Below are 144,179 nucleotides of genomic sequence, written 5' to 3'. Positions count from 1 at the left end.
TCCTACTACTTTTTTTGATTCATGTTCCTAACTACTCGGTTCTGGCGTAGTTTTTTTTACTATATAGGTGTGAGGGGACATATGTTTTATGTTTAATTGGGACCCGAGGTTGAGGAACTTCTATCCGAGACTGGTATATAAAAATGGAAGAGTATGAGACAAAAACAGGATAATTGGGCGCAGCACAATGGCAAATAATAAACTAACCCTTTGCACTTAGCATCAACTTTTCTGCGTTTTGTTGCCATTTGCTTAAATATAATTAAATTATGTGCTCATTAAACGAGTAATTGCGAATTATATAATTGTTAGGTTATGATATAGTTTAGTCTAAAGAATATATTTGTCAAAACGGATGTTTTGTTACTAACCAAGTTAAAACCAAATTTCGATGTTTTAGCTGAAATAGCTCATGGTATGAGATTGCGAGTAAGTTTAGTTTTGGCACGAGGTCTATTGTTTTCCACGGCTGTGTTTGTAACACTGTGGCGCGGCGGTGTGGCTCAACGGGCTAAGCGTTAGGAATACGCTCGCCACCGCACCTCTAATTACTCTGCGTGGGTTCGCAGGTTCGAATCCCATGCAGAGATGGTTATGTGCGAGAGGATTGCTGGACTCCTCGCCGTCGTTGGGTGGTTCACGTGACCGCTGGTCGGTTACGGCCTCCTCCACCACCAAGTCCATGCTTCCGAAAACAAACAATATACATAATCCCATACTCGACTTGGAACGGTAACCGGACGAGAGGCCATGGTTCGCCATATGGATAAGCCGTTTATCGGCTTTCCTCTCCCCCGGGATAAATATGTAAATCCTATCCTAATTAAGTGAAGCGTCGCGGGCCGGGTCCGGCCCGCGGGCCATAGATTGCCAACCCCTGCCCCACATGAACTGATACCGTAACGGCGTAACCGAACGAAAGGCTATACTAATGCCATATGATTGCGCCGTCTTATCGGTTTTCCCTCCCCCGGGTACAAATAGAAAAAATCATATCCTACCTATAGATACGATTTCAAGTTGTTTCGTAACGTTGCTATGTAAATTACGAACGAACCACGCTTCAGTGAATCCGTATGAGGAACCGTTCGATTTTCGTAATCTCGGAGTAGTTTCTCGGTTTTTTTGTGCTGACTGTTGCGATTTTTCACCGGTGCCATGGCTGAAAGTGTTATATTGCCTCCTGAAAAAGATATCACCGTCGACAAACTTGATTACGCATATATAGGAAAATGCTCCAACGAAAAGGTAAATAAGCTGAAAGCATAGGATAATATGGTAGTCTACCGGTAAACTTATAAACTGTTGTGCCGCACAGACGTAGACTGGTAGAGAAGTCTCGGTATAAACAGATACCGGTACTCACATAGTGAAAGCCCATTTGCGTGATGCGTGTGTTTAGCTCTGCCATAGATATTTATAATGTTTACCATTGCCAAATTGATCGATTTTCTACACGGGAGTGAACAGTAAAGAAAAACATTTATAAAAAAAATTTGACAAGCTGATTATGGTATCTGATTATAGTTGGAGCCAAATTGCTCAACTTAGGTTGCCAGAATTGTGTGCATGAAGATATGGGCTAAACCACTTTATTCCCTAAATTAGTCCAGATTGTGATAAATATAAAAAGATACCGGTAACAGTACAAGTAAGTATAATTAAAATAAGTCACGGTAGGACAATAGGGTATGGGAATATAGGGTTTAGTCAAGTAAACGCCGTAACTGTTTAGAATAGGATTTACATATTTAAATAACGCCTCACAAAAATGTGATGCTCAAATAACACCCAACAAAAATGTGATGTGAAATTTTGTGTAAAAAGATCGAAATTACACCCGTATAGGCCGTATTGTCTTAAAGTGTCGCTGTCGAAAATGCGTAAAGTTGGACAACTTACGTGTCATCTCGTGAGTCAAGTTGTTCGTCTCCCGCTTGTCCCATGCATTTAGTGTATTGTGTTGGCGCAAGACGGACTTTTATTTTTGGAAAAAAAAGAAAATTTGACAATATAAAGACATAGGAAGTAAGATTGTTGTTTCACAGAATCACTTCGAAATTAATATGAAATATTCATCAAAACCTTTGTTTAATATTTTCATGTGTTTTTCTCTATTTGATCATTGTGAATGAGGTGCCCACTCGGGTCACTACTGACTGCGGATCAGCCTGAAATTGTTCACTCAGTCAGTCAAGGGTGTGATTTGATGTTTAGAGAGTCGCCTCGTCATGATGGAACCACCAATTTTTTTTTCAATTTCTGTAGAAAATTTATGGATTCCGTTTTTTCGGGTTACCCTGTATTCTACGATTATGATTAAGTAGTATAGTCTCTGTTCATGATCCGTTTATCTAACAGGAATTGGAAAGAATACTCAGAACTTTAAAGTCTGGAAGAGATGGTTTTTATCCTGAGTTAATCTCTTGCTGTGAAAAGAAACTAGAATCGATAAATCCGAATAATAGAGCACTGAGAAAACAACAACCGGTACTGAGTGCCAGGTAAGCCTCGTTTATATATTTTTGTATCTGTATTGTTTCTTTTATTCCATAGTACAGTACGGCACACTATACAAACAGGTGACATTGTCCCGTTTCCGAGAAACCCATTTTACAGATGATCGGACACCCCTCCTTTGGGAGACGTCTGGACATTGTTGTCCCTCAATATCGGTAGTAATACAGTATAATGAAGTTGCGCAAAATACTACAAAAAAGCGCAATTTAGTAACGTCATCATTGAATTCCTTGGGAAAAGTTAATCCGATTTACCGAAGGAAAAAAATTTTTACCGTAGCATTCGAGAGTTTTTAGAAAAAAAGGGCAATTTTGGTCATGTGACAGCCGCGATTAATTTAGAATATTATTGAGACAAGCATGGAGTGATATGAAGCATCTGACGTGGTCCCAGACGCCCCTCGTTTGTGACACACATAGAGTGTTTGTTTTATTGAGCCAAATGGAGGGAAATTCCTGGAATTTGGATAGTGTGCTGTACTGTAGTACAGTGTTTCCCAAACTTTATGGGCCGTGGGCCCCTGTTTTAGAATATTATTTTTGACGGACGGACCCCCAGGAAGTCTCGACCTGTATTTTGTCATCAAATTGGTAAGACCTGAAAACGCTGCCTCACACATGTAGGTTTTTCTGATTGCCCTTTCTGACAGCAATTTTGTCTGCAACTTCCAACAAAATATGAAACAGCTTTAAATCAATCATTAAAGATTGATCAGACTCTTTTTATATCGTTGCGGACCCGCTGTGCATGTATCACGAACCCCCAAAGGTCCGCGGACCCCAGTTTGGGAAACCAACCCTGCCATAGTACATTAGTAGAAATTAAAAATGATTGACCAGTTTGGTTTGTTCCTAACATAAACAATATATAAACCCTTGATGATATTTTGTAAATCAATATTTGTGCTTTAGCGTAAGACTCCAAAAAAACTTCACTATTGTTAACATTATATTTGCTCAGTTTTAATAATCACCAATATTATGTGTATTGCACGAACTTCTTTCTAAGTAGGATATAAAATTTATTTGGGATTTTTTGGCATATACTGTTGTGATTGTATAATAGCATATTTGTATAGCATACTTTTAACAATGAATCATAAGGAACTATGACTCGTTATTTCAGAGAATTATAAAGACTTCCTAAAATCAGTCTCCCATGGCGTTGAAAAGTCCAGCAGCACTCTCTCACATAATTATATCCCAATGTGATTCGAACTGACGAATCCACACAGGGTGATCAAAGGTACAATGAAAAGCGTGTTTCTAACGCTTAGTATTATGTTCTGGTTTAGGGATCTTGAAGAAGAAGAGCGCCAGAATCTTATAAATAGTATGGAAGAATGGGAAGGGCAAATGTCGAATCTTGATCAAAATATTTTGGGTCCTAGTCGAGACAAACCACAATTGAATGGTTTTGGTGATCATGATAAATTACCACCTGTGAGAGGAACTCATGTTTTAAAAGGTAATTAATGTTGAGAGAAAGTTTTATTTTTTCAGATTTTCAAGTTTTTTCGAATGTAAAACCTTTCAGCTTTTGTAATATATATAGTATAAAATTAATTCTTTTTGAATCTTCTAAATTTTTAGGAAAAATAGTTTTGTGCATTACCAAATAATCTACCAGTAATAGTTTATTATACTAGCTTTACACTTAATAGTGCATTATAGTACAGATATTATATACATTTTCTATGAAACTAAATAATGAATTTTACAATATAGAATAATGCTTATATAATGCTTATAACTATGGTACCGGTGAGTACTAGGTTTTATGAAGAATTTAGAATACTACCAGTATCAATAGAAAACTAGAACTTTTCATTTTCACGATTGTCACACAGAATACAGAATACGAAATTAAATTTCTATCATTTTACAATAATTGCTGCAAATTTCTTCGTTCAACATGACCCAATTTCGAATGTATTCCATATTTAAAAATATTAATCGGAGTTACAATGGCAAGCTTATCAAGATATGCAGACCGTTCTTGGGAGGATTGCAGACTACTTACTCACATGGGACGATTCATTTCATTGATGTCTTACTTCGTTTCTTAGGAAATCAAAAGAAAAAAGTAGAAGCTGGAGATGGTAAGAAAGAAAATCCGGATCGAATTAAAAGTTACGATTATAAAGCTTGGGATAAATATGATGTCGATAAAGAATGTGAGAAAGTTGATGAGCAAGTAAACGATAATGAGAAGAATGTGCCTGAAAGAGTAAGTTTGTCTTTCAATTGATTTTCAGAATTTCAAACCTTGTATAGGAATGGGACCATAGGGTTCCATTACATTTGAACCCATGACAATTGCACCTGCATACTATTGCACCTATGGAAATTATTTTTGTTTTTATGGATATTTGAACCCATACTAACCCTGACCCATGGGTTTTTTTAGTACCCGCATATAGATTGAACCCGCGGATATACACATGGGTTCAAATGTACGTTCACCAGACAATAGGGATGGCAAGCCATTGGCTCGACGGTCGCATGTGGTTTTTTTTTTCAGGGAACCAACATTATAATGATAAAAAATTAGGTTGAAAAGCTGGGCGGTAATATTATCTAACAAAAGTAAAGTACCATATAGTGGATGGTTTCATGGAAGTTTACAAACTGTGACATTATTATAAGCCAGTGTAAACCCAAACGTTGTGAATCTGTGACCGAAATTCTCATTTATGAGATAAAAATATAATGTGTGATCTTTATTAAAAAAAAATTTCATCTTAGGACTGAGATTTGGTATGGAATTTCATGACCTAAAATGAAATTTTTAGAAGTTAGAAAATTGAAGATTTTATTGGGGAATCAGGCGGTATAAATATTTTTGATTTAATTTGATTTGCTCAGAAATTAAAAGTGGAATATTGTCATAAAATTACAACAAAAAATAATTCTATCAAAGAATTCTGAAGACTTGAAAATGGATAGCCCAAACAATAATAACAAATAAATTTTAATATATTTCTGCTATATGCAAGCATTTAAATAATTTGAATAAGTGAATTTTTCAAAACAGAACATTGAAATACCGAAGGATATTGATGTAAGTGGCCTGACTCCTCTTGAAAAAAAAATCAAGGCAACAAGAGAAAAGGACAAAGGGAATGAGGCATTCAAGTCAGGTAAGTCACTAATAATCATACATGAACAAAGATCTATAAAAGACATTAAGGCAAGATATATTGTCAATATTGGGTATATTTTCTCTAAACCCTAAGTTGCGAATCCAGTCGAATCACGGGTCATCCGAGTTCTCGAGTGGAGTCTATAACCGAGTCAATCATTGAGTAGGTACCTAAAAAGCCCGAGTCAAGAATCAAGTTGAGTCGCAGGTCATCTGAATTCTCGAGTCGAGTGTGAAATCAAGTCAATTACTGAGTTAAGTCTCAATGAATCCGCCTTATTTCATTTGGCTGACTCTTGTCACTTCGAGTCTTTGATTAATGGGGACTCAACCTCCCCAACACTGTACATTGTATGTTGAATCGGTACTCCCGTAGTATGTGTATCAGATTAGGGTTAGGCCATATTTTTGTACCGATTTTTCTTTCATTTTAGTTCTATTACGAGTTCGGGGACTGTCTATGTTAGCCAAGTGATTATAACCCTGTCCATAGGTTTAAGTCCCTTTACACAACTTGATGTAAAGTAGGCGATCAAAATCAGTCACCTCCATATTGGTACACATACTCCTGGAGCGCCACATATACTACTATACTCTTAATCCGATTAGGAAGATATTGGTCGTAGAGTACACGATTTTTGGTCATCAATGAAACAAATCCATAGTTCCAATTTAAAAGTAGTAGTTATAAAACCTTTGAACTCGAAATGGATAACATTTTTCAACTTATTATAAGTATTTTCAGTATGTATTTAATAGAAATATTTCTTTCAGGTGACTACGAGGAAGCACTATCATACTATTGTAGAAGCATATGTCTACAACCCATTGCTGCTTCATTCAATAACAGGGCTCTTGTATATCTGAGACTAGAACAATGGAAGGTATGTTGAAGAGTCTGGGAGCGGAAATATATGAATAGAAATCGTGTATGCCAGAGGTTCCCAAACTTTTTGCTGATGTGGTGCCAAATTATCAGGAAATAAAACTCGTGTCACACTTACACGAGAAAAAAATGCTTCTTTTAAATAAAACTCCATTTTATTATTGTTAATGTGTACTTCATGCGTTTTAGAGTTTAAATATGAAAACTTGATATGGTGTATCATGTTTTTACATAGCAAATTTTACCGATAAAATAGTGATTTTAAAGTTCTTCTCAGTTGAAATTTTGTGATTTGGTGGTAGGAGCAAAAAAAGTCAGCATCAGGAAATTGAAGTTTCAATTTTTTTTCAGTAAATTTAATCCAACTTTTTATAATCTCACTCTCGTATATTTTTGATTCTCAGGAAGCAAAGGAAGATTGCAACACTGTGTTGTCAATTGAAGGTGAAGGAGAAAATTTAAAAGCAATGCTTAGGAGAGCAAGTGCTTGCAAGGCTTTGGAATCTTTCAATGAAGCAAAAGCGGATTTATTGTTTGTGTTAGACAAGGTAAATTGTTTTTATTAGTTGGCATACTTGACTTTAGGAAAGGCCTCGGCAGTGTGGCTCATCGTGCTAAGAGTTAGGAATATGCTCATCATCGCACCACCCAGGTTTGAACCCTGTAGGGATAATTATGTGCTAGAGGATTGCTTAACTCCTGGCCGCCATAGGGTTCACGTAACCGCTTGTCAATTACGTCTTCATGCATCTAAAACAAATAACTAGCTAACTAATCCCATACCTATCATGACCTGGTAACCAAACGAGAGGCCGTGGTTCGCCAAATGATTATCTCTTCTTCGGGATAAATATGTAAATCCTCTCCTATCCTAAAGTTGAACTGATTGTAATTATTTCAAAATGGAACGATCTTTTTACATGGTATTACTGTTTTTATCAGGAACCAAATAATGCAAGAGCTAAAAGCATATTGAAAGATGTTGAAAAATTGGAAAAAGAGAAAGCACAAAAACAAGAAGAAGTGAATCTTGGGACTGATGAAGATGTCTCCCTCAAATCAGGAAAGAAAATGACCATCACTGAAGTGGAAGGAGAGTCAGAAGAAGATGAGGCAAGAGAATCTTCTTCTTCTACCAAAATTGATGAAGATTCCACCAAATCAGTGGAGATTGTAGAATCACCACAAAGTCAAGTTGAGAATTCTCCTTCTGCTAAAGTTGAAGAGATTGTTACAAATACCACTCCAGTTGTACCAACGTATCCTCCAAAAATTGAAGAATTAAAAGCAAAAGCAGGAGACTTTTTCAAATCTGGTCGCTACTCTGATGCATGTGAACAGTATTCCGAAGCTATTGATGGCTTATTGTTAATTATGAAAGACAATTCTGATCCAGGGTTCGATTTAGGCTTGGCCATACTTTATAATAACAGAGCGGCATGTTGGCTCAAACAAGGTAACGATAGGGCTTGTGTTACTGACTGCGAAAAAGTTTTGGAAATCAAAAAATGGGATGCGAAAGCACTTATGAGAAGAGCTTCTGCTTATGAGCATATGGAAAAATACGGAAAAGCCTGGATCGATTTCAAATCTGCACACAGTATGGATTTAACCAATACTCTGGCTCAGGATGGAGCAAATAGAATTGCTGGTCATTTGAGAGAATTGTATGGACCGAAGTGGAGAGAAAAAGTCCCAAAAGTGTCAAGCTATCCACATCATGATTCTGGTGCATTCTTAGGACAAAATATCATAGTTAAAGACGGTGAGCCTACTAAGACCACCAAATCTGATGTTCCCAATGAATCGGAACCAACAACTATCGTTGATAGTAATTTAAAAGTGCAAGTGCCTGAGAACAGTAATGTTATTCCTGACGAAAGTGTCGAAGATGAGAATTCGTCTACCGTTCAACCACGTTTTGAAGAAAAACCTATTGAGAAGGTGTCTGCAGTTCCGAAATCGAGTGAACCAAAAGTAGTGAATACAAAAAGTACGAATCAAAAACGAAAGCGGAATAAATCGAAGTCGAAATCACCAAAGAAAAAAGAAGAATTAGAGAAACAGAAACAGGAAGAAATTGAAAAAGAAGAAAAGCGAATGAAAATTCGTCGGGAATTGTTTGAAAAACTGAAAGCAGAAGGGAATGAACATGTAAAAAAAGGTGACTATTCTTCCGCTATCGATTGCTATACTAGATGCATTAAAATGTGTCCCAAGGAACCGGCAAGCTATACAAACAGAGCGTTGTGTTTTTTGAAACTGAAGAAACACATCTCTGCTGTCAATGATTGTACAGAAGCGATAAAACTTGACCCTGTTAATGTGAAAGCGTATTATAGGCGATCTCTCGCACGAAAAGCCGAAGGATTTTTCAAAGACGCTGAGCGAGATTTAAAAAAATTACTTGAAATTGATCCAGCCAATAAAGCAGCAACCTCTGAATTGGATGCAATCAAAAAATCAGCGTGGGATGAAGCTAGGAAAAAAGCTGGGGTCGCCCCCACTCAAGATAAACCCAACCGTGTCGCTGTACCCAAAAAGAAGCCTCTAGTCATTGAAGAAGTAGACAGTAGTAGTAGCAGTGACGAAGGTGAATTTATTCTCCCTACTGATAACGATGGAAGAAACAAATCTAATGACGATGATCAACCAATATCACAAGAGAGCGATAAAACTATAGTATCAAATCAAAATAAACCCAATAAGAAAGTTACTGATAACGAGGGTGCTGATAACACAAACATTCCAGACAAGGAGGTCACCAGTAAGACAAAACTTCCTAATGAGAAAGTCACTGATAAGGAAGAGACTGATAGGACTGCTAAACCTTATGATAAGAAAGATGACACAGAACAAATCGAGCAAAAGCGAAGTGACGAAAAAGTGCCGGTTCCACAAACAAGATCGTCACCATCCAAAACCACTACTCTATCACCTTTTGATTTTGGGGCGCAATGGAATATCGTTACCTCTAAATCTGATCTCAACGCTTATAAAGCCATCCTAGATAAAGTTACGCCAAAAGATCTTCCAGGAGTTTTAAGTAACAAAATTGATGACCATGTGATTTCTACCGTAGCCAAAGTAGCCCTCAACCACCTCGAACAAGAAAATGATCCCCAACGTGCCTTCGAAATGATGAAAAATTTAACAAAAGCACAAAGGTTTTCTATGGCAGCTATGTTTCTATCAGACTCTGATAAAAGCACACTTCGTTCCACTTTTGAGGCGTTGTCAAAGCGTCATGATTCTTCAAATTACAATCAAAAAGAATTGGATGATTTACTGAAAATTTATGGTTTATAACATATTGTATTGAAAGCCAGAATCGGCTATTTATAGAAATTACAGTAATCTTTTCAAAGTAGACGATGGTTGAAGATTTTTAAATAAAATTTCGAACTGGAACTAAACAAATGCTAATTCTCTGACAGACTGAGAGTTGAAGAATCTGAGTATGCTGGATTGTATAGCTTTGTCCCAATTCTAATAACCCATCTTGCATATTTTATTATTATGGCTGTGAAAAAGCAGTGGTAAAAGTCCCTAAATCCAGGTTGGGTCACAAGTCATCAAGTCTCACTGGCAATAAGTTGTGTAGGAGTTATTTCCTTCAGCTAACACAAGGCATTTTAATTATTTGGCAAATGGTGACTCGTTTCTTGTCAACATCCTCTTTTTTTTGCTGTTGTTTTAACGTCACTCTCTGTAATATTTAGATAATTTATGGCTCGAAAAGTAAAAGTATAAAAAAAGCAAAAAAAGATTCAGTACTGTTATGAGTCTATGACTATTCTCAGTCAGTTTAGCATAATCACAATATTCATGCGTACCCTGGATGGATAATAATGAAATTAATACAGCGATTTTGGGAATAATGGCCCTCGCAACCAAGATTTCTTACTAAACAGTGTTTACTTGTACAAAGTCTTATTTGGAGTGAACAGCATTAAAAAATCCTGGCTTTGACAGGCTTTCAAAACACCGTATCTATCTTCTTTAACATTCAAAATATTGCAAATACCAAACAGCTTTCCAATCATTATCTATATTAAATAAATACATCAAATAATCTCGTTTCCACCATTATCTATCATATTATTTGTAAGCGATAAGTGTCCATTTCAATTCTTCAGACTTGAGCAAATGTAATATTTTTTTCTTATCCTAGATACATTGTATTAGCATTAATTAATAATTTTCTGTGATTATTAATGTAATATTTTGTTTTACTGTTTGATTTTCTAGTATGTACTATTTCACGAACTTAGTTCTTGTTGTTCCATTTCCTTAATATAGTGAAGGATTGAATTTTTTGTTGTAAAATCGTATTTGTACACTAGCAGGAACTTGATCGTTAGGCTTGTCAGCGTGGTATGCATAGGGGACATAACATTTCCGAAGTGAAGACCATAAATGATCTTCTTCGCCATGCAGCGCACAATTCATAAAACTAGCGTCAAGGAGATAAATTGATAGAACTTCACCTATTTCAAGACAAGGTCGGGGCTGTGTAGTCTTGGGTATCTAATAGACTTCAGACCCGGGTTTAAAAATTGTTCATACAGACAGCGGCTTCTCGCCTGGAGAATCTGACCCCAACTCCTTATGCAAATCTTTTTTAACAGACGATTGTAGGAATGCTTGGACGACACAGTTATTCATAGTTTTTGTAGGAAATTTGGTAGCCTGCTTGGCGGGCACCGGAACTTAGTATGTGTACCAGGTTAGGTCATAACTTCAGGTACATTTACTACGGGAGTCACTTGGCTGGTTCCCGAACTTGTAACAGAACTCAAATTAGGAAAATTTGAATGAAATTATGGCCTAACCTGGTACATATACTACGTTCCGGTGTCCGCCATCTTGGTTCACATACTACGAGAATACCGAAATTTTTGAATGTATATTAAAGATCAGAAATTCAGACTTTTGCGCTCTAGAGCTCCGATAAATACAGGCATGGTGGTCATGTTTACATTGAACTGAATAGGACAGTTCTCCAGGATATTAGGGCATGGTGAGGAAAAATACTTGCAAACCTAAAATGCTTTTGAGAATTGGCATTCAAAACAACCTTTCCTAACCAAAATTAGTGCTCTAAAAACAGGCAGGAAAAGTAGTATCGTACTTCTATTAATCAGACAAACACAAGCTGGATGGTCCAAGCTTGTATATCACCAAGATGGCGCACAACCTGAACTCAGGTTGTGTACCAGGTTAGGGTTCAGGTTATGCGACATCTTGGTGCGCATACTTCAGGAGCACCGAAAGAAGACCTATTTATTTAGCCACTTTTACTCCAATCAGCCAACATACATCACAATTATATTTGAAAAATCCTTTATTAACATGGCATCATACAATACGCTTGTCTAGTGACCTTCGTGTATGAAACAAATTTCAGGACAACCAGTCTGTACATTTGGATCGAACTTGATAGCATTGAGAACATCTTAAACTACGTTTAAAATCAGAAATACGGTAGCACAAAGGAATTTTTTTAACAAAAAGAACTTTTTTGTTTGTTTGAAGGTTATTTACAAAATCGCGATACTTAGGTGACACCATAATAAAGTATAGCGATGGTATAAACAATGTTCCATTGCTTAATTTATGAACTTTTTTAAGAGAACTTATACGTTATTCCTAAGACTTGGTTATGAGATTTGTTACTTGCCCACTATATTAATGTGAAAGCAGCAATTTCAACTAGCGAAATGAAACGGCACCAAAATTGTAAAAATAGAAAATAATTGGTTGCAAGAATGTTTCTTCATTTCTACAAAATTGGCAGATTGCTGATGTTACAATTCAGGTAATCCTTAAATGTACTGAATTTTTGACTTAATATTCAAAGTTCAAAATAAAAGGAAGGAATAGTTGCAGAGGACTTCTAAAGTTCTGTAATATTTATGCATTTCTTCTTTATGTAAGTTTTTTTGCTTTTTGATAGAGACTATCTACGACGAGTGACATTCCGCTTATCACTTCCAGAGAGGTTTCGTAAGTTTTGTCGACAACTGGTTCGTCAAAAAGAATCAGGACACCTTCGCCTTGTGACAGGATACCTATTAAAAATGGGATTTTGTATGAAAATTGTAAAATAAAAACATGGATACCAGAAAATTAAATGTTTTCAAAATGTATACATAGTTAGATTTAACAATCGGTTCTGCGATAAGTAGGACTGGCCTTAAGCCACTGCAACCTATATGGTCATGCACTGGAACATTGCCTACGAAGAAAACATAGTTTCAATGACACAAGACAGTAATTGCATTACTTAACTACAGGCAAGTTTTGTGGAAGTTACTTTAATTCTAATTATGAAAAGTGATGAATTGTAATGAAGAATTTGTTTTTTTCATAAAAAATATTTTTCCTAATTTTTCGTTACCATCCCGACCTCTACTCAAATCGGGCCCCACATTTTGAATAGCGCTCAATAACGAGGCAATAAGTATAGGAAGTGTATTTCAATACACTGGCTCAGTTTGAGGTCGTGATATTCTGCACAAAATTGCAGTGCATGGTTAGGCAAAAGGTATTATTGAATTTACACAATATTTCATACAACTTCTGGTAGTATACAGCATGCAACAATAAACTGTTTGATGTATTCATTCATTTGATCTAGACTGGTAACTGAACTGGACTGGTCCTTGGCAGTATTTATAATAACAAGTTTCATCAGCACACACATAATGCTAAAGTGCTGTAGCACTACAGAAGACTATTCTATGTAATTCATTTTGCTATACGCTAGAACAAATCTATTTTTGTAGTATTGTGTCTGACAGAGGTGAGACATTTTCAGACCAAGTTACTGGTAATACGCCTGTTTTAAAACTTAAGTGTGATGGAAGGTTACATTTGTGCTAAACTCAGAAAAACCTAAATTGTTTACCATGAAACTTTTTATCCAGAATCATTTGTGATAATTTCTTTTCCACTATGCTCTGTGAAAATAATAATTTGTGTAAAAAAAATAGAATAATATGACTTATGAATTAAAATTTTACAATAAATGCTATTTTTATCATAGCTTGACTGCAGAATGTATCAGTCTGCATTATGATTAAATAAAGATGTACCATCATTTGTAAAAATATTCATTCGTGTGAGAAACTTACCAGTGTGATGTTTATGATGCTTGCTATGTGTGCAACCTGAAAACAGTCAGTCAGTCAGTATTCACATACCGAAAATACGGAAGTATACAAACAGTAAGATAGGATAAAAAATAATGTGTTTTTGCGTGAAGGGAGACGCGATTAACCAGTCATGGTTATCAAGCAGGGTCACCTATAAAACAAGTAGGATTGGGACGGGTCTAGTATTACACGGATTCAACGAATTCGAGTAATAGGTCATGGACTCGAATCAAATTCTCCGAATCTGTGACGTCACAATGGAAACGACGAAAAACAACGAAGGCGTCAATTGATAAAAACGAAATGAACTGAGGACTCGGTAAAAATGACGTGGACGTGAAATCGAATCCGAGTCTGAAAAATGCGTGGATTCGACTCGAATCCGAATCTCGGCCCATCTCTAAAAACAAGTCAAAATCTAAATATTTAACGACTGCCAAAATATACCAATTATTTATATTTTACTACATTTTCCCACCAGCGCAAAGACAATAATGACGGAAGAGAGCTGATCTCACGCAGCGTTGGAAGGTCACTAGTCACAAATGATAACGAGACCAAATCTGAATGAACATTTTCATATAATAGATTGATATACCAGTATAATATACTCCAACATACCTGCACTCTAGAGAAAGGTTCGATAATTCTGAGAAGATTTTGTTCCAGCAAGTGATCGTATAATTTATCGAGATGAGCACAGATTATTGGATCGGCTTTTAACTCTTTTTCATAATCATTAAGAGACTAAAAAACGAAAGATTTGATTTAATTTTTCTTGCTAAACTTTGCCACTGTTGCATAGATTATGAGAAATTTTACTGACTACAATTTGGCATCATGTTTTTACCGAAATTAACATACATGTTGAATACAGGGCAGAATTGTAGGGTAGACGCAACGACCTAGCACAACGTCTCCCAACCGGGAGGAATTAAGCTTTGTATTTGCTGTACTGTATAATGGAGTTTAGTTCTTCATTACTATAATAATACTTGTTAAGGTGCTCCAGAAGTGTGTGTACCAATATGGAGAAAAAAAAGCTGTCCTTAAAATCAGTGAGGACTCACAATCAAAGGTTGTTAGAAGCAATGTTTTGTGGTGAATCAGCTCATTGAAATGTTTTGATTAATATATATATATAAGCTATTGCCAATATATCAAACTTACAGCTTTTAATCCTGAGATGGATCGGTCATGACTTGATTTTGCAATGCTTTTCATGGCATCAATCTGTAATGAAGTAATATATGGTAATCATTATTCAATGTCACACAGTTTTATGTTAATGTTTATTCATCAATTTCTAATAGAATACGATATTAAAATAATATATTTGATTCGAAAGTGTGTGTGATAACTCAGCTAAGATTTAAATATTTACAACGATTCGACCCTGGGGGCATTGGGTCCATGGCCGTTGGGATCCACAAAAGGACTTTTAGATGTCTATGGACTGCATTTGCAATTTCAGGCAAATCATCATAATGGTCATCATGGCACTGATGGGTAGGAGTCCCTAAATCTCAAATCGAGTCAATAACTGAGTTGAGTCCCACTGACGGTTTGTCGAGTATGAGTCTTGAGTCATTTCGTTAAGATGAATCAAGTCGAGTAAATGACTCCTTTGAAAAAATAAAACTCCTCTCACCTCTCTTCCTGCATATTTCAATGCCAATTTCCCACTGATGATCGATTGTACATCTTCGGGGCTGAAATGAGACACAATATATATTAGTAAGGTATAGGCGCTTACTGGTATATACGTTTTCATTAATTTCAATACAATTGTACCTTTTCAGCATTATCTTGCAAAGAAGCATGTATTTTAAAGCTGACACTGCACGTTTGCTCTCAATAGAGTCGTATCCCTCAAATGCTTCGTAGAAATATGAATACGCTGTTTTCCAATCTTTTTCACTTGCAGCATGTAAGATCCCTTGATAGAAATGTATATTCAATGATTCAATATTGGCTGCACTTATTAATAACTGTATATAACCAAGGACACCCATGCCTAATTATTGATATAATGCTTATTTGCGCTGCTCAGTTCAGCATGGTCTACCCAATTTGTTACACTCTGGGTGAGGGGGAACATGGGATCCAAACGCAAGATGTGTATAATTAGGTCTAGCGCTTTGATTGCTAGGCTATCACACCTACTTCTATCACATAGTCTAGTATTAACCTCATTGGCCAAATGTATGAGCGTTAGTGACTGGTCTAGTACAAGCTCTGGACTTGGAAAAGGCTTTCACATTTTGTTGCTTTATTAAATAATGTTTAAGTTCCCTTCCATTACACTTAAAGACAAAATTTGTATTCTAAAATAAACTCTATTTACCATTCACATTTAAAAACTTACCAGATTGAAGGTCGAGGGCTGCTTGCATCTTAGGTGGACAATAAATGGAATTTGCAGTTGTGCGGGCAGATGTGAGAGCGGCTCTGGCTTTCTGGAGATTTCCAAGAGCATGGTATGTTCTCGACTCTACAAGAGCATATTAACATTATATTAACAAGTATTATTCACATAAATCTAACAGTAACTGTTTTGTTTCAGAATAAAAGTATTGTTTTCTGAATCTAAAACACACCTGTTAGTTGTACTTCCACCAAGAGTTGTTTATCATCCAATTTCTTTAGTTCTCGAAGTAGAATAGATCCTATTAATGAACAGTTATAGCATGTTATTACCATAACAGTAACTCAAGCACAAGTTTTATAGATTCACTGGAATTCATCCATAACTGGCTTCATTTTTAAAAAAATGCAACAAGAGCAAATAAACAAAGCACTTTTTATGTAAGAAAGCTAAAATAAACCTGTTTTGGTTATCTATTTCCGAAAACTACCAGAATCAGAATGAAGCTCATTTTGTCTGGCTGTCTAATCTCATGACAAATTTTTAGATCAAATCATTCTTAAAAACTGAAAATAAGAATTTACGACGCTCCAGAAGTATGTGTACCAATATGGAGGTAACAAATTTTGTTCGACCATTCTACATCAAGTTGTGTAAAGGGACTGAAACTTATGGGAAGGGGGATATTCACTTGGCTGTGACAAGACAGTCCCTGAACTCGTAATAGAACTAAAATAAGGAATACCGGAATTAAATATGGCCTGACCCTAACCTGGTACACATACTTCGGGAGTACCGAATTTCCTATATATAATATATTTAAATCATTTTGAGCATTCTTGATCAAAACCGAATTAGGTATGGATCGCAATAAAAAAATGAATTTTATCAGGTAGTTTTTGATGGGTGTTTCGGCAAGAAATATTGTAGTAGCAGCTCATTCATAAATGCCCCTTCCAACTGGAGTTACAAATATGCCAATAAAAAAAACTTTTTCAAAAATCCAATTCACCTAATTTCAAGGCATCCTCATATTGCTCGGTGTCAAAATATAAAGCTACCAATCTTGCTTCGAGTGCTTGTCTTAAAAATGTCCTCTTCTCTTCTTTTGCCCACTCAATGCATTCTTTACATAATTGCACCTTAAAATTTCACAGTCATAAAATAATAGGAAGAAAGAGTATTGGTTCATTGCATCAACCATAATGTCCTAGTGCAGGGGTGTGCAACCTTCAATACAGGAGGGCCAGTGTTGGCATTGCAAGCTCGGGTTCAAATCCCATGCCCATCACCTCACGCAGGGTGTAATAAATTCCAAAAAGTCCATCTAAAAAGAGCAAGTCCTTACATATCATCAGACATCAGCAGATGCTTGTACCGGGCCTTGTTCCGAGCGAAATATGTATTGGGCATCCCGTGAAAAAAAATTGAAGTTTTAAAATATATTACCTCTAATCCAGTGCCGGCTTCCATGTCCAAAAACAGGTCGACAAGAGTTCGAACAAGCTTTGCTGCTTTTGCTTTGCTTATAGACTTTAAAAATGGACGGACTCCTTTGACAAGCCATCCTAATTCTTCTGCATGGCCCTGAAAATAGATTTCTTTGTTAAATACATTGTGTCAAAGTGTTTTTTGTTTTCTTAAATTGAGACTTCTAACATTAATATAATTAATATTTTGATATTAAATAAAACAATTGATAAATTTTCTTGGAAATAATGACAAAAAGCTAACTGCTTAAACAATTACTGCTTCAAGTTTTCAACCATAGTAAGGGAAAGTAAAATAGCTTATTCCTTTACAAAGAAATGATTGATAACATGATAATCGCACAATAATAGGAGTTTCATATTTCAGTATTTATTTCGGGAAAAGAAAAGTCAATAAGATGGCTTAATCATATGGCTAGCCACAGGCTCTTGTCCAGTTCCCAGTCATAGTTAACCAGTTGTTCATTTCAGATGCAAGATCTTGGCGGTGGAAGTAGCCGTAACTGACCAGAGATTACAGAAACTACATAACAATGGTGAGATGTTTAGCTACCCCCTAGCACTCAATTATCACCCTCGGAATTCAAACCTGTGAACCCACAAAGGGTAATCAAAAATGTGATGACAATCAAATAAAATAAACTTATAGTTAGATTGAAAATTCGCAAAAAAAAACTTGTTAAATCACCTCTTTCTGTAAAAGTGATCCTAATTCTAGAATACTTTGTTCTTTCAACTTTATACCTTCTTCATCTGTGCTTTGTACATCTCTTTTCACTGAAATAAGATATTATTTACATATTTATTCAGGGGGAGAGGAAAGTCGGTAAGCTGGTTACTGCAGAAGTTCATCGCCTCATCTGACCAATTAGTTTACAATGTAAGAAAACGGTAAAGTTGGTTATAGACTACCACTATTTATAAAAAGATGAATCAGGAGATCAGGAATCATAGAGATCAGGAGATAACATGAAAATACAGAAAATTGAGAGATCATTTTGTACAGTACGACATGTTTGGTTTCGAGACCAATTGCATGCAGAGATGCAGCTCAACTTGCGAATACTGGTATGAAATTTTACGGTTATCTTATATTCCTGTATTTAGATAGGCTATCTGGATATTTTGATTTAGAACATCATGGATAAAATATACGTTAATTGAGCATGTTAGATTACTTACCAATGTCCTTATATGCATTTATGGCACTTTTATGATCTGGAAAGGTTAAAGCTTGTGCTCGTTCAAGCTCCATAGAAGCGGCCATTCCAGCAACTGGTTAGTAATACTGTGATAAATAAATCCCTTCTTGACAGATGTCTTATCCCAGTATTCTCAGATGTTGAGTAAACCCTATTCGCACTTCTGAAGTAAATATTTGAAAAAATATCCGCAATCTACCTAAGTACAAACAAAGAAGTAGGCACAATTACAGAATTACCGATAATCCTATTTTTTCAACATTATGTCAATGAATAACCGAATTACACTACAAAACGCGAATCTCGTCTGAAAATCACACACACATAGAATGACTAATCAATTCATATGCTTATTCATGGCGTGGAATTAAATACGGGTAACATTGAATATAGTGAATGGCATCGAAACCGGCCGTCATCAATATTAAGTAAGTTTATTTCGACCGTATAATCAGCATACGAACGATACATGAATTATAAAAATAAAGCATGATAAAGATGTCAGAAAAAAACTATATCTAAGTTTTAAACGCGCAAGCAAAATCCTAGTGAATATTTATATAATATAAGAGCACCAATCATTTGTTTATCGGAATATTAAAAATATATCAATTCTGGAGCCAACTTTGAAACCCATATCAATCGTTAAAGGAACCCACTGAAAACAATTCCAATGACGGCTTATCATCGAAATCGGAATTACCAGTATCCGATTCGACAATCGTGTTCTATAATGGGAAAATGTGGAAGTATATCTTTGCTTAGAATAGTCAGGGCTTTAAGAATAGTAAATAAATTCAACTATTCCAGCTCAAAAGACTATGTAGGCTACATGATCATCCGAACAGCCCAGAAGTGGAATCTGAAATGAAGAAAATTTCTCGTTCTAAACCGCCGACATTTTATGGTCTTGAACAACCAATTTATATCAATATGACACGCGACCCAATACAACGATTTTCTTCACAGTACAATTACTTAAAATATGAAGATGCCGGCGGAAAAAAAAATAATGGCTTACCACTATGTGCTGCAGAACATGACGCTCAGTGGTCCTGCAAGGAGTACGTTTGGTTTTACACCGGTCTATTTTTCTGTGGGTTTGATGAATGATGATATATGAATGAATGTATTACACCGTAGGGTGGAATTGGCAAAAAAGCACTTTGATGTAAATTACTCAGCAATTGAACGAACGAACGAATTTGAAAATACATTAGAATTATTTGAAAAAATGATTCCAAATTATTTCACAGGAGCAATAAAATATTATAAGCAATATGGTAAAAAATGCCAGAAGAAGACAGTCACTAAGAGGAAATATATTCTCAATGAAACCTCAATTGATAAATTGTAGAATTCTATTTTTCTAGATGATTATGAAGTTTACAATCATGGTCGAAAAATATTTGAACGACTCAAGAAGAAGTATGGATCTTCAATATTTGAAGAAACCACACACAAATATTTGGATATATATATTTTTAATCGTATGATGGTCAAAATTTGCTGTCATAAGTGATCCAAGGAAGAATATTCTCGATATTTAAGTTAGTAAAAACAATCTCATACCATTCGCTAGTTGAATGTACATCGTTGGGCAGACACAGTATGCAAGCAAATTCCTTTCAGTGCGTTACTGTTTAAATTCTTAATAAAATTATTATGTTCTGTTGTAAGCAATTGATTCATTTTATTTATTCATCCCTGTTATTCTGGAAATTATTTCTTCTGGGCTACCTTATAATTGCTATGTGAGTAAGCAAACCGAGTGTAATACTCCCTTTACATTTTTAATATATATACCATTACTGTTATAGGTGATTTATTTATTTAATTTTTGTATTTGTATTATTGTGCTTGTCGTGCACTGTATAATATTTCGACAATAGCAGAAAATCGCGAGTTGTTGAGCCTTCTATTAAAAAAGTTATTACTTCGGTCACCGGCGGTCAGACACTAATTTTCTTACCCGTCAAAACGTAAGTTAGTTGAATTTAAGATTAGGAATTGGACATGCTTTAGTAAACTTATGAAAGAACCACAGCTTCACTACAATTGAACTCTGTCTGATATAGCGTGCCACCAAAAATGTTCAGGATGATAATTTGTGAGACTGGGCTGATAGCTTTAAAAGGAGGATTTCATTCTTTCACCCAAAACAGTACCACAACCAGTGGACCAGTCACTAGTGACTGACTTCCATGTTATGTGTAGCCTAAAAAGTCGTTTTTGTCCAGATATGCCTTTTCAATACAGATGCAGTAGTTTATTGTTCTGGAGATTTTAAAAATTCGCTTTTTTATGGAAGTTCTCGACTGAAACAATTCAGTATTGTATTTCAATCTATGGTGCAGTTTTGGCATCATTGACACGTGGAAGCATGCATCGCTTTGAGCATCGCTCTCTTGTTCCAGTAAAGTCCGGTTGTGTACTTAGGCCTACTTCTCTTCTATGAGTCATACTGCAAAAATAATTTTAACAAATCAGCTGAATCTTGACTTTGGACAACTTCATTGGAGTATACCGTGTACACCGTACCGAGTATACCGTTTTCATAGGTGTTGCCAAATTTTGTTTATTCGTGTTTTCCACAGATTAGGCTAGGCCGATTATCAGATATTTGTAATTTGGATGTCAATGCTTGATAACCAGCTGTGGCTCCCTGCGGTTTCCCTTCCCCAGTAAAACTATGTGAATATATTTTTTTTGTATATTTTATGATTGATTTATTTACTGGTGAAAAAAAAACTTTGCCGCAAATATACTTCACAGGGTTATCAAAAGCGGCTCAACGGGCTAAGCGGCTCAACGGGCTAAGCGTTAGGAATACGCTCGCCACCGCACCTCTAGTTACTCTGCGTGGGTTTGCAGGTTCGAACCCCATGCAGGGATGGTTATGTGCGAGAGGATTGCTGGACTCCTCGCCGTCGTTGGGTGGTTCACGTAACCGCTGGTCGGTTACGGCTTCCTCTACCACCAAGTCTATGCCTCCGAAAACAAACAATATAACTAATCCCATACCCGACTTAGAATGGTAACCGGACGAGAGGCCGTGGTTCGCCATATGGATAAGCCGTCTTATCGGCTTTCCTCTCCCCCGGGATAAATATGTAAATCCTATCCTATCTAGCGCCCTCGTCCGCCATGGTATTCCATTATCTACAATCAATGGACATTGCCAATTACCGCTGCCCACTACCGGACTGCGGCTATGGTCAGCGGTTCAGAATTTTGGTACCGGTACTGAGTGACTGGATACGAGAAATAGAACATGGACAAGGTACCCGTGGTGGATCCGGGCAACTCTCTGGCAGGTGAGATGAATATGTATGTATGTATGTTTATTCGTCTCGATTTCGGGTGCTCGTTTGCGCGTCTTGGATGGCAGTTCGTATAGTTTGAAGGGCTCTATTACGTCACTGTGACGTCGTAATGACGTAATTTTTGGATGGTGTAGTCAGGTGGGGGTTAGGATTGACCAGTCTGGATTTCATGGCCTTTTTGAACGAGAAATCGGGCGTGCAATCAGAAATTCCCGCGTGCAAATAAGAATTCCTGGCGTGCAATTATAGCTCACGACGTGCAAAACAACTGCACTCGCGTGCAAATGACTTTGACATCAGATACCTCTCAATACATCCGCGTAAAATTACCGGTATCGGATGAAAAACACGTTGAATCAGAGAAAAAATGGACGTTTGACCTTTGACCCCAAACATTATTTCTACTGTTTGTGCGACTTTGGATACCGGTACTGTTCAGTACATCCGCGTAAAATTATTGGATAAAAAATACGTTGAACCAGAGCAAAATGGACATACTTTGTCATTAATTTTGGTAGTGTTTTTACGTAGAATTAATGGATAAAAAATACGTCAAATTAGAGCAAAATGGATGTTTGACCTTTGACCCCAAACATTATTTTCATACTTTGTCACTAATTTTGGGAGTGTTTGAGCAACTTTAGATACCGGTACTGTTCAGTACATTCGTGTAAAATTATTGTATGAAAAATACGCTGAATCAGAGCCGTACTTGGCCATTGGTGCGGAGGCGATCTTTTCGTCCATAACTATTCTCACGGGATTCCTATTTCCTATCATTCAACACGATTGGGACCTTTCCCCGAGCATCGACTTCCTTGTTTACTTCGTGACATTGGCCAATCAGCAAGATGCAAAAAAGGACGTGACAATGAGAGGAATTTTTCGCGGGTCAAAGGTTGGGGAAAGGTCCATGGTCTTTTTGCTTCGCAATATTTCGATCAGACCAAATCTTGCAAGCTGGTATTTGTCGACAATTGTGGAGGTATAATATTTTGGCATCTTTATATTACTGGATTATTGATTTTAAAACCATTTAAACCGATTTACATTGGTGAGCAATTGCAAATTTTCGGCGTGCAAAATTGATTTCGCTCGCGTGCATTTTTGCGGAGCGCTAGCGCCCTCCGGCGTGCACCTGCCATGGAATCCAGTCTGGAGGATTGATACGTGAAAAAATTGTCATGCTACGCCCACTAGAAGTATGTTAGGTAAGAAACTACATGAGACCCCTTTCTGGCATTAGTGGTACCGTACCGGTACTGCTCCCAAGTTTGAGAGGCGCTTATCAAACAGTAGAGTAGGCTTACCGATACAGTAACCGTACCGGTATCATATTTCTGTATTTGGAGTTTTCATCCTCCGTCAGACCGTGCAGGTATGTAAAAGCAGGTAACTTCGGATGATTTCACTATATTATGAACAATTTCTCCGCCGTTTATTGTTCAATTGAAGCCAAACTTGGAATATAATACATTGAAGCCTTTCTCCTCGCGATAAACTCGGTTTCATATCAATCAATACTTTTTTTCATTCAAATTATTGACTTTATTTGCCTGCCGATCTGTATTCCAAATGTTTATAACTTCGGATGGCCACTTTTCGCTTTGCGTCACTTCGTCGTGAGAGAGAAATGTCTGCGTGATCAGTGACGCGTGATAACGTCGCTGCGTAGAACTTACGACGCCGTGATTCGTTTTGAGTGTCGCACACTGACGTTCATCTATGGCGGCCGTTTTTGTGATTATTAATTCTTCCGGGTCGGCGGACATCAAAGTTTTATATATCTGGTGTACCCGTGTGTTTACATCGGCAACGCTCTTGAAGACAAGAAGGACTGATTTCAAAACCCAAATTAATTTTGTTCTGATTTAATCTTACGTGTTGGCTTTGATCTTACTTATCACCGTTTGTATACTATTAATCGTTCGAGTTTAAAGCGAACGGTGATATTATTATCGTCGCCGAGATGGAGATATTTATTAAGACGATGATTGATGTTGTTATGCTTTGCACCCGCGATTGTGCGAATACTGAATTTTTATTTATAATAATGATTGAATAAATCGGCCGTTATGCACTTATACTTGTCATAAGGCTTTTGGTCCTGATAGCGGGTCGGACACTAATTATAACTATTTCCCTCAAGTTTTAACTTTTTTTTTGAACAAAACAATACCCCAACGGTTATTATAGCTAAAACCGTTACCGACTAATTCACAATTTTATCTGCGGAATTTGCGAACTCAGCACTTTACTCGACGATTTTGACAGTGTCGCGCCATAATTATTACCGCTAAATGCTTCAAAATACAACGCATGTAATAATTTTGCCCAGCCCTATTCCTGACGTTTCGCAAAACTAAACCATTTATCTCTTGACTATTCTTAATGTCATGAAAGTGCTATATCTTGCTATTATGATCGTTTCAATACGAAACAAAAATGAGACAACATGGGACAAATGAAAATAAAAAACGGACGAATAAAATAAGTCGTAAAAGTAAAAATGGAAAACAATTTTTAATACAAAACAAAAATGAAACGAATGAAAATAATAAAAAAGAAAAATGGATGATGAATTACGGTAGGTAGTAAAAGTAAAAAAAATGGAAGTGGACAACAATATGGAACAGTGTAGCTTGTGGCCGTGTTGATAATTCAGATATAATGTATTCACAGGCAGATAGACATGAAACGGATAAAAACGCCAAAAACCTCCAATCTCCTGCTGTGTGCACCTGTGCAGAGTTTCATGCTCACCTGTGCAATATTCTACTCTTAATATATTATCATCGCCGATCGTAAAACCTTGTCATTGTGATAGTATAGATACGCGTATCTGTCTGTTCATCAGCCTTACGTATCAACAACATCTATACGGTCGAAGAATGCCGAAATGTTAACACACAAATTTAATGTGCATTAATCGGATTCACAATAAATAAACAGCATATGACTGGGGCTATAATTAAGTTTTTGTAGGATTTGGTGACGAGGATCAGTTAGGAGTTTTCACTTTATATTTAACTACACGTGGCGCCACATAGTCTGGCGTTCAAATGTCGCAGCGAGTTACGCACGAGCTACGCAATGTGACGTCGGCCTTAAATGGAGCGAAATTGAATCACGTTGTTGACGTCACGTTCAGCGTAAGCACCGTAACGTCGATATTTTGACGAAATTTTTAAATCAAAATAATATATTTTACTTGAATCTCGTACGACATCTCGTGATCACTGTAATTTTCCTTGTACATTGTGTATGCCCTCTAGCGATTGACGGTCTTTTAGTGAAGTTAGCGTCGATAGAAGTCGCTATTTTAGCCGCTCAAAAGCGAGGTGTCAATTTTTGGCAAAAAGGTGATTTTTTGTGTCAAAAAATAAATCCTATTAGGCGACTGAATATGATAAGAAATTAAGATATATAAGGACTCTCTATAGAAACTGCCAGAAGCAGAATATGACGTAATTTAGTCGAGATATAAACGATTGAAAATTTCATCCGAAGTTATAAACCATCCGAAGTTACCTGCGTTTACGGTACCGTACCGGTATTATATTCCTGTATCATGTCTGTCTATGTCAAATGTAATACCCATGCTGCCATGCACGGTAGTACTTTCATGCCTTATGTTTCAGTCTTTTAATTTTTTAACCTAATTCATCTATCATTGGTACCGGTATCACACTTCTGATAATTGCCAGTTCGAATCCCATGGGGGATAATTATGTGCGCGAGGATTTCTGAACGTATCAGTACGGTACAGCCTGTACCGGTACAGCTGTAGGGTGGTTCATAATATGCACTATATTTTAATGAACGCCAATTGAAAGTTTTTTGAACCTGTCTCAAATTTCCCTTTAATTTGTATATTGAACATAAAGAATATATTTATTCTTTTGAATTCATCACTTTATGAGGATCCCGCCTCAATGTGCCTTTTGGTAACTAATATTAACAGAACCACCCAAAACTTATGCAGAATATGTTATTCATTATTTCTACAAATAAAACAAATATGATATTAAATGTTTAGATCATGAACTTGTGCAAGATACTATCTGGCCAGAGGAGCATGTTATGGCAGACAAACTACGTGAATGCTGCACAATATTCGGCAAGGAAAAAGAGAGCAAATTGCTGGAAACAGCGCATATTTTGTTGGAAATGGGTCAGTTATACATGGTAAAAGCTAAAAATGCTACAGGTATGCTACAAAAGTTGACCTTTCTCCGCTGTGCTGCTCTATTTAACGGTGCTAAAGTTCGCTTTCATTTGAAAAATAAACAAGACGGAGAGTCAGAGGTAGAGAAATTTTTGGAACTTCTGGGTTTTGATATACTGAAGTCTGCCTCAGCCGTGAAACCCGAAACAAATTTGCTAGAGGAATCAAAAATATTTTTTGAAAGTGTCATAGAGATGAGAGAAGATTGTAAAACCATGTTGTCGGGTGATAGAGAATTAATCTCAGATACTGTGAAATACCCTGAAAGATCTGAATATGAATTTGATATAGAGAGCAGAAATAAGTCATCCCATGTGAAAAAGATGAATAAAGATTTGACGAATGCCTTTACCAACCTCATGGCCAGAATATCTAAAAAGTGTGTGGATGTGATGGGTGAACCCCCTTGTAAATTTGCTACTGTCGGTTTGGGATCTTTAGCTCGTGAAGAGATAACCCCATACTCTGACTTCGAACATGTGATTATACTTCAGGAAGGGGTGCAAAAAAGTCCAGATTATATCTCCATAAAAGAATATTTTCGCTGGTATGCTGTTTGCTTTCAAATAATTATAATTAATTTTGGTGAAACCTTCATCAGGAGCATGGGAGTAAAATCTTTAAATGATCTCTATTCAGAGAACAAAAAACTGAATTGGTTTTATGATACATATACCCCATGTGGAATTGCATTTGATGGGTTAGTACCACATTCTTGTAATAATCCTTTAGGTCGTGTTGAGCCAACTGAGCGAAAGAGATTTCCTCTTGAGCTCATTCAACCCATTAGTGAAATGACCCGACTTGTGAATCTCGAAAGCAGAAGCCAGAATGGCTATTACGTAAATGAAGTTCTTACAAGAACTTGTTTTGTTTATGGCAATCGAAATATATTCGATACATTTAAACATAGGGTTGAAACTACAATTAAATTTGAGAACTTACGCAGTCTAGCAGGTTCTCAAGGCGAACTGATTCATTTTAATCCATTGGATTCGGTGAAGATGTGGTCTCCTTCTGTTTCATCATATTTCAACACTAAAGCAACAATGTATCGCCCAATTACTGTTCTACTTTCGTCCATTGCACGCTCAATAAAAATTGAGGCTGTAACTAGCTTTGATATTGTCCAGAATCTATTGAAATTCGGAGTGATAAAGGAAAATTTTGCAGTAGATATTGATGCAGCATTGGCTCTGACCTTTGATTTACGTATCAAGGATTATGTAAAAGGGGGAGATCAGAGATATAAAGGTGAATTCAAACGCACTCTCAAGACCATTGGGTTCAAGAATCTATACGCGTTTTATATTATTTTAGAAAAAATAAGATTACTTGCATATTGCTGTTTTGGTAAACCTTTTATGACTGGACATTTTCCTTGGGGTGAGCAACTCTCCAACCTAATATATGGTTTTCTAAAAAGAGACGTAGTCAAAGCCAGCATTTTATACATGTTTCAACAGTATGATGAGGCTATTGATATCGCTATGGATTTACTAGAAACAAAATTTGAAACTATTGACGATAATGATGTTGCCAGTCTTTTACGTATTGTTGGTGGTTATCTTTACAAGTATACAAGCTCGAATAGTAGATTTTCTGATACTGGTTTGTGTCTGAAACGACTTGGTAAAGTCATTCAAATGGACAAAATTAAACTTGAGTGGAAATTTTATTTTTTTCCTGTGATTGCAGAACTGTGTATGCAGTTCGGCTATGAAGATCGTGCTATCATGTTTTGCAAAGAAGGGATATTCAGATTCAATAACTGGCATCCATGTCCGCCACCCATTCATGTGCTCCAAACAAAACAGTTCCTTGACCATGGAATGGTTTTGGTTCTGCTGAAACAAGGCCGTTATGCAGAGGCGTCACAAATCTGTAGCAACTTTTTCAAAAATCTACAAACTGGTAATGTAGATCTGCGCTGGAAATATATCACCAGCTGGATCAAAGCGGAATTTGGAATGAATCAAACTGAGGCTGCCAAGGCAGCATTGCGTAATCTTTATAATCAAATTAAGACCAGTCCTGGTTTTTCAAATGAGACAAATGCGATTTCAGCTTTGTATCGAATTTTAGATGTTCAATATGATAATGGCATGCATGAAGACTTTTGTCAAACATATGAATTATTTGATTCTCTTACAAGAGAAGTTGATGTGAGAGCTGAACATCCATACCAAAAGTTTTTAATGAGAATGGGTAAGAAAGTTACAGAAGCTTATTTACTTCTGAACAAATATGAAAACTGTATTGATGCTGCAAAGAGAAACATATCAAGTGTTAAAAATGTGAATGATTCTGGATTTAGAAAAATCTTGGTTGATAAATCTGTCTTTCACAGTTTGGGTGTAGCTCACTGTATATTAAGTCAGACGTCACCCACACGTAATGAAAAGATCAGCCACTTGAAGAAGGGTATTATAGCTTTTAATACTGGCTGTCCATTATCGAAGCAGGCGGTTCTGTATTATCAGCAAGCGCTGAGTGTATTAACATGCACACTGCTTGAAATTAGTGATTCCTCTTTGAGCTGCATCGTGATGCGTGAACTTTGTTTGAACATTTCTATTTGCCCCACGAGTGTGAGGCGTAGTGAATCTGTACAGAAAGCAACTTATGATCTGATATCATATATCTCAAAAAGAATTGTGATGAATGAAAGAGTTCAATCATCAGCAGAATTAAGCAAGTTGGTTATTGAGTTCCCTGCAATGCTGCCGTATGAAGTAACTCAGCCATTCACCTATCTTGAATTAATGAGAATTTGCAAGAATCGACTTGATAAGGAATTCTGCACTTCAGCATTTGAACAATGTTTTTGTAGTAGGTATAAATCAAAAAGCAGCTCTGCGATTTATAAAGATATTGTTGTGAAATATTCCAAATATGACTTATTTCATTGTGCACATGGAATTTGGAGGCTGTTGCATACTGGCAAGGTGGCTGGTTCATTTGAAACCAGTGTTCACTTTTTATTTTACTTGATTCTTCATAAAACAAATCACTGTTGAACAATTTACTAATAAGGGACTTCCAGAAGTATGTGTACCAATATGGAGGTAACTAATTTTGTTCGCCTACTTTACATCAAGTTTTGTAAATGGACTGTAACCTATGAGCAGGAGGTATATTCACTTGGCTAACAAAGACAATCTCCGAACTCATAATATAACTAAGGAAAATCTGAATAAAATCATGGCCCAACCAGGTACACACACTATGGAGTACCCCAATAAGTATATTACCTTCTATAAACATATAATTTTTGTTATAGGTCATTGTGCGTTCTTATTAAATTTCAATATATTCTGATTATTTTTAGAATACCGGTAAATACAATAATTTCTATTCAATCACTCATTCCACTTTTTCTATTTTTTTTTATCCTTCCTCTTCACTGATGTTTCAAGTGTCTTGGTCAAATTGAACAGTTGAGTTTGCACTTAACCAACGCTTATGATAATTGAGCATAGCATATGACTCATGCAATGTATAATATACTAAATGCTTCCCAAAGTTAGATAAAGGCTTTGTAATACTTTATATATCATTACTGAATTGTGACTATATGCAATTAACAGATTTATCATTTTTTATACTGTTTATTCATGACTAATCTTTCTCACTGGCCACTACCCTTTTTTAATAATTATTTATTGAAATTACAGACGCATGACCTATTTGATTTGATAATGATATAACTTGAATTTAATTATTTTCTATTATTGACTGTGCCCAACAATATTTTGTCCTAATGCAAGCCATTATTCTTCAAAGGATTCACATCAATACGAATTCTTGTATAATAAATAATTTATATCTATATTATTATATTTTTCATGAGCTCAAATTTTTATTGACAGATATCAATCATTTCACTAGCCTAATGACGATTATTAGGGTTATCGGTTTATTTGGTATTGGATTACTCAGTGGAGTATACGTTGCACAGAATTACAAGATACCGAAATCTGGTGAAATTGTAAGCAAGATCACTTCTGCAGTGCAGGATATGTCATCTAAACTTTCGCAAGATAAAAAGGATGATGGAGACCCCTGACACGTACATTCTCTTTGATGCGCAATACTATTGATTATTTCTTCATATACTTCTGATCCTAATTACTGCTACCTGAATGAGAAAATTAATTTTTGGGTGTTGATATTTAAATATAATATGTGTATACTGGATGAAAAGCCTTGGCTTGTAATATGATCAAAGATCTCTATGGAAGTTTTGCGGTAATCGTCAATTTCATTATACTGTTATCTCCTACTTGCAGCAAATCTTTTAAACATTTTATTCCCTTTATTAAGCATAGCATTCAAACTAACTACAAACAACCATAATCGCACCCACATGCATAAAGTAATACTATGGAAGTAAATATTTTTCTAAGCAGATCAAAACATCTGTGTATGCATTTGGGCTAATATCCTGCATCAAAATCTACAATGTAATCTAATTTCTCATTCTTCAAGTATTTTTCCAAATTATGAAAAAATAGCTTTGCTGTTGATTCATGATATGTTCTCCCTGCGATGTGAGGAGTTACAACAACATTTTCGATCGACCATAACGGTGAAGACTTTTTCAGTGGCTCCTCAGCAAACACATCCAAAAATGCACCAGACAACCACCCATTTTTGAGTGCCTTAATTAATGTTTCCTCTTTAACAACATCACCACGTCCTATGTTTATGAATCTTGATTTTCTATGCGAACAGGTTTCAAGCATTTGTTCAGTGATAATTTCCTTCGTTTCTGGAGTACTTGGTAGAACATTGCATATGTAGTCTGATAATTTTATGAGTTCAGCTAATTGGTCTGATGTGAATACTTTCTCAACATGTTCACACTGTGTAGCTGTTTTTTTCAAACCATATACTGTCATGCCAAGTTGGGAACAAACTTTAGCGATATGCAGTCCGATATCCCCAAGACCGAGTATTCCAATAGACAATGTTGAAAGATTGCGGTACCTGTAGAAAATACAGAGTGAAATATATAACAGGTATTGGTGAGCGGTGTAGTTTATATAGCAATGTATTGGTGCTTGTTTGTGACCTACCGTGTTTCCTTGAAATCTTCTACACGTTTTAAATGAAAAATAATTTGTTTTGCAGTTATTTTGAGTAAAAACGTGTTATTTATAAGTGAATGGATATCGATTATCATATTTTGTATATTGAAAAATCTCTACTTTGTAATTTTGTTTTTTATAAATGAAAATATAAGACAACCCCCAAAAATAAGCCCTAGTGTTTTTTTTTTTCAGAAATAAATTGAAATAAGACCCAGTCTTATTTTCGGGGAAACACGGTACTACCAGATTTCAGGTTGAAATTCAGTAGGGAATAGTTGTCCATTGTGCGTACTGCCAGGCTAGTCAGCTAGTTGCAATGAGACAAAAAAAATTCGTTACTGGTTTCTGTGAGAGTTTGAAATTTCCAACTGATTATATCCATTCCTAGCCCATGGTTGTGTGATGCTGTAAAAAAGTAATACATACCCAGATGGCCTCTCCCACTTCTTTTCTATTTGCTGTTGGTAACACGTGGGCAAACCTCTTTCCATTGCTATTACAGCACCAATCGCGTATTCTGCCATTTGGGAACCAAATATTCCTGCGGCTCTTGTCACAATGCATCCTTCCAGATCCCTTCGGATTTTTTCATTCATCAAAGGCTCCACGCCAGCCCATGTCCACTGAATCCACTTGGTTGTTTTAGAAATTTCAGACGAAATTTTCAATCCGTGTGGAGACATGAGAATTACCTCTGCGTCTGAAAAGCCTTCTTTCATATCGCCATTTTCAGGTATTGTTCTGAAATTTACCTCGACATTTGGTGTACTCTTTTTGAAGATAGATTCATAATACCGATTAAGGTGATTCATGTAAAGACTGTCTACCACTGCAACGTTCACTTGACGAGCCATCGCCATATGGGATCTTCGAGTATTGCTGCACCATACGCACGCACCTAAGTTGCTTGTTTGTTTTGGTTCGAGCGATGAACAAGACCGACTACACCGCAACAAGCTCAATGACTTCGCATTACAGTTGTACCTAAAATATCCCACAACTAGGGATGGGCATTTTCGAAACATAGGTGTTTCAAAACACAAGTTTGTCACACATCGAATTTTATCAAGGATTAAAGCATGGAATCACCCAAGTTTCCACGGAGAATAGTGATTGAATAGCGCTAGAAGTGTACTAATCAGAGTTGCGTAAGTGAAATTTTTCAAGCTTATACATGTAAATGAAAGAAAACCGGTTGTCTAATTAATTACGTCATGTAGTCATAAATCAGCACTTCCGTTCAAAAACACAAGGTCTGCTACGTGATTGCCTATTAATAATAAATCTCTCTCTCTATTCCACTTCGCCATACTCGTCACAGCCCATTTGACCTCAAGTTTGCTTTGCTATAATAGATAGGTAGGTTATATATTCTCGACTTGCTAATTCTCATTTCAAGTGAATTTTGTCTCACTTTCTTAGCGCAATTATTTTTGGGTTTCAAAGTTACCACGATTTGCGATGGACACAGTATGAGTGGGGCTGGAGACTGAACGATGTGTCATTAATATATAGCCAATGGCAAAGTACAATGTCAAATTGAATATGATTTTATACCCGATTGCCTGCAAGCAGACCTAATGTTTATCACATGTAATTTGTTTTGCACGATGTTGATTAGATGGCTTAAGTTATATACCAAGGGTACTCCTGAAGTATGCGCACCAAGATGTCGCACAACCTGAACCCTAAGTTGGTACACAACCTGAGTTCAGGTTGTGCGCCATCTTGGTGCGCATACTTCAGGAGGTCCCTACCAAGTCTCTTATCACTAATAACAGTGCTCCAACAATCAAGTTGCTAAAACTTGCAAATGTTTATTCAGATATTTGAACCTTGGGTGTCGCTGCTTGATAACCAGCTTTGGTTCCCCGCGACTTTCCTTCCCCAGTAAAATGTGTATTCAATATTATTAGGGTTACCATATTTTTGTGTCTTCAAATCGGGACGCCTCAAAAGACAATGACCCCTTAGCTGTGATTTTGTAACTACATAGGCCCACATTCTTACATTTAAAGCTGTCTTTATTGAACATATTGTTATCGAAATTTCATGCGCATATTCTCTGTCCAAATATCGGGTTCAGTTCGAAAACTAGGAAGGAATTGACGTTAACGATACCGGTACAAATAGCTCGAATTTAGACTAATTATTATTGGTTTTACATGCGATACATCTGCCATCAATGGGAATTAGCGGGTAACGATCGCATTCACATTCAGTAAGTAGGTAGCGCTGCGCTACACAGAAACGAGGACATGTTTGTGTATTATGCTGGAAAAGCGGGACTTTTAGCTGACTTATCGGGACGGCGGGACAAAACGCTAAAAAGCGGGACTGTCCCGCCTAAAGCCGGACGTATGGTAAGCCTAAATATTATTCGTCTGAACATTGCATATTAATTTTTTACTAGATGGAAAGGTGACCGTACATTTGAACCCATGTGTATATCCGTGGGTTCAATCTATATGCGTGTGCTAAAACCCATGGGTTAGGGTTAGTATGGGTTCAAATATCCGCAAAAAAAATTTCCATAGGTGCAATTGTCGTGAGTTCAAATGTACGTGGGTTCAAATGTACGGGAACCAGATAGAAAAACTAAACTTGACTATACTGTATGTGTTTTTAAATCTCATAATTTGTTGCTCGCGAGTGAATGGATTATCTTTTAGTCAATAGCTGACATCTGTGTTTACATTGGTGTTGTCATTTGCCGACATCACGCTTCGCTGCTATTGCAATGTAATCGCTCAGTATTTATTTTACCGGTGTCAATGTGCAAGCAGTACCAATTATATCTATAAATCAACATAGCTTCCTTTTATTCCGTACGCAAGTGTAGACAGCGATAGTATTACTTCTGAGCTCTATAGTAATAGCCTAAGTGTATCTAAGGTTCGAAGCTGTCGTTCTGGTAACCACAGCTTCCAGACATTAGTGACGAAAGCCTCAAGTCTTTTTATTGCGATCGACAATTAACTAAAAACACCCTTTTTGGTTACATTATTGCTGCGAGCATCGAACGTTGAGGCGCGTCGCCATACAGAGGTTTGTTAAACACGTTTTTATTGAGATGAATTTCGAAAAGCAATCTGAGGTATTCAGACCAAAAGTTAATGACACTTTTCGAGGGTATAAAGCTAGTACTAGTTTGACAGCGAATAAAGTATAGCTTATGCATTATGGCAACAAAAATTTTAGAATTCTTACTCAATTTCAAATTACGTTTATTACTGGAAGAAAATAATAATTATATCCACTCGAGTATTACGGAATGATAATTACAACAGCGATTCTGTGTAACGAAATTTTTCAACTCAAACAAATTTGAGAATCTTGAATAAAGCTTATTCCTTTCTTCAACACAAGCCGTCAAATAACTTTATTACAATTTCAAAAACAGCTCTAACATAGATAACGAAAATATATATAGAAAATGGAGTCGTATTGTTGCACTTATGATGATATAAAATCTGCCATAGAAGACATTCGTCCTTTCATTCACCGAACGCCTCTGATGACCTGTACCGCATTGGACAATTTGGCCGGAACAAAACTGTATTTAAAAACAGAAAATTTTCAAAAAACTGGATCTTTCAAATTTCGTGGAGCTACAAATGCGGCTATCAAATTGCAAAAGAGTTCCAAAAAACCGGAATGTGTAGTTACAGAAAGCAGTGGAAATCACGGACAAGCTATGGCAAAGGCTGCGCAAAATTTAGGATTACCTTGTCATGTAGTCATGCCAGCGTGGTCCGTAGAGTCGAAAGTTGAGGCCATCAAAGGTTACGGCGCCACAGTTTATAAAGTTGACGCCACTCAGCCGACTAGAGAGAAAAAGGTACGAGAACTTGTGGAAAAATACAATGGAGCCTTCATCAACCCAAGTCAAGATCCCTACATCATAGCAGGTCAGGGGACTACGGCTGTCGAGATCTTGGAAGACATGCCTGACATCGATGTAATTATGGCTCCAGTTGGGGGAGGCGGCTTGGTGAGCGGTGTAGCAATTGCGGCAAAATCTATAAACCCGTCTATTAAAGTTATTGCTGCTGAACCAGAAGAAGCAAACGACTGCTATATCTCAAAAATTAAAGGGGAGCTTACACCTAACCCTAAAGACCCCGACACTGTTGCAGATGGAGTTCGGGTCAATGTGGGCCCTAACGCGTGGCCAATAATTCGCGATTTAGTCGACGATGTAATCACGGTGTCGGAAAGTGATATAATATCGGCAATGCTTACCGTATGGGAAAGAGCAAAACTTGTCATAGAACCAACAACTGGAGTTGGAATGGGAGCAGTTTTTTCGGACAAATTTAAAGAGATTAAAGCAAATAAAGTGGCGGTAATTCTTTGTGGCGGAAATGTGGACCTCAATGCACTTCCTGATTTGATAGCCAGGAGACGAAATGTGAAAGCTGAATAATTTATTGCGAGTGAATATTCATTCTGGGATATCACCAAGTATACAATAAATAGTACAATATGAATTTAGCATAGATTTGGATCATAAATTTATGAGCAATTGGACTTTCGGGAAGAGAAATTAAGCGATTTCATGATGATTACTTGAGTGCGTGGCCATCCCAAGACAAGCCATCGAACTCGACCCAACTAAGCGTGCTATATAGAAGTTGATACTGAAGTATGCCCTTTGTCAGTAGAATCTCGAATCGATTCGTTTCTTAGTTAAGATATAGGCTACATAAGTTTAAGCGATTTTATTCGAAGCACGAAAAAGAGAATAGTCTTTACTTATAATTTGAAGATAAACATCGACAAATTAAGTCACTACTACCTCAACAAAATAAGCTATTGTCATCAAGTGATTCTCTAATAAAAGTTTGCATGTTTTGGGCCTTTTTGTGAATTAAAAATTTCAATCAGAAGTAGGTCTGAAACGGAAAACTATGCTACATGCCACACCATACTTGAAAATGTCACGCAAACGAAAAGAGGTTCCAAACCAACCAGTGATGTATGTTAGTTATTTCGCTCATTGTCTGCTGATGACTTCGTAGCGCATGCATAAAATAGTATATAAAATATTTTGTTTTAGGACCACTGAGAATCTAGTGACCGTACCCCGAAGTTCGGAGACCTGTTTTAATTTGTTTAATGATATTTGAATTGTTCAGCTACTTGATCCAGACTCCAGCTATTCGTCACTTCCTAAAAATCGCGCCAATGAACAACATAATCCAGTGTTTGGTTGTTGAGATATTTTTGCAAGTTGCAGAAAAACAGTCTTGCCACCAATTTTGGCCAATTAATTTCCGCTGCAGCGTGGGGTGTAATATAAACATTTTCCATGTACCAGAGGGGGGATGATTTATCCAGTGGCTCATCGATAAACACGTCTAAAAACGCTTCAGATATCCAACCCTTTTCAATTGCTTTGATCAGTATGTTTTCGTCAACAACATCCCCTCGACCAATATTTATAAATTTCGCTTTTCTTTGAGAGCACAATTGAAGCATTTCCCCAGAAAGAATATTTTTTGTTTCCGGTGCACTGGGTAATATATTGCAAATATAGTCCGATAATTGTAATATTTCTGGTAATTCGTCCATTGTAAATACACGCTCCACGTTTTCGCAATGCGAAGGCGTTCTCTTTAAACCATATACTGTCATACCAAAATTTGAACATGCTCTTGCAACGTGCATTCCGATATCCCCAAGGCCCAGAATCCCTATGGTCAGAGATGAAAGATTCCGACACCTGGAAAGCGGAGAAATGTGTAATATGAGCTGCGAAGCCGCTTAAAAAAGCCTTTGCGCATTGTATGTTTTTCGGCCTAAAAAGTTAAATGAAATTTCCAAAATATATAAAGTATCGCAATGTAGCATTTTTTTTGTACTGGAGACGATAAATTTGCAAATCGCGACATCTTATATGTATGTGAGTGCGGCGTCGAAATTTCATTAGTTACCAATATACAACGACTATTTTACTTAGACCCGAACGCCGAATATGTATGCATTTTTGATACTCGTGTTTAAACTAAGCGGAGCTGTAACTTATTTTTCGAGTTATACATATTTACTTAGTATATTGCTTTCTTTACCTGGGTGGTGATTTCCACACAGCTTCCATTTGCTGTTTATAAAATCTTGGAAAGCCTTTCTCCATTGCAACTATCGCTCCTATAACGTATTCTGCCATAGATGGACCGAATATACCGCCAGCTCTTGTGATGATGTGTTCTTTGAGAATTTCTCTATATTTGTCGTTTTGCAAAAGCATTTCGACGCCAGCCCAAGTGTACTGAATCCATTTTGTATTGTTAGAAATCAAATGTGCCCAACGACTGACCGACTGATCCGATAGTAAGATAATTTCTGCATTTGAGAATAGGTTTGAAATTTTCTTTTCATCTTTCAAACATATCTCTTCTGGAACAACTGTAAATTTCACATGAGCATTCAACGTGGACTTGAAAATGGTTTCATACTGCTTCACGATATCATCGAAATAAATTCTATCGCTTACCAATACAGTCACATGTCTCATTTTTGTTAGTAGTTTCCTATAACAAAATAGATTGCGTACCCTGTTACTAAACTATTAGGAAGTGGACACCGGTATTTCAATACAAAAACGCGATCACATATTCGACTAAATTCTCATACATAAATACAAGTATACAACGCTATATAGACGCTAGGCAATTCCGAATACTAAGCACCGCTATGTACTCCCTTGTGTAATGGGGCGACTGAACAGGAGTGTACTGAACCGTGGAAACCAAAACAAATGAATAATAACAATGACAATCTTATAAATATGAAAGAGCTTCCCTTAAATCCACTGCTCGGCCACATATTGTCGAATTCACGTCTGTTCCTTACCCGCTCATCTATAAACTGCACCTAAATGCTAATCAAGCGCGATGTGCTGCTGCCGATGCAGTGGAACATCGTGGTGTTTCCGGATTGGCGGTAATCGATCAAATGGAAACACGATATGTGGCACAAACTAATTAGCAATTTACATTGGAAAATCTCGAATTATATTATATTGCTTTCAATATTTCATGATGATAAGTCGGATCTCAATTCAAGCAAGACTACGTACGAATCGGTAGAGACACCTCTTTGGTATTGGAAAGAGTAAAAGAGTTCTATACTATTGCTATGACCGAGTTTATAAAACAATTTAAATGCGAATAAGTATAATCTGCAAGCTGCTCTATCTATTTTTTCGTAAGAAAAATTGGTAATTAGAGTAACAATTAGGCAAAAACGGATATAGGGGCAATTTCGTGTCCGTCAACTCAGACATTGAGTTTTTCTTGTGAGCGGTACGGTACGTTGCTCTTCTGGGCTGTTAGCACATAATACAACAACGGATTCCCTGAGAGTCTAAACTAAAGTTTAGGCCCCCCATCCTCATCCAGGGACAGACAATCTTGGAATCAGATGAGTCTGCTTTGCTGTAGCTAGAATTTATTTGGACCTCGTGAAATCATATTTACTTAGTTGTAAATTTATTAAATATTCACCATTTCTGTGCTTAGTAAAGAAATTGAAATAAAGTAAACTATGTATAACTTTCATAGGCATTTTAGTCAAATAATACCAACTTCTGCCATCTGAAGTTGGGAATCATCCGAAGTTATTCGATTCGACGAAATATGAAGCAAAATTGCTCACGTTTCACTGTTTTTCTTTTTAATTGTCTTTTTCGTATTCCCAATATGCAATATTTCATTGGTCGACTCAAATTCTATAAACTGATTAATGAGACTGTACAGCGGTACGTGTTACTGGCAAGGCGAGGTACCGAGTTTTTTTTTATCATTAAAAACAATTAGATTAATTTCAATATCAAGTTCATTTGAATTCAATAGCAGTCAATTCATGATTCCGAAGATGCATCGTGATGTCGTTGCATTATTTAGTTCATGTTCCATATTCCAGTGTATTAATCATGAATAAGTCCAGCAATTATATGATCCATATTGTAGTTCATCCAATGCCACATCCATTTGTTTGATCATTCATTTATGTGAAATATCATTTACATTATATTAACATGAGAAAAGAAAAATGGTTTCACAAATTAGTTACATAACAATCAAAACTATCTAAGAGTAATCTCTCTAACATGTATGTTTTAGCTTGCGATCATCTATTCCTCAAATTATTAGGAAAAAAAAACAGCACACAATAAGGTAGAAATGAATCAACGCACTGATTTTTCCATTAATGCACCAATGATGGTGTTCAAGTACAATATTTTCTCGTTGGTGGCATACAGTTCAAATGTCCTATTAAATTGGCTTTTAATTGTGTTCTTAAAATACTTTGATTCTTACTAAATCTATCATATTGGTACCGAGTTCGCTTAGCCAACGGCACATACACATTCCCGAGACGTTCACGATTAACTGAATAGGAAAAGTGTTTTCATGAATTAAATTGAAGCGGTAACGTTTCTGTTGGAATATGGGGTTCCATACAATTCAAATTTAATTTAAAAATAAAAGTAGCCTTTGACGAATATTTTCACATTTATGCACTGTAGGCTACATTTGAAATTGATTGGTCCATTAGTTACCAATAATCACTTGGCAACAACAACATTTTTACTAACAAAAGAAGCCCCAAAAATAACAACGAATGTTTATAAAAATGATGATTTTTGTGCATATTGTGAGCTACAATACTTGAAATGGAGTTAGACCAAAATGCTGTGCTACAAAGCGTTTTTTTTTTTATATAAAGTGCAAAGTATTCATTTTCGTCACCACTTTACCTACATCTGACTGACATTTTTTGCAATGCATCGCATTTTTGATGCCTTGCTTTCTTTCGACAAGGAAGTTTTCATTCTGGTCATTTGCAAGACAGACTGTGTCTTCATTTTCACAAATATTTGTTCATTTTTATCAAATTTATTCGTCCTTCAGCAAATATTTCGATCAGTCATCAATGAACAGGGCTAGTTTTCGAGCTGTGATGCAGGAGCGTCGTCGTCGTCAAGCATCTTGTCTGAACAAAACCATCCGTGACGCCCGCCACTTGGAGGTGCAACATCGCCTTTGTTTGTTTATTATACGGCGAGGATATATCATAATGTATTATTATCTTACAACAGTACGCTTCATTATTGTCTGCTTAATTCATATCTAAAACTGAGAAAGCATACAGATGTTTACAGTAATAGTTGACAACAGATAGTTCTCTCGAAATGAAAAATAAATGGGTTTCCCCGACTCTTGACCCGGGAACAATTCTTTCTATAATTTACTAATGCACAATATTTGATGCTTATTGAATATTTAACTGTTTATGCAAGTCACGCTTACAGAAGAGTTTACATGTTCATGAAAATAATTTTGATTGAAATATTCAACTAAACTAGCTATTTCTAGGCTAGTGTAACGCAGATTTTAAGAAAAATTTTTGATTACTGCAACTAAACTACTGTTTATGATTCTCAAAATAGAGCTTTCCAACTTCTATTCAATTAATCACTTACAATTTTGTCTTTGGTGTAACCATTTTCCCCTCGCTCGTCTTTTGTCTTTTATGTAACTTATATACATATGCCTTTTTTATAAATTTATAGTTGAGTTGTTTTTCTTTTTTTCTATTATATGATTTTAGTAAAGTTGCGTTTGCTGCGAATTTTTTCAATGATTCAAAATATGTTCATCATAACGACTATTGCATAGTTAATGTTTGTAGCAAATGTAGTTATTTTTTTACACTGAACCAGTAACAGCGCTTTAGGTGTCGCTGATTAAAGAACTAATAAGGTCCTTCGCGACTCCTGTCGCACAAATATCATGATTATTATATTTATTTCCTGTACCAATTTTTTGTGCATTTGATGTTCTTGTGATGATGAATAAATGATTGATTGATTGATTATATACGACTAAACTAACCACTCACGGATGTATTTGGTCATTGACATGACCAACGACTAACATAACAGATAGATAAAAGAACTACGAAGCTATTGTTGTTTACCATGATCAGAAAATCTGTCCAAGTGAAATAGTGTCTTGGCGGCGGATTTGATAATTAAGTCACTGTTGTAATCTTATTGATTAGCCAATGTTACAGAAGTGATAACCAGAAACAAGGAAGTCGATGCTTGGGGAAATTCACATTATTCATTATGCGCTAGATGTCGACATTGAGATGTTCATCATCAGCTTTTCCAGAACAACGGATTGTCTGAAATCCGAATCTTCGTATTTATTATTTGGTTTTGTGAAGTTTGTTAGGCGTCTTACCTAGTATATATTCTTTGCTTTGTTTGCCGATTACAAAGTCGCATGTTGACTTTTTCGCGCATTGGAATTTGGTAATATGATCTGAGTGGGCGCCTTTTTTAGATTTTCAATACGTCTAATGTTTAATCTATTAATTTCGTTTACTCGAGGGCGATCTCGAAAGCCAACAAAAGAATGTACGGTATCGTACGTTGTAGATGTAGAATGAGAGATACGTCTGGTATTTGATACTGTAATTCGGACCATTTCGTTGCAATCGTGGAATGAACAATGTGGATGCTTTAGATAGGGAGACAATATAAAGTAGAAGACTTGTATTCAGATTGTTTACGCTGCTTTATACAGTACAGTAGTAGCAATTTGAGACAACTTTTTGTGACCTGTGGGCGACCTTGTTCTAATTCTCATGGTGCAATATTACTCAATCTTGAAAAATGAGACATTGAGGGCTTAAGCTAATTAAGTTTGCAATACAGCAATAGCAGAATTCATTCTGAGATTAGCCTATGTATATCAGACAATTGAATATAAATACTGAAATAAACAGTAAATCAATGCCAAATGAAATATTATTGTTCAATATTGCTTGTGTAAGATGCGGATGCGTGATATTTCTAATGTTTTAAACTTTTTTAAAGGTCTTGCATGCTCTCCAGAATTCTTCAATTTTATTTTTTGTGTATTATTGTATTTCGGAGTTTTCAAAATAAACTATCTATCTTATAGTATGGGTTGATGAGTGGGTTGCAGTGATGAGATTACAGTATTAGGTAGGGCCTACTGAGGCCAAGTTCTGAACAAATATTATGCAATGCGCCTACTAGAAAATATACAGTTTCAAATCAAATTGGTAGTACTCCTATGCTTGAAGAAATATATGAATAGATATGAATAGATTCATTTACAATTGCCCAAGCAGCTTGTGCTTAACTGAGGATGATATAAAAAATATTAACTTGCTTGCTTTACATAGCCTATGTGCACATTTGTTAGAGTTTACTACTGTAATATAATTCTGCATCATCGAAGTTTAAAAGTAATAAAACTTCAGGATGCTATTATGTAGGAAAATGCATTAGCTAATGATTCATAATTTCGTTTTTGCTGCTCAGTGGTTGGCACATCTTGATGAGTGTTAGAAGATTTTTGCCTTCGCACCTCTGATTACCTTGCCCGTGGTAGATAATTAAGGTATATGTCATCGTTGGTTGATTGACATGCAGTGGTACGCCCTATAATTGAAAAATTTTGGCTTCCTTCACCAGATATAAATATGAAAATCCTGTTCTGTTTTCCTGGTATTTTGAATCACTGATTAAAAAACAATCTGAACTTCTTATAGCCAAACACATACACTCTAGTTCGATTTGTGATACTTTTTGGTGAGGTATATTTATTTTATTTTTTGTATCTAAAGTAATTATCAGAGCCTAATAATAATGCTATACCATACTGCCATAATTTGAGTATACTGACCATAGCCACAGTGGTCAAGTTCTGCTAGATGATTATTTTTTGTATTGTTTTTTTATAAATTAAAAAGATAAAAATTCTTATATTCAAGTCTATGGTCCACGAGGAAGGCACCATCATATCCTATTTGAATTTTTGTTTACAATCGTAACCATGGAAACGACATGTCATGCTTAAATAATTTATTCTATTTTTCCATCGTCAAAGTCTTACTATACCTGTATATTTCAATTCAAACCCCTAAGTAATATGACACCAATACTAGCTTGCACATCTTATGAATTTTTTATACAGTTCGCACTTGTGTTTTTCTCTCTGGCATAGCAGTGCTAGTTCAATTTTATAGTACATAATTTAGACTCTATACCTTGTATGTTACCGTTGCATTTGTTTGATTTCATTGGATAAGTCTGCAGGATTTGGCTTCAATAATTATACACAGTTTGAAGTCTCTTAATCTACTTTTAATCTATTTCTTACAATGTAGTATTGTCATAAATTATGATGACATCTGTAGTAAAATTTAGCATGCTAACTGTTTGGTTTAGTATCTATAAGGTAGTTTTTGTCTTTTTCGATTAGCTCTTTTCAAGTAGGCAACAACTAAAAGTTATTGATAATAAAATATATATCATACGGTCTTGAATAATTTACCTTACAAGTTACAACATCGATATTTAGAATATGTGTTCTCCAGGAAATACACAAATTTGAAATAACAATTCTGTCATGGTGTAATGTTTATAGCAAGAATATAAAAAATATACCGGTGGTAAGTAATAGCAATATATTTTCGAATATTTTCGACCCCAAACAGAGCATAATGATTGTTCCCAGGGATGTACAAAACGATTTATAAACTCATTCAAAATTGATGATTTTTGATATAGTAAGTGTATTATTTTGGAAATAATTCAGTAATTTGTTTTAAAAGTTGTCAATATAAGCATCTGTTTCTGAGACATAAAATATATTTCATTTAATATATGATATGACACTGTAAAAAATAGAAAACAACCACCTAACTGAATACCTATGCTTTATATAATTGTCAATAATTTCTGCAAGTTGGATATGACCAAATTAAAACTTTATTCCATTTAAAAATAAGATTTTAGAATATATTCGAAATATTCAATTTTGGCCATCTTTATATATATATACAACAAACATAAGACTTTCATATGCATATATTCATTTGGGTGAAAAAGTATTTCTCATCTCCTTGCTTAATAAGGACGTTCTAATCCAACAGTCAATAACATACTGGTATTTAACGCTCTTTGCTCTTTGTAAATCGTGATTACCGTAGGTCTTAATCCTAAGATTATTGATTTGTTTTGGAATGTCATTCACCTCACATAATTGATCTATAGGGAATTGAGAAAGATGTAAAAATTCAGGTCAGCGGGTGTTGATTTCTGGATAGCCTAATATCTGAAATTCAACAATTTGGTTGTATCTTTTGTGTTAGGACACTGGTCTATTATAGTTAGTTTGTTTCAGTCTAATATAGATTGCAAGTAATAGGGAAAACATTTATGTAACTTACATTTACCAAGAGAGCAATTGCGCTTAAATTAAGAGGTGGAATTTGTCAGTTTTGGTATAGTAGAATAAGATGGTTATTTTTCATAAAATATATAAATTATCAATGGGATTAAAATGTTCAGCCTTGCGTAATCTATTAGTGTTTATTGCTCTATAGCAGTAAAAGCTCCATTATACAAATTTATCTGAAAATAAACCTTAATTTTGTATTGAATACATAGGAAGGTGCAAAATGTATTTGAATATTTAGATACATGGCAAACATTTATTAATATTGAATAGTATTAACTATTAATATTTCAGCCAATATATTATATTAAAATTTCCTTTTTCTGATATTTCCCTGTTTAATTCAGACTTTTTTTCTAAGTTTCATGTTTGCAAGACTTCTTGTTTTGAGTTTTACCTTTCAGTTAACTTTGTGGTCTGTAATGCCAGTATTGATAAATGCTATGCCTGGCACAATGCTCTCTTATCGAATGGAGTGGTTTTTATAAGATGCTTATTCTCAATGACCACTCTTGAGTTTGAATCACTCTTAAAGATTTAGTCAAGCTTAGCAAAGTTTCTGGCGGTATTGTGTTTGTAAAACTGCTTTTTGTTTGACTATACTGTTAAACAATGTACCATTGTACTGGTCGTATTTCTGTTGAATGATTAAATCAGTGTTTGCATATGAAACTTTATAATAAACAGTAGATCTTTGATTGGATGGCTCTAGAAGTAGTTATGGTATTTGTTATATAAGAGATATTGTTATTAACTATGTTAATTTTAAATCGGGTTTTGATTTTTCTTACTTACTAGTTATTAATTTTATTACATCATAATTTTCTGCATGTACGACATCTTACGTTAATTAAGAATCCTTATTCTTATGGTACCTACAATTTTACAGTACTGAGCTTTTCAATATGGATATGTCTTACTCTTACTCTTAAATATTTATCAATAGATATCAATTTAAATTTGTACCCAAGTCGAATCAAAGAGCTATAAGATGAAAGTACAAATCTACCTTTATTCCGTCCATCATAGGAAATAGCACGATTCATATATTATGTGTGATGTCATTCATCATTACTTTATTGATGGATGTTATTTTGGTATTGAATTTCAAGTTGTATTATTATGGGTCCAATTTCTGAATAACTGTTTATTTGTATAGATAGATATTGTGATAATTTGTTTTTCATTTACAGCATCTTTAGTCTCCAGTTTTACGTAGTTCACTTAAGTTATTTCTTTCAATCTAACTTTCTTTCTATTTTTTTTCCTAGAGATACCAGCAACTAATCTAAGTGAATTTTAAGCAGGGTTGTTCTTTTAAATCCATGTTATCAAACACCAGCGATATACATGCCAGTTATGGCCAGTGAATCCAATGATCTGCCTCTTCCACTTGGATGGGAAGAGGCAACAGATTATGATGGCAAATCGTATTTTATTGATCACAATTCCAAGCGCACAACTTGGATTGATCCTCGTGATTGCCTTGCAAAACCAAAAACCTTTGCTGATTGTGCTGGAAATGAATTGCCGATTGGATGGGAAAAATGTAATGATCCCAATATTGGGGTATATTTTATTGACCATATATCGGGGCTTAACCAAAAAGAAGATCCTCATGAAACTTGGAAATCAAGGCAACAGACAATGCTTGAGGAGTATGTGAACACAGCTTTAGCGGATATAGAACTGCAAGAAGAGATGTTCAAAATCAAACAAGAAAGATTGAATTTAGCTGAAAATACGATCCACACTTTACAACAACGAGTAAAGAGACACACAAGTCATTTAAGTCACAAATCCTCAACTTCAAGTCAAAATTTCAACGAATCGACTTCGAATGGCAGCTCGATGTCTGGTTCAAATTGGTCAATAAGTACCAAATTCGATCCCGATGAAATTCGTTGTGAAATAGACGAAATGAAACAAAGAGTGCATCAACTTCGACATCAGCTGTCGTTTATTGAAGCGAATATATACACTGCGAAAGTGAAACACCAACAGTGGACTACACAGCAAGATAGCGGCTGTGTCATGAACTCTTCTGAGCATCTTCACCATGAGGCACAGCAACATCATATGCTAAGAAACCACGCAGTAGAATTGCACACTTCGCAAGAACAACTTCTTTATAATTTAGAAGAGTCCAACCACAAAATTGAGGAATTAAGCGCTGAGCGCATGAATTTAGAACTCATGGGGTCGAAGGATGGTAACCCCCATACACTTCTACTCATATCAGAAAAGGAAGAACTTTTAAACGAACTATACAGTCAGAAAGCTAATTCGAAAGCGACTGAAGAAGAAAAAAGTCAAGTCTTGCGACGATGTAGAGAATTGGAAAAGGAGTTGCGTGATGCGAAAAATATTAATAATCGAGCTCTTGGAGAGCGTTTAAAACGAGCTGAAAAATTGAAATCAATCGACTCGAAACTTAATATGGAATTACAGCAAGCTAGTGATATTAAAGGACAGTTACATAAACTATCTTGCAGCACAGGATCCTTGTCATCAAGCTCCAGTCAAGGGTCAAGTAAGTCTGGTAGTCCTGGTCATTTTGCCTACAGGAATAATTCAATGACACGGGGAAGGGCTAAGGCAGTTCGAGCCAGTTTGCGTAGAAACTCCTCTCGATGTTCTGACGGCGGCCCTCCTCGATTAGACATTAGCACTCATATTACTCTCGAAGGGTACGAGGCTCCGTGTGCTAACGGCATTGAGCCAATGTCTCTCATAAATTCTCATATGGTATACACTGACAATGTGAATCAAAGTGGTAGCGTATCAATGTCCTCTAGTGCTTGCTCACTCCAAAGTCAAAACTCTTTTTTACATATGCAAGGAGAAACGTAGGACTTGATGAAAAATGCTGTTTTTAAAATAGTATGATTATTTTACATTTTATTCACTTTGAATCAGATCACATAGGAAAATCATGATATAATATATGACAAAGATATGATTTTGTATTGCTCCTATGTCCTATTACAGAACTTTTAAATTTTATAGTCTTAGTGATAGTTAAATAAATTGTATGGACGTTTCGAACTTCATCATTTATTCATTTTGTCTACCTACCTCTGTGTTAATATTTATGTCATCGGCATTTTCAGCGAAGGCATTCATAGCAGTGGGCTCTAGGGATAATCAATATCATACACATTGGAATGTGAAGTAGTATGCTATTACCAGGCTAGTCTTATAACGACAATCGAATACACTTTGAAGTATTTGCTAAACTTTTTATTCTCCTTTTCATATTTTAATAACTTGAACTTGGCGGATTTGTTGTTGTGAAAGCGAAAGGTAACTTATGCACACGTTTGGTAAATTCAACATAATGTAAACAGAGATTTATGTTTACAAACCTCCATCTCCATCTTCGCTGAAAATCTGCTCCTTGGCCATGTCTGTATCAGAGAGGAGTAGATCAAGCTTGATGACAGATGAAATTTTACTTTTTTTGGTTTATGAGTTCCATGTTATTTTCTTTTTTCTGTTATGTTTACCTACGTGGTTATATGGTGTACACACTTCGTTTACGATAGTATACGATATGTTTACAGTTTTTATAAATTCCTAGAAACGTGCCATAGTGTTTATGCCCTTTTCTAATATAGGATAATTTCTTTGGGAGTTCCATATGGTCTGAATATTATATATACATCTTTATTCAATTGTAAACATTGTAATGATAACGCAAAATTGAAAAATCGAAGAGACCAAAAATGGCTGGTTTTTTTTTTTGACTTAAATTAAATCATGCACCAAGTTGACAAGTTTAAACATCATTTTGTCCAAATGATTATTAATAAAAAATATTACTTCGTTGATAACTAATTTTGTATTGTTAGATTTCAAACTCAATTACACTGCCTAAAGTTTTGGGTGAATTGTTTTGAAATATTAGATATAGCTATTTTTGGGATAAGTAGGACAGGTCATAAATCTAGTTTTTTTCTTCACAGTAATAGCATTTTACCAAACTCAAATTACTTGAGGATATGAAAATAATTTTGTTGAGAACTGCTTGATATTTTTAAAAACGGGAGAAGATTAAACTCTTTCTGTCTCAGTCCCTCCTTTTTTTTCGAAGTTTATGGTAATGTCATTGAATTGGTGTATATAAAAAAATAATGGTAAAACATGAAAAGTAATAAAAAATTCCCAATCACTTTGTTCTGGACACACAATTAAGAAATTTGTGAGCTCAAAGCTAAAGATAATTTTCATTGAATATTCAACATCTTCTTAATTGGATAATTGATCCAGCTTATTAAAATTATTATTACTGAACAACTCGAAAAATATGTTAATGGCATTACCGGTAATTTCAATTTGATTAACCCATATCAGGGAAAATATCCTCAAATTCTCAGTTAAAACTGTATTAGGTCATCCTTATGTCAGCAATGGGTTAACTCGGTAACATTCGTTCATTCCCAAGTGTTGGCCATGGATGACATCTCTTTCTAGTACTCTGTTATTAAAACCACGCAATTAATTTTCTCAACTTTGTTAGAATTCTGTATGTGATTTCAAAAGTATTGGTATGTCATCCCATTAATTAATAACCACTGATTCAATTGGTATGTTTGGTATCCATAACTTTACCCAATAAAATACACTAGTTCTTATTTGCAGCGGAGGGTTGTTGAATGTCTTGCGCAAACGTTCAAATATTTTCTTGGTAAACATGAGCACATAGGACTACCACATATTTAACAAACTTCGTTCGATATTATAAAATGACTAACGGATCAAAACAGGAGAGTCTTTGTTTCAGGTCAAACGTCTGTAAACATTAAAAAATTTTATCGGTTTATTAATAATGTTTTCATTTAATATTTTATTAAGGAGTGTGTAGTTTATCAGTTGCTATCATTTTTGTTGCTCATTAATAAAAAATTAATTGATAGGAATTTCTCAACTTGGCCAACTGTAAATCATGAATGAGTTATTGGAATCTTGAATATGGCTACACACTTATTTGACACAGTATAAAATACATTTGGATGATATGAAATACTATCATTTTTGACTTATTAAATGAATATATTTCACATACTTTAAATTGATTCAAATCCGTGGTCAGCTATTGATATTGGTAGAGATTATCTATGAAAATAGCTCATATTCGAATTTGCTATATTTAAACAGTAATTGTGTGAAATTTTGAAAATGAAACTGGTAAAAATAACTCAAATAATGTTTAATACAGTTGGTCTTTTATTGATAACATAAAATTTGAAATAAAATTCAAAATGTGCATAATATTTAAAATTAGATACTCATTCTTTGTATCAAATAACTATAAATTAAATTTTTATTTTCGAAATTGACAATAGACATAATTGTTTAAATAATGGTTATGCTATCTAATTGCTGGTATAATTCCTATAGTACATGACCATAAAACATAATAGGCTTGTTCTCAGCCAGGGTTCTAATGTTTTATTAATGTGTGGAATGTTTGCTGATGACTGTTTTTCTGTTAATACTGTTTGCCAGGACCATGTGATGGGTTTCTTTCATCATAGTAAATTGAGGTCTTTAGCATATTATGCATTCCATGCTAATCCTAGCTGCAGACAACTTTTCCCATGGGATCAATTTACCTTCACATGTGCGCAATACCAGATTATATAACGGAATGTTTGAATGAATGCATCATGATATATGAATAATTTTTGGACTATCAAATTGCACACAATAAAATACCATTCTTTTTTAATTTTCGAATTTTGATTTTTCGAGGATTTTAATATCGAGTTTCCCCTTTCTGATTAAAATAAAATATAAAAATACTATCTCATTTCAAATATTTTAGAAATGACATGAACTGAAATTTGATGGACATTGTATAAAAAGTTAATAATGAGACCAAATTTCAGTTGCCAATCTTGAATCTCAAAACTTAAAAGGTGTAATTCATGATGGTTAATGGGCACTTCAAGATTATCTATTTCTGTCGGAAAGGCATGCTAGTAGCTAATTGGACCCTCGTTCATTATAGGATTGAATATACACTACATGGTAATTATGAAATTTTAAAGTACAGTTGTTTTTTTGTGATTTGCACAAAGTTCTTTAATGTATAATTATCCACCTGTTCTCATATTAATTTTTTTTCAAATTCTGGCTGTTTTGCATTACTGCCTTGATCAGTGATTAAGTTGGTACCTCATTGTTTTTTTTCCCACAAAATTTTAAAATTTCTCGCATATTTTATTTTAAATACTCCTTTTTTGATATATTATGATTACCGGTATATGCTGGTAGGTGAGGAATGCAAAATAAAGAGTGAATGTGGTGAGATCGGTATTTTCAATAAAAAATTTTCATTTTTAATAAACTTTACTGGGATGAAATTGATATTTTGAAATAATGGATGTTATCAAAATTTGTAGTTTACTATATTCCAATCCCCATATATAAAATGGCATATGACAAATTTTAGAATACGAATAACAAAAGTACGATAGTTTAATCACAAAAATATTCCATGGTAACACACCTACCGTAAATTATCTATCTTTCTGTATCATTGCTGTTGGTCATTTGCTGTTCGAATCCTATGTAAGAATACAGTTTGATTGTTGAGTTTCAAATCCAATGCGAAGATGCCTCGAAATTTTTAAATTCTGTAACCAAGCCTATTTTTTGTAGTTTCGTGATGCTAGTTTCAAATTCAAAAAACTCTTTTTAAACCACCATCCTTAGTAACGACGACGCAGAGATACCGAGTGATTTTGTTATGTTACCACACTCAAGTACCATTGTATGACATCATTACCAAATTCCTAGCAGTGGTTGGATTGAATAAACACAGTGGTTTTGTTTAGGCGCAGATATTTTGATTGTGATTATTATCTATGCCAAGTATGAATCAGGCTTAAAAGTTTCATATTTCTCACGAAAGATCTAGTTTCAAATTTGTTCAATTTGCGCGAAAGCCATTAAGATTTGTTGTTCTACAACTGTAAAATATACCAATGTTTGTAATTGAAAGGGTTGTAATATCCAATCCAATAATATGTCTAAGATTCCACTGCCAGCTTTGATTTTATAGGTGCACATTTTTCAATGTGTTCTATGGTATAATTAGTTTTTATGTCAGAGTGACTCTATTGTTAGTGTCAAGCGCTGTTGATTCAGTAAAATTCGGTTACAAGTTGGTTTCGACATGGACATGTTAAAACTTACATATGGTGCATGATTTATGTATGTCAGTCACGGACATGATTCAATAAAAATTGCCGCTGTTTGGTATTGTGTCTTTGATATATGGGCATAATAAGCCAAATTGTCTAACCTGGTTTTTATGGGTTCTTTTTAAAAGCATAATTTTACAGCCAATTTTTTCAATTTCAACTATATATAAAATAATTTTAGGTATTAAAATGGTAACTAAAATAGTGGGATATCTGGATGAGGATGAGTAATATAATATATTCTTTGGTGGCCGTCACCTTCATGTTGACCTGTGTGAATTCCCCTTTCTAATGCCACTTCACTTATGCCATTACGTTTAATATGATTATTGATTCAATCTATAACACTAGAGGTCATTATGTCATCACACCATAAATCCAGACCATTGATGGCCTGTATGACAGTGGCATATCTATCTTATTATGATGAAAGTTTTTTATAATAAGATTATATAAATATGAAGGCATATGTTATAATATGGAATTTACCCTTTGTCCCTTGTAAGTCAAGTGGCCGTTGGGTTATCTTAGTGTCAAATTTAATTTGATTTCAATATTTTGAACTGAAACTGAAGCTCATTTTACTGGAAAACCCCCAAGCCAATGATTTATTGGGTTGACTTTGACTTGACCTTGTAGATTTTAGGGTTTTAAGCCCTATTAAATTTTGAGGTTTTAGGCATGCCCATAACTGTGATTTTATTCTTTTTTGTTTCTGGATGTGGCAAGACTTTGGGGATAGTCTGAAAATTTTTGGTTGTGGGCGTATTTCTAGACCACATATATTTTGGTTATTCCACTCATTAGACTTCAGTTCGGTTGCTTGCTGTAAAGTTTTATCATTCCCATCAGAAAAGGCTTGGTAAACATGCGCGCCCATCAACATAAAGACGTCAAGGTAACTGGATAGCTTATCTCCCAAAATAGTTTCCAATCGCAGTCTCCTCGACCAGTTTTTTTTTTTTTTTTCAGTTTCGTAAGCTTTGTGCGAGGCCTTTGGTGTTTCACCCATCCTCGACATTCGGCAAATTAGCAAATAGCCCTCTTGAAAATGTTAGTTTGCAAAGCTTCAGACTAAACTGAAAATATTGGAAGCCAGATTTTAGAATTGAGCATTTTCTGATGGGATATCATGTGCAATTTACTTTGTGAAATAGTCAATTTTATTTGCCGTATTTTTATATTTTTTTTTTGTTTCATGTTTTTCTTTGATCATAGTTATTATTAAATATTATTATCGATATCATTGTTATATTTTGTGCTTGACACGTTTCATCGAATTGGGATGTTTATTATTATTAATATTATTCTTAAATAAAAAATGTGAAAAGGTAAAAAAATCTCTTTTTTGTTGTGAAGTGCCTGGAGTCTGGTTACGTAGAGTATTGCAAGTTCTCGATAGGATAGTTCCACTTGCACGTAACAGCAGATATTACGTTGATCTTGTTCTATGGCCCTTGACGCCATGAGCAAAGGCCTCTACTGGGAACCATTCGCGATGGATACCTGAATTTAAAGTAAATTGGCGGTGATTTGTTGAATTCTTTGACTGTAATGCAATAATTCGTTTGTTGGCTTTTTTACTATTGAACATGGCGCATATATAAACTGTTGAAACGCGTTAAAGGAATAAAAGCCTTTTTATATAAAAGAGCACATGGCCATGGTTCTTGAGAGCCTTTGGATTGGGGCCACTGATCACGAAAGTTTGAGAATTACTGTCTACGCCAGGCAACCTTTTGTCGCTCGCGGGCCAAAATTGAAGGTTGCAAGTCATTGGCGGGCCGCACATAATTTTAGAAAGTTAGAAAACCGAACGGATGGCCGATGAATCACATTTTTTTCACACAGATCAGGAGTTAAATTTTAAGCAGCGCGCGAAGACTGACTATTTGAATATTTTCTGCGTCATTGAAGCCTTTGCACTTAGCATCAACTTTTCTGCATTTTGTTGCCATTTGTCTGATTATATTTAAATTATAAGCTCATTAAACGAGGAATTGTGAGTTTTATACTTGTTGGGTTATAGGATAATTTAGTCCACACGTGTCTCATAATAAATTCTCTTACGTATAGCGAATATAATCGCCAAAATAGCTGTTTTGTTACTATAGTACAGTAAAACGTCGCGGGCCGGATCCGGTCTACGCGAAGGAACTAAGCGGGTGAATTCACTTAATCATAGAGAAATTTGTTTTGCAAGTGGGAAGCGAGCTAATCTGGTCTATTAGCGAAAAGTTCAAGAGTTGGACAATGGCGTAAGCTAAAAATAGAAAATTGTAACAACTTAAACAGGCATGCGTCGACGAGCTCTAAGCAGATCTCAGTATTCAATATTCTCTTTCGAATTTTATCAAAATTGCCGGGATCAGTTTAACACCAGCTGACTGTGTCTGTACTCTATATACAGATGTCTTCTATATTCCGTGCTTGCGAAATGTCAGCTATGTCAATCTAAACCTTAGATATTTCGGGATACATTTGTTTAATCCGACTTGTCAAAATAAAACTGATATATACAAAAAATAAATATATTTGCAATATTTTCGTTATGAAAAAGATATTTCGAGTAACCTAACATCAATCAGCTGTGTCCCGCAAGGCGTAAAATTCTCGATCAAAAGCTGCGGCATCTCGTGTCTCATTGTTTGGGGTGACGTCAGCCCCATACAGTCGAGACATTCTTCATATGGTGACTTGGTCTATCTTTAGTTTGTTTAACTTGTAATCCTCGTGATAATATTAGAAATGACGCTCGCCTAGATAAACATTGTTCTGGAGCCTAGCTAAGTTCGAATAATCTACAGTGCTTCGCCATGTAAGTCAAAGATTTTATGGCAAAAAGAATAATTTTAAATTTACTTAAAAATTGATTTTCAGGTTTGAAACTCGATGTCAAGTACAAAATAGTATATTTGTTATCTGTATCAATACAGAATATTTTCGTTCTTCACATTCCGTTGTTGTCATAATAGGCTGATTATTATACTTCAGAGTGATAGATATTTTGAAAACATCATTATTTTAATCAAGTCGCCATACTTCAAGCTTCCAAGAACATATTTATTTATTCAAATAATTTTCTGGTTGAGACCTTGTTGGCTTCTTGAAATTTGTGACGTTCGGCCATTTTAGGTCTCAAATTTTCCGTTATTAATAAAACGGCGGATATTGATATAACGGTACATCTTGATACATGAATTGCATGTTTATATTGGAATCAGTTCTATCTCATTAGGATACTTTTGCCGTGTGTCTGCCTCCAGGAAGTCGTCAACTTATCGAAAGCCCGAGGCAAAACTTTGTTTATTTTGTCCTCGACGTTTGGTAGCAAATTACGGAACAAAATATTGTCAGGAAAATTGTATCCCGCCAACCATGATAAATAAGACTTCAAGTTCATTTTATCTGCACATCACGCTCGGCAGAATGAAACGATCGTTGCAGTCTTCAGGCTTAATAAGCAGTTTACGGCTACCGGTAGCGGTGGGCAATTAGCCCGCGGGAGGAATGCCATTAGCGAATACCACAGAGGGAGAAAATTGAGCTTAAGCTCGGTTACTTCATCAGAAAGAAGTAAGCATCTGTGTTTAATCAGTGTTCTGATAGTCATTATTCACATTCGTTTAAAATTCACTCAAAGCTAGTTTGACATTGATAATGAATGCTGGTTATGGAATTTCTATGCTGGATTAAATTTTCGTCCATATTTTTATCGTCGTACCAAATACCGCTGGGACATTCATTTTCATATATCTAGAATATTTATCCCGCCTTTGAGGGTTAAATAGAAAATTATTCATCAATGTTTATAAATTGGCCAGGTGAATTTTATCTTACACATCCAGTAACTTACCACACACTCACATAACAGAGCGATTTATGTTTGGTATCTTGAAAACAAACAGTCTTAGTTCCACTTCCCATTATTTTGAGCAAACTTTTGTCTGACTTTTCCCGAAAAATCACCCCACCAACGTGCCCATGCCGACATGGGCTTGGCTCCCATTATCTGAACGTGATAAAACATATTGACTATTCGTATTTCATTGTGTGCTTACAAATTCTTACAACACTGTGGTATTTATACGGATTCAACAAGCATGTACCAATGATAAACCATCATTTAGACGCGTTTCATATTTGTCCACGCACTGCGTTATGATGGTAATTCATTAAGGTACTTATATACACATTACGTATTCCCGTCAAAATACTAATTGACGTGGCAAATATTTTACTAATGCTAATCTACAAGTATCATAACGATTGAATAATGGTCACACCCTAAATTGTGGACTCACAATGGAAACCTTTGAGAAAGATTTGAGAACTCAGCCAATGCTGTTGACAATTCCATTTTTTCAAAGATATAGATCAGGGGTCGGCAACCTCTCGTCACTCGCGGGCCCAAATTTAAGGTTGTAAGTCATTGGCGGCCGCACATATTTTTAGAAAGTTAAAAACCGAACGGGCGGCTGATGAATCACATTTTTTCACACAGATCAGAAGTTAAATTTTAAGCAGTGCGCGAAGTTTGACTATTTGAATATTTTCTGCGCCGTTATACCATTTGCACTTAGCATCATCATCTTTTCCTCGTTTTGTTGCCATTTGTCTAATTATAATTACATTATAGGCTCATTAAACGAGTAATTGTGGATTATATACTTGTTAGGTTATAATATAATTTAGTGTCTCTAAACATGTCCCACAATAAATTCTGTTACATAAAGAATATAATCGTCAAAACAGCTGCTTTGTTACTATAATTCAGCGAAGCGTCGCGGGCCAGATTCCATGGCTCCGCGGGCCGGATCCGGCCGCGGTCCGTAGGTTGCCGACCCCTGGTATAGATAGTCAAAAGTAACAAAATAATTTATTTTCAAATTTTGGCATTGATCCGCTTGAATACTTGAGTAGTCAGAGTCCTGTGGTCGGAAATTGACTTTTTCAATTCTGATCTTGTGGATTTCAGAATAGCATGGTAATCGAACGGTAATCAACCAAGTCGTTGAGATTTCCTGTAAACTAAGTGGGCAGAATTACCAGATTATCATTATAGTTAAATCTTAAGTAAGGTTTTTCCGGTACGAGATTATCAGCCTATCCCGGAATTTGGTGAAATGGAAACAGAATCACACTGTTATATTTATACCTGCACATAGTATAAAGTAGTACCGGGTTTAAATAAAATTGCATCGGGTATTAAAAAATTTTTTGCAGTCTTGCTTTGTAATAAGTATGCTTATTGGCCTCTAGAGTCAAACCTAAACTATCGAAGCTAGTTTTACTTTTGTACTGGCGTAATCAATGCAATGAAGATGGAGAACTCTTGATAGTGTTGGCCAAGATGAAGCACGAATAGCCAGGAAAACGATTGAATTCTGATTAATATGACGATTTTAACAAACTAAAAGCAATTGGTAGTCACGTATTTTATCGACAGTTTTTCCACCTGAAATATATTAGATATGATTCATTTTACATATTATTATCGGAATTTCGTACAGCCCTATTATGCGGTCAAGTCATTGAAATACCGTTCAACACAAATGCAGACCCATTGAGAAGTTTACCGACATGAATTTATTACTCTCAGCCAACCCAAGCTTCGTCCACAGTATTCCCGGGTAAAATTTCCCTTTCTAGTATCATTCAACGGATATCGGGTTTTCGCCAATGACGACAATGCCTTAAATCTAATTATAAAAAGCGGTTTCCGTTTCACCATGCAAAAAATATCCTGCATCAATTTTCGTCAATGACGTCACAGACAGTTTTATATTCTTTCGTGAGACGGTAAACAAACCATAAAATGCGGTTGCGATATTATTAATGTAAATTTATCACATGGGCCAAAAAAAAAGCGTCAGTGACAAAATTCAGTGTAAATACAGCTTTGCACAATGAAAAATATCAGTTTTTGCAACAATTTACTGGAAAATTTATAAAACTCAATTCCGGCCAATACTACTAGAATGATATGATATATTTGAGTAATATGCACGACACCATAACAATATATGATCTTCAGCGCTCGAGTAAAATATGGACCATTTTAAGCCAATTTTATCGGTAACAATATATGCTTGAATTTACAATAAAAATTTGGTAAACAAATGTAATTTTAGTTATAATGCTCTATAATACAATGCGAAATTTGTAGTTAATTATAGTGAGTAGAAAAAGGGGCGCTCCAAAAGTGTGTGTACCAATATGGAGGTAACTTATTTTGTTCGCCTACTTTACATGAGTTGTGTACATGGACGGAAGCCTATGGGCGGGGGGTATATTCACCTGGCTAACACAGACAGTCCCCGAACTCGTAATAGAACTAAAATGAGGAAAATCAGAATAAAATTATGGCCTAACCTGGTACACACACTAATGGAGTACTAAAATAGGTGTATCTTTTTTTGGGGTAGTTGTTACTCGATCTATAGCTTTCTTAATGTTTCCAAAATGTACTTTGATATCAAATATCTGAACCAGAATCAGAATAGTTGTTCATCGCTCATATGCTAATAAAGTTGGAAGGCCAAACAAAAACATACCAACATTTAAACGTCATAACATTGTTGAGAATGAGGTACAAAGCAACTTACAAATATTTTTTTCGGGAAGGTTTCCACCAGACCTATTATCTCTGTCGCGTCTGTTTATTTACCAACGTGTAGTTATGATAATAAAGTCCTATTATTTCCTTATTAGGAAGTGATTCGTTCAATCGATTTCTTTATATGTGACACTGACGTAACCTATGCCTGAAGTTATGTAAACGCTTTAAGTTGATAACGATTTTTTAGAAATTCAACGCATAATAACAGGCTATGAATTCCAATAAGAGTCATATTGATACGTAAGACTCACGCAAAAACCGTAATTTGGAAATAATTTCATTCTGCCATCCCGATTTGGCACGACAGATCTCAAGAGTAAATCACAATTTTATCTAACATTCTTGTTCAATTCTTTCCAAAACACCTTTGAAACTTATTTTGACGATTAATGCCGTTGTAATTTTTAACATCTAACAAATTTCAATTTTTAGGTCTTATATTCATTAGAGGGGTTTAATTAGCACAACGTTTCGGATCATTTTTCTGCTTCTTTTTCAAAATCTATATAATTTGGCTTGAATATTTTCGGAGAATCTCCCAATTTATAACAATATATATTTAATTTACCCTTTTTATGTGTAATAAAATATGCTAATTCACAAATGCTGTTCATTTTAAGAAATACAACTAATGGAACTCAGAAGACAAATATTAACGTTATATACAATAATTTATCATTCATAGTACAAAATGTATTGAACAAACCACACAAAACATGGTGTCCAATAATAATATTGCCACACCTAATGTGGGTGTTGGCCCATCAATTCATTGATAAATTGAGAATAGCATTGATTATTTTATAGTGTTACCACAAACTTGTTGTATTTGTATGTGATCGAGTGGTCGGAGCCATATCTAATTTTATTAACAAGTATTTGGCCATACAACGATTATACCCTCTTCACAAGAGATTCTGGAATCGGAACGGGCATTTTGAGAGGGCCTGGATTATATCTTGTGATGTCCAAATGTTAACTAATGTGTTGCCTCGTGAAATAGTCAACATTGTATGGATTTGCACGTCCAAACGAGTTTGTTCAATGAATAAATGACGCGTTTAAGGCGTGGTTTATGCAACGAGAGTACTTAACCGTACTACTACCGTACTGTTGATTTCGGAGCGATGTAAAGGGCTCATCTCACTGAAATATTTTACTTATAATACGAAATGGTACTTAACTCGGAAGTGGCAACTTCATATCTCTCCTTCGCTGGCGAGTGCTATAGTTGTGTGCTCTCTGAAGAGCCCTTGTCTATGGTTTTGTTCATTTGAGTCCATTTAGAGATAGTATTTTCCCGCGCCTTTGTATCTTACTTCATAATCTTGACATTTTTTAAAGAAAGTAATATGACGCGATAAATATATGTGCATACATATGTTAATCATTCTCAACCAATATTACTATATTCCTCAAGACAAATTTTTTCCCAACTTGGCTTTTCGTAACCCCAGAACAAATTTACGAATCGTACAAATTTATTTGAATTTTTATGTAATATACTAGCATTTTCGTTTATGTATATGATTTTTGCAATGATTGTATAGGTCCTGTTTTTTTTTCGATTTGATATAGAAATTCTAATTCAAAATTACAGTAGTTAACTATTCAAAGCACTTGGATGTTTTGGGGTATGGTTTGAATTCCTGTTTCTCCATCGAACCATTTGCCAATGAAATATTTTAATAATCCAACTCGTGAGTCATCTACGCGATATTACATCAATTCAGGTCAAATTTTTAACCATTAAATCACTATACATTCTCAATTATATGGAATTTTGTCCACTTCAAGTGGTTTCTGGAGGGCTTTTCGAACAATTATCCGTCAATCATTAATTAAAATGCTCGTTAATTCTGGTATTTTAGCGCGTATTGAGTAAAATTGAAACACGTACTACATGGCGGCTTTATTTCATCGTTTGCTATAAATATTTTGAAAATTCAATGCCAAGTTAGATGTCTACCACATTTTACGTCATAATTTGGAACCTAGAAACTCATCAACTCCATATAGATCATAGGCATAATATGATTGTCAATCGACATCACCCGTGTGAGTTCGAACCTCTTATTGGCGTCAGTTGAGCATGCTTTGTTATTTAACCTTTTGATGGTGTTTCTAATTAGGGTGAAGCAAGGGTAATATACCTAATATGTAATATAAAATATTATGTTCCCATTGTGTGATACCTATTCTACTCAGAGCATCCTTTTGGTGCAATTTGCATCCCCTTTCAAGATAGTTTAACCCAAAATATTTAGATCTTCGACGATCGCATCTTTCGCCACTCCCGTAGATTCGTCTGAAATAAAAGGAGCGGCGATGAAATGTTTTCTGGGCCTCGTGTATTATATAAAATCGATGGAATTGATGTATTTAGATTTTGTTTATCATTTTATTCTTGTTTATGAAATGTTGATTTCGGGTTTGTAATACCAAAATCAGCTATTTAACTAAACCACCTGAAAGCCGTTTCATTCCATAATTGTAAAATGAAAACGTAAAACTAATTTTATGTTTCGCTGTATTCCAATACCACATAATATTATCTCATCAAAATAATTCTGCCATATTCATTGTCTTAGGAACTCAATGATGAATATTCGAAACTTGCTACGAAAAATTAATGACTTGAGATGACTTGCCCTTGTTTTAAAAGATTGCTGTTGAAATTTTTCAGAAAACTAGTTTCAATTCAGTTTGTGATAACTGTTTGTGAAAACGTTTAGCCGAGAATAAAAATGTAACTTATTAATTGGGGTTGGTGTTGTTACTTGGATCGGATGAATGACAATTTTTCCTGATGCTAACTCTAGCAATTAGAAAATCTCATAAAATGCTTTACTTGCGGTCCAGAATATTATAAAGTTTGGGTATTATCTCAACTAATTTGTATCTTAATTTCCATATGTATATATGATATTCATTGGCCGTGAATATCCATATTGACGTACTTTTCAGAAACAGTGCTTTGCCACCACAGAATGACGAATGTTAATCATGATCTTGAGTGACGACATATTTCTTCAATAATTTGATTAATAATCCTATTTCCGTTCAATTCAGGTAACTAGAAATCGATATGTTTAATATTTGGAAGCACATTCCTCTTTCATTTTAATCGATATACATATATGGTCAGATTTGTGCACCACGGCTGGTATGCATTTGGCGTTATTTCAACATAATTGTGGCATTGTACCGGTAGTGGAATTATTTTGTAAACGTCAAGTAGATTACACATGATTTAAACTGATTGAATTTTGTTTTTAAAATCGCTAGTTATAGTTTCAATCAATATTGTTAGGTGAGTTACAATGAAGTGCCACTTCATGCCGATAATTTAATTGGTGTTCCCGATGTACAGTAATCAAAAAATATTCACATCGTTGCAAACAAACACCCATCAAATCAAATCAAACATCGCTTCGTACATTGACCAAACTATGAGTGTTTCTTAGACATGCCGATTGTATTCATCACTTTCCATTTATATATTGTGAAATTACATAACCAACGGTCACCTATTCACTTTACAAAATCGAAATCAAAAGCCGTCACGAGTCGAACACAAATCAAGACGCTACTTAGATTTCATTTGCTTTGTTTCAATTGTGATCAGGCAGGTGTACAAACAACACATATCGCATGCTCGGTACTTATATTTTGCCAAAGCTTGGCCATAGCTAGGCCGCGTCTATTAGACGCGGTCTAACTATGGACCAGACTTGGTCACGTTTCTCAAAAAATTAAAAATAACTCTGATTAAATGAAACAAGAATTTATTCTATTTCACCGTCGAAATCGTAACAATATACACTGATATAAACCCACCTAGAGCGTCATTGTTTTCCTCAAGTCCCAATCAACTGAGGGGGCGTTATCGAGGCGCGGATCAAATATCAAACAGGGGTAAGACTTCATTTTACGTACGTACCCAGTTGGGTTCCTGTCTTAGATTAATAAAACGGATGAGTGGGTGACTTTTGTTTTTATAAATGTAAACAAAATTCCCCGACGGCATCGAGTTTAGATAAACTCCAACGATTTTATCCGAGGAAACAATGACTTTATCGTTTGAAGATCATTTTTCGTCTTTAAAGAGCAATTTTATCCACGAGCCTTCTTTAACCAAGCATGTTAAAAATTAACGGAGGCAAATTTCAGAAAAAATTGTATGAGGTCATTCTAACGACGACGATTAGTCAGACTATTCATCTTCGTCTATTGCCGGTTATTAAAAGCGAATGGTGAAGCGCATCACCGGACCAACATATACGTGTATCTTAGATGTATCACACCCAAAGCATGCTTCTATGTGCATTTACGTTTGATCAAGTTTAAACGAAGTATAATAAAATTCAATGTGTACATTATGTATGGTGGAAACATAAACTACTGATTACTAATCAATGGCTAACTTCAAAGCCATGATTGAGTTCGTGTATGTTGAGATTACCACTTCCTAAACGTATCCGACCTATCAATTTGAACATCTGATTGGTTTCATGTTATACTTGAGATGTTTTAAAGAGTTGGAATTATCTTCTGGAACTCAAGGACCCAATCGGACACTCGCGCGAAATTGAACTCATTAAGATATCAACTCTATCTTGTTCTTATTTTAGTTCTGTTAAAAAATAAGTACATTACATTATGTCATTGGCATTGCGGATATTACTATGGGATAACCAAACAATAATTTTAATGACATTTTATTTATTATTTACCTATGCTCTTGAAAAAGTACAAAATGAAATTTAGTAATAAATATAAAATAAATAACGCACACGCCTAGTCAGGGCAAAAGACATTTCCATAATCATCCAATCTATTAATGATCCACTTCAAATTGGCGAAATTTTAGGTCTCAGTATCACCATCTAGCGGAACACCGCAAGGAATAGCAAAACTATGTACCAAAAGATAAAAAAAGGTCACAGGGAAAAAAGTGTCAGCACAAAACAGGGTGCCTACGATCAAGAAATGGAGACATTTTTATAGAAAAGATGGGCATCCTCAACAGGTCAGAATACATCACAGAGTTGTATCGGGATGACAGAGGTCACCACCCAGTACCCACCATCAGTAATGAAAATAAAGGTCCCCATATTATTGGAGAGGATGTTCAAAACGCCCTCAAAAAGATGAAATGTGCAAGGCCGCACAATCCGATGACATTCCATCCGAAACGCTAACCGCTCTAGGCAAGTTTGGAATCAAAGAAGTAACAACGCTATCCACGCTACATGCGAAATTCCAAGAGACCTCAAAAAGTCGGTGTACATTGCAATACCCTAAAAACAGGCACAGTTGAATGCGATCAACACCGAACAATAAGCCTCATGAGCCATTTCAGAAAAGTCATGTTTACGAATGCCGATGAACAGAATGAGAAATAAAATCCTCCATGAAATATCTGAAACCCAATTTGGTTTTATAGCACAGAGCTACTCAACTGGCGGACCGCGGTCCGAATCCGGACCTCTCGGTTATTCGATTCGGACCGCACCTAATTCTTTATTTTAGATCATTAGCCCCACTTTTGAAGTTTCCTTTTCTAAAATGACTTTTATAGTTTTGAATATATACGTAAATAACTATAACACCATAATAAACAATTTTGATTAGCTAATAATCACTAGCCGGTCGAGGAAGTGTGCGAATAAGGATGGCGAAATATAATTTCTTGAGAGACTGGACTCATATAATTTTGAAGTTTCGTATGCGGATTTTCGATGAGAATAGTTGAGTAGCCCTGTTATAGCATATGAAGGCCCCAGAAATGCCATATTTGTCTTGAGGATCCTCATAGAAAGGGCGATTGAGGTACAAAAGGACTTGTACCTCCTGACAAAGTAAGACACTCCGACCTGTTCAATATCTACAGCAAAATGATCCTACGGAACATAAGAGCACGTGAAGGCGTCAAAGTAGGTTTTCACAAGTCACAACATAAACAATCTCAGATACGCGGATGACACAGTGCTAATTACCGACTCGGAGGAAAACTACAACTAAATTTGCTCATTTTCGGAATTGGAAATTTTATCCGCTTTGATGACCTCATTATACATATATACCTATGGATGCCATAGCCTAAGCTCTAAATGATAGCGGCGTGGGCTTATAACCGTAGGCAACAATCCTTAGAACTTCCAATTACTCCGCTTGCTTTCCCATCATTCCTAACTTCCCGATATACTCCCAATATACAAAAAATAATTGAAGCAATTCAAAAATACTATTCTACCATGTGATCTTCCCACCTAAACGGCCAATATTGGCCAATAGTCTTCTCGGCAAAAATCGAAATATATAACCTAGATGCAAATTTATTATCAGATCCATCATAAATTCCAAAGGAAATTAAAATAATAAAAGACGTGTGAAAAGCAGTGGTACCAAAATATACATTACAGGCATCGTGGGTCTTGAAATCTTCAAAGAAACAGAATTTGCAATAATAATAAAAATACAGACACATCGCTAATCAGACATGTATCAGAAAGCACTGAAAATCTTGATAATATTGCCAACGAAATTGTACTTTTATGTATCTGTCATAATCCAAACCCAGAAGTATATTCAGTTACTGAAATCAATGTTTTTACTAGTCAGAAGCGATTCTACAAATTTGAAATTTAAAATCCAATTTTTGAGCAAAAAAATGATTTTGAAAATTTGAGCAAATAGTCTCAGACATCAATACGACTTATGCTAATTCAATTGTAGCAAGCAAGATAATAATAAAAAATGACTATCTTATGAAAATGATATTAATGATGATATTTTACTACAGTGAAAAAAATACACTTATTGATGATGATAAGTCACTGCATGATAATAATGAAGCTTTTAATTACACAAACATGATAACTTGCACGAATCCGCAGTACTGCAAACAATTATTTCAACCAATAAATTGCACAAAAATAATAAAGTGGTGAAAAATTACTTTATTATTTTTTAAAGGCTCGCCGTAAAATGTTAAAAATATCAACAAGGCTACAACCAGAAAAATATTACGAAAAATGAAATTCCGCCAAATATTCATGGAAATATCTGCCCCAACCGGGTTTAATTTTAATCAATTTTCTATACTTATTATCGGAGCAAATTATACTCTTCTTTGGGTAGAGAGACCTAATTTTTACTAATAAAATAAAATATCTTCAGGAAGTGATTTTGTCATTACAAAATTACAGTACAATTCTAGTAAACCTAACAAATTTTTTAAAACTGAAAATTTTCTCGTCAATAATTGCTTTTACCGCATCACTCAGAACAAGGCCCTTAACTCGCAGTAAATAATAATGGATACTGATAATGAAATATGTATAGAACAGGCAGACGATCCGCGCAAACAGTTTTATCACTTATCAAAATGAGAGAGAGATTGTTAATTATTTGATGATGATTTGATGATATATTTCGCTAGAAAATGAAAAATATACCTATTTACCGAATACTGTTAATTTAATTGAATGCCACTAAAATAATACCTACTTACGTCAAATCAAATAACTCAATTTAATAGGGAATGTCGTCATGTGTGTTTTTAACACTTTTTTGAAAAAATAATTTCATTATCTATTGGAATGTATTCAATTCTTGAACGATTTAAAAATTTTTGTGTTTTTTGATATTTTTGTGGATACTGTACCCAAAGGCAAAAAATTAGACACAATTTTTTTGTTGTTGTCGCAAATGAGATGGAATGCAATATTTAATGAAGAAAATGAATAAAAAATGTATAATAATGATAAAAATGAGAAATAAAATAATAAAAAAGTGTAAAATAATGACAAAAGCACTCAAGAAAGGCTTGAAATAATCTAAAATTATGCAAAATTACACAAGACGTGTTGGGCACCGCGGAATAATATTTTCAATAAAATAATAAAAGTTTTAAAGGAACATATACAGTTTGTGACGATAATTTTCACCTAAATACACTTGTACCAAGTATAACCCAAGGATAAAAGACCGTTCACCATTCACACTTTAAAAATATGACATTAGATGTCGCATTAAGGACGCTGCTTATGAGCGCCATCTAGTAATGGAACAACGACACGAAATATGTCACTGAAATTTTACAGTAATAGAATAAAAAGCACTTATGAATCAACAATCCAAATTATGACGTAATCAAACATATGACGTCATTAAAACAAACTTTGCACAATCAAAGTTTGACGAGAGGCAATAAAACCAAAGTATTCTATTGAAAAAGACAAAAGCACTAAAACAGACAAAAGGGCCAAAATTAGGCACGATAAATATTAAAAAGAAAACAAAAACTAGAAGCGTTGACGTCATAAAAATGTTGACGAAAAAAAGGGTTTGAGCAAAGTATATTTTATACACAAGTACAGAAATAGATGATTAATGACTGTATATTTATAGACACCATTTTTTCGGGTCATCCGCGCACAATGCCCTTTGAACTGATAGATAATACACAATGTTCACCTCCATCACCACACCAACTTGAATCGTAGGTAATTTTATATATTATAAAAAGAAATTTCATCTTCATAAAGTTGAGTTATCAATCCACATCTCCCACTTCGGCTTTCGATTTCTGTTGAAATTTCTTATCCCTGTGAATATCAAATAATAGATAAAAATTTTGGAGTAACAAGAAAATGACCAGACAGCGAGTAAAATCTTTTATTATCTAGTATCTAGTGTTTTAATACCAACTGAACTAGAGCGTTGAAACATTTATTAAGCAGGTAAAAATCTCAGGCTCATCTAGACTAGAGTGTAATAAGCTGGAAAGGGAAAAGGTGAAAGGGAAACAATCGAAAATTCCGGTTTGTGCAGCGTCTTGGAAAGGGAATTTGACTGTATTGACATTGAATTACAATAAGTTTTATAATTCATTTATTGCAATTACGTCATCTTGAGCACATAAACGATCATAATGCGACTAAATATCCGATATATCCAGTTCCGTCCTACTTCTCACAACGTCAATTTCTAGTTCTTGGCGCGCACAGATAAGATAAACACGTAATTTTATAAGTAAGGGATTGGCATTTTGCGACGCATTGGAAATTATTTTACGACGAGTACCACTGGGATAAGGTAATCTAAATGTGAAAGATTTTGACGAATTCAAACGCATAAACAACTGCTGGAATATGGCGTTGTTAAAAACCGAGAAAATCTATTTGGGCAATATAAAAAATATATAGACTACTTACCATCTAAAGAAGTTGGCTTGGAATATGCGGCAGACAATCTTTCATTAGAGTCTAAATAAAACATAAATAAAAAAATAAGCAAAAATAATTTTGTTATGTTTAATACAACATTCAAAATCTTTCCCTAACCTGTGAAGCCAGTTCTGTTTCAACGTGTTCAATATATCGCTATTAACTTGAACTTGATCAGTCACCTCTTTTTGTTTGTCCATTCCGTTCTGAACTGCTCCGGCATTCTAAAATGAAAATTTTTTTAGATTGAAATAAAATTTCGCGTTCTGCCAAGATAATGTTATGGTCTTAACTCAGGGATTTTTAAAACGGGCCATCATGGGGCCACAGAGCGGTTCTCGGGGGCCCACGATTCGCGATGATAACATTAATTTAAAGCAAATTTATCGAGATTTGTTTAGCTTTTTGACTGTTATCATTCTTTTGCTTTTGTTTGTAGGAATTATTCATAATTGAACGTCGTGCATAAAAAACTGAACTGTGTTGAAAGCAAAAAATAGGTATTTTTTATAGAAGAGCAGGGGTGCCAACAAGCGCTGAGTCTTCAGACACGGTTCATGAAAATTCGAGAACGAACGATCTCGTCGATTTATTTTTTTTGACTTCTCATCCCGCGCAAAATACAATTCATGAACTAAGATAACAGTAACGAACGTTCGTCTACAATGAACGTCAAACTGTCTGCTTGTATAAAGCTATGAAAGAAGCTAGAACGACCATTGAAAAGACGCGAAAGCATGATAGCATTAAGTATGATAGCTTTCTTACCATCAGTTTCTGGACAGCGGCAAGTTGTTGATAACTTTGCAACAATACAGGGTTAGCAGCCAGAACAGATGCGTCCCAGCCGTGCGAAGATTTAGTTTGTGTGTCCAGCATTGACGAAGTTGAGTCGCTAGTTGCAACGGCTGAAATTCTGTACTTGTTTTCAGCGACGTCATTGGGGACAGATATGGATGCAAATTGTTGATTGTTGTCACGATCGTTTTCGAATCCAACGACGTTGGACGACATTGCGTCTCTTGATGAACTATCATCAAAGTCGGAAGATGGCGTTCTTGCGCCTGATGAACAACTTTGATCATCTAGAAAAAAGCAATCTGTTTAGCCTAATGCACCAATCATCAGGTTTATAATTGGTTTTTGTTCGCAGCCGCCCACCACAAAAATGAAGCCCAGAGCAATTGTTAGTTTATTATCTGAGATTTTCATATTTCTCCCAAAGAACAGGAAAGTCGATAGGGTTTAATCATCGCCCGGTTACTCGTCGATGTCGGGTATGAGAATAGCTTAAAAGTTTCTTTTCGGGTTCTAAGCCAGCCCACTCACAATTGTATACTTCGTCAAGTGTAAAATGTTACTACAGCACTTACCGCTTCCTTCTCCGTCATAAGCTGCCATAAAATTTCCGAGATGTATTTTAGAAAACACATGATTCCTGTATTCTTGTAATGATCCAAATCTCATTTCAGGGCAAAGACGACATGAACTTTTCATTTGCAAAGATCTAGTGGGAAAATATATAAAAAAAAGAGGTCAGCGATAAGTGTATGTGTAAAGTTGGTAGATATTTCTCACAAAAAAAAATTCTTACTCTTCAGCCTGGTCATTCTGGTCCATTTGATCTCCAATTGCTTTCTTCTCTTTTGCTCTAGCATTCTGGAACCATACCTGAAATATACAATAAAATGTTTTAGCTGGGTTGCTTATGAAGCAAAGGCAATTTTGCAAAATCTGCTTCGATTCAACAAACAGAACAAACATAAAAGTAGAGTGATACAAGTCTTTCTTACCTGGATGACACGCTTCGGAAGTCCAATTTGTTGACCTAGCATCTCACATTCAAGAAGAGTTGGCGTTTTATATTCAGAAAAACAATGCTTGAGAGAACGAACTTGCAGGGACGACATCTGAGTTCTGTAACGCTTCAACGGAACCATGAACGACGGGCTTAGGGAATCAGTAGGCCGAGATTCTGAACAAAATGTTATTTGTTTGAAATCAAAAACTGCACCCACCAAACTTCTATAAAGTTGTTGTGGGGTCGGAGTCGTATTTTTAAAGTCTCCGGAATCCGGATTCGGAAATCGGAGTCGAAATTCCCAATTTCCCGGATTCGAAATTGTAGACTTTAATGATCATAAAATAGGCAAAACCTTCCTAGTTCCTACTAAAACTCAAAAATGGGTAACGAAGGCTGGCTTACGCCAATGTTTTCGATATCACAATCGGACTTCCCGGAGTTCGAAGCTGTAGTCGGAGTCAAAATTTTGCTTAAGTCGGTTCCGGAGACAAAACTTTATGCAACCCGTTAGGAGTCGATTACGAGTTTTCCCCGGCTCCACAACTCTGTTATTTACAATATAAGACGTGACCAGTGAGATATATTTTGCACCCACCTGGAGACGATACTGGCGGCGAGGACGACATTTGACCTTCCATAGATTGTTTACTCATCATCACAGGCGAAGAAGACATTTGGATTGCATCTTTCACTTTGAAAGCAAACCCTTCCGACGATTTGACATTGTTTTCTGTTACTTCGGGAGCCAGAGAAGCAGTTTTAGCTTGCAGTCTCTGTGCTATCACATCGACGCTGTTACTTTTCGAAATCTGCTCAGTTACGGCTTTATATATATCAGCAGTGCGTGGTGTTGCCACAAATTTTGATGCAAATGTTGTTGTATCGAATGAGTGATTCTCTTCAGATAATTTTCTACGTTTAGGACTACTTCCGTGACCTTCCGCAGAATCGTTGATCTTGTCTCTTGGAGTTGAATCGGAAAACGATAAATTGACAAATGGTGCGTGTGCATTAGATGTGATTGGATTACCAGCAGTTGATCCGTGCAAAGTTGTTACGTGAGTCTGATCTATATTGAAAAGAGAACGAATGTGATAAATTAAGAAGCATCAGAAGCCTCGCGTAGTTAGTGGTTTTAATGGTAAACACGGGTCTATATCAAATTCAATTTTGATACTACTCTGTGTTGAGTAAAAGAGTCAGGTCGCCATCTCTCGAGTCAAGTCAATTACCTACTCTAGTTACTTTTTAGTTTCTGATAAGTTTCGACTAGAGTTTAAGTCGAGTCAATGACTCGTGCCTCGCCAACCTTGGTATATATGAATGAATTCTAGTCTCACCTGCGACCTGTTTTTCTTTCAATTGCTTTTGCATATTACTGATGATACTTTTATAATCTTGAATTTTTTCTTGGGTCATTTCTCTCTTCGTTTCATTCAATCTAAACAAAGCAGTTGATGACGCAGGAGAAATTTCGGAAGCTGACAAACGACTGTTGCTAGACGAGATGGCACCAAATGTTGTTCTAATCAAAGAAAGAATTAAACGATAACAGATAGACAAAAACATAAAAGACAAATTTTCAAATTAAATGGAAAATGACGTCACATACTTTGATTCCGGGTATGACGTTGTGGGTGACGTCATCATTTGAGATGCGGACGATGTTGGAATCGAAGATGGCGACTGCATATGTCTGCATCTTATATGAGCATCGAGATCCGCCTTTGTTCGAAACGTGACGCGGCATTGTGGGCATATCTGAGGCATGCCCAGGACAGAAGTGATTCGGCCTACAGATCGAAATTGGCCTTTCCTTTCTCGTGCTCTCGTGTTTTGAAACCAAACCTGAAATTGCCAAAAGTTCCAACTTGAATAGAAAATTATTTTTCAATAATAATCATACGTAAAAATAAACTAGTATAGGGTCAAACCCAGGGTTTCATCCCTCGACCCCTTTGGAGACCACGGGTCGGTTCTTTGGGGCTTTCTCTAAGCACTATTTTCAACTACATTAATTTCATGTAAATTGACTAAGATTCTTTGATAATAAAGCAAATTCTGAATATAGAATGATCACAAGAAAACTTAATTGAGGTATATCATACCTGCACAACCCGCTTTTTCAGTCCAACAATGTCTGATATCTGTTCAATCACCTTCCTACTTGGACTAGAATCAACCAGATATTGCTGGTATAAAAATTCCAACTGTTCAGGAGTGATTGTAGTGCGAAGACGTTTAGGATCTTTCGAAGTATCATTGATAACTGGAATTTGAAAACAAATGTTAAATATTACTGAAAATAGCGTTTTTACAAATTATAATTCTCAAACGAAACAAAACTCACCTTTACGTCCCATATTTTGTCTTGCTGAATTAGGACTTGTTGACGATGATGAAGACATTGAAAGTGTTGGCGAAACACTGAGCTTTCGTTTCGCGGCCATTGCATTGTCTCTCTGGGTTATATACTGCTGTGCTGTCATTATATTTTGAGATATCATGTTGCTCGCTGGTATGTTCATCTTCGATTCGTACGAATGACTCTTTTCTCTTACACTCCCACGAGGCTGCGGCAAACTAAAACGATTTATTATATCTTCAATACCGTGGCCTGTTTCTTGTTTAATATGCGGCTTCATTTCAACCGTTTCAGATTCTTTACTATAAGATAGTTTCCGTCTTTCGCTTTCGAAACCAGCTGGAGGACTATTTGAAGGCCGGCGAGATTCATTTTTTGCTTCAATTCCAAATTTTTCATGAGAATCCTTCCCAGATGTTCCCTGCAACATCCCTTCTACTATTGATGGATAAAACATCCTATATTGCTGGATGACGTTTTCTATGTAAGCAGATGGCTTCATATCATGAAGTCTTTCGTGTTGTGACAAAGCTACGGCTGAAGGAAGCGTCGCATCACATTGATTGCATTTGTAATTGGGTTCAGTTGGGCTGCCAGCACGAGTCTCTCGTTTCATATCTTGCAGAACAGAAGCACGCGTTGCGACATCATGTGAAAACTGATGACTATGTTTAGCCGTTGGCGATAAATCCATCTCAAGAGATTGTGTAGAAAGCATAGAAGACATTTGTTGGTCGACTGACGAACTCAATGGTGGAGATGGGCGTCGGGTAAGATACGAATTCGATTGATTCTGAATACCGTTAGTATGATGACCCGCTGATATCCCACTTTGTTGCATTTCATAACTTTTTCTAGCCTTCTGGCGGGCGTTTTGAAACCACACTACAATCACTCTTGTGCTGAGATCGAGTAATCTTGACAACTTGTCCAAGTCTTCGTCCTTAGGATAAGCATTTTTATCAAAAAATTCTTGCAATATTTTCAACTGGTAGTCGCTGAATCGCGTACGCGGTGTTCGCCTACTTATTGTTGAAGCAAGATTCGCGTGCCCAGGTGTGCCAATCGGATAACTAAAATCTGCAGTGGACACGTTTGCAATTCGTTCATAACTATAAGCGTCAGAATTTGCAGTTTCCTGTCGATACGCAAACGTGTTGTTGTGATCGTTGCTCTCACTCGAAGCACGGTGATCTGCCGCTAAAGAATAATTTGTAGATCCAACAGGGGAGTGATTATCCCTTACAGATGTAACATTGGGAACTAACGACATTGCATTTGCAAAAATAGACTTGTTTGCCTCAGTATTAGCAAGGTTGCCTCGTTCTGTTAATGATTTTAAAATCTGCATTGCTTGACTCTGCGACATTGTAGAATGAATCGGGGCATTCGCGGACGATGTGGCCCCATGTAACTCCTCCCTTTTATCGACTGAATCTGTGAACATTTGATGAGATTCGTTTTCTCTTGAAACTTCAACTTCAATTTCGTTTTGTTCTGGTTCAACTTTCACTATTTGTGATTTTTCTTCCACGATTGCATTTTCGTTGCTAGAGTTGTCACTAGAACTAAGTGGTTCCCTTTTGACGTCATCTAGTGACGTCATGGGAGGAATATTGAAATTGTAAGGAGAATCTTTTGAGCGTTGCCTCTCTTTGAAAAGAGTGTTACGAAACCAATGCTTGATGACTTTCGATGGCAAATTGGTTTTGTGGGCCATATCAGAAATTTGATTTTCACTTGGTGAGGTGTTAATGTCAAAATTTGCTCTTAGAATCTTCAACTGATCATCAGTGATTCTTGTTCTTGGCCTCTTCGCAGGAAGTTCCGCGGATGCAGGAGAGTGGCTGATATTGGAAGATTCTCTCTGATTAACTATTGTACTTTTGTTAGGATCTTGCTCAGCATCCTTTCCTCCGGGTCTAGAATCACCAGTCATAGACGCAGCAGCGGCTGCTTGAAGTTGGTACGCTTGCAAAGCGGATGACAACGGATTATTAACTACTGAATTATTCAAATCAGGGGACGATGAATTAGGATTAAGCAAACTTGCAGCAAAAGAAGCGAGCATTTGTTGTTGATTCGCGTTTTCAGCTAGGCTTGGTAAAAACGGCATCCCAGCCGCCCCTCCGGTCATTGCAGGATACATTAGAAGTTGTTGTAATTGTTGTTGTTGCATAAACCTCATTGCTAGCCACTGATAAGGATTCACGCCCGCCGCTGGAACGCGAGCTTGTTGTTGTTGCTGTAATAGAGACATGACACCGACAGGGTCTATAAAACCAGGAGTTGAGCCATGCATTGCAGCTCCGTATATATGATCAACGAGCATGTTCATTATGTTTGAAGCATTTGTTTGCGAGGAACCCTGGGTCTGATTAGTAGATTGTTGTTGCTGCATCGCCTGGGTTTGTGCCGTCATCAACGTTTGCAAAAGCATTTGCTGCTGAATCTTAGATTGTGCGTCATCTGCTGCAGATTGAGTATGCGCGTCTTGAGTAGAATTAGCACCGCCAAAAGCTCCAAGCATCCCCGGATAATTTTTCATCAAAGCCTGAAGAGCATTATGTTGAAAATCTTTACCGTCGTCTATCTGTGAAATGTCACTCATATTTGGAGCGGATAGGTTGCTGGACGGTACAAGTCTCGGTGACATACCAGTTGAATCAACATTATTACTGCTCGATTTAGCGGCGTTGTTACTGCTAAATTGTTTTAAGTCAGATTCAGTGTTATTAACGTTCTCTAAATCTTTCCTTGCGCAATCCCAATACCAATTTGAGTACCCTTCTACAAATTCTTGCAGCATTTCAGTCGACATTTCCATGTTATGGACAGATTTCTCATGAACTTTGAGAATCCACATGTTAGAGAAATCTTTTCCACAACTATCGCAATGAAACGGGGATGTTTTTTGCTCCGTTTCATCCGGGGTTTGTTTGTCTGTATTGTGGTTTACATGGACGTTTTCTTTAGATGCCATATTTTTCTCAACCACCAAATTATTTTCGTTTTCGTCGATTGGTATTTGTTGCTTTCGTTCGTTTTCGTCTCCATCTTGATTTTTCTGTTGTTCTTTCCACTTCTTCGCTTTCTCTCGATTTTCCGAAGATCGGTTTTCTACAAAATGAACAACTTGGTTGAATCCGACATCCACGAGCACTTTTTTGTGGGCGCTTCTACTAATTCCTGGATAAAGAAGACGCCCTCGTTTCCACTTGTAATCGTGCAATAAAGAAAAATCGAAATTTGACGATTGCGCGCCACTTTTACCTTCGTTATCACTGGTTTCCCGCGCATTTTCCTCTTCAAAATCCATGTTCTCTTTGTTGATTGATTGCTCATTCCCCGTGGCGCCATCTCGCGGGAATTGATCATTTAGTTCGGCCGACGCATCCGCGTCAACCGCTGATTTATTTCGTTCCTCATTGGATTCACTGCGACCCATATGGACAGTGGAAGCCATAATATGGTCTAATAAATCGTTCTTTGATACGAAGGTCTCTTCACAAGGGCTGGGATGTAAAAGCAAAAATCACGATACGGGGTTAAATGATACGGTCAGCTCTCGTCAGATAAACACATGAAAAACAGTTGATTATCAAATATGCTTTACGCGCTTTACTGTTAACAATATAGGAAGTAAAATTTCTGACAAGACATTGTAAGGAGAAACATCTGAAGGCATTAAAGCATATGCATCGACATAGACCCGTTATAATTTTGCATATTTCTGCTTTCCAGTGGCTTTTGATTTTATAAATTTATTCAAAAATTAGCATTTTTTCCACAATATAAAAATGATCAAAAATCTTTTTTCTCAAATACTCATAAATATTCTTTGGTGAACCATATGCATTTACCTGCACGTGAAAGGAGCCTCGAGTGTTTCCCAAACACGATTGAAGCCCGGATCTTTCATTGCTTTTGTGGCAAATTCAACATCACTACATATGGCGTTCAGGAGAGAACGAGCATTTGATAAAGGATTATCTAAAAGGCATAAAAATTAAAAAAATAAATTTTCGAGATGAGAAAAAAATGTTAATTTTTTTTTGATGAACTAATTTAAAAACGATTATTTTTTTTTCTAAACACACTTTTCCACAAAATTTCATTAAGGAACCACATTATTGCTTCGAGAAAACAGAAAATTGGTCAAAACCGTATCATTAAACTCATGAAATGTGTCATCCGCTATAAATAGAATTAGATAAATAGAACATGCAAAAAATATTTGTTTACAGTGAACCCTTTCTGTTGCCAGATTAGAAATTTGATAAGAATGCATTGTCGCATTCTTGCCCTATGACACAGACATGTCGCTTTCGCAACTTCGTATTATACAAATTACGACAATTTTTCAACGATAAACCATTCATTTATATTCGAAAGAAAAATTCAGCTTAGAACACACGTATATAAGGAACACGGTCCACAATAGAGCCATATCTATATTATTTCTAGCTAATCTTATTCAAACCTTCATCAATGATGTTCCGTGAATGTTCGTTTTCGTTGTCTTCTTGCTGATCACTCCTGGGCCATGTTTGGCCGTGTTTCGTCTATATTAAAAAAAAAACATGTTTGAGATACGATACACGGAGTAAAAACTTGATAAGTTATTGTAAATTAAATTGAAATTCTAGAATTTTCGCTATGAATATACTATACCAAAACCGCCATTTTATGATCGAAACGAGAAAGCGCACTAGGAATCAATTTTATGAAGAAAAAAACCCTTTGCAAACTGCATAAAATGTCAGATTTTGATCAAATCGAAGATCAACTCGAAATTACTTTGATCAACGCAACCTCACGCTTCTACATGGCAGTCTGTGCCCGAGATATACACTTTACGTCATCAAATGACGTCATAGATAATTCACTACAAACATACATGCAAATGCTGACGGAATTGATTGACGGAAGAAAACGTCATACGACAAGTTTCACAGGTCTTTTCGTTTCTTGTCGCGGAGGATGCAGAGGCGAGAGCGCTTGCTTGGATACGATGGATCTCCAAATGAAGCTGAAAATGTATTGTATTAGACACTTTACAACGAGCTAACTCATGCTGATGTCCATCTAATGTACACGCTACAAGGTAGTAGTGTATAGACACAAACAGCATAAATTTATAGTGTAGATTGCTGTAAAATAGCAGCGCAACAAACCTTCTAGAAAAGAGGCATCGACATTAAAATGGCGATTGGGACCACTATTTGTACATCTAACAGACTATCTCAAAGTCAGATGATTATCACTCTCCGATATATGAGCTCACTTAAACTACTCCAGCTCAGACACTGTAAAACTGATTGAAATATAACCCCCCTTGGTGTGGTCCATACCCCTTGGATTCAAACGCAAGACGCGAAAGTTGTAATGAAAACAGCTCTAGCAACGTCATTGAGACAGATTTGATGACATCACAGAAAAAATAACGTCAAAAATGAAAGACGGCGGTTAACGTGTAGAACACCACAATATATACCCTTCTAAAGCGACCGACCTTACGATTTACTGATTGAAAGGCATGGCTGAGGAATGTTCTCAGTCTCACACTTGAACATCTGTTGTGGAATAACTCCAAGCCTAATCTCATCTGATATAAAGTTATGGTCATTATAATGGAAGTGTTACACTGAGTACAGCAAGTTGATTTTTTACCTCAATTTGTTTTTAGTATATTTGTAGATAATCAAGCATAACAAATTTAAATCAGATATCTTGTTCTGTGGTTTTGAACGCAATTGATAAATTTAATACGGATCATTTGGCATTTTATAATTACCTGCCATTTTTCCTGTGAAGTCAGTGTGTCTCCACATTGCCGACATTGCTCGGAAAAAGTTTTATCAGGATTGTTGTTTTCTTCGTAAATAGAAGAACCCGTATGAACCTGAAAAAATATTAAGCAACATTTTCATATAATAAATTATACCAGAAGGCGAAAAGTTCATCAAAAAGAGACTTCGCATTCAAAAATTCGATTCCGAGAAAACAGTGTACTCCTGGAACTAATGCTTATCGACACATATGCAAAACGTATGCAAATTAGGCCATGTGCGCCAAATCCCTGCCTGATGCGAGAGCAAGACATTTTAAAAATATTATATAATGAAAATTATTGCTTTGGTGCAGTTGTAACTTTTTCAGACTGCAACACAATACAAAATAACTAAAAATCTAGATATTTTTGGGTCCGCAATAAGCCCATTTTAATAGAAAGTGTATATTAAGATTAGTGGTTAATGTGGCTGTTAGCACTAAGTTTTTAACATTCAGGAAACACATTCATGCTTATGCAATCTTGTTTTGGTTTAAGTAACAATACAAAATAACACCAAACCTAGATAGTTTTGGAGATTGTGGGATATTAATCCCAATTTAATAGAAAGTGCAAATTACGAACAGCGGTAAAGGCAGCTGAGTTTCCACGTTCAGTCAATACATTTATACTTTTGCAATCGTGTCAAGTAAGTTTGTATTACTAAACCAAAAAAACACCATCGCGATCATTACACCTTATTATTAGTGTCGTACGGTATGACTTCAACTTAATTAGCTAACGACTCTGGTGCATTGTTCACAAGCCGAGATGAGCTTTGTCAACCAAATTGCACAGCTGTGAGGAATCTATCTATGATGTATCGACGTATGTCAGAGCCAGTTGGGGGATAATGAACGGGATAGTAAAATGATTGCAACTTAATTAACCCTGGTTTGCTAATCAAATAGCCGGCAGTCATATTCAATGGAAGCCTAAACATCCGGCTCTCAATTTGAGAAAGTCTATATTGGCTACAATGTTATAAGAGATCAATAGGTTAATTTTTTTCCTCAGAAGTTAAATAATTGAACCAGCCAGATATAATATATATATATACTGTTTAGGCCCAATTTATTACTGACTAATAAATGGCTAAAACCAAAATCGTACCTTATTTTATTCCAAACAAGAATCACAATAACTTATGAATACAAGTAAAAGAACCACCTTGTTTTTAAACATATTCAAAAATTGAAATTTAACGCAACAATGAACGATAAATATCTTCAAAAATGTTTTGACATATACATTTATTAAATGCTAATCTTTAATTTTTGAAGAAAAATGATCAACAAAATAACTGAATAAAAAGCGGAGGCGTCAGCGGACGACTCGACGCTTCCGGGGTGATTTTGACGTTCCTGCGTTCAAGAACAAATAAACGATTCTGTCGTTATCAAGTCTGATCTTGATTACGCTGCCATGCTATTTTTGACTAAAATTAGTAATATATTGATATGAAAATTCATATTTTAGTGATAACGTCATTTTGCGGTCATTACCAGGAAATCTTATTTCTAATCACATTATATAAGGTGATAACTTGCGGTAAGTTCACGAATCGTAAATAATTATTTAAGTTTCAAATTTCACGGCAAAAAAATAAAAAAATATGATATAAAAATGCGAAAACAAAAACCGAAATTATAATTTTATTGTTACAAAACATCGATTGCATTGTCAACTTTGTTCACAATTAGTTCGTAAATATATTTTATTTTGAGAAAATATTTTTAGGAATTTTCATTCAATATTTTGAGTCTTGTTTTAAGCAAAACTACCTTTGACCCGGAAGTCTGCGTCGAATCTATTCTTTCTCCACCAGTGTTCATGGTTTCGTCTGAGACCTTGAGAGGAAGTTGAATCGCTTCCAATGTTCCTTAAACGGTATGAAAAAGTTACGAAAATTCTGTTTGGAATATGAACAACCAAAATGAAATGTCTGATATTATTTCTTTATTGCGTAGCAATTACGTCACAATACATAACTAACCTCCAATTGTTCTTGTTGGTGATCTGCTTTCCGAACTCTGTGTTGAATTTTCCGTTGTTGTTTCCAATGGACCGGAAGCTAATTTATGTACTTGTACTAAGTGAAGTTGAAATTGTAAAGTGTCGTGCATAAACTCCTGAAACAAAAGTATGGGAACACTGTGAATCTTTATAAGGGAACACCAAAAATCGAAACCACTGGTTTTGTTTTAAATCTCTACTAAACAATAAAAAAAAGCTTATGGTATAAAAATAGCTTACCGTACACATAGGACATTTGATCGCTGGTCGAGCATTATGCTGTGTCATGATATGAATCTGAAGCCGATTTTCTTCTGTCGTTGTATAGTTACAGAACTGACATTTGTGATTCTATAAATTAGAAGTGAAGTTTTGCTGAAATTGGGGAATTTCTATTGCGAAATGTACGACTCTCAAATAGAATGCTTGATAAAGATGATGTTAAAAATTTGAATTAATAAATAGAACCTGAGCATTTGTTCTAAAATTTTGACTTCCGTTCGCCGTTGTCGCGAGTTTGAAAAATTATATCATCGTCAAACTCTACACAAAAAAACTTGACTATTTATTCGCTGACTGGGCTAACAATTTCTAAGAAAATTCTTTAAAAAAGTCGTGAATATATCATATTAGGTTAAAATGTCGCAAAAAAAATGGTCCATTTAGTGAATACACTGGACAAGTGCAAATTAGTTGGCCTTGCTCAGGTGCAAATTACTCACTGGAATTTTCAAACTAACAAAGTCTTAAAATATAGGTTAGGGTCGTAGTTTAATTAGTTTGGCACATTTAGTGACTTACTAACCCCCATTTATTACGATGCATATTAGCGATAAGCAAATATACGGTTTCCACGTCGATAATCCCACAAAATAATACCCTGTCGAACGTTGGATTGATATAGATAAAATAATAGTTTTTAAGTTAAGTGTTGCGACGCCACTCCATTATCAGACAATCACTAAATCGCAATTAAAATGAGTGGCTACGATTGTTGGTACTTGAAAAAAAATACAATATATTCTGATATAGGTCGGCGATATGCATATCAATGATAATTTCAGTCAACTCGTTATATTAAGAAGTAAAAAGGGCAGTTAAAATTTCAAGTGATTATTACTTTTCAAAAACGTGCCCGTGTCCATTTTAAATCTACAGTTTTCGACTTTTTAGCGCTACTCGCATACTCCAGTCAAAATTTATATCAAACTAAACAAACTGAATCGCCCTAAATAACTTAAATGTATTGAAAATAGAACAACTTCCGACCATTCCGAGTCGGCGGAGTCTAAATCGCTAAACAACTCGCAGAAGTAAAACTAATTTTATCTGAAGTTTATTTATAAAAACCATCTGGTCAAAACTCGTCCCAATTTAAAATTAGATTACAAAAATTGGAGCAGTCTAACATTTATATTTAAAATTAGACAAATTGAAACCGACTGATTTATTAAAATCGACAGAAAAGGGAAATTACTGATAGCAATAAAAGTGAAATCACAAAAACAATCCCAAAATGTTTTATTCAGTCTACCAAAAATAACTAGTAAAAGGCTATATAAATAGTTGACGATTGATTGGTCAAATGAATTAATTTACTCTGATGGCAAAGATTCCAATTACTTCAATCAAAACGCCCAAGGGTACACAGCGGAAAATCAAATTGATGGATTAATATTTGAATATAAGAGTTGCAGTATCTCAAACTAAAGCAGACGAGGGAAATCGTAAACAATCAGTATAATTTCTGTCTGGTTTTTGAGTTGTTTAGCAGATTTTATTGATAAATTTTTCTATACCTGTATTTCCTCTATATTTTCATCGATCTTGTCTCCAATTTGTTGATCGTCGTTCGACTCTAAAAATACATTTAGAATATTATTTTCAATATGCCTTTTTCGTGTGATACAGTAATAAGATGAGAATCCAAAATAAGCAGAATATACATAACAAACGGATTGACGGTTAGATTTTGGCAAAACCAATTGATGAGGATTTGGTAAGGTCAATCGATTTAATATTAGGGAATTAATTGTTTGTAAAACACGTGAATTGCAAAGATAGTCATCATTATTGTAATAAAATACCATTTTTGTACAGCTCATATTTTTGTACAAAAAGGTAATTCTTCTGCACTGTATATTACTTATACTTTGATGCGTGGTGTCAACAACTAGAATTCGATAAGTTTATTAAAATATGTATAAAACGCCAAATTATAGTCTTTTTTACAAACCCCATATCCCTGGCCAATAAAACTCAAAATATCAACCTGTTTCTTTCTTTATGTTATCTTCTTCATTTTGCGAATGCAGAGATTCGCCATCAGTATGATCAGGTTCTGCAGAAACCATATCAGCTAAATTAGCACCAACACGTTGTTGCTCTTGATGAACGTTTACTTGATGCTTCGGGCACTGCATATGTTGTATCATCTCAACAACAAACTAAAAAAGAAAGATTTCCTTATTATTTAGTTCAGAAGCTTTGTTGGAAGCATTATTGGAGCAATCACACTTACCTTTGATTGATAGGCGCATGGGTGACATAAAAGATGGTGCGAGGAGATGCCTTCTGATGTAGAGTGCAGGCCTTTACCCAATTCTGCATCTTTAAGCATAGTGTCTAAATACTGAAAAACATAGAAAATTGCTATCAGCACTAGTATGTCACAGTTAAACAATAATTAATGCATAACATTTTATATAACCAGGTTCCTCTCTGATATACAGCAAAACTTGCATGTGGTGTGGCATACATCAAATTCTCACAGGTTGCAAAAAAAAATTTTCACAAGCGAAGTCGTAACTATTCTGATCCGATTTCACCTTAATCACTATAGGCAATTAAATCCCCTGGTTGTCGCGGAGTTTGCAATCTGACGAGCAGAAGAATGTGCTCACGCATATATATCCCCCACCGCGTTTGAATTTTACTATTAGTAATAACTGAAAATTAAACGTTTTACTTATTTCTCTCATTTAAAGACAAATTATGCTTCATCGGATGAAGATTCGTGAATAATAACGAATCGGGAAGTCCCGATTATGTATCGCTTATTGACCTTAATATGAGTAGCTGCTTAGTAATAAATGAATTTCAATAATGGGGATTTCGCAGTCGCTGAAACAATGACTATTCCCAACTTATCCAATTTCGTAGCTAGGCTCATAGGAAGGTGACATGATAGGGCGCATCATTGTTGCTCCGGAAATTGTCCAAAATGCGACCTATCGAATTTTGAAAACAGTGATGCGTAGTAAAGCAATCAAATTTTGCGGTAAATTTAACGAAATATTTGTTATTATTAAATTAGGCAAAGGTGGGATTTGGAGGTGACGACTTCATGAAGGATCGAATACTAGTAGAGTTGGAACATGAATACATGTTGGGCATCAATCTGTAATTACTGTGGTTTGAATGACCCTTCCCGGTTATCATTGGATTTGAAATAACTTAAAAATCTTATCAAACCTATATATATTGCAGTTTATTGAAGTCGTCCGTAGTTATCACCGACTGCGGTTGCCAATAAAAACTCTTTGTAAGAAAAATCATGCATAGCGTCGAGGTGAGCTGTCTGACGTAATATTAAGATCTTATTTCGACCACGCGATATTATGACTAGATTGTAATTCGAATACAGTGAAATTATATTCAAATTAATATTAGCATTCAAGGATTGGGATAACTGGGTCGCGTAAACTTATCATTTCGTCTTTTTACCGTACGCCACAGCAAAATAGGTTACATTTGCTTACTAACAAAATATTAAACAAGTAGAATGAACAACAGAGTTTCCGATCATTGAATATGACACGAGTTAGTCAGTTTTTGAAGAAAATAAGTAACGAATCAGCAATTTTGGGTGCGATTATGAAATTCTATAGAAATTCCATATACAAAAAGCCTATTTACAACATGTGACATAGGTAAGGAACCACCCGGAAATTAGGCAACATAGATTATGCATTATAATAATCAAGAAAAGTACCGGATGAAACCAGCATTGTGTTATAACTTTGGTGCATCATAGAAATATTTTAGGAACAATACTGAATTGAGGTGGCAACGTATGTCTGTATTGAGTGAACCCTATTCATATACCTAAATAGCGTTCATTAAACAATTAGCAATGAGAAACCGCATTATCAGCGCGACAACATGAAAAGGTTTCACTTTCTGACTGGAGTGTTATTTTTGTACCAGTTGCGTTGTTCTGCAAAAGATTATATTTTCTTTGAGAAACGCATTCTATTCATATATGCAAGCTAGTGATATTCCTCAAAGCGCAATTTGTAAATTGTTTCGGCATGATAAAACTGAAAAAACTTATTATTCGAAGGATTGATTCTATGATTTCACAACCACGTGAATGGAATTCTGCAAGCTTGGAAATTTAGGCCCGAAGGCATATATAATATTGAATATACTAACATATAAGGGTATGGCAATAGGAGTAATAAAAGGCCGTTACCACATTTTTGTTTGTCCTTTCACGCTCGAGTTACCTAAACACGTGACTGAAAAAGCGCGCCCAAGCCACAAGATGCGAACGACTCAATTTCCAAAACATAGTGCCGGTAAAGTCGGTAGGGCAATGAAATGTCAAGCAAGATGTGGTCTATCACAAGAAAATGTACACAATAAACTCAGAATTTAAATGAAACGATCGAGGGTGAGTCGAATAAACTTTTAATTATGATATTACCGGTACCTGTCTATATCATCACCTCCTGGTAACTCCATGAAAGTCTCTTTGTTTTACCGTTTTATTTTAGGCTATATTAAATTAAAAACGTACGTGGCACATTGTTAACGTCCCTTGGTGACGGTCTGTGGAACAGTGGATTCTCAGTTTATCGGTACTAGTAGCTGAATGCCGACATCCGTTGCATGTTACTCTCTGCAAATGTAACAGAATAAGTTCAATATTCGTAATGTCATTGTCGATGTTTAATTGGGTGCCTCCCATGACGCAGAGAAAACTCATAGCCGCGTTGAATGCACGGCGTACGTTTTTGATGCTAAATAGTACGTTGAAGTTGAATGCAAAGCCCAGCTATAGATTTCATAGTCTATAATGACATTGAAAATCAAACACTTTTTTATTATCAATTATGTGGGTTACACATTCCGGCAATTCATTCAAAAAACAAACTTGAAGTGCAATTTGCATTTTAGATTTGCTCAGTGTGTAAAACGGGTTTTCATTTGTACAAAGGTCCAAATATCGTTAACATCTGTTAGACAGGTTTAAATATGCGAACAAGCAGTGCCTACGCGCAACATACCTTAACCAACCAATTTAAGCACATTTCAAAATGCAACGTTGTTAATACCTCCTTACATATACCGACCATGCTACGGCCCAACATACTCGGCGTAAAAGTCAAAATTAATTAAGAGAAAATATTATTATTAGATAATTGATACGCTGTTGTTTACCAGACTAGTTGCTGAACACGTGCTGTGTTTTGGATTGAAACCGTGGGAAACTGCACCATGTTATGATTATCATGGGTTCACTAATCAACACTATGCGCAATTACGACTCCCTGGTGACCGCAGATTCAGACGATTAACTTTTACCAGACCTCTTGTCTTAATCAGGAATTGATGATTGCTTTTAATAACTTTGTAACGGTAATGGGAGGATGAACACATTGGTCTTTCAAATATAAATTCACTGGTGAAGTAATCGAAAAGTAATGGCGACGTCATGCAGCATTTATAATGAAATTTTAAAGCGCTGTAAACACGATAAACCACTTGGTCTGTTAGTTTAGAAAACAATATTGCTATCAATTTGTTATTAAAATAATTCCAATTATATTGGTGAGCAAGTATCTCGGAAGAGATTTTGAAACATCTCACATTTGTATGTAGTAAAGTATATAAGCAATATTTGACACGTACGTGAGAAAAGCTTGGAACTCATTGAACGCATTCCTAGTGTAAGAGAAAAACAACAAAGAACGTAATAATTTATAATTTAAATGTAATAGTATGCTAAAATTTGTTAATACGTACATTCATATTGTTGCCAGCAATTGCATAGTTTATTTTCCATTCGTTCGCTTCCCCTCCTTCCCTAATGTGATTAATTAGTTGCAGCTTGGAAGTGTGCTTCTCCGTTTTGCAATGAAGACTAAAATTCGTTTTAAGCTGTAAATGATAACAAAACACCCATAAAAAAGGCATTTCATGATTTAAAAAAATTTCATACGCCATTTAAACAAGCGTATTAGACTTATTTCTTTTTATACTATAGTTCATGCTTGATATCAGCCTCCGCATATTTTTACCATAATTGGTTTAGTTATTTATATAGAATAAATAAAACCCATAAAAACGCCAAGAAAATACCTGGCGTACCATGTCTATAAATAACTTCATTTTTGTCTCATCCATATGAAATAGGTTTAATTAATAAACGATACTTCCGATACATATAACATGTATGCGAGTTGAATAAAAACGATACTTCCGATGGGCATCCGTGTCACAAACACGTGACGCGTTTACTTTCAAATCATCTTGACAATGGAACTAATTTAAAACTGAGCATCATCAATCACGGATTATAAAAAAAAAACTTAGGCTTTTATTCATTTATGTATACAATATTGAATGACGTCTACAGAACCACATTTAATAATAATCAGGTTAGATATCGACAGTTGGATTTTAAATTGATCTATATCCACCACAAAATATTTCCTCACTAACAACTACGCTTTGTATATTCGCTCGTTATTAAAAACTGTGACAATAACAAGTAAACAAATGAAAATCTACTTTGCATACTATATCTTAATATATATTTGCTTGGAATAACATTAGAGTTTTGGCTATGAACCCGGTGAAAGAAAGGGTTAACTATTATGTAAGCCGTTATTCTCTAATTAAAATAGGAAAATTCCACTAACATTACTTCAAAATCCTATTGAGTCATCAATAGATAATGGTACGGTGGAGACAATGATCCAGCTATATATAATTATGAGATTATGAGGCAGACAATTTAATCAGCTAAATTAAAATTGAAAATTTAATTTGGGAATCCGTCATTTTCTACGAATATCTTATTAGGCTTTTTGATGCGTGATAAGCTCAAGTAATAATAAAAGTCCACTTGAATCGTCACTTCTCTTCTATGAGTAAAAAATAATAAAGTGTACTTATTTAAATGCGATATGGGGCTGTACATAATTTAAGGTATTCAAATAGATATCACGTTGGTATTGAACACATAAACTTTCGAGTTTCGATAGAATTTATTTAGTCATGGAATGGTCCAAACCAAATCCTATATTCAAAATTGAACTTTTTTTCACCTAGACACAAAAACATGGAAGCAGAAACTACAATTTTATTTTACTGATATGAGATTAAGATAATGATTACTGAGTAAATATAAAATCCAAACCCCCAAAGCAATCCATGATGCGAACAAAATAGTAAAAAAAAATTTAACTGCATTATGAGCCAACACGAAAAATAAATGAATGTTTGACAACTGGGAAGCGAGGAAAAGTTGCGTAAAGCATTAAATTATTCTTTCGTCATGGATACTTAATTTAATTTCATGAAATACCAGTAAGCACATATAGGTTTAAACTGGGCATGAAAGAGAAAATTATTTTAGTGTACGCTGTATTATATATGAAATAAGTAAAACAGTAAATAAATAAAATATCGGCCTGAAAGAAAGATACTTCATTTAACCGCTGAGGAATTGAACTCGAAATGTCCCTAAAATAATTGTAGTCAACATTCCTAATCGCCATTTGCGTCTTCTTTTTGGCTGTACAAAAAGGCTAAGGGTAGGAACGGTATGCCTGATGATAGGGGTTTTCTCTGATACTTAGTATGAACAAGCAAAAAATAACCAGCATGTCTTTCATTCAGATTCAAGCCCTTAATTGGTTTCGCAATGCCTTCATTATCTTACACTTCCATATCTAATAAATAAATACTCGATACATATTTCGTTTCCTAAAGATGAGTGAAAACATATTCATCAAATACATTTATTGTTTTAGTTTGGGCGTTGCCAAAGAACGACTGAACTTAATAATTTTTCAATAGGACGCAATTTATCCGTTACTCATTTAATTAATCACTGAATGTTTATACAGTCTTAATAAAACTAAACTTTCGTTCCGACGTACGTGATTTCGAAATAATAATCCACTCCGACTCATCGAACTATGATATGTTATATTATTTTTAATATATTATCGAAAATAACCCGTTGGCGCCCAGTGTATACTTGAAATCCGAATATTTTGCTGGGCGGGTTGACATTAAGGCGTCGACCACTATTGAGGAAATGAAATACGGAACATGTCACACAAAGGGTTAATTTTCTTAATTGTATTTTAATCAGCTTTATTTTTTCAACTTCTCGGAACGAGTTCAAATGAAAATAATCCAATCAAGATATTCAGTTCTTATTATTTAAGTTCACGGAGCTGAACGACATTGAAAACATTGACCCTATTGACCCCAAAATAAGCTCTTTTAGACCAAACAACGTGTAGATAGATAAACGAGTAGTTTGGAACCGCGAAATTGGAACATCCTTGCATCTGACAATCAGTACAAATGTGTGCATAATCTGGAACAAACTTGTATAGGGCGATATACCACAGAGACTAGTTGTTCATTAATTAATTGGATCACAGCTTGATACAAATTTTTAATTTGAATCCGGTATTTTTTTATTTTAACGAGATGCATCATTATAAGTTTAATGTTATTTTGTATTTGTAGGTATTTAATCAACTTTATTTCTAGAAATAATGAAAACAAACCATTGTTATGGTTATCGAAATAGTTGCAAGACCACATGCTATTGAAAGGCGAATGTATTTGTTTGTAATGATAAATATGATTGGCATCGGTTTTAACAACATCGTAAAGAAATGTTTCGTATATTCAAATCTTCATGGGAAATATATTTTATAGAATTTGTAAACAATATTACCAATCGAGTCTCGCTAAACAAGGTTCAAATTTGAATAGTACATACCTGGGGACGCAAGTTGTTACCTTATGTTACCATACACCAGACGAGAATGGTAAAACGTTTATGCGATTTTGCCAATACAAAAAAATCGGTATTCTAGGGTAAAATATGAATACGCATACACTATCTAGAGCTATTCTCAAAAAAGCAGATTGCCGTGTGAAACATAATCTTTACTCGTCATCACAAAGGCTTTCCTCCAAGTGCGATCCATCCGAATATCGACATTTATTCTGCAGAACACATGTACGAATATCTAAATGCTTGTATCATTCCTTAATACGTCTTCCGAGAAAAACCGACTACATTTCATCGCCGTTTAAACACTGCAAAGCTGCTAGCCTCACCTCGACTGTCTCGGTAAACAATCCCAAAAGTTACAACTCCATTGTCAATATTATTATCCACCTAATGACCACACTAATGAGAGGAGACATAATCATTACGATCTGAGCTATTCCTGCGAGGGCCGAGATCTACGAATACCGCGCGCACGCACACAGACACTGCCTTTGAATACTGATTAAAAAAATCTCTTGTTCGATTGAATTAAAAAAATCTTCCCATAGGACCGCGAGTGCAGAAGAAAATATCAATTTTAATTATAGGCATGCGCCGTCCAAATTCCCAATCATGTAACATTGAATCAACTCTGATGAAGCGCGACGATGTTTTTCTCTTTTTTACTCTCCAGATTCTCTCGTTTTTATCTTTCGGGAGATGGCGGGAGAAATAATTAATCACGGTGATGAGGAAACAACCAAGATAAATATACACTAATTCGTTTATGGGCACAAACATTTTACAAAGCAAAATTTGACCAGATATGGACCTTGGTGAAAATGTGTATAAAAGTAACACATAATCAATTCGCCATGTTTGATCGAACATACTTACAACCCTGGATCGAATTTTAGTCCGATTTGTAATCAGTTTTGTACTGATCATTGATCAATGGCGACGTCACTAAGTAACTAATTGGATTGGATTAAATATTAATAATAGTATTTAATGTTATGCGCTGAGATTGTTAGTGGTGTTGAGTGTTTTATTTAAGATTTTAAACAGAACCTAGGAAAAATGGTTAATATTCACGTAAAAATTTAATGCTAATTTAGGTTTTATCTTTTTCTACAATTGACAGATGACAAATGGTGACAAATATACTGGCCATAGCCTAAAAATCAGAAAACCGAAATTCATTAAATCAAAACTGCCACTCAATTAAAAAAGAGTTGTTATTTTACCAGTTGTTATTTTCACGCACGAACCACAACAATGTAATCAACAAGAAGCAAATATCAATCGTTTGAAGCATTTGAGAACAAAACCAAATCCTGTGATGTTATCAGCATTCGGACTCTTCAACAACTCGGTAATTCTTAGAAATATAAGGTTACTCATTTGATGTTGAAAGCCACATTTTTTCATCAAATTCATGAATTAATTTTGTTAAACCAAATTGAGGTAAACACAAAAAATTACGTAATTTTAAATAAGTCCATACTAAAAAATATATGGGATTAATCGTTTTTCGGATAGGAATCTCGTCAAAATTTGCAATTTCACTCCTCGAATTTCGATGTTTAATATAATTTTATGCTATATTATAGAAATTATTCAAATTATGTGGCCGAAAATTCGTGAACAGTACTAGCCGATTTATACTTGATTGTTATCTTAATGCAATAGTCTAATAAACGAGCGGTACATCAAAAGTTAACACAACATGATATCGGTAAATATTATATAACTATGATTATTCCGCTGCAATTCGATTCTCGTTAATCTTACATATTAATTAATTCCATGTCAAAACTCCTTTCCTTGACTAATTTAATAACCTTAACCCTAGACCCGCCGCAAACCACTATGAAGTTCAGCTTAGGTAACAAATATTAGAACGTATACACCAATACGTCCCAATTTTTAACGACGAGATATTGTTCCCCTCTTACTACCTCTGTATCCACCTATTCATCTTGATAACATCTGCGTTAGAAAATGCTCAGTATATACGAACTCGTTTTTTCTTAAGTAAGATACTTTCCACGACAATTCGCAAATTGAAATTAATATTTTTCGTCTGTTTATTTCAACGGATCAATTCTCATTAACATTTTCAGACGAAAAACAATGTTTTCGATCATCATTCATTAATGTTTTTCCCAATTTAAATTTTAAATTTAAATTAGCGCACATTAAGGTCGAGGCGCGGCCAGGAATCGGCAAACTAATTAAAATTTATTAAATTAAGACTTCGGTAATCCAATCACATAAATTTTAATTATTCCACGCGGAATTCAACAAAGGCCAATTAAATTAAGAACAAGCGACTGTTGAATACGTGATTTCGTAAATAGCCTTGATTGGGAAATATCAAAATTGTGCATAAAGTGATACGGCCATTCCTTGGAGGCGTGCAAAATCTATGCATCTTATAAGCTTTTGAGCATAAGAATTCGCAGTGTTTCAACGTTGATCCTATATGGAAAGTTTTTACGTAATTTCTACATTATCGGTATTTTACAAATCGTATATAAAGAGACTATCCTGATTTCCACATTACTCGTTGCATTCGAATGCATGTTTTTGAAAATCTGATGTTATAAGCACTCTACCGGTGGCAACGAAAGGTGTCCTACGCCTATAGAGACTTGGTTTTTCACACATACGAAAAAATTTGAAAAAGAAAATAACCTTATTAGACTCTTCTATTTAAAAATGATTTTGAAAATTACAAATTAAAGATATATTAAGAAATTGCTAGAATCATAAATTTGCGTCACTCATCCGAACTATAATTAAATCAAAGTTAACGCCCTTTCCATCAATTGCCCGCAACCGTTACAACTCAAAACGCCATGTAAGCAAATGCCACGGTAACGTCAAACTGTACCGGTTCTAGAAGCAGTGTTTGTTTGCTCGGTCATCGCAATATGTACAGTGTGTATTTATAACCAATTTTAATAAAGTTTGCATTACGTTAAGTTTCGTGGCTTAATATCTTTTTGTTTATGAATCAAATAGTTCATCTAAAAAAAAATTCGGATCATAGAATGTCATCATCACTCTTAGCCTAGCTGATTTTTTTTTTCGGTAATTGGACAACATTTTTGAATTGCAGTCAAATTATTGTCATATATGGGGCATTGGCTGTCTTTATATAGTTACTTATAGAAACCATTGGCCTTCACTTGATCAGATATAAATTTTGAAGCGAAATTATCTATTTGTACATAAATAATTAACGTTTTGCAGGAAACGCTGATCACGATTCTGTTATCAAAAGACGTATCTGTGACGGTCGTTGAATAGGTAAAGAAGGATTACCTAACTCTTTTAACCCTGATTGCGTTTGATAATTTCGCATGCGGCTCATTACGAATAAATAGAAAGAACGAGAAATTCTTGATTGTCTACATATTTTTAACGTTGTGAAATGTGATTTTTCTACTTCCAGAAATAAAAGAAAAACCTCAAAGCACGTTTCGAATACGGTACTACAAAATATTGAAAAAACACTACGAACTTAAATGCAGAAAACTAGACTCCGACAGCATTGAAATCCCTGCTATAAATATATTTATGCAATAGAATAACTAATAAAAATATCTAGTTGTCTTCATACATCACTGTTCAATATATGGTTAAGATATTTTATTACAAATAACAGTGGTCATAGGAAAAATGTCACTGTTCACCATAGGCGTACCCATCGCGAGTTCATTCGGCTGAATCGCTATGCTTCAACTGTAATTAATGCTTTTCAATACCAACACAAAAATAATCCAGTTTAATACGTTCAATTCATTATTGTCTGATTACCGATTTTCGATAACATATAGCAAAGATTTATTTGGTTTATATAACCAACAACGGATTATCCGAAAATACGAATTTCACGGAATTCTAATCTTAACGTGACCTCGAGTTCATGATGTAATTTTTAGATGACATAGTCCCAATTCGTTAGCGTTGCCAAATACTCATCAAGGCACTTGATGTACAGGGTGGCCTGTAGAATCTCAAAACCACATAGACTCTTTAGATCATTTAAGTTCACTTTTGAATGAATTGTTATGACTTTCCCCAGAGTAAATATATATAGATGAAAATAAACATAATAACGGCAGTATTCCACAGTTTTTACCATTATTGACCATAAAAATGAAAAAATTATCACTGATCTTAATCCCAACCAATTTGCAGGTCAAAAACAGCGCATTACAAACAAGCAGTTCACGAGTGTACACTTTTCGAGGCTCGTTTTCGTTTGTTTATTTAATTAATTAATCACAATAGACGACTGGAGTTATTATACATATGAGTCATCCGCAAGAGACATGACGAGACTATTTGGAATTACGTTTATGGAGAATGAACGACCAAAGTTAACAAACAACAGAACAATTTAATATTAATACAAAGTTCAAAAATCTGTGTGCAATGTCAAAAATGATTGGCGTGTCACATTGTTTTCTTATAGCAATTATAATATAATGATATGTGAATAATAGAACTTTGAAAATAAGTGTAGTTGCTGAAATATTTCAATTTCAACTAATGACTTCACGTATGCGTATAGGACAAAGATACCCCCAGAACCGATCGAAGCCTGAATCGTTTTACAACGTTTACGCGAAGCAATGACAACGGCGCCCATACATTATTGATGGCTTACAATGCGTGCGTTAACCCTTTCCGTGAACGCAAGTATTTTTCTTATCAGTTTATTATTAAATTTGGTCACAACGACACATGAAAAGAGTTAAAAAACGCTCTCCGTGGGTATAATTTCTTACAGAAAATAGAAAGTTAATGAGAATGTCTAATCCAGTAATATTGGTGCTGGCGACTAATTGGCTGGTTCCAATGAGGAGCAAATATACACGTGGCCAAGCATGAAAAGTTAGTATTTCAGTCAATTCAGGCGTGGGTTATTCACATTTCACGTCTGGTTTATAAATAAAAACGTTTATCAGCCAAAAAGAGATTCAATGCGTTGTGTTGTTTTACGGTCCTCACTTTATTTGCATTTTCATATTCATTCTAGTTATTAATTACCGTTGCGTGCCGTTCTCTTATTCACATCCTGATTATTTCGGTTTGATTTTATCGTTTTTATAAGAAAGAGTGATTTCGATTGTCGTCAAGAGTCTAATAAACAGGATGTCATATGTAATAAAGGCGTCTGACGGAATTCTGATTAAATCGTTAAGTGGAACAAAAGGTATTTGCCATAAAAATATTTTATTAAGAATGTAATTAATAATTTTATATTGATGTGAGGCTATGAATAATATGAAATGATTTTATAATTCTACAACACTTGATGAAAATAACAACGAATTCAATCGAAAATGACCTATGTTGGATACCCAGAACGTCCTGAATACTCGTGGAAACGCCGTTTCGTTTGCCTTATCTAATGTAAACTTAATCAGAGTTAGGAACGGGCCAATGTAACGTATGGATGACTTATAGCCGGGAAAAAAACAATGTCTCGTATTCTTATCGGTGAAAACCACAAATCCCGATTTTGGAAAATACGACATACAAACAAAAGTAAAACATACAAAAATTTTTTTTTACCCAAGGTACACCTAAATTTGGTCGTTAAATTGGAGCATATCTTTTGCTTGAAGTTTTCAGGGTGAATTTGAAATACTGATTGTGTTAATTTCTACCTATGTAAAACTTGCTTCTCGAAAAAAATTCTGTATCATTATAATAAAAAAAAAAATAAACTTTATCACGCTTTAATATTATCAAATGATTTCTGTCTATACAAATACGAAACCTGGCGATATTTACGCCACAGAATTCTTTAGAGAATGTTGAGTTCGACGGAACAAAAATAACACTCTACACGTATGTTTAGTTTCGTATTATTGCAGTTCAAGTTCGCCTCCTCGTGGATAAAAATTCATAAAACTTCAAAATGTCAATCACTCCGTATGAACGCAGGCGTTAAACCACCTCTGGCTTCTCCACTTTCAGTGGAATTATGAGTTCTAATCCCACCTTACATGCAATATGCACAACTTAAGGTTCCCAGCATCTTCATAAGGGAGTCACAATAAATCTAATACAGTTTACACAAGATGAATGCCTGGATGCGACATACAGGAACGCATCTATCAAGGATATCATAACAACTGACTGATTAACTCTATTATGGGTGTTTACAGTTTGATGAAAAGTGTGTCATGGGGCAGCATCGTGTCATGAAAGGGTTAAATTACGCACTGGCCAATTTTGAGGGTATATTCAAAACTCCAAGTAAATTATCTCGTACCGAGGTTAAATTCTGCTCGTATATTCATTCATTCATTAGCACACGGCTGTGACGGTTCCAAATTAGAAAACTTATTACGCTGCTCTTCTGAATTATTCAAGACTCCCGGGCCTCGACAACGGGAATTATGAATTATGTCGGCGCTAATAATGAGAAAACGTTCTCTAATAAGCAACACAAAGGGCCGCGACGCCGCGGGATGCTCTCGATTAGGCGTTTTAATACAATTAGGTGGTGCATTTGGCTGATGGTGCGTTGAAAAAGCACAAAATATAAATACAATGAGAAGGTCCCGCGATATGATTATAAAGAAAGCTTAAAAGATAAACAATTTTTTGTGATAATTTGCACAAAATCGTATTAGAGACTTTTATTTAGACTGTGTATGAAATACGGGTGTCGAACGATTATATAAAACAAACAGACCAGTAGCTCAACCGGGATATTATAGCAAGAGAAAAACTAGAGCGTATTAAGCGCGACCACCAACAAGCAAATTTTGGTAAACATTTGCCAATTATACGTCGATTCATTTGAAAATGACAAAATTTATTCAACATGCACGACTCCTTACGGCTCCAGTTATTTATTCGCGCATTCCCAAGGCATTTCAAAATGAGACTTATTAGTTCAAATTAGGGAAAGGTTATGGATGAATTAATATGGGATTTGATGTTTGCAAACTGGGGTATCTAAAATTAAAAACTAAACGAATATTCGAACACTAAAAAGATGTACTCGGTATCAAGGTCATTCTTGAATTTGGAGTGAGGTAGCTATGCTTCCCAGTCCCCATACTCGAGAAATGAGAAGGTAAAATATACCCTCCGATTAATACCCATTATTTGTTGTAAAATTCAGGAATTTTCTGTGTCTTTCGTTACATATCTATAGGAGATTATAAATTAGGTACCAAAAAATAAAGGCAGCCTCCAGAAATAAGTGACATTAAAATGAGGTTTTTCTTTCCGTTTACGCAATGATTCCATATTTCTACTTTCAGTGACTTTTCAAGATCAAGCGTAAGAACCAAATCCATATTACCGAATATAAAAGCCTAACATTGTTCTCTTTATCCATTTCCTTTTCAAACAATATGTTTACAATCATTTATCGAGAACTAAAAGGATTCAGTACGACCACCAATGTAGCAGAATAGTGTGTTCACTCAATCAACTGGCAAAATATTTGCGATGAAATCACGAAATATCCGTTGGGCGTTTCTACAAAATTTTGACACTCTTTTGTCAGTTATTCATATGCATACGCAATTAACACAACTCAGAGCCATCAACTAATCGTGCTCAGTCACAGCCAATATAAAGTCATCCGTGCGTGAGGCCTAGTTTGTTTCTGGTAATGACAGAAACGCTGAGTGGCGTGACTACGCGATATTACTGACAATAATTAAAGTGTCTCTAATAAGTGATCCGTGTACAAATTTTTTCCTCGATTCGTCGTTACTGAGTATGAGATACTTTGCCTGCTACATAAATAATAGTACATGGCAAAAACCGACAAATTACCAATTTAAGCGCCCCAGGGCTCTGTTGTGGTGCCGACTCTATTAACTTTGACCCAAAACTTCTTTTACCTATTAGTTTATTTTGAAAGCGACGAGTAAACAAACAGCATAATTGGGCGATAAAAGTGTCTGCAGAAACGCAACATAATTGCCCCTTTCTTCAAAAGCATAATTAACCCATTTATATAACAACCGAAAAACGAATGACCTCAAGGTCTATGTTAAACCTTCAAAAGAAATAATTTCAAAAAACAAGACCCATTTATCAACAAAACTGCAACTAACTCATTAAAAACCAATTCCGTTTTGAAAACAATTAGATATCCGTGTGAAATGAAATTTGCAATCTTCTCTGATTAGTGGCCCATGCTCAAAAACAAATTTAAGTTAATAACTATCAATATGGCACAGGAAGTCCATGTAACCACAAACGAATATAATCGAATTATTTATGGTAGGTATAAAAGCCTTAAAGTGGCTGGTGTGGTCCTACCTGTGTTGTATAATTGCATATTCTACACCGATATCCATCTCCTGGTGTTTTAGTGACCCATTCACTTTTTTCCATCGGGTCCCTGGGAAATCTAGTTGTTCGAACGTGGGAGCACAAGGATTCGAGATCGTTGCATGAGAAATTACAGCATATTCCACAAGTGAAAAGAAACTTTGTTGACGTTGAACCCGAATTCTGTAACACAAATACAAGTCAATCTAGTTTGCTCGTTCGTACATGACTAAGCATAGCTTCGGCAGTGAGTCTCACATGTAATAACTAAAATAACTCATGAGGAAGTGTCAATCAGAAATCACATCAAAAGTCATCAACGAGCTGAACAATTGTGATTTCAAAGCTCTGTATGAATTAATCGTGGCCTGAAATTCTATCTCTTTAGTGCATGATTTGATTATCATGTTCGTGATGATTCCATACGTTCACGGGAAACAGGGTAAGTAGAAAACATGCTCCAATTTTCCGCGAAATACAGATTACATCCGTCGTGATGTACAGATAATGTTTTTCCCTTTTATAGGTCTGTCCCAAATTTGATATTTTAATTTCGAAACCGAACCAGTTCAGCAATCTAGATATGCACACCGCGGCGCAAATTGGGCGAATATATACTCTCCAAGAGGAACATGGCAAACGTGATAACCTAATGCGTTTTTCCTTTACTCGCCAGTTGCGACAATATTTTAAAAATAGGCTCTATGCTCAGTGGATCATCTATTTATACAAATTAGGTTCTTACGTTTAAATCTGGCATGCTTCCATCCAATTCGGTTTTCAATTGAGGAAGGCCTGCTGGTGAAGCGCGAGATCCATCTCCTTGTGCAAGAAGCTGTCTCCACATTTGTATTTGCTGTTGAAGCAACATTTGTTGCTGAAGTAAAGCAGCGGATGGATTTGATAGAAGATTTGGTGTTGTTGTAGATGAGTCTCCTCCTTGTCCTGACAATTGAGCGAGCATCTGCTGATACTGTTGGGCAAGGAGAAGCTGTTGTTGCTGTGCGATTAACTGCTTCTGTTGCATTTCTCTTCCATCGTCTCTTTCTGGACTAGATGGCGCTTGCAAATCACTTTGTTGTCCGCCTTGCATAGATGCCTGCAATGCAGCTAAATAATAGTACATTGTCATAGGATTCGGAGAGTTTTGATCTGTTCCTGATAATGATGCAAGGGGATTTGCCGAAGAGGTGGATTCTTTGCTTTTAATGTCAAGTGACTCATCAGCTCCGTTGTTTTCAGTTTCCTCGGTCGGTGAATCCGGAAGGGATGTGTTTTGCAGGTTTTCAAGGCATTTGAGTGTTGCATTCCCCGCGGATGTTACATTGTGTGCATGTTTTTCACTCTGCATGTGGATTCTTAGGTTGCGATTATTGTCGGTTTCGTAATTACATACTTCGCATCTCCACATCGCTCGTCTGTTAGTTGTACTAGTTGGAGAAGAATTAAATTCTCTGTTTCCTTTGCGTGATTTTGGTGGTGAACGTTGCAACATCGTTCTCTTGGATGCACTGGCGTCAGGAGAAGACCTCTTCCGAGCCTGAATATATAAGTGAATTAGAGTGTGGAAAAGAAATGATAAAAACTCAATTCAGGTCATCAATTAATGAAATTATAGGATTTTAGATACCGAAAACCTACCCTGGCATATGTCAAGGATTTGTCACCCCAGATCATTTCGCTGAATGGCAGTTTCAGTTGTATTATGAAGTTTCCTACATTTGAGTGGGCGCGTTTGGCCCAGCTTGAAACAAATTTCATGGAAAATGTGTATTTGTTACATGTAGTAACATGTATAGTGAATTTACCTGCTGAATTAAATTCTGCAGTTGTTCCTGCTTTTCAGCGAGCAATCTAGCAGGAATCGCACTTCCACCTGGTTGATTAGAGGCGTTGCCAGATTGCCCGTTGATTTTATCCTTTTGTTGTTGATGATGTTGGATTGTTTTGACGTTATACAAATGCTTATCTGATTGCATGTGAATACTTAAATTTCCCTTCGTGGTTGTAGAATAATTGCAAACTTCGCACTTGAAAGGCTGAATGTTAATAACATATTCGATTAGAGTCGTTTGGGAAAGTATAGGTAGAATAGGAGTTCTTTGTAATGGAAATTTGTTAAAAGTGTACCACGACTAATCACCGCATCCATCATAACAATGGCACGATACACAGAATAATTGAATTATATTTTGTCGCAAATTTGGGGATTTTAACAGAAAATTTTCCTCAGACTCGCAATAATCAGAACTTTCCCACTTTTAATGAATAGTTCATTAAACACACAATGCACGTACGTGATGCTACGCTCCCAGCTAAATATGGCGAGGAAGTGCCTCCGGGAACTGTGATTGGAATCGCATTAACTTCAAAATCAGAAAATGATATTGGCATAATCAACAAACTGCTGTTTCAAATGACTGTGTTAAATGAGCGGAAGTTGGAATGGGCAGAGCGTTAGCAATCATTTTTAGTTAATAGCATGAAATCTGATCTTTCTAAATTCTTTGCTCGATGTCGTGATTGCATTGACTCCGTATGTTTCATTGTGGGGGGCAAGCTTTGTAATGAATTACCGAGAACTGTATTGTGAATTATACGAGTTCACTGTGATTAAGTATCATGTGGGTAAAACAAAGGAGTGCTAATAACTAGTTTACGATTTTACAACTAGAAACAAAGAAGAACCATCTTCAATATCGTAGCTAAATATTTAGACCAAGTCACAATTAGAATAATAGATAAACCGGGGTACCTTTCCAATAGGACGGAGTCCGCGACGGACCATCAAACTTTATTACATTCAAATTGCGATCCTACAGTTTGCATTAAAAGATACTTGTTCATTTCTGTTTCGCCTACCTTATAACCGCATGCATAGCTTTCTCCTCTTGACAATCTCGGATGGGGCTGATTTGCATTGCAGTAAAGGCAATCGCTTGTGTCTTCTGAATGCTTTTCTTTCATATGTGCATCGAGGGTTTGCCTGGTTATAACGTAATCAGAAAATGAAAATGAAAATTTTTTTTTTATATTTATGAATACACTTCATATGGCGCTTCAGAAGTGTATGTACCAATATTGAGGTAACTAATTTTGTTCGCCTACTTTAACATCAAGTTGTGTAAAGGAACTGAAGTCCGTGGGCAAGGAGTATATTCGCTTGCCTAACACAGAAAGTCCCCGAACTCGTATTATAACCAAAATCGGAATAAATTTTTGGCCTAACCCTAACCTGGTATACACACCTCATATCGCCTAGACAAAATATATATATGGTTAAAATTCGGCCGGCATATTATCCGCAGCACACTTTTTGTCGTTTATTATTTAGTAAAATTTTACCTGTACTTATAGTGCCAATTGCATCTTGGACACTTCAAAGTCTTGCATGAGTTTCTCGATTGGAACAATGACATCTGAAACAATGGGTCAATATTTGCAACCCCGCCTCCTGACGATGCAAATATATTGTCGCTCATCGACGATGGAGTCTGAAAATTGAAAAATATTTAATCAGATTAGTGAATTATATCCGTGTTTGTACTTATAATATCATACTCCACTATATACTAGAAAAAATGATCACGCGAGTTGAAATGAATTAAATTTTTTTGGCACCCGTCCCGTATTCATTTAATTCTTTGTAATCTTGTCTCCTCTAATTACAAAATTGTATAAATAATTTTATTTGCCTTCACATTGTGCGCTGAAGATAACGGAGATGTTCTGGTGATGTTTTCTGATGTAGTGGCCATCGTTCTGATTTGTCGATTTGGATGAAGAATCCGTGTCTGTTCAGAGACAGAAATGTACTTCCCTAGAAAATTTACTGTTGTTGACGGAGGGGAATTTATTATTTCTGTATTCTTTTGTTTTTTTTCTGAAGAGCTTTTAAGCTGAGACTCGGATTCTGAAATAAAAATAGGAGAATGTTGATAACACTACATTATACTGTTACATGAGAATTCGCATTGAATATTGGTAAATTAATTTTATAATAAGACTGGTAAATAGATTTTTGATGTTGATTGAAAATCTAATTTTAGCATTGGAACTTTATTCACATGCTCTGTTGATTGGTGAGTGAAATCGTAAATAGGATTTCAACGAATGAATCGAAAATCCCAACGATCTGAATTTTATCTTCTTACCAAAACTTTACAAAAGACCTACCGTTAGCATCCAAAGTCTCGGATACTGTGCATGTGTTTTCTGTCTTTTCGTCTATCTGGTTTTGTGGAGCTTGACTGTCCGTGACGTCTTTGTCGGTGTGCGTGATAGTCGTGATCTCACTGTCTTCTTTCTTATTCTCATCCATATTCACGTCATCAAAAAGTTTTGTTGTACCATGATCAACATGCAACGATGCAGCAGGAATACTTTTTGATTTAGTTGAGTCTTCTGATACATCTATCGATCCTTTTACAATTAGTGTGCTAATTTTCTGTAAAAAGAATACCAAGATTATAAACTCACAAATTACAGGACCTTTGTACTTATTAGACAACGTTAAGAGCGAGCCATAGTAAACCTTTGTATGGGTCTCTTATATATTAAGTGATTCTTGATACAATGAGCATTTCAAAATATTGTTTAAAATGAATAAGTATATGTTTGACAAAACCAATTAAATGAACGCAGGCTTTCATCAATCGACCACCCGCGGAGTCCTGTAATATTTTTACCTTCCAATAGAAATATATCTGTGAATATTTTTCGAACAATGACAATTAATTTTCCAATTAAATATGCCATTTGAAATACACGTCAAGATCTTATCAGTTGAATCTCAATGTATATTAAAAACTAGAAATTACCGAATTGATTGAATAAAATACATCTCAATCTACCATATTCTATTGCCTTTCTAATAAATAAGATAAATCTGTTGAAACGCCCCATCAAATATCACGTTTAATGCCCTTGCAACGTCCTACCCAGCGGTTAACAAGAAATCCTAATCAGGCTACACAAATACTTAACTATAAAAAGATATCATGGCGATGTATTCATATATTACGATATATAGTTTATGTTTAAATTAGTATAAGAGGCGAAGGGCAGCATGCCAGCAAATTTTAAAAACTTTTGCTCGAATTCAAACGGCCATGCTTTAAAATTCAATATTTATCTCGTTCCCGTGATTGATCAACGTAACTATTTTATTTAGTAGATTACAAGGAACGCACTGATGAGTTATTGACAGATTAATGAAGGAAAACTAATTAAATATTTGTACAAAGTTTTACGTTAATATGTAGCAAAAGACGCCAAAGAGATAACTAACTAAGTCATTAAAGATACCATGTATTCCAATACATGTAACTTGTATATTACAACGATCCATTAACAAGACAAGACCAGGCACATATCCTTAATTGGGTGTTGCCGTAATTTAACACGAAACATGGACAAAATTAGGTCGCTAGGTTAACATATGAAAATAATTAATGGATTGAAACGAGGCGGGATTATCACCGTGACATTATCCGTAATTTATCCGTAATATTCAAGTTAAACACATTTTACATTAATGGGTATTGGCTAGTTCCCCAGCTAAATACCTGTGCAGGAAAGAAATATAAAGTCCTTCATAGATATTGAAAAATCGTACACTATTTATTGTAATTTTTAATTCAAAACATCGACTGAAATTAAAATAAGTATGTATCTTCTTCTCAAAGATAAAAACGGCATATGAGAGCGGAAAAAGATCATGAGTGTGAAGAAACCCATACCTTTATAAGTATGGTTCAACACATCTTATGGAAACGCAGTTGCACAACTTGGAATTATATTTAATTTTAATTTCTAGACAATTCTGCTACATCTTTCAATTATATATACACATCTGTGCCTTTATCCTATAAAATACGAAAGTAACTAACGTTTGGCTGTATGATTGCTCTCTGCCAATGAACTCTATATAATTTGTATAGGTCCCATATTTTCATTTGCAATTACGCTAAAAATAAGTATGTAACGACGCGTTGAATGACTTTCATTACTATGTTCCCATAAAAAACTTGAAAATAAAATCCGAAAAATATTTCAAACTTTTGGCCAGATTGGATCCAAATAAATCAATCCTGGTTGGTAAGGTTTATTCACAACCCGTGTTATGCTAAAAGCATGATATTGTGTGTTAATTTAATTACGCGCGAAAGAACATTTAATACAAGGGTATCACTTGAATGCGATTAAAAATGCACCCAATTCATTTCGCTTTGATTGGAAGTGTGCTGAGAAATTCTAAACGTGGAAGTACAAGCGCATCCGGCGTTCAAAAAACTATTACACGATTAAATAATAAATTTATTACGGTAAGATGGTGTTAAATTTCTTGACATGCAAGTAGAAAAGTAAATCCCAGGTCCACTATTTTTATGTTAATTGATCTATCAACTACAAAACACCTTTCGACCGTTACGTAAAGAACTCACTGCAAAATAGAGTACTTGTTGAGAAACAGCAAAGTAATAGCCACCGATGAAAAATCCAAACGACGTTACCTTCATGGTTTGCAAATCCCGTTTTCACCTGAAGGGTTCGGTGTCGTGGTCAAAGAAGTGCTCTTCTATAAATTATTGTTGGTAGCGATACGATAAGCGAAGTAGGCTATCAGATTTAAACAAATATGACGCAATTCATATCGATGACGTCATATGCTGAACTCCTTCCCTCTAGTTTCAATTTTTACTTCCACTTCGAAATATCGCCGATGCGATACCAATATATTGAGAACGACTAATAATGTCTACATATTACCCAAAATGCTTAGTATGCTTATTGTCACAAAAATAAAAATGGAAGCAACAATTCCATACCTTTTACTTAGTAATCAAAAGCACTCTTCAAACTGTTGATGAAAAGTAAATGGAGGAAAAAATCCAAATTATTCAACTCTCGAATAACCAAAACGAGGAACAAATACTGGTTCATCACCTCAATCAAACTAAACTCCACTCCACACATCCTGTCCTTTTATACGACCTTTGTCACGTGTTTGAATCGTTTATGTTTGATCAAGTGTGATCAATGTTAAATAATAACTTCCGACAGCTCGTCAATTTAGTGAAAAGAACACAATCAGGTAAATGGGCTCTAGATTAATAAATTGAAACAAATTTGTTGGATTATATTATCCATATCTCGATTTTGACGTTTAATATTTTAATATATATTTTAAAAAATTATATCAATTTAATTGCAAATACGAGTTATTTACAAAATTGAAACGAAAATAATCGTTTACACACGGTAAATGACCAACTGGCTATTTTTATAATAAATCCTGAATAAAATTAGTTAAAAATAATGGAGTTACCCAGCCATACAGTTGCTTTCAAAATTGATATGAGAAATTACATTATCATAAAATTTAGTTAAAATGACTTCTTTTTCTTAAATATGATTTCGAGTTTATTCATAAAAAAAATTTCCATATATTCATGATCTTGCATCATAAGTTGATGAATTTTTTATTTAATTCAGCAATAAATACATTTAAATTAAAAAAAAACGCATTTGATTTTGATTTAATCATAAAACCTCATTACAAATTGAAGATAATGCATTCAGTTATGACAAAATTTTCAATCGAAATTCATAATTGAAATTTAAGGGAGGGTGGACGTATAAAATGAAGTGATCACACAAGAATGAGCTATACTTGATTAAACTTGCTTGCCCGACGTAAAAGCGATTAAGTAACAATTCATATAAATTGGGGGTTGCGCTTCGCAAAGACTTGGACTTTCAATAAATTAAACTAAAGACGTCGACATTGAAAGCCTTTATAATTAACAATGGAGATATGGACATAATTCAATAATTTAAGAATAAAATATGACTGTCATATATATTAATAATTTAGCATTCATACTGATATATATTTATATATATTAATTGCAAGCGTACTTGGCAGTCGAATATATTATATTGAAAAGCGAGAGAGCGTACGAGACCGAACTAAGACCTTGCCTTGGTGACTAAATTGATTAAGTTTAGTTAGTAATATCCATCAGCTGAGCTAATGTTTAAATAAACTAATGATAGAACACATACGTTAGAGTTCACATGGACGTTGGACATGAGACACGGACTCACTTTTCCCGGATACCGAAACTGGTCATAACCCGGAAGTGCAAGACACCGACCGGAAAATTATTTATTCAGGCCCCCTAAGTGGTTTGATAAATGAACTCGCTCAATTGAACAATAAACGTCTACCATATTTGGTAGTGAGTGTGATCTTCTATGAAATACGGATGACTTGTAGTTAGCAAAATTTGTTTAATGATCCTATTCGGACCTGAAATATACTCCAAACGCCCTAGTTCTTTTCCGGTTACAGACGTATCCTAAATTCTAATATTACCTGTCCAGTGTTTCCAGAGCTGTAAATTTAATAACAACGGTACGTCGGTACCCTATTTTATTTATTTCCGTCTATTTCATGTAGCCAACCACTCGCGTCTTGAGCTCTGTCTACAAGATGTTCGGTACATCATCTTTTTCAGTGAACACCAAAACTCTGTCAAACTCCGTATAAAATCTGTACATCCAACTTACGAATTCAATTCTCAAACTTTTCGTCTTACTAGAGTCAGATTCTTTCAAATTAGCAACTTTCAAGTAGATAAGGTATTCGGTAAATTATATAAGAATAAATGCTCCATGTGATTATATTTTAAGTTTGTCTTCTATTTACATGTCTTGCCATTCTCTCTTTAATTAACGAGTAAAACACAGTTTACCTATACTAAAGATACAAAAACAAAAGAAGAAATAAGACTTGCCAAGCAGATAATAACGTACTGCACATCATCCGATAAACGTCCTTGTTGTTAAGAACCGTATATGACAAAACAGAAGAAGCCTTATAGACCTTGTATGTATGGTAAGAAGTCAATTAATGCAAGACGACAAAGTACTAACGACTAACAAGCCTACGCTTGCTAATTACGTTTTCCGCTGGCTGTCAGTTTACCAGTTCATAAACTATATTCTTTATAATGAGAATGCGCAGTCTGCCAGGCAGTATTAGCATTTGAACAGCTTTTAATTGCCGTCCTACGCCACTAATGGGCTTGCTGATTGTCGAAGACTAATGAGCTATTGTGGTATATTGTATAATACACCACGAATATAGCTTGTGAATTTGTAGTACCCTTGATCGAAGGAGTGCCATAGATGAGTCACGTTTTCAAACACGAGTTGTTATATATGTCTCTAGTTTGAACGAGGATTATTGAGATTTTATTAATTGCTCGTATAATAATACTTTAGAAAAATAAATATAATTTGTAATTTAAGCACTACTGCATCTTAACTAATTATGGCCGGACTTGAGATTGAATCGATCGAATTGATAGTCGATTTTAATAAAAAAAAAACGATTCAGTTATATGAGCGCATGGTAAAATTTCAATAAAACTAACATTCGCTGGGGCAAACACTTGCAAATACGGTTTAATTTGCACTACCGTCGCGTAAAATAGCGGATATTCATGTTGGTTTCTAATCCAAAGTTGAAACACTTCAATTTCACTGCACATTTGACATATAATCCTGCTGAAGTGATGAAATATTTGACTTTCAAGCGTTGATACGTATTCCAAAGATTTCAGTATAACCTCAAATTGTGGTTTATTTGGAAGTATTTAATTAATTGCACTCATTTTGTATATCAATTTTCATATTTTGAGACTAAATTAATCACGAAAAATCGTGGCGCTACGTGATTAGCTAATTAACCATTGCAAATTCATATCGGGTTTCTAGCCGAGCTAGCACGACAGCAAACCGAGAGTCACTCACGTGACATTGAAGAATTTTGCCCAATTATACAAAATCATATGAAAAATACAATCATAATTGTCAGAAAACGCTAACGTGGATAGGAGACGTTAGTAGAAGTTTGGCGTAACCTGGATATTCAAGGCATTTATCAACGAGATAAAAATTATACGCGAGAAAACTTAATGTGGATTGATACTTACCAGAGATGGGACCAAATGAAGTCAAGGGAAAAATAAACAAAGTAATTAGGTTATTCCCATCACTGTTCTACTATTCTTGAGTGTCATCTGCTAATGACGTCACCAAGAGTAATAGAAGATTAATTAAATCATGGATAGGAATTCGCTACTTCAGCCAAGTAATGTTCACAGATGTGGCCCTTTTGTAATGCGTTCGATTTTTAACCCATATTAAACCAATATTGAAGAATACACTAACAGTGTTACGAGTTCATCACGACGACAATGACGGAATAAAGTAGAGTGAGTTATAGGTTTGATTCGCACACCTAATTCTCAATCTCACTCAATTTTACTAACGATTTAACTGTGACCGAATTCGTTTGACATTGATTGACCTTGAGAAATGATTTCTAAATTACAATCACGTCGATTAGAAGAAGAGGTAACATAATCCAATGCAGTTATAAAACATCTTTTGAACGTTGCGCAAAATACCGCAACAAAAATTACGTAATATCAAATTTCAAACCAACGTAATTATGCTAATTACACGGATACAAACAGGAGCAAATTCAAAACTAAGGGAACTCACACGATTGTCCAATCAGAAGAGTATTTCAAAAATAACTTGTATCACGCATAAAACACTACTATGGATGCATAGAAAGCTTCATTCCCGTCAGAAATTAGGGTCAATGATTCTCTTACCACGCACCCGGGCCTACATAAATGCATCTAGAAATTTAACCCTTTACTCGTTATACTGAAAATGTGTTATATAATTCGTGCGTATAAATTATAGTAATTTCACTCGTCAGTCGCTCAGTTTTCGAATGGATAAATCATACTAGAAGTCATGCTATATTCCTAGCTTGGTATTATCTTGCTCACTATCTTAGATTACGTTAGGATAAATTAGGTTATTGCCCCACCTTTACCCAAGATAAACAAAAAAAAGTTGATGGAATAAACGACTTAACCTAGCCTGACCGAAAATAAACAGAAAATTTGTGTTATGGTAATAAATACATACTAATTTATATATACAAATAAAAGAGTATTTATTATATTTTTATTTTAAATTCCTTTACAAATTATAGCTCTAAGACGACCACACTATTAAATTGAATACCCAACCTCATTTAAGCACTCAAACGGATCGGTCACCACAGAGCTTAGGGATTTGGTCCAATCCAGAAGACTCGTACTTAAGATCAAAACGTAGTTCGTTTCATGTTGTACGAATCGTATTCATCAAAGAAAAAATTTACGTGCTATTGTAAAGAGTAATTAAAAACACAATTGACGAATTGGGGATTTTAATTTTGTCTAACACTCCTTTATATACCATTAGGATGAAATCCTTCGCATTTACAGCTACGCGTTGGTATCCCAAATAAGAGGCTAATCCCGGCTTACTTTAAAAGCATGTTCTTACTCTGCCAAGCATACGCTAAACATAAACCATACTTCAAAAGAACGGTCCATGTATACCCCATGTTTTGAAGAGCAAAGAAATATCGAAAGTGGGTGGTCCGAATCCTAAATCCTACCTTGTATATCCTGCGAGTACTAAGCTCGAAAAAAATCATTTATGGTTAATTGAGTATTCTAAATATTATAACTTCTTTGATGACTTCATGTTTCACGGTGTCTGCATATTTTTCTTTTGAGAAAACTTCTCATTTTTTCAAGATTCGTTAATCAATCAGCAGAAACAGATCAGAACGAACTAAGACTAAACTTTAAATTGCAATACAATTGGTATTTCTCTAGTCCTAGGTGCATTTTGCATATTGTACTTCATCTTTGGGTTGGAGGACGCCGATGACCAAACTTCGGTTACAGGAGATTCTGAAAAATACATCGCAACGCTCGTCTTTCCGGATCTGTCTGTAGTCAAACTATACAAATTTTTGACTCACTCATCCACCCCATATGACCCCTCGAGCTCAATACTTCCCTGAATTTATGACGACACCACAAAAAGTCCTTTGCAGTTTACCAGACCTTACATGTATTAAACTAAAGTGGTCTGAAATAAGCAATAATTTGGACTATTTCAAAACTTGTTTCTTCTTCATCATGCAGGTTTTGGCGGTGAATATGCGTTTGTAGAGCGTACTTAGGTTTCATGCACCTAACCGTCCATGCAATCACGACTGTGAGAAAACCGTACCACAATGTTCCCATTTTCATATTGCTACGATGTATTTTTACCCATGTACCTTGTTTCTCAGTAGAAAGCAATCAATATGATAACATAGGCTTATTTTACTAAGTAATTAGTCGGGGGGAAATGTGTTGGGACAAAATTCAATTATACTGATGTAATCAAATTACAAGAAGAGGGCATTGCATCCAATCTGAACCAATTCGCTCATGTGACCCAAATGTCATCAGCTACGATATCGCCAAACAATGATTTCGTTGCTGTAAAATTATTTGTTCGTGAGGTTAAAATATGCCCAACTGAGTTATCTTTTTTTGCGAATCTGTGTTTATACTATGCTTATGTGTGAAGTTTTTTAACAATAGTATTGCGCAAACCAAGATCACGAGACCATAAATAAATGAATAAAAATAGGACAACCAAAAACATGTTTACAGTTAAGTTTTTTAGCAAATATTATCAAAACATATATTGATAATAGAAAAAAAAAAACTGTGCAAGAAAACTTTTTTAACAATTTTTATAGAAATATATATACAATCAACTATGGGATCAAGTAAAAATCTCTCAAACAGGCTCAAAACTGTTACATGTAGAGCTTTAGACGTGGCCTTTTCGAAGACAAGCTCCGACGAAGATCAAAGATAAAATGCTTAATTTTTCCCCAAAGAACAAAAACGATTCCCTGCCCAATTTAGCCGTTTCAAATGTCCTTGTTTATATATAATGTGGGTATCATTTCTAACCTGAACATCAAAGCAAAACTCGTGTGCAATTATAGTGTCAGTTTCTCCGAGTAATTATATACAGCAAGATGACTTGTCAGCAATCACCGGAAGATGACCAAAGAGATATAAATGATAGATTGTGGGGGAAATTAGGTATGACACCATATTCAATTGTACGTAAAATATTACGTGGTGGAATTCTTTCTTTACCAATCGAAGTATGATAGTGTGTATGTGGACTTGTTCGAAGTTTACACGACATAAGGAGTTTCTTTACTATATGCTAATGTCATCAAATCCAATCACAATATTTCTTAACTCGTGGAAAACATAAAATAGTACTATGTATGTAGAAAATGATTCAAAAAATTGACTGTATGGTAAACAGTTGTACAAAATATCTATCTAAGATATACGAGAACAATATGATTATATCTAAACGGTGCGTCCCATCCGCAACTTCCATTTGGTCGATAAAAACCCGGTCCTACGTGAACATATAACAACGTTGTTCCTATTTGTATTTCGAATTATTAATCATAAAATTTTGTAATATAACAAAAGACAGTCACGGTAACGGCACAACCCATTAGGGAAATGTTATTACGGAGAAGCTGACTAATTACCGTCGCTGATTAAAATGCTATTAGCGTTCTCTTGTTGGTGACATCATAAATCAATATTTTGTGTACATAATGTATAAAAGAGCTAACAGATTGCTACGATCGAATGGCAAAAAATGAACCGAAAGACTAACAAGAAAGGTCCTCAAATAACAAATGTATGGGATGAACCACAATATAATGAAGCAAGTATAATTCGCCTTTTCTGTACACTCACTCTCATGAGCTATCCTGGAGCGCATACTAGAAAAAAGGATGTGTGACATTACCAGATTTCCTATTTCTCAATACGGAAAACAAACATTGAATACAACAAATCAAATTCAACTAGATTATATTTTCAATCGCAGAAGTCTTGAAACAAACTCGTATAAGGACCTTTTGAGAGAGAATACGAGAAACACCCAAAAACAAAATACTTCTACCTGCTTTATTAAGGCTCCGTTAACGATCATTAACTACCAGAACCAACAAAGTTATCAAATTAAAAAAAAATAAATGCATTCCTTCTGACAACCAACTAAATCCCTTTCTACTCTAGTAATATCTGATTAAGAAAACACCTGGAGCGCGCGCGTGTCGGGCCATTAAGTTCAATCCATTAATAGCCTATATTTAACGGAAATCCAATTAAAACATTAACTAATTGTGCCCAGTCTACATGTAATTAATCTCTGATTGCTAATTGCGTTGCGTTTCGGTGATAATTAATGACTTTCCCTATTAGTGCTATTTTTATAAAATATGGTTATTACATCGTCAGTTTGTTATTGAGTAAATGCGGGAAACTGATGAAGCCCAATAGGTCCCACACTTATCCTAACAAAAAGCACGTTGCATAAAAAATAAAGTTACCGGATAATCCAAAATTTTGTGTTGCAATCCACGTAATCTGCTGGCAACTACTTAAGCTTAGTTTTCTGTTTACAGCAACGATACTAGCCAATATGAGTTGACGCAAAATTTAAAGAACTTCGAGTTGATACGGTCAGGATATAGTCAACCGGAAACGAATAACAGAAATCGGAAGTAACTTCCAATAACTTTTAAAATAGAAATTATATTACTCGTGCTAATGTTCGCCATATTTTTACATTAAATGCTTCAATCTCGAAGTTTCAGACAACAAAAAGTAAAATAATATATCCTAGAAATTTGGATGCGGTCTACACTCAATAAACTGTGCTAATAATTTGGATATCATCAAATCTATACCTAATTGATCCGAAACGAATAAACGAACTAAACTAAAATTACGGAATTAAACAAACAAAAAGTTGGGATTGGTACACCAACAAAAAGACCTAGCGCTGCTCTGTCAAAATAATTCTTAAAACTGAAACGATTCCATGCCAAACCATACTAAACTAAATTAGACCAACATTGTCCGTATTCAAGTGCAGTGTTAAACGTTTCCGCGACCGACACGAGCGCATTGTTGTATGTCTTGCTAATTACCTGGGTTCTTAAAACCTGGCAGAGTACTCAGTAAAAACATTGGCCGTAGAGGCGGCAATTAGCGCCATCTAAGAACAACCAATTATCACGCTGTTAAGTGACTATGCCACGACTCACAAATTGTCTTCCAATTAAAAGCAATACTCCCATGAGAGAGGTCCAACACGAATAGATAAAAGGATCCTTGTAACTCAAAACAATCATATCTAGTTTTCACGATCTTGTCGCGCTCGATAGAGCATGATACTTGAATAATCATCGTTTTAAATTTAAAATATACGCATCCTTTGCACGGCCGATTTAATTTTAATATAAAAAATCTTAAATATGAAGCTGATATTATCAATACACCGGCTGGTATGTCACGGTTACGACTATGACGACATACCATGATGATATCAAGATAAGAGATTAATTAATAGCATAGAGTGACACAGCCTGGTTTCGCTGGTTGGAGCAATTAAAAGCGTAAAAAAATCAAACTACATTTGAATAGGAAAAAATAAAATTTTTGCGACAAATTGACCCATATTATTGAACATAACAAGGCTAGAAATTGATGGAATGTAACGGATTCGGGTTGAAACTCCGCTAAGCTCTAATAGCGATGCTTTTACTATAAAATCAGAACTCGTAATCTCGTCGATATTGCGTAAAGCCTTTACCTAACTCAAAGTACAATATTACCGAATTTCCCGCCCAGGGTCTAATCTCAACTTTGTAAATATATTAACCTTTGAGCAATTGGCGAGAATGCATAACAAGGGACAAAAAGATTCGTTTATGTAACCTATATTGCAATTAATTGCTTACATAAACGCCGTTTGCGTTTCCGTGAACCGTCGCTTTCTGGACCTGTTTCCTTCGCCCAATTATAAACTTTATTTATTTTGATAAGGCATACAATAACAGTTTAATCAACTGCCGAAAAAGACTGATTCAAATCATGCGATATAAGATTCCGTATAGCCTATTGTAAAGGAATATGAGGCGGTTAGCAATCATCAATATATATTTTTCATTGTTCCTTCATAAATACATTCCTGATCTGTGTTTGAAAAATAGGTTGAGGCTACAGTTAAGGATATACTAATAATTAATTCAAAAGAAAATTGTTAAACTGTACGGAACAGCCAAGCCATCATCCGTTTATACTCACTCAACTCCGATTATAAATGTACTTATAGAAGCTATTGCCGAGAATTATACAAAACATTAGCCAGGAACATGAGCCATTTTTCGCGCAAAGCGCCTTATTTATCGAGAAGTATCTGAATCAACTGTTGGCAATACATATGTGAAAAATAGTAAACATTATTTTTTATCGTCTCACCCCAATCAAATACACTACGGTAAGCATTGGCTGAAAAAGAAAGTATAGTGTGTAATATTAGTGAATTTGCTGAACTTTTTATATTTATTATTTGTTGAGCACAAGGTATATAAATTCTATGCAAATTGTTGTTTGAAAGATCTTACTAAGCAGGGTGATTCCCAAATGATAGTAAACAATAATTGTATCTTAAAATCGCTGACGACCTGAAATCGTCACATCCGTTTATCAGAAATGAATACTTGTATGGAGAACCCTCAGTTGTATGTAGTTGTACCTTAAGCACTACCTTTTGAATCAAATTTAAGTGAATAGGCATACTCATTCCTATATGTGGAGTTTAAAATCAATTTTATAAATCAAACCCGGACGGAAGGATGGCCTGATGAATAGAATGGAGGATGAACAAGATTGACAATTGCTTAACTATGTTGGCATAGAAATCTCAGATCAGATGCATGATCACTTTATCCTTTGTCACATCACTCGACCGGAGGATAAAAGGTGTTAAACGCATGCTAATTTTTTTTAAACAATTAAATATTTTAAATGAATATAATTGAGATCGTTTGTTTCAATGTTGCTCATATAACAAAAATGCAAATTTATTCAATTTTAGCTTAGCAGTATTAATAATTGAACCATGAAGAATGCGTCAAATGATACATAATTTTATACAATATTTGTTTCAAAAAATTAATTTTCCCTTCTAAAATATTTTTCCCGAGTAACTTTATGCTGTTGAAGATTAAAATTATCGTGCTAACAGCAAAATGCTTTTTATGAGCTTACGAAGTATATTTATAACCACATGGCGAGCATGTTTATTCTTTTTGACACAAATTACTAATTACTGCCGTTCAAACATAAAAGAAAATAAACTCTTTCAGCTACACCAGAAAATGTGAAAAGTCCAGCTTAACGCTTTAACACTCCACATAAATAATTCAACATTTTCGGCCCAGGTAAACTCGTAATTACATGAAGACACGACTGCTTTGGAAGAGGTTCCTGACAGAAAATAAAATACCCTTTGCTGGCCGGGTTCTGTCTGTTCGAAATTAAGATAGCGGTGTTTGTTCGGTATGCAAATTATTGAATCATTTATAGAGCGAATTTCATATTTCTTCGCTGTCCTTTTGACTAATTATACTTTTGAATTGTTCTGACTTCGTGAGTCATTGTCGGTCATACGGTAAAAGGTTGTAAATATGAGGATCGCTGAGTCGGGTTGCACACCGGGAATCATTAGCAAATTCAGCGATTTTACGTCATTTCCCTGAAATCTACGTTCACCGTTCTGACACGTTCATATTTCAAATGATCAAACGCCGAACATACACAAGTGAGCAATTTTGTAGGTAAATGGCATTATCATCAAATTATGATACAAATCACGAAAAACAAATTAACCTCGTGCAAATGTTTTCATCAGTTTGTGAAATCGTTCAAAAACGATGTCATGCGCCCTTCATTTTAGCACCGTCTATTTAACAAAGCAAGTCCTTTGTAGGGTGTTGTTTATAACGTGAGAAATATTCAATTCCGAATTTTCGTTCTCAATTATCATGAATATAAAGTCAAATACGCACAAAATATTCACTTGCGATTGTAACATTAAAATGAATTGCATGCGCTTGCATTTCTGACACAATGTTCCAATTTTTAAAACTTGTTTATAAACAAAGAAAACTGGAAAGGGTCAAATAGGGAGTTCAGCAAGTATAATTCACATATGAAATGACGTACAAAATTCAATTTATCTACGATCAGTGCTCTATCAAGTAAGATTCTTTACGAATTTCAACTCAAAATTAACTTGCAGACAGATTTGAAAATATTCCGCCAATAATAACTAGGTCAATGACCGCCATTTTCCAATCGTTAAGAATAAATTAGGACAATACAGAGGTGAAATAATCCTACATCGTCGCAGTTTTGGCGACAGAAATCAAATTAAAATGAAACAAAAACTTACTTCTTTGCTCGAAAGTTTACAACAAAACATAAGTGAACTCAAAACTACCGTCTAATAGTATTCACTTTAAAATGCTTTTAAACTAGCTTACCATAACAACACAGCATAATCGCTATACCTTCGCTTTATGTCTCTTCAATTGAAATAATTTCGTCTAGAATTGGATGAGAACCAGTTGCAAATGATGGGGATTTTGTAACGTGTGCAGCAACGCCTCTGCTTTGAACAAGGTCCTATGCAGTTATTGCGATAAAGATATGACAAGAGCCTAGACATTGCCATTAAAAGTATCTTTCTTTAACGTTTACAAAAATACTCTGTTAATTCAGATCTCGTGGTTGTTTCTGTCATGTACCGGTGTCTGAAAAGGCGATCTCGTGGTTGTTTCTGTCATGTACCGGTGTCTGAAAAGGCACCCGAAAAACTTTTTATGGACATTCAACTCATTCAGAGCGAGCAACCAGTCAGAGAAGATACAAGCAAACACTGGGCTACAATACGTCCGCGAATAGTAAGATTAATAGGAGCTAATCCACATAAACAACGAACACAATATATTTGTCTGATGTAGGTTCTGACTATATACGTCCAAATCAGACTTTTCGTGTCTCGAAAATGATATATATACGACGTTATAGTGACCGCCCGAAACTTGCCACATTTCATTACTTGCTGACTTGTGCCGCCAAGTTTCAAATATGTTAACTTTTTTTCACGAATAGTAAGCTAATCTTAGACGATGAGGTAAGCACAAAGTACGTTTAGTCTGTAACTATTATAAACCTATATTAAATAACAGACCGTACTCAATATCCTAATATTTTCTTCTCACTCCGAGGAAAACTTAGATCTTATCCTGATAAACCATTGTCCTGTTCACAGGTCCCATGTCACACCACTACTGAGAGTAGACTACCTTAGCGTGGAATCCTATTTTGAATAAATTAGCCGGACCGCAAAACGCTAAATTCCTTGACATCGGTGCCAAATTACATATTCACCGACAATGATGAGGTTCAACTCCCGTGAAAAAAGATAAACATCCCGAAACGCTGTCAAAACGGCCGCACCAGGAAACATGGCCGACAATAGGAATTTCAAGAAAACAATGTGACGAAAAATAATAGAGAACAAAATGTACGCAAATAGGAAACTCTCGTTTTGACGCGTAACGTTTGTATATATATATACGACGGTCAAGGGGGTCACTTCGAAAGACATAGTAGTAAGCTGGACACTCTCCAGCGCTAGACTGCACAACTGAGAGAAATTTTTTAAACGACGAACGAAGAAGGCCCGAGTCTAAATTAATCGTTTTTTAAATATGGATGAAACACAGAGCAACGCACAACGATAACGTTACAATGTGATTTTTGTTCAATTTAACACTACCTGATATAAGATCGTGACTTTTTGTATGCAGGGAAATACATATTTTAACAATTATACAGGGAAATTTATGCGAGTGTAGTTATGTCATAAGACATGAAAAATACAGTTTTATTAGGCTGGGTGAAGTAAAAGTAAAAATCTGAACGAAATCACATACCGTCACTGTCATCTGCAAATTTTTACATCGGAAAACAAATAGACAATGCGAAGACGTTACGCAAAACCGAAAAAAAATCGATAAACGACTGTCGGTACGGAACGTGAAAACATAGAAACGCACAACTCAAACTGCGTGAGCCGAGAGACAATTCCCGCAAGAAATGACAAGCACTATTGACTGTATCATCAGCAGTAATCAGTATTCATTTTATCATATGGATAAAAAAATGCAAATGAAATATTATTTTTTTACATTTCATAGAATATTTTATGGGCGAATTATATCTTATTCGAATCACTAATTTAACTCCAAATATATGCTTATTCATTATTTATCTAAGCGACACAAGATTGTATTTTTGATATAAATACGTTGATTGGTATCCAGAGGTTGGTACAGTTGTTCAGTAAAAATAAATAAAATACAAATATCTTACTTACATAAAAGTAACTTCGTTATTGTTTAATTGGCGGATGGGGGTTCTGGGGGGTAAGGTTTATGTTTATTGGAAAATATATTGCGATTTTTGTGTTTTCCTATTTTAACTAATGATTGGTTCTCGACACATTTGTTATTTTCGCTTCGCTGGTGATGATTACATTGTATTAAAATATTTCTGCCGTAATTACGCAAAAATTAACGCCCCAATAGTTCATAAAAGACCCAAAATTGTAAATAGCATAAATCGCTCGGATCTTAGTGGGCGGAGCAAGATTAAGTGAGAATGAGTATAAACTTGCGGGTAGAATTAGATACATACGGCCAAATGTGGCCCACAAGTAAGTCGCGCATAATCAAACGCGTTTGGGCGCAGAGTTAAGCTTAAAAAAAGAAATAAAAGTATTTTAATTTCATGCCGGGAGGGGCCGAGTGACCGGAACGATAAAATGAGACGAAAGTCAAAAAATCGGGCTAATTGCAAAGAAATTAAATCCGGTTATCCCGGCGACCCTTTGTTATTGGGGTCTTTCTGCCTTTGTAATGGCAATTATATTCTTGGAGATTAGACAAAAATGGGTGAGAGCGAACGATCGTCGACTGGAAAATTGCCCGTAATAGGCAAGACGCGCATAATGAATGCTCTCGATTGAATAATGAAAAATAAATTAGAAAAATATAAAAGGAAAATTTTAATTTAAAATAAAATAAAAATTACGGTGCCGAGTAATTTCGTAAATTATATTCGCGCCAGTTATTTCAATTCTAATTTAAATATTATAATACATTTTGAAAATGAGAATAATAAACAGGTCACCAGAGCGCATGAATATCAAATTTACAACAATGGAATTTTACAGAATGTAAAGGAAATAAATCTTTTGTAATTTAATAATGATAACGACGGTTCAGACGTATCAAATTGTGTGACAATATTTTTTCAGCAAAAATTTGAGGCGTAACTTTAAATACGAAATGAGCTGATAGTTGCTTTTCTTAATGTTTTAAAATTTGCTTAATAATCGAAGTAGAGTGAAGGTGATTGTTTGATGTAATGATAAAGTAAATATCGTGTGTGACGTCATAAACCGCTATGCAGTATATTGTGAAGTAATAAATCACTAAGTAGACCATGTATGTGACGTCATAGATATGAAAAGTCATACACGGTTTCGAAAATTAAGACTTCATTACGGTGGTTGACCAACTTTTGAAAACATTTCCTTGATACCCCGTCGAGTTCTTTGTTATTCAAAACAACACAATTATAAGCCATATGTGCCTTTCTTTATTGTTACGAAATGTTCCGATGAAACATATTGTGAAAGCCTATTAAAGTGTATTATATACAGAGTGACAAAGCGGGAATAATAATTGAAATTCCGTAATTTTTTATGACTAAGTCGCATAAAAGTTGAATATTAAATTTTCAAAGTCGATTCGTGCCCACACGGACTTAATTATGAGACCGGGTTACGCAATTAAATTATGACCGAGGCATGTATTTTATATCAATTTTAATCTAAATTTTATTTCAGGTGCCGCAAAGGGTCTATTTTCAATAGTGCATAGTTCATGAAAAATAATTATAACCCAATATCGTGTAAATATCATTTGTCTAGACAAATTTTATCTTACAAAATCTATAAAAATTGTCATATCGTACTAAAAATCTGGTTGGATACGTGACTCATTTAAACACAAAAATTAGTTTTTTCGCGATTGCTATTAATATATATATCACGATATTTCGGGTTTTATTCTAATGTCTTTGATTCTTCTTATAAAGTAAACCAAAAAAATGACAAAATTTTAGGATGGGCGTCGGCGAAAATATGTTAAAACAATTGTCAGCTAAAAAGTTTTCCGAAAAAAGTTTACAATATGTAAATTGTTTGCGGTGCTATTTCTTTAAGTTTATTTTAAACAGTTGTTTAGCAAAAGAAATCGGAATAAAAGAACGATGATAAATATATTAGGTTGATATAATAACCGTTTTTTTGCGGTATCAGTAAATGAAATCGAATAGAAAAGTTAATAAGTTGGCTTCGAGTGACTAGCCTGGTAGCTAGTCTCTCTGCTAATTGTATCACTCATTCACATTTGTTGTTTGTAGCAGTAAGTGGCAAATAAGTAATTTCCTCCATTTTGTGTGGTTTGACTTAATCAGTACTTTGCACAGAATAAAATCCTTCGTCATTTTGGATCCAAAATGGCGGAAAGTTGGTGTTAATGTTAGTAATTTACATTCCTCAACAAATAATTGATTTTCGCATACGCTGTACTGAGAAAGTGTGCCCTAGTACAATTTAGTCGACGTTTATGAGGTATTTATAAAACCGTATAAGATAAAACCGTATTGAGGTCTCTCTACAAGTCTTCTTACTTAGCTAGTGGGTATTCTCACTTTCGGCCCCAACGTTGAATAGCGCATAATACGATTAAACATGTTTATGTGTCGTTAAATCAAAATCTTTAGAGAGCATGATTTTTATTTTGCCAGCATACCCTATCCATGTTTCTACTACATTCTGATTGCATACAGAAAAAAATGAAACAACTTCCATCTGTCAAAACGTTTCCATAACCGGAAATATCACAAATGTTTCAAGTCCGGTGTCACCCATCCGACCCTCTCGAAAAAAATTACAACTTCACTTCAATTTATTATTCCAGATTTCTTTTTGTTCTAGTCTTATATTTGTTACTTGCCTATTACATGTGTAAATGGTTAATTTGAGTTGATTTAACGCACAAAAACACATTATTCGTATGTAAAAGACAGAAAACCGCCCAACTAACTTTTCTATTTGAGAATGACAATGCCAAAATGCATTTTGACAGAAGTGTATCGACTTGTCGAATGTAAATTTCGTTTGAGTTATCACAACATCAAGTTGTTGTGGTCAAAAAATTGACTGAACAGCATAAATCACACCTATTACAAGTTCGGTAATTTCACATCAAACCTAGTGAACGATCTGTTGTAAGTTTATATTTAACGCAATGTCTTACATTGACGAAAATAAAAAGTCAAATTAACACAACAAAACAAGGTGTGCCTTGGGGTAGAAAACACCGCACTTTCAAACTGATGACTGCAATTATCATAGTTTATCTATAATTCTATGGTATTCGATTACTTCATCAAAAGTCAAAATTCGAATTCAAGCTGATTATATCTTATATCAACTGCATATATACTGTATTCCGCTTGGCAGACTTCTATCCAATTCATGACCATGCGTGTTTTAGGATAAGCGTTGATAATTGCAAAATAATAAGACAAAATTTATCGATGCACAAGGATTATAGCAATGGAATGAGGTAATGAGAAAATCTAAGAAAAATTAACCACAAATAATATGAATTATTATTTGATATAACAAATAATATGAATTAATATATGATATATGCGTCTCCCAGATAAATAAACTTTTAATAAACAAACCTCTATATTTCATAATGAATTCAAAATTTGTCAACTTTTTATGTGATGCCCTTGCAATCATCAAGTTCTTCAATTTAGTTATCTACAAAAATTGCCCAAGTATTTTTCCTACAAATGGACAATTCAAGAAGTACGACAGCTGTAAACTGAAGATCTATTCACCATAATCATATAAAACAAATGTAATTGAGTTCTGTTCAACATAAGCGTGACAGAATACTTTCAAATGTATTTTAAATTCAAACTATTACAGTAAAATTTCTTACAGTAAATTACAAATCGAAATGATATTTCAATATTTCACTTGATGAATATTGTTGATTGAAATGTAAGTTATGGTGAGCTTGTTAAAAATCCGAAGACTCAACAATTATTCGCCGTCATGACCGAATATAGTCCGAACTTATTTAAGAACATTTTCAATCATATAATCCCAATAGTACCATCCTCAACCCTATTTTTTTTTACCTAAATTTGTAAAACCGTTCGTTTTCCTATAACTTATAAGACTAACATCCGGTTAATTAAACAATATTTAAAGTCCTAGCTTCCAAAGCTTTTCTTGTTAGCTGCAAGTATTATGGATACACTGCCATGTATAATCAATTAGCACTTAGATATATTAGTTTTTCATACCGACTTTGCATTTTTACTGTATGGCAGTGTAGCTTCCACGAACTAATCAAGTAAAGCGGATACACAATGCAAAACAACCAATTACTGTTATTATGTGCCACAATAACAAAACGACAAAAATATACTCCCAGTATTTAAATATTAGAATAAAGAAAGGAAAATTTAGGCAATTTTAGGTCAATATTTATCATCATTTGTAGAATATGTAATTGGACAGTAAACATCTTAGCTGATGATGTAAACTCATTAACCCTTTTGTGTCGACAAAATTAACTGCCATGTTGATTCGATTATCTAAATATCCTGAATATTTTATTATAAATGATCATGCGCGCTCTTATCATAGCGACATGCATCATAAAAATTAAATAATATCTTTCCCAAAAAATCCTTAAATACAAATTTATAGTCCTTATGACAAAATTATTCGTTTAAAGCAACAAATTCAGTTGAAGCAATGATGTTTTTCATTCCATTTAGTACCTCAATAAATTCAGCCAATTACTATGAGAAACCCACCATAAATTTGACGGCTAATCGAGAACAATCCAGCGATAACTCCAACTTGGCAGCCACAGGGTTAACTTGAAAATAAGCTCAAAACGTTTGTCTCTATATGACCGTGAGACCGGAATTTCGATGAATAATGATTAGATATTGGGGTCGGCGATTATTCATTTTATTCGGCCAGAATTTCACAAAAAGAATTGACGCGATTAGCAACAAATCGAAACGGGACAAAGATGTTATGCTAATCAAAAAATCAGCAAAATTACCAATCTTACTCGATTATTTAATATAGTAGCAGTAGAACCAACTGTTAAAATGAAGAGATTTTTTGCTCTAAAAGCAGCAATAAATACATGTATGATCTTACTTCATCGAATCGAAAATGATTTTTGCTTCGTGTTACAACGATTCGAATAACCGGCAAATTATATTCATTTGTTACTTATTTATATAAATTGAAAATTATTTATTTCAATTATTTCATTTTATGTTATTTGACAATGAATATAACTGGTTGATACAAGCTTTTAGTATTCGTATTTTAAAATTCATCGCCAAAGGAAACTGTACAACGTGTGATTTTAAAACGGTATTTATGTCTGACATGACAGACGAGGTTCCCGAGAATTGTTCATCCATATTAAAAAACCGGGATCATCGCCATTTTACATGTAATCAACTGAATATTAGATAAACTGTCTGTGAACTAAATTATAAATAAAACTATACACTGCTACACAGGTAGGAAAATAAAACTTTCAAAACTAAATTGTGTGGTATCTTGTTAATTGGATGTTAAATATTTAAATTTCTAACCTCTAGATGGCGCCCTTCGTCATCTCCTTTCTTTTCCGTTTCAGAATGATTTTTCTCATCTTTTTCAAGTGCAGACTCCGGATTTTCTTGTTGATCCACAAGCTCAAGAAAACAAATGGCGGATTTTCCATCAGATGGTTCCTAAAAAATCGTGAATTAGTGAAATAATTCGTGATATAATGCAGTGCAGGATGGGAAGATTCGTTTGAGAGGAAAATGATTGAAGCCGAATAAAACCTTGCTATTTGTAGATGGATAGTATATTCATAATAAACTTAATCGTTCGTGCCAAGGAAATTTTTGCAAATTATATCAACAGATTAAAATTGCATCCGGGTTTCAGATGGAAAACAAACATGGTGATTTCAATTCTGAATTTTAACTTTTTCTGTGGTCGTTCATTAAAGTGTAGTGTCAGCGAAAACAAATACTTTTACCATCATCAAAGTCAGTTCTCAAATGTACTGGAGGATACCCCCTTCTTGAGTCATATGCACAGTCTTTGTAGAATAATTATAAACCAGCGTGAGAACACACACAGGAAGTAAAAATATATATATATAGACAATATCTGATAAACATAAATAAATCGACTATTTTGGACCGTGGAATGAGGGAGATGGTTTAATGATCAAACAATGGGTGGTTGAAACATGTCATAAAAAATGATTAATTTGTATCACTACTTCTTTGTGCATATAGCTGGATATTGAAAATAATACTTATTGGACAGGGCTTTTATATTAGATTTGATTCGATTTTTCTCATGTACATTTTGGGTAGGTATCGGACTTTGAGTTAAAAAGCCGCTTTTGGTTGTTTAGAACTATACTGCAAGGCTATATGAACATTTGATAAAGAATAAACTACGACTTGGGCATAATATTGGGGTCTGTCTCTGGCTTAATTATAATTTTTGTTTTGTTAGTTTCGTCTGTTAATCTCGGATTCAGGCTTGTATTTTAGGCTGTGACAGGTTCAATATTAAATTATATCGAGTTCGTTGATAACTCTGGTATAAACAGCGATATCTATGATTCAAAAATGTGAAAAACAACGCCAACACAATATAATATATCCCGGGACAACAACATCAAATTATACACATAAAACTGAGTCATTTATTTGAACCCCAGACAATAAAAATTTCGCTAATTTTTACATGTAGAGAAGTAAACGACAGTTGACGTAAATTTTTGATTTGTTTGCACTGTCGAGTGCGATATCGCGAAACATATTCCGGGAGGAGATAAAAGGAATTTTTTCTTTAATTGTGCCATTATCTATCCGGTACAGGCTAACAGGAACCCTTTGAAAAGCCGATTCCTTTTGTCTAGCTTTTAACGATGGCCATAAATCTGTTGATTCTAAACGTAATTAGAATTTTAATTGGATCCACAGACATCGTTTAGCCCGTGCTATCAGAATTCTATAAAATCTTACAAAGGTTAGTTGTTTTGATTTAGTAATATCATATTAAACATGGGGAATAGTAACGCCGCACATTTGTAGATTGGCTTATTTACATTCCTTGTATGATCAAAGATAATTTGGCTATAAAGTTCAGCTTTCATTTGGTGCCATTAACACAAAGGTCAACTGACGAATATGGACTTTTCCAAACCAATTATATTTTACAACTTTCAAATGAAAATGAATGTTTTTCAATTCGTAATACAAATTGGCTCTTTCATTTTGGCGTACCGCAAATACGGTTTTAAATTTACGAAAAATAATAATAAAATAAACGACAAACAGGAGTTCCAAAGATTGTAAAATTTATTTTATTTTAATTGTTGTTTTGTTCTGCCGCAAAATAGTTTTACTGTCTGATTGTGCGTGTGTGATCAGGTCTTTAATACAGAACTGGCATCATGGAAAAAAAATTGATTGTCTATGTAGTTTCAGAATTTCGAATCAACATTAATTCATATCGATTCGAAGCACTTTCCGGAAAACGGCTTGATTCTATTTAAAATTCCAGATGACACGAGGCGATTGTACGACGCAGCGCTATCTTGACATCGACAAAAAAGTCCCTTTGTTTATTTTTCTTCATTGTGTTCACAGCCTCCCCCACTCCTGGGGTTGCTATATTTCATATGGGTTACAGTTTTAAAAGAATCAGTGGATTCTCTTAATTTAGTTGGACTATTTAAAACGTAAGAAGTTTTACAAATATGTCATTTTATGAATGGTTATTTGGAGTACCAACAGGCCCAAAAATCATTTGAATAACAACATCATTGCATTATTCCTTCTCAAAAACATAGATCTGTTTCCCGCAAACGTCACTAAAGAGCGCAGTCAACTAGAGTTTATTATTGGGATTAATTCTGGAGGGCAATTTTGGAAGATTACAACTGTTCGTCTGGTATTGTTTGCAAACCGTACAATATCGTTCCGTCTGCAAACCGAAATTGTAATAAAAAATAGATATTAAACGAATTGCAGATCTGTGTCACAGAAAATAACTTTTTCAGCCCTAATATATTGGGTATTTGATGCATGGACTGATGCATTTTTTCCACTAAATTTTTTCAATATTATTTCAGTAATATTACCTAGTCACAATTTATCCTGTCATTATTTCGAATCTAAACAAAGTTAATGATAGTATGATGTTATACTGAATAGAATCAGATTCGGATATATTCAACACGGAAAATTTGGGATTCGAAATTTTATTCGAACATAAAATATTCAAAACTTACATCCCCAATTGTGACAAATATGTTGGGAAGCTTAAATTTCGTGTTTTGTCGATTATGGGCTATTTTGAGTGTACAAATTCTACCATAATACACAGAATCTGAAAAAATATAATATTGTATCATATATTGTGGAAAGCATTTTCGAACAAAGTTCATTTTTCAGCATCGGATCATCCGATGAAATTTTGATAGCCTGGATGGATACGGTTGTATAACAAGAATATATATTGTCATCGAATATTCATGTTTCCCGGTCATATTCAGGGTTAGGTGTCAGCAATAGAAGAAAAGACTGTTTTTTTTACTTTTCGTATCTAATTTCGCCTGCTTTTTTAGTATATATCAATGGACTTCGATATTTTTCTGATTTGTATTGATGAAAAAAATTAGTCTGGTATATTATATTCAAGTCAGTCCATGTTTCAAGCCGATTCAGTCTATTACTATATATGAATTTGAATTCATTTATTATCATTTCATGGGTTCTGCATGCAGTAAACATTTTTAATATACATATTTTCATTATAGTGATTGCAATATAGCTGAGAGATCCACAGGATTGACTTTGGTTTTAAAAAAAGGAATACAGAATTTGAACTTTAATTCAAATCAGTGATTCATGTATGAATAATTATTTTGTAGTCACTGTAAATAATATTTTTCCCAATGATGCAATGAAGATTTTATTAATCTAAATTCTGAAGATATGAACATAACGCATAATACTTTGTCTGGCAGAAATAATGTACATCTATCTCCCTATGAGTGTGCAAGAGAATTATCATCTTTGATAGACGTTAATAATAGATGAATATACGGTTTCTCTCCACTCAAAAACCCTGCCTAGTTTGTGAAACACAAATAAACTGAAAGTAACTTAATTATATATAATCAAGATATTGACAAAATTTCAGTTTCGTAAAATATCATATTCTATACGATATTAGAAATAGTACATGTATAAATCTGTTTTAAAATAATTGATAGAGTTCGGACATTCTAAATTATACATCTTTTTTTGTCGTGTATTTCAACAGTTAGTGTGGTATTAAATAGAAAAGTATGATATCAAACTAAATAGTTGTTAACACCAATTTATTCACTAAATTTCCGTTCAATTTACTGATTGTTTTTATGCCCCCAAAACGAATAAAAAATCCACCATCGGCGTGATGAAAATGAAGATGAAGCTAAAACATATATCGTGTGCTGGGTTAATTGCGAACAATATTTTTGTAAACGGTTGAAATGCGATATCCTAAGACTAGTTACGTCAACGTTATCAGAAAAGTTAATCTCCGATAAAATCTTGTATAATATAAGTAAAATAATTTTATTATTTAAACAAAATACAGTTCTAATTTTGAACTCGGTAATTTGAACAGACACTGTGACTAAATTATTTATATCTTGTCTAGGTTGCTAGTTTCTCCCAGGCGCCTATGGATGATTAGATAAATTGCGACTCACCAGCAATATGTCCATACCCTAATTATTTATAGATGCCAGAAATCAAACAAAACAATTTTGTTTCATACGAGCTGGTTCTATAACAGATATATACTGAAAGTGGGGGGTAAAATAGGGAAGAGAAAGCTTGAATGACAACAATCTGCAAAGATGGGGCGATAAAGCGGTAATACTAACTTGAATTATGCTGTTAACAAACTTGCATTCCACTAACTCTTTTTCCATTTTGTTCAATTGTACACCATGGACGGTCGAACCATGCGAAACAAGTAGACAAGAATCATTGAAAGTGATGCGACAAGGAATGCACATCAAAATCGACTTAAACCTGCAAAAACAATAGACATGCAATCTGAGGAACTCTAAAGGCCGCGGGAGACCGAACATACAAAACACCACTGAATAAAAAAGCAGATCCTACTTTGTTTTATTACCTGCTAGGGTTAGGATTAGATTCCGCCATTTCTAAGTCACGTGTCGCAATTTGTTTTATTCGCTTGAAAATCGAATCTGTGTCTTTCGTGTTGTTACAATTATTGATATTTGTTGATACTTCTTCTTCTCTAAAGCTGTGGACTTGGTACGTTTGTGAGTCATTATTAGATGAGGCTGTTAACTGTACAGAGTATTTTGCTTGACCGATTTTTTCGACTTCAAATTTTTCTGTTGTTTGGTCCGGAACCAGTGAAGAAGTATTAGTCATAATAATTTGAGTTTTCACCCCATTTGACTTATCTTCTTTTTCGCCTCCCACTGTCGATGGTGTTACTCCGAAATCTTTCGATTCTCCTTCCACCTCGTCATTGGCGTTAACAGGTGACGACATCTTGGCACACTTGATGTGCGTTACATCGTTGGTACGCTCAAAAATTATCAAAATGACATTTCTAAGAATAGGCTAAGTATGTATGAATAATAATATCAAAAAGGTGTTTTGTAACGAACGTTCTGGTAGTAACAGTAAGCAAAAAATTTCACAAAATATCAATAGTTCAATGCTGGATCTTTTCTTGAATGAAAGTTTCGATGTTATGCATCACTCACTACAGAATCACGTGACAGGTTTAGCAGACGACTTTTGGCGGAAAGTTATTGGCATTCAGGTATAGGGGAGAATCTAGGTTTGGAAATTGCAGGATCAGATTTAGACGTCTGAATTATTCGGGATGCCCGAATTGAATATTTGGCTTTTTTGTAAATTAGTAGAGTTTTATTTGACTTACAGAAGTTATCGAAATCTTAATCTTACTGTGATATATCTGAGCTAACGTTATCTCGCACTGTTCTTCCTAGTATGGGTCTACGGCACACCTCACATACAGCTAAATTCACCATGCTCTATTCTAAGTACTACTTTAATATATGCAAGAAAATGTATATTGCGTATAAAATCCTATCCTACCTTTCATATTAACCGCACTAATTAACATATTCTGTATTGAAAGACTCAAATTAGCGACTACCGGTACATTTGGCATCGCATTGAATGCGATACGACATAACGTCTTCTGTGATGTTAACAATCGAGATAGCTAGAAAGCAGCGAATTCCAGTTGGCAAACCACAGAGGCACAGACCGTACAAATCAAATAAGGCTCATTACTGCTTGGTGCCTGATTACGACGCTCGGCACACATACCCACTTAAAAATTAATCACATCATCTCGCGTTTTTACACATGGTCCATAATTAAATGTTATGGCCCATACCTGATCGAATATAAAGTATTTATGACATATATTCAAACTGGGTGCAAGTAAAAGAGAGAGAAGAGCAGGTTAATTGAATAACTCATTTTGGCGATTGAGCGAAGCAAATAAGACCTGTCGCGGCTGGAAGAAGGCTTGTTTAAATATAATTCGTTTGATTTTTAACGACGAGTCGTAAAATAGCAATTTTTCTTTTCATTTAGACCAGAAAATTTCGTACCCTTTTTCACAAACACGCTCTCCAATGCGGTAGCAATTATTGTATTGTGTGTGTGTGTATAGTCATACTTTATTGATAACGGGAAATGTCTCCTAGCTTTTAATGTGCCTTCCATCATTAACATGTATTTCGTCCTAATAATAAATCTCGAGATTTTATATCCGGTGGCGCCGCCCACGCTGTGAAAAACATGTTGAATGATTTTTCAATTCGTAATTACGATTACTAGAATTGGGTGATTATTGCTCACACAAACTTGGTTTGAAAACATTCCTTAAAGGTGGAGACAGAAGATAGGGAGACACTCAGTAAAACCATACGGCATTTGGAAAGGAAATATTATTCAAAAATTAAATTTGCAAAAAGAAACCGAAAAATTATTCTTGTCCATACTGGTAGATGTCTCAAAATAGGAGAAATCAGTGTCATATAATAACAATGCTTATTGACATTTTTTAAAATATCGACATTGTATGCCAATATATTTACACAATTTACCCAGTTATTGCTCCTTACGGGTTAACCGAGTTAACGTTAATTAATGTAGATTTAGCGCTCTTTGCACGATCGGTTGTTTGGACTGATGAAGACCATGTCGAGGCGACGATTGACTAATACCACACATTGCACGATACCAGAACAATTCGTTATACAATTTTTATTCTATTGGTATTATTATTATTCTAATTTATCCTTTTGTAATTAGTCTCACATGGGCCATGTGCATTTTTCATTAAAATATGAGAAATTTTACATTGACCAAGCAAGGTAATATACCACAATATACACGATGTTCATTATCTAGTGTGGTTTGTTATTTTAATACGGTCCGTTGATACAAATTAAGAAGAACTATTTTAGTCTCCATTCAACCATAACTCAGCGCGGCTCTGATTACTGTTTATTGTTGAATGAAATAGGCCTTCTTGCTTCAATTTTATATCGCTGTAACTATTTTGATACCCAAAATAATCAGCAATTGATAAACGTGTTGTATAAAAGTCACTATATTTAGTTATTACGAATTAATTGTTTGAAAATTATGCTATTTAAAGAATTGGAGGCCTTTCGGTGAAAACACAATCTATCGTTGTTGTCTGCATCTCCTGCGATTGTTCTCTATTACGTGTATATGGATAAACTAAATATTTTGACGATAAATGAATCTGTACTGCCAATAACAAAATGATGATACTGTAAATCTCTCTCTCTCTCTCAGATTAGTTATCGCAATGTAACCGCACGATATTTTATATAAAAAAGTAATTTTTGGTGGTTTTGCGTATAACAGATATAAGCCACCTGGTTCAGATTTGGCAAAAACATGAATTAGTATAACCGTCAATTCCAGCTGCCAAAATTAATATCACCCTTCTTCGTAGGAGATTGAACAGAACGGAAACCCACGATTTTTCGTGATTATACTTGCGTAAAATATCGGGATTCTATAAATTTAGATACAATATATATAATTAATTCGAACCCAAAAATATTTTTATCATACGACGTGTGTCACCATTTACTCATTTCGCTGTAACATAATATCCCTATACCGATATGAACCTTGTCACTCAACCGTTTTGAAAATTATATACATATCCTCCCGTAACAAGGCTTTCGACAAGAAATATATAAAGAATTGACAACATTCCTTCCTCTATACCTTGATAGTACTTTCCATTTTCTGTGCGTCTTTGCACAAAAATTATTGAAGATATGCACAAAAAATATATCCACATCCAAAACGTGTAAATTGCAATTGCATTTTTTGATTGGATATGATAATAAAATTTCAATCTAACGTTAGATTTAGGACATTCCTTTCTGACATAATGAATCGCATAATTAAACTCGTATTTCTATATTTGCTTTCTGGTGAGATGACCAACGACTTCTAAGGAAGATCATAACAAAGAGAGGAGACTGGTTATTAAAATTTTAACACCGTAATGAAGAGAATTATTTCTTTCCGGCAGATGAAAACATTACCTAAATTCAGTTTATGATCATGAATGAGATATCAATGATTCAGGATTATGTATGTTTTTTATTCATAATCGTGCATGATCGAATACAATTTCTTGATCGGGAAAGAAAATTAGAGAACAAAAGCGCCCTACGATGAAAGATAGATATTAAGAGTGATATTAATGTTATAGACCTGTGTTCCCAATCACGGACAAACAAACTTATTCCAAGCCGAATTTTTTATAATAAATGACGTCATCAATTTTGTTACGTCATAACTGAAATTTAGTCAAATTGTTAAGTAGTGGTATTTTATAGATGAAGTTTGCTGATTTTATAATGTTTCAAGCTTATATTAGACGGGAACATTGAATATTATCGTTATAATGTACGTTAGCAATCAAGATTTTCGTACGAGTCGCCTATTGTTTCCCTGTCAAGGCGCTTTTTGGGAGCTCTATTGTTCGTGAGGCCCCCGCGCGTAATAATTCGTCAGCGGGTGTAATAACCGAATGTTTCACGAGCTACATTTAATTGTGTGGTTTGTTTGGATAAAAGTTATGATGAATCGTGTTTTCGTAGAACAAAGGCTAACCCGAAAACTTCACGTAACAAACAAGAGATTATATCCATTCTATGCTATATACTGTTGGTTTAAAATTTCAAAATATCCTCATATTTTTGATAAAACGCCAAGTCTGATTATTACTAAATTGTATAATTGTTGTTTTTAACGCTATAATTGTGCACGAAATCAGTAAATATTGTCAAAAACTTTATACGTCTAGGTGAGCACTCCCCCATGACATTAAAAATAATATTGACAATAAAATATAATGTATTCGCGTAGATTAGGATTATACTAAATTAAATCATCACTGGCCATAAATGGATCATGCATTTGTAAATATCAAATCCTTGGATGGCCATAGCTAATTATACCCGGATTTTTGAACGAGTTAATATCCATTAAGAGATCAGAATTTTGTTCTTTGTGTTGGATACCAATCCATAATAAGTGTGTTTGTTTTCCCAAAATTAGATAATAGCCGACTTGTCATGGTTTTAGGCTTTCATTAATAACGGCTTCATTGCCGGGACCCTTTATCTTCGTGAGACGTTTAATTTGCCTTTAACAAAAGAAAAAACTTTTTTCTATGTTATTCTTTCGCATATTGTTCTAGAAATTGTGTTTTTAAGATCTTGGGAAAATTGTTCTACGACAAACATCGATTTTAATTTATTCCGTACTCAATAATATTCTTATGACCTCCAATTCAACCTATAAGAAATATTTAAATTGGCCGAACGAAAATTTAGTTTCAAGAGATGTCCTCGACTTAAAATATGTCCTATATCGAGTTAATAATTTTCAAGTGAATTTTGTTTTTTTTCCAAATATTTTTTCCCTGTGTATAAATTTTGAAGTTATTATTGCACATTGCGATACTCCCTCCGAAATTTTTCCCCTTTGTAATTCTTTCACTCACTGTTTCTCCCACTCACTTTCTTAATTCTTCGTCTTTACTGACTGGAGAGACTGAACAGCATTAGTAATTTAAGTTACATTGAAAAATAAATGTAAATTTTGAAACATCGTGCCGACCGAATAAGGTAACATAATCAATAACTCATTTCTTTCTTCAGCTTTTCTTAGACTTCAAAAATCTCGATCCTACAGACTTACATACGCCGTGATGAATTGACATACAAACGACGAAAAAGCTGAGCAAATTTATTTTAATCAACCTTCCTATCAAAATTCCCGCTCAATCAAACCAATACTTTTTGTTTCGAAGAGACCAATTGAGGTCGCCTTTGGTTTTCTATTAGTCATTTAAAAGTACACTCAAGCAAACTGGCCGACATTCGCAAAAATCTTCTTATTCACATCTTACTATGGACCTTGTATGAAAATTGAGTCCATATGCAAACATCTGTGGTCAAAGTTTAAAGAATTTTTTTTACCGTCATAGCTTAATTTTTAAGTCCCAGTCTACCAAGTTTGATTGTCATTATTCAGTCTCAGTGCCCTTAATCTCGACCAGATTAGGAAAGAACTATATGCCTAATGAGCCGCAAAATGAATGTATCAAAAATGGCGATTATAACGTAATATGATAATTTCATTCGGCCCAGCAGGCCGCCACTGGTCAGATGAAGACCTAAATTGAAAACAGACGAGATAACCCGTCCTTTTTTAAATAATAATATCAAAATGAATGAAAACTTTTTCTGTGTACAACAGTAGAAAGAGTTCGGATAAGGTCTTACTTTTCTCATTTATCTCCTGGTAAACTGATAAATTATAAAAATGAAGTCACTTGAAACATGTCGTAATATTTCAATAAATACTATTTTTAGGTTGTGCATTAGACGCTGCACCCTACTATAGTAAATATATATAGTAATGTATGTAAGAATGTGCATGAAACATCCCTGGCTTATGTTTGTCAATGATCTATTTCAGACTAGAAGTCACCCAGCCTCCTATCGAAAAATGTATAGGTCGTCGATCTAAGAAGCATGATTCCTAATTATCGGTTACTTACACTTGGCCAACGTATTAAATAGTGATAATAATAATAGATTAGAAAATTTGATTGATTTTCTGATGAACTTTCGTGGAATTTTTGTTAAGTCTTTTCAAGTATCGACGGCTCCAAGACGCCGTGGATTACTTGGGGTATGGCGTCTCACAATTGATTCAAATTCCATTAATTCTGATCGCAATTTTTGATAAGCGAATAAGCATGTTGCGTGACCCGGCCAAAATGGCGAATAGGAAGCGTGCATTTGTCTTATGACGCACAAAATTGCTGATTTGACGCACCGAACGCTCAATTTGGGGTTGTTTAATTGCCAAAAAACATAGAAATCAACAAAAATGTCAAATGCAACATAATTGTGGTTGATGGAAGGGGACGAAGTCCAAGATTTTAAGTATTGATCATTGTTTGTGAACTTTTTCACTTTGAAGTTTTGAAACGCATATATGTCGATTTTTAGGAATTGAATTTGTTAATACCAGAATTCAAATTCATTCGCCAACAAGTATTTCATCTGAATATATTGCCTTATTTTGCATCCATTTTTTCTTTGTTTATCTTTGTCGCGAAATGGATGGCTGATATATTTTTAATTATCACTGATGAAGCGAATGGTTCTTATTCCTAAATGCTAAAATTACTAGTTCTTGTTCCGAATGAAAAAATAACAACATAAATATAAACATTTTTTGGAACCTCCCAATAATTTATGTTGTAGGAAATTTACTATCAAAATTGAGCAGTGAGTGAGTGTATTCTCGATACTTCCAGCGTAAAAATACTACAACATATAAAATACTAGAATCGTTGTAAAATATAATGATAGCTTGTTATCAGTCCGGAAAGTCAAAAAGAGTTGGTAGTAGGATTTCATTAATAAAAAGGCTTTGCGAGCCAGAAGCTAACTTTAGGCCAATAACATTTAATATTCCTAAATTTGAGTAAAAAAGAACACAGAATCACACCGTCAACATCTACGTAAAATACGCAGGTGACTTACTTTATTTACTAAGTCAGACTCTGGAAGTTTGCCAAGTGTTTCTACAGAGATCTAAGCCAAATTACATTGTTGAAACTTGGCAAGGTACTTGTTGAATTAACACGACAACCCCCACACCTGGAAGTTGATTTAATCCGACGTGGTCACTAAATTGTCACGCACGATAATAGAAACAAAGAGTTGACTATGATGGTCTAGTTACTAACTAATATACTGCAAAATACAATTAAATTTAACGTCTTCCCTCTAGTTTAAATTTAGAATTTACAGTATTTACAAACACTCAAATTTATTTCAGGGTTGATTACTATTGTTGTTGCAACATAATTGAAAATATTTTTGAAGTCATTGCCAAGTTTGTGGGAAAGATTCAAATTAATACCAGAGGCAGGTGGTAACCAGTGGCCCAGTAATGACCTTAACCATCGAGAAATAAACTTGGCCTTCAATGCAACGGTAATTACGATAAATATAAGGATTTGATTACCCGAGCTACGCGGAAAATTGAGGAATAGCGTTCACAAAAATTATTGTTATGTGTTTCTTTCTTTTCTCGTATTACAATACACATCGTAATCCGTCATGTGGTAAGATATTTATGGGTTCACAGAAAAAAACGAATGATTCGTTGGTTTGTATCTGTATTTTGGGACAAATCGAGGTGGCCAAATCAGAACGGAAAGGTGAAATATTCCTTCGAATCTAGTAGATACGTCTGAGTTTGGTCAGCAGCAAAGTTCGAAGACACATTATGAAAAATACTTTGAAACAATTTCGTAGTCTTAATATTGATTGTGATAAGACCATTGTAAAAATGTTAAAACGTTTCACTTAAAAATAATTTTCTATATTCAAACTTAGGTCAGGTATTTTTTTTCGTGATGACTAATAGGTGCGTTTTTTTTTATAAAATTTTAAATTTATTAATTTTATTGTATTTTTATTGTAATTTACACATGCTTGATGGATGGATGAAAACCTTAGGGCGCGATTAACACATGGCGCACATTCAAACACTATCCTAAAAATTGCCATTTTTGTTCCATTTTAAAATTAGTTTATATATCACCCCCGCACAACTGAATAAATCAGTCATTTTTGATTGAGTTTCCCATTGAAATCACAAAACCGCGATATTTTAGGAGAGCAAATTAAATAATGATCAATAAGTAAACTTTCCTCTTGAAATTTCGGTAGCTCCGCATTGAATAGAAAATGGTAATCTAGACATTCGTCTCAAGACACATCGAACAATTGAATATGGACAAAGGGACCAAATGAACCAATATTTATGTTAGACAATCACGGGAGTAACGTCGCTCTGAGTTGTTTGTACGTCCCGTTCAAACTATTCGTGATTAATTAACCGTAGTCGTGATCTTTCTTTTAAAGATAAGAGATTTTAACAAAAAAATACTGAAAGAATTTTTAACTTTGTTAATTCATAATATATGGTCATTATTTGCGGGCACGTTAAGTAAATAGTGCAGTTGAAAAGTCCAAACTGATTTTCAAAGATAGATTACTTTTGTGGGCGCTACCAGAATCTGAGAATGCGAATAATGCATATACGTACTGGGTGAAATTTGTTATAATAAGTCCTTTATACAATTGCATTACGCGTCGGTTTTAAGTATTTTTATTAAAGAAAAATTTGGAAATATTTACGTCAGTGAAGTATTATTGAAGCAAATTTATAATTCTTATATATATATCAAATGGAAATATATCGATTTGAAGGCAACGACGTTTTAGCACTATCAGCGTTAGGTCGACACTTTTGATAAAATACCAAATATTTAAAAAAAAAGACAAGAATCATGTTCACTTAACCGCTATCTCTTCGAATTGGGTTTTAGACAAGGGGTTTGTGGCTTTCCAGAATTTTATGATGGATATAATTATCTTCTGCTTAAATAATTTTCTTCGTCCAATCCCGCCCTGCTATAATTGAAAAGACTTAGTTACTACATTGACGGTGTTCTAACCACGAATCTCTCAAAATAAGACTAGACCACAAAATTGTTAAAACCACTCTGGGACAAAATTTTAAAATATTAAGTTATTCCGTTACTAAATTAGATTGAACGAATGATTGAATTGTATTTACAATAGATAAGAGTCTGAATAGTTCCACTTTTAAACCCTTACGAATTAATATCAGAACCCCGGAACTCTTTGAAGTGAAATCACAACAAGCTCTCAACGTAAAACCATTGTTTTGTTGTACTTGGAAGTTTCAGTTGAAAGTGTCTTTATTAAATGAAAGACTTAATTCTTTGTGTTGCTTCAGTGGTTGAATTTATAGAATATAACATGAAAAGTGTAATTTAGTTGGAGTTGATTTATCCCGATGGCTGCCATATCTTTCAATACAATAAATTGTGATAGAAGTACAAGCATTCTTGGTGGACTATAAACACAACTTAACATAGCTGCTTGATGTTAGTTTTATGAAGTGTTCAACATCATCCCTGAAAAGGGTTAGGGTATATTCTCTCCCAAACAGGGATCTTTACAAGTAATCATATAGAATAAAGTAGGAGAGGTCGGGATAAATGAAAAGTTTCTAGTTTGGCATGGCCTAAAAATTTCATAGGACACGAGTAACGTGTAATTGGCTCGAACCGAAAGATAATCCAAGTTAGGTATGTGTTAGAACAATGCATTAAATATAACTACAGAACGTCAGCTCCTACCCTGTCCTAGACCGTAAAGTAGAGGATTATAAATATTTCGTCATTTTTTTTTTTGATAACTAAAAATTGATAGAAGATTCCTAACCTAACATTTACATTTTTTTGAATATTAAATACTTTATGGTAACTAATGTCCAAATTTAGACAATCTACAAAAAAGAATTGTGGATTAATCTCCCGATAGACATCGTCGTCTTTCCCATGGTTATTAGCTTGAATTCATCATAATCGCGTCATTAACGAAGCGCGTTGAACAAAAAAGATATGAAAGAGGGATGATGATGGCAAATAGCTAGGAACAAAAGACACAAATTCCACTTTCGAGATTATTTTTTGCGCAAACCCCAAAAAGAGAAAACGAATCCCATTATTAGCCGGGTCAATAGTCATTGGCGCCACACTGTCGGACCGTTAAATATTGTTATTAATTTGTATCGGAATATTTTCAACCTCATTACAAAAAAAATGTTTTTGTTTATCTTTAAAACGCATCAAATATGGCCAACGTTTAAACCGCGCCGTTGTAAGCGCGCTTTAAACGATGACCATGTTTGATAAAATTTCACCGAAAAAAAACTAAGTCTTGAGAGAACGAGTAAAGATACCTTATTTTAGCTTATGTGTAATCTCCATAAATTAGAAATTATAGATGCTTTTCATCGAGCCATTACATTGATCACAATTACTGTGTTTATTGAAGCTGATCTGCTAATGCATAGAAAATTCACAAAATGTCTTGTGCAATTATCTCGTCATAAATTTGCTCTTTTGTTTGAAGAAGATAACACAATTAACAAAAAGAATACAATTTTTTTTTTCAATTTCAAAGTTTTTTTTTTCTGTTGTATATGAAACTGTATGAGGTAAAACATCACCTCAGACATGTCCACGTCGCGATATGAAAATTGGCAGAAACGACTTGACCCCACTCAAAATGAAAATCAAAAATTTGGTACGAGCCCAAAACTTGCAACTGACAAGAGTTACACCCAGAACAATCACAACCGTAATTTAGAAAATAGTATACTTTTGATTTAGGAGCTAAAAGATTGTGCCAAATATCAAGAATGAAACTGAAACAATGAGAATTAGTTTTGTTGACAAAGAGTTAAATATGATCAAGAATCTTGACCACATCCATTAGACTAAAGTAAACATCTTTCGTGAAAAATATTTTAGATAAAATGAATACCTACAGAAGAAAATAAAGCACTCATTCCATAAAAACATCCATTGCGAACAAAGTAGAATATCACGCGATTTGACAAAATCAAAATACACACAAAAATTCATAATTTTGCACAAAAAAATATAATGGGAGTGTTCCGAAATATAAAGTCGGTTGTCGATCTCATCGGAGATCATTGTGTTCCAACCTCGTGCTCCCTTGCGCCGCCAAGTGTAACTCGACGCTGGATTGGGTCTCGAACGAGATGTGATAGACACGGAAGGGCGTTTACTCCCAATTAAAATATAATTCGTAACATTATTTGAATGAAGTAGGTATAGGGCCGAAAGAAATCTCGAATTCTTCAGTCAGGTGACAAAAGAAATTCAAGCGAATTTAGATTGGCGTAAAACAGAATGTTGAAACGCATGGAAATCCTATTTGTTTTGTTCATGGGAATATTTGAAAAACCGAATTAAATATTCAATGAAATAGAAAGTTTCAATCTTAACAACGAAAGTCAATTTCGAACCATAATAACGACCAAAAAAATAATCTATCTTACGTTATATCACCGAGGGAAAATTGGTATTTCCATATTCAACATGTAATATTTGAATGCGTGAAGTAAATTGTTTTCAAAGTCGACATTATAAAAATATAATATTGTTGGTAATTTTTGTCCCACCTTTAAGAATAAAGGGTTTTAATGTCTTAACATCAAAAATATTTGAAATCGGATCACATAATTAATGCCTGTCAGCACAAAATAAGTGCTTTATTCAAATTACAATCCGGGCACAGCGATTTAATTTCTTTGGGTTTAATTTCGTTTGATAAACAAGATCGTGACAATTCATGTACGAAAGTCAGAAAGATATCCATCTCCGCGGTGCCTCTAATGGCGCAAGCTACTAAAACGAAATAGTTTTGGTGATTATAATTTCACAATTAAAGTATAGAATGTCGAATCTAGATCACAAAAATATTTCATAATTGCACCCACGGTGCGTCGTTAATCCATTTTGGAACAACATAGAAAACCGCAGATAAAGGATTCTACGTAAAAGCTTTATTTGGAAGATTTTTATTGGTTAATCGAAATAGCACGTGATTTTTTGAGAACAAAATGCGCTCAAAAAGATTTTTGTTCTTGACATTTATCTCAGTCGTGACACACAAAGTTCACAATATCCGGGAAAATATAATTGGACTTGATAGCGGGGTATTATGTGTCCGGTATTTAATGCCAACATCAAAATATCGAATAGCGTCGCAAATAAATAGGTGTAATCGTGTAAAATTAGCATACTGAGTCGATTTTTTTCTCATATTTGTGACTTGAGGTAACAATGCTAAAACGCCCACTTAACGATCTATGTGGTTCGATTAGGCAGACGACCGTCGTGGCACTGTGGTTGACGCGTCAGACCATCTATACACAGGGTAGAATTCTCTGTTTCATACTGCGAACGAAGAAAATACGACACCTTACACAACCTTGCATTGCACATAAATCCTTGTCCGAGAATGGATCATCAATGTAGTCAAATGTTAGGTCACCCAAAGTCCATAATTGGCAAATAAAACCATATTTTTCGGAAATACAATTTCATTTAAAGATTTGGAAGCATCATTTTATGAGATTCTGCAGCGACCGTCTTGTTTAAACTTGTTCTTTTTCAACTCCCAAGCCTACTCTCTAGTTTTGAGATAAGTATAGAACTACATATTATTATAGTTTATTCAAAGTTGCATATAAAAACATATGCGTATATGTATAAAAGTGGTCATTAATAACCCAAATACTTGAATCGTCAAGCCAATTCGATCAAAGCTAGTTTTTTGGTCAGTATTGTACTGCCACTGGTACCTATTATTACTGCTATCTAGTTAGGGAAAGGCTCAGAGTACGTATTTTTTGGTCAACAACAACAATAATTATCATTGTATGAAATAATTCAAATATTTGTGGCGTGATTACATTATCATTTTCATAAAATTCATATGCAGATAAAAATTTATTCAATTGTTCGGTTCTATTATTTGAATACTAGATCATGAATTCGTTATGGGTTTTCTTTTTTTCACAATTATCGAATTTTTGAAATTATACTTGTTCAAAAATGATGTAATCAAGTTAGTGAAGTCACACCTGGGTACCATATTAACTAACAGGTTCAACATTTTCTAGTTTACGGTGTTTATTACGCATAAGAACATCTTCTGCCAAGTATATCCCTCGTTTAAAGAACGTTTTTAAATATCTTATATTCTTGATCAAACCTGGAAGCTTTGAAGAGTATACATGAATGAATAGTTTTTTAATTACGCCTTTAAGTTTATAAAACAGTTCTGTAAACTAGATTTGAGTTTATTCTAAGTGCTGAAGGCCAATGTCGACTCGCTTATTTGATTGCAAGTGATCCCAAACGCCACGGTCTAATTGTGTAAGATGGATGCTTTTAAGACAACTTTGTTCCGTTGTTTAATTCATATTTTTGTATAAATTGGGTTAATTTTATTTTTAACAAAATCTTATGTAAGATGTTTTAAGGGGAAAATAATTCCACCTGCATATGCTTTACTAAGCGGTGTTCTTCCGGGAAATGAAATGAGTTTTACAAAATTTTTCAGATTGATATTTAAACTTGAAAATTGAAATTTTGCAAATTTATATATAATTTCTTCTGATTCTTTGTCTAATCACAATTATTTATCGCCTATAAAAAACTGTGCAGACAGCGCGTTACTACCGTGTTGTATACCTATTTTGTGGGCTCGCATTTTACGTACGAAAGAGAAAAATTTGAAACTTTGAAGTAAAGTCGAAACAACCAAACCAATTAAATAACGTTTATTGTGTTTGAGAGCTTGTGATTACTATCTGTATTTAAAATATTTGATGCAAACTACCACAATGTCTATCGCAATGAAAAGCTTGCTGTAACGGCACATGTACCAAAGCGTATATAATTGGGCAAACGTTCATGATTTATGATTTTTCTTCCATGCATTGTTCTTGTAATCGATTCCTTAGTAAAAATATACAAGCGACTATTAATCATCGACTGTTCTTAGCTTTTGATAAACGACTCTGGTACATGTGCCCATTATCTTTCATTCTTCGCTCAATTAAACTTGCAAATTGCATTCAAGAAATTTTAAGATGAATATCATTCCTCCTTCTCGGAACATTTATTTGATCAGAGCCAAAAATAAGAACAAATTACTCAAATTAAAAATATTTTCATACAAGAGAATTTTCGTTTATTGATGAACTATTGAACTCAAATTGAACTTTCGTTTGAAGTGATTCAACAAGTGTGGCTTTTCGATAAGACGGCGCGAGAAAAATGGATACATTAGGTTAAAGGTTAAACGAGTTTTGGCGGGAAAATGAGAAACGTCATAAGACGTAACAAGTTATCCATTGTTTAACTTTATTATCGTAAAGCTGGGTTTATTTCTCAATATTGATGAGTTGATATTGATACCTATTTTCGTTATTCATAATATCGGCTAATTTAGCAATATCGGCATCGGATTTTTGAGAACGATTTACCCGATATCACCGGAAATCATGAAATCAAAATTATCCCCCCAAAACTGATCTATGTAAATACATATCAGCTCTAATCATGTATTATTATTTTTGTAATCAAAGAAATGAACGAATATTATAATTGTAGAAATCAGATGTATGACGTCATCAGAACAAGTTACGTCATATTTTTTTTAAATGTGGGAATTTATTTTTTTTTAAATCGGCAATATCGTCAATTTATATAGAGAGTATCGAACTATCGGCATCGGTGATATCGTATCGGACAAAAATATGATATCGATCGTTACATCTCCAATTTAGAATAGATTATAAGCAAAACAGTTCAGCTTTAAAGTGTGTAAGGAATGTCGTCAGTAAGAATAGCATATATGCAAAAAAGAGCCTCTGCAGACATAATGAGATAAATTTTCAGAAAACCTTCCTGAATTATTCAAGCAGAAGTTGATTACCTGATGCAAATACATTGTGAGATGGATGAGTGCAATTAAAAACGTCACTAAAATTTTAAAATCATCGGTACAAACTTAATCACTATAAAACAACCCTCTAACAAAAGCAAGGGTTATTAAGCAATCTTGCTTGTTTGAAAATATTTCACGCTTTTACACAGCAGACGGCCGGAAACCAAAAAATTAACGACAAGCAATTATCTCTGTCGCATTTGGTTTTTGTGAGAGAGAATAGTACGTGTGTTTGTTTACCGCGTGACCCCAAAATCCAATTTGGAGGGTCGCAGGTGATCCTACGTCGTCATTAGGACAAGACCTTATGAGGTTACCCTTGCAATTAACGCAAGATAGGTAATTATCCGTAAAGTGTACACTTTTGACAGTGCCTAATTGAAATTTAAGTGCTTGAGGCCGGTCGAGCATATACTCGTCAAATAGTATGACTGAAAATTCAGTGTGATGTTATTTTCTGCTCCTATTTCCTATTTTTGGACACATAATGGTGAATTGCTATGCTGAATCATTTTTGTTGTTCATGTTGTTGTTGTTGTTATTGAGAAAAACCGATTTTATTTTGAAATACCAGACCAATAGGTTTCAAGCTTGTAGTAATTAATTTTGGAAATATCGCCTGAATGGCCATTACTTTCATATTTATCACACTTTTTCTGACACTATTCTCCGGGGGGGGCCTTCATTTACCCCATAATTTTTTTCATTCAAAATATTGCGCCACCGCGCGGATTTTTCGCAGATTGATTTCCACGAGTTCGCGGACTGAAAGGCGGAATATAAAATTGTCATATTAATTCGGGAGATAGGAAATCTGATTACACGACCCAACCATATGACGAACCACGGCCTCGCATCTAATTGCCAGTCCAGATCGGATATGGGAATAGTTCAGTTACGTTCTTGATGCATATACTTACGCGTGCACGTTCGTGTTATATTTTTTTCATTGCTGTCTGTTTGAACTCAAATCTGTTTGAACTCAAATACCCAAATTATGGTATTTTGTAAAATTGTATATATATTATTCACGTAGACAGTGCACGTACCAATTTAATACGTAATGCTTTCTTTTCGATCAAAAACTTGATATGTCGCATTCCGGAAAGTGTAAATGAGAAGTGTTAACCTTAACGTGATTTATTCATAAATAAATAACAAGAATAGTAATTAAAGTCTTGCTCGGAACGACACTTTAATCAGATTCCGATGGCTGTATTTATTTGTTTTCCGTCTAACAGCGGCGTTTATTATCAATGATTTTCTACCATAATATTGAGACGACCGCCAATTAATGTGCTGAGCCTTTTATGTGCCGAGAAGTGATATCTTTTCATCTTTATTGTGGTTTTAAAAACAAAATATTCTTAAAACTAAAGACTACTAATTTCCGCTGTGTAAAGATACCGTTCGTAAAATGCGAAATCTAAATCTCAACTTTAAAAATTGTGATAATCAAACTTTCTATACTTGGGCTATAAACGTGCCACGCCTTGACATTGGCTTTCTTATCAATACTCAATACCATTGTCTAGTTACCAATGGATTATTTACGTATCTAAAATTTATGAATTTACCCAATCACCGTTTCTAATCAATAAAATTTTAATTAAGCAAAACTTTCACGCGTGGAAATATTCTACTTCGAAGTATATTGAAAATAAAAAATCCAATTTTTACTTTAAATAAAGAAAACTTGAGATAAAAAAATAAGTAAAATTAGGTAAAGGAGTAAAATTTATATAGTTGCAGCATAAAATAAGATTATGTTAATAAGTATGAAAAACGAACAGATGTG

The 144,179-nt window shown here is 34.8% G+C and overlaps 7 protein-coding genes and 1 pseudogene across 12 annotated transcripts; 4 read left to right on the top strand and 4 right to left on the bottom strand.

Moving 5' to 3' along the window:
* The first annotated feature begins 978 nt into the window (after window positions 1-978).
* On the top strand, window positions 979-10,864 carry LOC120332830 (sperm-associated antigen 1-like). Of its 2 annotated transcripts, XR_013479904.1 has the most exons (9): window positions 979-1,248; window positions 2,362-2,504; window positions 3,815-3,987; window positions 4,589-4,749; window positions 5,557-5,662; window positions 6,439-6,548; window positions 6,955-7,098; window positions 7,493-9,927; window positions 9,988-10,864. XR_013479904.1 is itself a non-coding variant. In XM_039400148.2 (8 exons), the coding sequence occupies exons 1-8, from the start codon at window positions 1,159-1,161 to the stop codon at window positions 9,857-9,859; spliced, it is 3,294 nt and encodes a 1,097-aa protein (XP_039256082.2). In that variant the 5' UTR covers window positions 979-1,158; the 3' UTR covers window positions 9,860-10,864. The 2 variants fall into 2 exon arrangements, 1 of the variants encoding a protein (XP_039256082.2); XM_039400148.2 differs by having other exon boundaries at window positions 7,493-10,864.
* A 1,015-nt stretch (window positions 10,865-11,879) lies between these two features.
* On the bottom strand, window positions 11,880-19,075 carry LOC120332837 (26S proteasome non-ATPase regulatory subunit 11-like). The gene is made up of 13 exons (XM_039400156.2): window positions 18,751-19,075; window positions 18,257-18,345; window positions 17,528-17,665; window positions 17,091-17,220; window positions 16,311-16,379; window positions 16,079-16,204; window positions 15,505-15,649; window positions 15,362-15,422; window positions 14,881-14,943; window positions 14,332-14,457; window positions 13,690-13,725; window positions 13,464-13,515; window positions 11,880-12,624 (listed from the first exon to the last, which is right to left on the bottom strand). Exons 1-13 carry the CDS (start codon window positions 18,833-18,835, stop codon window positions 12,482-12,484), a joined length of 1,263 nt encoding a protein of 420 aa, XP_039256090.1. The 5' UTR covers window positions 18,836-19,075; the 3' UTR covers window positions 11,880-12,481.
* Window positions 19,076-21,695: 2,620 nt separating this feature from the next.
* On the top strand, window positions 21,696-30,158 carry LOC120332831 (uncharacterized). Its single transcript, XM_039400149.2, has 2 exons — window positions 21,696-22,087; window positions 26,136-30,158. Exons 1-2 carry the CDS (start codon window positions 22,045-22,047, stop codon window positions 29,342-29,344), a joined length of 3,252 nt encoding a protein of 1,083 aa, XP_039256083.2. The 5' UTR covers window positions 21,696-22,044; the 3' UTR covers window positions 29,345-30,158.
* A 470-nt stretch (window positions 30,159-30,628) lies between these two features.
* Window positions 30,629-33,033, bottom strand: LOC120332840 (uncharacterized protein Cgl2355/cg2587-like). Its single transcript, XM_039400158.2, has 2 exons — window positions 31,847-33,033; window positions 30,629-31,316 (listed from the first exon to the last, which is right to left on the bottom strand). Exons 1-2 carry the CDS (start codon window positions 32,443-32,445, stop codon window positions 30,764-30,766), a joined length of 1,152 nt encoding a protein of 383 aa, XP_039256092.2. The 5' UTR covers window positions 32,446-33,033; the 3' UTR covers window positions 30,629-30,763.
* A 1,759-nt stretch (window positions 33,034-34,792) lies between these two features.
* Window positions 34,793-35,917, top strand: LOC120332843 (serine racemase pseudogene; annotated as a pseudogene).
* Window positions 35,918-36,129: 212 nt separating this feature from the next.
* Window positions 36,130-38,378, bottom strand: LOC120332841 (glyoxylate/hydroxypyruvate reductase A-like). The gene is made up of 2 exons (XM_039400160.2): window positions 37,495-38,378; window positions 36,130-37,148 (listed from the first exon to the last, which is right to left on the bottom strand). The coding sequence occupies exons 1-2, from the start codon at window positions 37,938-37,940 to the stop codon at window positions 36,596-36,598; spliced, it is 999 nt and encodes a 332-aa protein (XP_039256094.2). The 5' UTR covers window positions 37,941-38,378; the 3' UTR covers window positions 36,130-36,595.
* A 7,591-nt stretch (window positions 38,379-45,969) lies between these two features.
* On the top strand, window positions 45,970-51,422 carry LOC120332835 (protein WWC2-like). Its single transcript, XM_039400154.2, has one exon. It carries the CDS (start codon window positions 46,063-46,065, stop codon window positions 47,563-47,565), a length of 1,503 nt encoding a protein of 500 aa, XP_039256088.2. The 5' UTR covers window positions 45,970-46,062; the 3' UTR covers window positions 47,566-51,422.
* A 13,451-nt stretch (window positions 51,423-64,873) lies between these two features.
* LOC120332196 (zinc finger homeobox protein 3-like) lies at window positions 64,874-127,943 on the bottom strand. Of its 5 annotated transcripts, none has more exons than XM_078119502.1 (35): window positions 127,474-127,942; window positions 127,217-127,367; window positions 122,856-122,996; window positions 101,347-101,617; window positions 100,866-101,083; window positions 100,516-100,664; window positions 100,033-100,156; window positions 98,979-99,209; window positions 97,916-98,710; window positions 97,159-97,353; window positions 85,836-85,970; window positions 84,607-84,708; window positions 82,324-82,434; window positions 82,075-82,249; window positions 81,602-81,660; window positions 80,043-80,153; window positions 79,783-79,918; window positions 79,571-79,668; window positions 77,751-77,858; window positions 76,854-76,985; window positions 76,437-76,518; window positions 75,817-75,946; window positions 75,227-75,468; window positions 71,939-75,142; window positions 71,697-71,857; window positions 71,201-71,436; window positions 70,929-71,113; window positions 70,184-70,657; window positions 69,578-69,759; window positions 69,379-69,455; window positions 69,158-69,291; window positions 68,553-68,869; window positions 67,902-68,008; window positions 67,773-67,823; window positions 64,874-67,163 (listed from the first exon to the last, which is right to left on the bottom strand). In XM_078119502.1, the coding sequence occupies exons 1-34, from the start codon at window positions 127,863-127,865 to the stop codon at window positions 67,817-67,819; spliced, it is 9,372 nt and encodes a 3,123-aa protein (XP_077975628.1). In that variant the 5' UTR covers window positions 127,866-127,942; the 3' UTR covers window positions 64,874-67,163; window positions 67,773-67,816. The 5 variants fall into 5 exon arrangements, with proteins under 5 accessions (XP_077975628.1, XP_077975631.1, XP_077975629.1 ...); XM_078119505.1 differs by having other exon boundaries at window positions 71,939-75,073; XM_078119503.1 differs by having other exon boundaries at window positions 70,929-71,029; window positions 71,939-75,468; window positions 127,474-127,943.
* Window positions 127,944-144,179: the final 16,236 nt, after the last annotated feature.

Source organism: Styela clava, chromosome 13 (assembly GCF_964204865.1).
Source record: "Styela clava chromosome 13, kaStyClav1.hap1.2, whole genome shotgun sequence".
Classification (NCBI taxonomy): domain Eukaryota; kingdom Metazoa; phylum Chordata; class Ascidiacea; order Stolidobranchia; family Styelidae; genus Styela; species Styela clava.
Note: the sequence above shows the minus strand (reverse complement) of the source record. Positions and strands in the feature narration are given on the sequence as shown.

Bases quoted from the DNA above. Each gene is read 5' to 3' on its own strand.
- LOC120332841 (XM_039400160.2), bottom strand. From the start codon at position 37,940: ATGAGACATGTGACTGTATTGGTAAGCGATAGAATTTATTTCGATGAT. The intron at 37,149-37,494 runs GTAAAGAAAGCA...TCCGCTTTCCAG, and splicing joins GTGTGGAAATCACCACCCAG to GTGTCGGAATCTTTCATCTC.
- LOC120332831 (XM_039400149.2), top strand. From the start codon at position 22,045: ATGGACAAGGTACCCGTGGTGGATCCGGGCAACTCTCTGGCAG. The intron at 22,088-26,135 runs GTGAGATGAATA...TTAAATGTTTAG, and splicing joins TCCGGGCAACTCTCTGGCAG to ATCATGAACTTGTGCAAGAT.
- LOC120332840 (XM_039400158.2), bottom strand. From the start codon at position 32,445: ATGTTTCGAAAATGCCCATCCCTAGTTGTGGGATATTTTAGGTACAAC. The intron at 31,317-31,846 runs GTATGTATTACT...TATTTTCTACAG, and splicing joins AAGTGGGAGAGGCCATCTGG to GTACCGCAATCTTTCAACAT.
- LOC120332830 (XM_039400148.2), top strand. From the start codon at position 1,159: ATGGCTGAAAGTGTTATATTGCCTCCTGAAAAAGATATCACCGTCGAC. The intron at 2,505-3,814 runs GTAAGCCTCGTT...GTTCTGGTTTAG, and splicing joins CAACCGGTACTGAGTGCCAG to GGATCTTGAAGAAGAAGAGC. The intron at 6,549-6,954 runs GTATGTTGAAGA...TTTGATTCTCAG, and splicing joins TGAGACTAGAACAATGGAAG to GAAGCAAAGGAAGATTGCAA.
- LOC120332196 (XM_078119501.1), bottom strand. From the start codon at position 127,865: ATGTCGTCACCTGTTAACGCCAATGACGAGGTGGAAGGAGAATCGAAA. The intron at 84,709-85,835 runs GTACGTATTAAC...TTACATTTGCAG, and splicing joins TTGCTGGCAACAATATGAAT to AGAGTAACATGCAACGGATG. The intron at 75,469-75,816 runs GTAAATGCATAT...TTTACATCCCAG, and splicing joins GAGGCTCCTTTCACGTGCAG to CCCTTGTGAAGAGACCTTCG.
- LOC120332837 (XM_039400156.2), bottom strand. From the start codon at position 18,835: ATGGCCGCTTCTATGGAGCTTGAACGAGCACAAGCTTTAACCTTTCCA. The intron at 15,423-15,504 runs GTACAATTGTAT...GTCTCATTTCAG, and splicing joins TGCAAGATAATGCTGAAAAG to CCCCGAAGATGTACAATCGA. The intron at 14,944-15,361 runs GTGAGAGGAGTT...ACTTCATTACAG, and splicing joins TGAAATATGCAGGAAGAGAG to ATTGATGCCATGAAAAGCAT.
- LOC120332835 (XM_039400154.2), top strand. From the start codon at position 46,063: ATGCCAGTTATGGCCAGTGAATCCAATGATCTGCCTCTTCCACTTGGA.